Here is a 139619-nt window from a genome sequence, read left to right as displayed (position 1 = left end):
ATCTGGCCTGCCATTACTAGGCACAGAAGCTTAAACCACTGTTTCAGTCCTCGATGATATTAATTTATCTTCTGGTTCAGCTGTTAAACAGCTTGAAGACTGGCCTTGGGCTCCTTGTGTTCCCAGCTCCTCTGGCACAGGGGAGGCGGTAACTGTTCAGGGATTTTTGAACATGTCCCTGAAGGGTGCTGTTGGTCCAAAGGAAAGCCGGTGGGTAACTGCCTCTCTTCTAGGGCAGAGAGTCAGGTGCCCGGAGTCCCCTCCTGGCTCGGTTGCCTGGAGAGGGCATTGGCGAGATCACCCATCTCTCTGAGCCCAATACTTGGGAACCGTAGGCCTGGGCCCAGTGCCTGTCGCTCGGGCTCACGTGTGCTCACTTTTTCCACTGTGCCTCCCCTCCTTTCCTGGGCTCTGTGACCTTGGGCAGCGGCGACCGCCTTGCGTCTGCTCCCCGACCGTAAACTGAGAGGCCGGGCTGGCTGATCTCAGACGTCCCCTGCCAGCTCGAGGCTCTGCGTCGCGTCGTGCTCAGGGAGTGTGACCGTGACGCACCCCAGGAGCCAGCTGCCAGGGCCCATGAGGGAGGCATTTTTCCTGCCTCGCTGGGGGAAAAGCAGACACATGACTCTTCCAGCTGATCTCTTGCGTGAATTAAGATCAGCGTCTTGTGCTCTGTGCTTTGGAAAGGCGTTTGGGACCAGCCTCCCAGGTCTGCGGCCTGGGGGAAATCGGCTCCTTCTTCGGGCTGGAACTTTCCAGACCAAGGCTGGTCTGCTGAAAGTCACGTAGCCCCGCTCCTGCAAACGCCCAGCAGACAGACTGTGCCGAGTCCCGTCCCAAGCCCACGCCAGGGAGGGGACGTGCCCTGGGCTTCTGCTTCCTCTTCCAGGGACTTCTCCTCTGCTGCCTGCTGCTTTGGTCTAAAAATACTCTCTGCCTTTTTGTTGGAACCCAGTAGGAGTGATAGATCCCATCGATGAGAGGGAGAACTTACAGGATGGGGCACACTTTGGGAAATTCACAGGACGGTGGGAACCCGGGCTGGCTGCCCCATGCATCCTCCACTCACGTTAGGGAAACAGAAGGCTGCTGCCCAGAGGGACCCAGGCCTCCCCACCCCGTCGCTCCTGCCCCGCTTTGGAAGGGAGCCCCAGAAGCCGGCTGGGACAGGGCCACTCGGCAGGACCAGAGGTCCACCTGGAAATTTCTGGACTGGGGGGTTCCTTCAGGGCAGGACCCCATGGAATCCTTGCTGAGTCTCCTGGGGTCAGGTCCAGGCCCCGAAAGGAAGGCTCAGGCAGCCATGGGGGTGAAACAGGGCTGGCCCCCGAGGGGGGTCTCCCTGTTGCCAGCACCCATTTTGTTCAGGGAGCAAAGCCAAGCGGAGAATCTGAGCTCTAATCCCAGCTCTGCTGGGTGAACTTGGCCAGTTGCCTCATGTCTCAGATCCTCAGTTTCTTCGTGGGGGGGATTTAAGGCTGCCCTTGGAGGGTCACGGTCAAGGTCGGCCTAATGAAGGGCCTCATGGCCCCGGACTCCGCCCCCAACTCTGCAGCTCCCGCCCTTTCCTCCCGCCCTCACTGCTCACTCCCCTTACCCTCCAGCGTCAAGCTCCACCCTGCCTGCATAGCCGCTCCCCAGCCCATATTCCTGCCCTGCTGGCAGCCTGACAGGCCTGGGCAGAGCCCTTGGGCCTGATAGCCGGGGTCAGCCAAGGTCACACTCCCACCTCTCTCTCCAGCCTCTCTGCTTGCAATCCACCACCTCCCATGTGCTTCTGCTTCTGCAGGGCATCTCCTTTTCCCTCTTCTGTTTTTCCTGGCACTACCTCTTCCAGGAAGACCTCCCAGATCTCCCCTCTCTGGGCTGTGTTCCTCTGCTGAGCTCTGTCAGCCCCACCGCCTCTGCTGATGTCTCTGGGTTACTCTAGTCTGTTTACTAGTTCATCTCCTTCACTAGATTGGAAGCTTCTTGGGGATTAGGATCTTATCTGAGATTATTAGTAACAATAATGACAGAAATGATGAACTTTTAAAAAAGTTCCTTTTAAAAAAGATTTTACATCGTGCATGTTCAGATTTAACAATGCTCAACTACTTTGTGCAGAAAATTTTCACTAGTAATTGCTTTTTTTCATACTGCAGTTATTTTATGGTGAAGTTTATCACATGTCTTATAATTTTGCTTGTTTTTATTATGACACATATGATATTCCTTATGTTTAAATAAATGACTTCCTTTTAACATAGTAATTTTTAATTGTGATAAAATATACATCACATGGGCTTCCCAGGTGGCTCAACCCACTCCAGTATTCTTACCTAGGAAATCCCATGGACAGAGGAGCTTGGCAGTCCATGGGGTTGCAAGAGTCAGACATGACTTAGTAAGTAAACAACAAAATGCATAACATAGGGATTTCCCTGGTAGTCCAGTGGCTGAGACTCAGAGCTCCCAATGCAGGGGGCCTGGGCTCAATCCCTGGTCAGGAAATTAGATCCCAACTGCCACAACTAACACCCAGCACAGCCAAATAAATAAATATTAAAAAATACATGTGTAACATAAAGTGTACCATTTTTAAGCATATGGTTGGTTCACTAGCATTAAGGACATTCATCTTGTTTGCTTCCATCACCAGCATCCAGAACTTTTTCATCTCTCAAAACTGAAACTTTGATCATCCCATGCAACTATAGCTCCCTATTTCTCATTCAGGATTTTTAGCTGCTGTAAAGGAGATTTGGGGAACATTTAGTGAAATCAGAATGAGGTCTGTCCCATAGATAGTGTTGACTTTCTGATTTTAATCATTGTACAGTGGTTGTATCAGATAGTGATTTTTAAACATTTTGGTTTTATGATTCCTTTATCCTCTTAAAAGCTATTGAGAACCCCAAAACATTTTGTCTCTGAGAGCTATATTTGTCAATATTTCTGGTGTTAGAAGATACAACTGAAAAAACTTTATTAATTCATATAAAAATAACAATGAGCCCTTTGTATCTTAACATATAGAATACTTTTATGAAAGTGATTAAAATTTTCAAAGCCTTACCCCCAAATTTTGAAAAACATTTTTTCAAATCTTCTTAATGTCTGGTTTAATAGAAGGTAGCTAGATTCTCATGTCTGCTTCTTCTTTGTTTTTTTTGGATGATTCCTATTTTTGAAAAGTTAACTTTAAGCATAGTTGATTTATAATGTGTTAATTTCTGTTGTACAGCAAGATGATTCAGTTATATATATACACATATTCTTTTTTGCATTCTTTTCCATTATAGTTTATCACAAAGTACTGAATATAGTTCCCTGTGTTCTACAGTAGGACCTTGTTGCTTATCCTCACATCTGCTTCTGCAATCAGTCTCTTGCAATCTGTCATTTTTGTCAACCTCTGTGAAGAAAATCTAGCATGTGGAAGGAGTGTAATTTAATAGTAATTGTGGATATTCTTTGCCACTGCCCCCAGAATTCAACAAACGGATGTTTCCCTTTCTCTCTTTTTCTGATGTAACGCTTTACTGCAGTACAATTCACAGGCCATAAAATTCACGCTCTTAGCGGGCGCAGTGCTCCTCGCTCCTGGCTCTTCCGGGAGGAGAGGGCCTTTGAAGAAGTGTGCTCAGCCCAGGGGAAAATCAGGACCTCCCCACCACACACACACCTGAAGGAAGACAGGGGCGGCGAGGAGCGTCCTCCAGACCCGCAGACAGGCTGACTCTGAGCCCTTCTCCCCTCCCGCTGGAGACCACACGGGACGCGGAGTTTCAGCAGCTTTGACCTTGACCGTGGAAGAGAGAGCCTCCTCATTCCTGGCATGGTAGGGCTGATTTTGGGTCTACTAGGAGGGGGATAGACAAACCCTCTGAGAAAGGCGGGGAAGAATTCATGAACTGCCATTAAGTGAGACAAGAGAAGCCCGTGGAGGTCAAGAGGCCAGCCAGCTTACGAGCGTCCTGTGGCTGCTGAAACAAGTGACCACAAGAGTAACGGCTGAAAAACCACCCGTGTGACTTCCAGGAGGTCTAGTGGTTAAGACTCTGTGCTCCCAATGCAGGGGGCCTGGGTTCGATCCCTGGTTAGGGAACTAGAGCCTGCATGCTGCAACGAAGACCCGGCACAGCCAAATCAATCAAAATAAATAAGTCAAACAATCCAAGTCTCTTCTCTTGCAGGTCCTGAAGTCAGAGTCTCATGTGGGTCTCACAGGGCTCAGGACAGGTGTGGGCAAGGGCTCAGCTTCCCCTGGAGGCTCCAAGAGAAAATCCATCTCCTGGCCTTTGCCAGCTTCTAGAGGCGCCCACGTGCCTTGGCCCATGGACCCATGTCCAAGCCAGCAGCTCTGCATCTCCTGGTCTTTCTCTGACCCTGACCTCCTTCTTCCTCTCGTGACCCTTGTGACAATGTTGGACCTTCGGGGGAAATCGGGGACCATCTCCCCATTTCAAGATTCTTAACTAATCCCGTCGGCAAAGTCCCTTTTGCCGTAGAAGGCAGCATATGGGGACTTCCCTGGTGGTCCAGTGACCAAGACTCTGCCCTCCTGGTGCAGGGGGCCCGGGTTCGATCCCTGGTCGGGAAACTAGAGCCCACATGCCTCGCCTAGGAGTTTGCACGCTGCCCCTGAAGATCCCTCGGGCCGCAGCTAAGACACGGAGCAGCCAATACTTGAAAAAAAATGTAAGAAAACAGAGGGAATAAGTCCACAGGTTCCGGGTATCAGGACGTGACCATCCTAGAGGAGCATTACTGTGTCCCCTTGGGGCTCGAGAGCGTGGCCGCTGGGGAAGACAGGCTCTGGGGCCTCGGACAAGTCGTTTCACCTCTGCATGCCTCACTTTCCATGTCTGTAGAGAGAAGACAGTGATAGTCCTACCCTGTTAGGCCCACTGCTATTTCCACAAGCCCTTCCGGCAGATGCGGAGGGCTGTGGGCAGTGGCCGTGTTTCTGGAACCTTCCTTGGCCATAGCCCAGGTAGCTGAGGAGGGGCTGCTCACTGAGCTCACCATCTGTCTGTCCATCGCCCCCTCCAAGGGCAGTTCTGGTGGCACCTCCCCACACTCGAAAGCCCCCCAGACATGCCCTGAGAGGGGCCAGGAAGGCAGGGAAGTGGTGGTGGTGGCCACCACGGCCACACACAGCTTTTTCCTGCATTTAACCAGATTACAGGACTTGAGCTTCCTTCCATGTTAGGTCCTCCCAAGCCCCTGGGAAGTCATGGGCACTGAGCCTACACTTATTGAATCGTGAGTCACCCATTGGCCGAGAGGTGGAGAAGAGATGGAATCAGAATTTCGGCCCTGGCCGCTCAAAGCCTCCACTTCCCTGTGAACATACAGTGTAGAGGGTACTTATTTCAGAATAATAAAGGGATCGTGACCTCGACAGCGAATCCCTCGCACTGGCCCGGGGGGAGCACAGCCAGCCCCCAGCCGGGGGTGAGAGTCCTCCCCCTGGGCCTCTCCCGGGAGCTGCCCTTGGAAGTCGGGAACTGCACAGAGTGAGCGAATCCGCCCCTGACCTGAGCGTGTTCTGCCCACAGGGGAGCACCAGGAGCTCCCCGAGCCCAGGACGCCTCCCCCTCATCAACCTGCAGAGGAGAAAGGCTCTGCACAGCTGAGTCACTGGAGGCGTGGAGTCACCCACCTGCCATCTTGAGCCCACACACATGTGCAAGACCAAGCGCACGTGTGTGTATGGGCTTGTGTATGGGTGTGCGCACCAGCAGGGATGCAATTATGCCCACTTGTGTGTACATGTGTACACGTGTAACTGTGTACTTTCGCGTGCCACCTGAGTATGTGCGTGAATGCACGCGTGCACGCACACCTGTGTACAAACATGAGTACACACTCGTGCATGTATGTGTGTGCACCACAGGTCTCTGTGTGCATGCATGCCTATGAGCACGTGTGCCTACATGGGCAAGCGTGTACATGTCTCTGTGTGTGCTCACATCTGCGTACGAGTGTGCATCCACTTCCGCGTGAGTGGGCCTGTTTGTGTGTGTTCGTGTCTCTGTGTGCACACACACGTGAGCGTTGCGTTTTCTCCCTGGGGCAATCCAGATGGCTGTGGCGATTCGACATAGCGGTAAAGGTGGATGCCAGGACAGGTCCAGGGGAGGCTGCAGGCCCGGCCCCGCCCGACATCCACTCACTGTGGGCTACGCCAAGCCAAGGGCGCGGGCAGGATGCTCCCAGGACCAAACTGCCAGCACCTTCGACCAGCTGCGCTGCTTATTTCTCAACCTCTCCCACTTGAGGGCATCTTGCCATGTATTTTGGTTTCAAGCATGATCCGAGGGCCAGCTGCCGCCCATCCTAGGGGAATATCGTCTTCCTTTGGCACGTGCCCACCTGCTCCAGGCCAGCCTCTGGGGACCCCTCCCCAGGCTCTGGGGGGCTGCTTTTTAAGACCCCCACAGTTGTATGAACAGGGTTGGTCTCTCAATCATTGGCTTCATGGGGAACAAAGGTGGAATTGTGACGGCTGTGGGAAAGGGCAGCGGTTTTGCGGCACAAAGAATTAATTTTTTCTTTCCCTGATCCGAGCCCTATCAGGGGCCCGCAGGCTGCCTGGGAATTCGGAAGCAGCTTCTGGGAGACGGCTGGACAGGCGGTGTGGGTGGCCGGCCGCTCAGGGTGCCTGCTGGGCCCCCAGGGCCTGCAGGGCGTCCGTTCCGCCTCTGGATCCCGCCCACGGCCCACCAGCGTGTTGGGGACACACTTGGGCTCTCCTGTCCCTCTCCAACGCCGTGGCCCCTCTGGCCCTCCTCGGCCTCGCTCACACCTGAAGTGTGTCCCCCACTGCTCCCGGCTCTTCCCAGGCAGTCCTCCCCCTCTTCCTCCCAGTGGGTCACTTCCCACCCCATTCCCAACCCACCCCCACTGCCGTCTGGCTCCATGGACCCCACAGGAGGCAATGCCTCCCGGTCTGTCTCCAACTAGGTCTGCCCCCCAGGTGCCTCATAGGAATCCCCGAATTGCCCTGAAGTCTGACCCCCTTCACGGTCCCCATCTTGACCGATGGGGCTACTGGACAGCCAGTCTGTCTGAGCCAGCTACCAGAACTGGGCTACACACCACGCAGCCCACCGCCCCTCCAACCCATCACCAGCTCCAGCCAAGGCTCCTGAGAGCTCTCCCCTACCTCCCCCACCACCATCTCCCCCACTTTCCTCACCTCCCCCACCTCCCTCACTCACCCGCTAAAAACATCGAAGGCTCCCTATGGCCTTCGAGGACCCAGGAGTGCCCCAGGCCCTTTGCAGCCCACCCACCCACCTCTTGCCTCCAGGTTCTGCTCCCTCTAGGGGCTCCCTCCCCTGTGAACACCACGCTTCCCTCCCCAGCCCCACGCCCACCCTTTCCTTTGTTGGGGTTCCTCATCCCTGAAGACTTGGGTTAGTGGTCACGTCACCTCCTCCAGGAAGCCTTCCCAACCCCCAAGCTGGTGAGGGCATGCCTCCCACAGCCCTCGCTCTTGATTCACCCTTGATGAAGGAACCCCCTTTGTGAAGGGGGTGGGCTGAAATATAGAGACATCCTTGCAGGCCGAGTGGGAGGCTCTATAGGTGGGGAGTGTTGCCTTTGCACCCGCAGACCTGTACCTGACCTTCCCGATTGGGGCGTGACCTGAGGGACTGGTCTGTGAGACAGGGCCTCGTGCCCCCAGTAGGGGCAGGGAGGTGTGAGTGATGGGAGTGTTGGCAGCGCCAGCAGACGCTTCCCGCCCCCCAGCTCTGTCACTCACAGCTCTGTGACCTTGGGTTGCCCTTGCCCAGCCTCTGTCTCCTGCCTGCGAACAGGGGACCACAGAAGACTCTGAGGTTAGAGGCAGACCTGCAGGGAGGCCCGGGGCCCTGAGCACCCAGGGAGCTTCAGCTGGGCGGTCAGAAGCCTGGCCTGAGGAGGGGCTCCAGGGAGAGAGGGAACGCAGGGTCAGGCGATACGGCCGCCGCCTGGCGGTCTGCCCTTGGGAAGGTCGCCAGCCTCCCGAGCAGACCGCCCTTCGGAGGCCCCAAGGCTCGCCTGGGTCCTGCCTATGTTCCCAGGCCCTGGGTCATGGCCGGGCCGCCCAACTGCCTTGGGAGCTGACCTGGGCTGACTGTGGCGCTCGGCCAAGCCGTGTCTCTGCATTTAGCACCGGAACCGAGTCATATAAAGCGGGGTGGGGGAGCGGGCACCTCTTTGTCCTCTGCCTGCAATAATGGAGGAGCCAGGGGGCACCTTTCTCCTCTCAGGGCCCCTTAGGTTGCTGACCACCAGCCCTCGCCCTGGCCAAGAGCCCTTCTAGCTCTGGCAGGCTCTGGTCAGGACTCTTCTTGTTTTAAATAATTTTTATGTATTCATTTTTGGCTATGCTGGGTCTTCGTTGCTGGGCAGCCCTTTCTCTAGTTGCAGGGGCTTCTCTTGGGATCACAGGCTCTTGGGCGCATGGGCTTCAGTGGCTGCGGCTCCTGGGTTCGGCGGTTGTGGGGCACGGGCTCAGTTGCTCGGCAGCACGTGGGACCTTCTCAGATCACAAGTTGAACCCGTGTCTCCGGCATCGGCTGGCAGATTCGTTACCACTGAGCCACTAGGGAAGCCTGGGTCAGGAGTCTTGGGGCTTGGCGCCAGCTCGGGGTGAGAAGACGGCCATCGGGGATCACACGGGTGGCTGGGGGCAGCCGGCCTGGACTGGCTACTTCGCTCCCGGTCCTCAGTTTCCCAGCCCGGCCCCTCAGCACCGAGTGAGTGAGTGGCCCCGCAGGAGGACGGAGGCCGTGCCGCAGTGAGTGCCCCGTGGGGGGCTGAGCAGGCTGGCGCCCCTGGGCCTCTGCCCGGCCTGGTTTGCGTATCAAGGCTGAACCTTCTGCTGCCCGCCCTGCTCCCCTCCCCAGACAGGGCACTCACTTGGCCACGGCCTGGAGGGTGGCTGTGCCACACTGCCCCTGGGTCCCAGGGGGACACCGGTGAAGGTGCCCCTCTGCAGTGAACTGCTCGCCCTGGCCAGGCGCAGGCTGGGCAGCGGGCCCAGGGCCCAGGTCACACAGAGCAGCTCAGGTTGTGGGTGAGACAGGCCTCCAGGCCCCCATGGGCTGCAGGACTCTCGGTTCCTGGCCTGAAGAATGGGTGGACATGAGCAGGGCCCACCTGGGGGCTGCCGGAGGTGCCCCTGGGAATCCTGTGGAGCCCCAAGTGGCCAGAGAGAAGCAGGATGACCAGCACCGTGCCTTCCCCGCCGTTGCGGAGGTTATGGCCAGGGCCACTCCAGCCTGGCCTCCAGGGAGCTGCTCCCTGGCCCCTGGCCACTGCGCAGGGCTGAGCGCTCCGACAGGCGCAAGAGCACAGATGGGAAGTTCCCGCGGATGCCGCCACGGGGCCCCGCCATCCTCCGCAGGTCAAGGTCACTCACTGCAAGGGCCTTCACGAAGCCCGTGTCCTCCTGGCACTGATCTCAGTGTCGGTCCCAGAAGCAGAAGCTCAGCTCTGCCCACCGAGCCACTGCCGCCCCCCACCCCCCGGGGCCGGCTGCACCTGGGCCAGGGAGCGCACACAGCCAGGGGCTCGCTGAGCATTTGTGACTCACTGCTCGGGAAGGGGAGAGATCTTCCCATGGCACGGGGATGGTGGGCAAGGCCTGGCCTTCTCCGGTTTTGCAGTGGAGCCAGCTGGAGGAGTGGGGTACACAGAGGAAAGCAGTCAGCAGAAATGGAGGCCGAGCCCTGAGGATGCCCTTTGAACCAGCCCTGCCTGACGCTCGTCCAATTCTCGGATTTTTTCTTACATAAGGCGATAAGTCCCTCTCTGGGCCTAAGCTGGTTTGGCATGGGTTTCTGTCACCTGCAACTAAATCTTCCTGATTAATTCTGAGACCGACTCTAAGAAGGACCTGCCCTTTTGGACATGAGGGGCCCCAGCTCCCACAGAGAGTCCCCGGCCCTTCCACCCCAACAGTATATCACATGGCAACTCCCACAGGCCCCCACAGCACACACATACAGTAAGTCCCCTACATACGGACCTTCCAATTGTGAACATGTGTCTGCGTGTCCAATTTCGTCCGGTGTGAGTGAGACAGCAGCTCGCCCTCCATCTCCTGTGGCTGACGGCTCTTCGGCTCCACCATCCCTCACCTCCTCTTCCTGCTCTGGTCAACAACTCCTTTTGCGTGTTCACTTGATGCCAGTCCCTGTGTGCCAGCTGTTGTAACTATACTACTGTACTTTTCAGAGTACTGTACTATGAGATTAAAAGTGTTTTTTTGTTTTTATGTCTTATTTGTGCGAAAAGCATTATAAGCCTATTACAGTATAGTACCCTGGAGTAGGAAAGGGCAACTCACTCCAGTGTTCTTGCCGGGATGATCCCACGGACAGAGGAGCCTGGTGGGCTACAGCTCATGGATCTCAAAGAGTCAGGCACCACCAGGCACACACATGCACGGCACAGTCCTGCATAGCTGATTGTGTTAGTTGGGTACCTAAGCTAACTCTGTTGGACTTTCGAACCAACAACTGGACTCAGAATGGAACTTGTTTGTATATAGATTACTGCACAGTCAGAGTGTGAACATGGGGGCTTCTCATTCCTTTCCCTACTTTGTAGCTGGCAAACTCCTATTCATCCTACAAAACCCAACTCAGGACTTATCTGAACCAGGAAGCTCTCTGTGAACTCCCCCCTGCACCCACCTCTGCTATGCAGCCCTCCCTCCTTCCCTGTGCCTCCAAGCCCTCGGCATCGTTCCCCTAATCCTTGCACACAGTCAGCGCCTGTTCTGAGTCTGTCTCCCGGCTGGAAAGGATTGAATGAAGGACGGTTTGGAGGGCTGCACCACCAGGCCGATCCCTCATAGTGATGCATATTCCCTTCTGGCTGGTCTGCAGTTGAAGCTGCCCTGGACCCTGAACCTCTCCCCTTCCACCGTCAGCTATCCACAGCTGCTCAAGGATGTCTGGTTCAAGTGTGGAGGCACAGAGGAAAGGCAGCCGCCAGGGAGGTTCCCTGGAGGGGAAAGAGGCTGCCTCCAGGACTGGCTGGTGGAGGCAAGGCTGGGTATGCTGGGATTTGTGCAAGTCTGCCTGGGCCTGGGGTGCTCCTGAATGGGTGTCTTCCAGGCCTTCAGGGGCTTGGGCAGGCTTCTCATTGAGATGGACAGAAAAAGTAACACCTACAGGAGGGTCAGATGACAAGACGGTGCCAGGTATACATGGTTGGTGATTAACAGAAGCTGGGGTGGAGGCCCAGGGTAGGTGATGGGGACAAGCGGCAGCAGGAGGGGCGTCCCAGGCCGAGGCCCACCATGAGAAGGGCTGGGCCATGCGCTCTGGGGGCATGCGCTCTGGGGGGGAATGGCCTCCTGCCGGCTGGAGGGAGGCTGGTGGGGGAGGGTGGCTTCTGCCGGGAGTGAGCCTTCCAGAGCAGGGGGAGATCAAGGCAAGGCTGTGAACCGGGCAACGGAAGACTGGGGAATGTCTGGCCCCAGCAGTTTGCTGTCTCTGGGTGGCAGGTCCTGTGCTGGGTTTGACAGTGGCCTGACTTTCGCCTGTTTAAGACCAGCTTGTTCAGGCCCAGTGAGACTGCCCAACCCATAGCCTCCCAGACAAGGCTGCCGATTAAGTACTGACCTGGCCACCAGCCTCCACTGGAATGGCCGAGCCCACTGGGCCTGGCCCAACTCCCAGCCTGCTCCCTTGGGGCCAGGCCAGCAGCTGCCCACGTCTACTGCCAAGGGGGCAATCTCACCCGCTGGGCCGCCTGCCTCTCACTGGGTTGTGGGTCAGTCAGCCTAAAGAGCCCGTGGCTCCCATGCCCACGTGTACCCGGCTCCTATCAGCTGCCAGGGGTGGCGCCTGCCCACAGCCCAGGGGTGGTACCTGCCCACTTGTCAGTGCTGTTCCCATGCTCCCTGCCCACCTGGCCAGGAGTCTGTCCTGTGAGCCCAGAGCTTTAGGCGGGGAACCTCCCTGTGGCTGAGTGATACCCCAGGTGTCTCTTGGGGGTGGGACTCCCTGAGGGTCTAGGAGGGTGGTGGCTGCCCCAGGACCACTGAGCAGGGGCCACGCTAATAAAACAGTGTTGACTGTCCGCCATCCCTGTGACTGAGCTCACAGGTTGCAGAGGGGATTGAGGAAGGGCCCTGTCCTCGGGGGACACACTGTGTGACCCTGGACGTGGTGCTGACCTCTCTGGGCCCTGGGGACAAGGATGGGAAACCTGATTCAGCTCCTGTGGTGGGATCAGACGAGACCACCACTCCCCACCCCACCGGGCAGGTGGTGGGCAGCCAGGGCTTTCATCTTTGGTCTTCTGTAGCCTAGCCCCTGCTGCATGTGACATCGTGACCTCAGCCACGCAGCCTTCTGCAGCCTGGCACAGGCCGCACCCTCCACTTTAGAGGGCAGCCCTGCGGGGGACCCCCCACAGGGGGGGCCCATAGCGGGTGGCCAGGGGCAGAGGGGAAGGGGTGCTGTGGTTCTTTTCTGTTTTGCAGATGGGGAAACTGAGGCTCAGAGAGGCAGAGGTGTGGGCTCCTGTGACAGAGCTGGGGGCAAGGGCAGACAGACGCCAGGTGGGACCCCAGCCCAGGGCTTGGACACCGCAAGGGCAGCTGTCCTCCCGGTGGTGGGAAGGGGAGCTGTCCCCCACCTCCCCACGGCCATTGGAGCAAGACACTCACCTGGGAGGTGTGAGGAGAGAAGAGGCCTGGCCTCCTGTGGGGGCGGCCAGCCTGAGGAAGAACCCACCTGCCCCTCCCCCGCCTTGCTCTTGACCCCGCAGGCTGTCGGGGACAGGAAGCGGGGGTTGAGGGGTTGGGTGGTGAACGTCTGCAGGACCACCCCTCTTCCCCAGCCAGAACTGCGCTATTTGTCGGATGCAGGGCGCCACCTGGTGGTCACCTCAGGCCTCGCCCATTCCACGTCATCGTCTAGTCACTAAGTCGTGTCCGACTCTTTGCGACCCCGTGGACTGTGGCCCGCCAGGCTCCTCCGTCCATGGGATTCTCCAGGCCAGAATACTGGAGTGGGTAGCCATTCCCTTCTCCAGGGGATCTTCTTGACCCAGGGATCAAACCAGGGTCTTCTGCACTGCAAGCCGATTCTTTACCAGCTGAGCCACCCGGGAAGCCTCCAGGCTCCTCTGTCCATGGGACTCTCCAGGCAAGAATACTGGAGTGGGTTGCCATGCCCTCCTCCAGGGGATCTTCCTGACCCAGGGATCGAACCCGGGTTTCCTACATTGCAGGTGGATTCTTGACTGACTGAGCTAGGAGGGAAGCCCACCCCACACAGCTGAAAAAACAGCCGGGACCTTCAAGTTCATGCTTCCTCATGCAAGAACCTACTTGCTGGAAAAGACCCCGATGCTGGGAAAGACTGAGGGCAGGAGGAGAAGGAGTGACAGAGGGTGAGATGGTTGGATGGCATCACCAACTCGATGGACACGAGTTTGAGTGGACTCTGGGAGATGGTGATGGACAGCGAGGCCTGGCGTGCTGCAGTCCACGGGGTCACAAAGAGTTGGACATGACTGAGTGAACAACAACAATATCATGCACATGAGGAAACGGGGGCGCACAGGGGGCCAGGAGCTCTGTAGGTCCCTCAGGGACGCAGAGCTCCGGACACAGGGCCAGTGGTCATTTCTCTCTGGTTGTGCTCAGGGCTATGTATGTATGAAACTCGCTCAGTCGTGTCTGACTCTTTGTGATCCCATGGACTGTAGCCCGCCAGGCTTCTCTGTCCATGGGATTCTCCAGGCCAGAATACTGGAGTGGGTAACCGTTCCCTTCTCCAGGGGATCTTTCCAACCCAGGGATCGAACCCACATTGCAGGCAGATTCGTTATCAGCTGAGCCACCAGGGAAGACCTGGCTGTGCTCAGGGTTAAAGTGGCTTTAGACACATGAGGACCCAAGCCCAGGGCGGCAGAGACTCAAGTCACGGTTGGGCTTGTGCGATCCCTGCCAGGGGTTCAAGTCAGTCTGCCCTGGCCAAGCGAGAACCTGCCCTGCTGTGCTTATCACACTTCTCAGACCCCATTACTGGCTGCGATCTTGGGGGAACACCCCTTAGCTCATGGCCACACCCCCTAGCTCGTGGCCACACCCCCTAGCTAGTGGCCGCGGGTGGATGGGACTGGTGCAGCCTGGTCCTGAGGCCCACCTGGCATGGTCACCTGCCTGCCTGGCACCTGAGTGGCTGCCTGGACTCCACCAGGATGGTGTCCCTCCCTGAGAACAGAGCACCAGGATCATCAGTTCCTGTCCTGCCTTGGAGGCCCTTCTCAGGGCTCACTGCTCAGCTCAATCCTGTTCTGGGACCCCGTGGGCCTGGGTCCTTGGGGACCCTCCTCTGCCCCCGACCTCGCCCTGCACTTTTCCCGCGGGAGCAGAGCGTGAGGCACGCTCCCTGACCCTGAGGGCCCAGGAAGCCCAGGAGTCTCTCTCAGGTGCCCCTGGGCAGGGTGTGTAGGGCATGTGGGGCACAGGGGCTGGGCTGGCCGCACAGGCCTGTCTTCCTGCAGGGCAGACCTCCAGCCATGTGGGGTCCCCAAGGTCAGTCCCTGGTCCAAAACCTCACCTGCTCGGGTCCTAACAAGGTTGGGGTTCGGGTTGGGCCTGGCCCTTCTGTTTCAGTAGCTGTTCACCCATCAAGCTGGAGAGGCCTGGGCCTCCCCTCCTGCCCCCCGTCTCTGCCCGTCAACCCGCTGGTCCCTTTGGTGTCACCTCCCGATGTGTCTCAAACCTGCCACTTCAGTGCTCTCCTGGTTACCACCACAGGCTGGGCACAGCTGCTTCAGCCTGAGCCCAGGGGCCACCACCGCTCAGAGTTCTGCCTCCAAGTGGTCCTCTCCCCTCAGCGAGGGACCTCTGGCAAATGCAAAGCTGCCAGGCCACGCTTTCTGCCCTGTGGGACAGCCACTGGTGTGACTCGACCAGCGATGCTGCTGTGGTCAGGCCCGTCTGGGAAACCGTGAGGTAAACCAAGTCCAAGAGGTCTGTCTCCTCTCTGCAGGCCTTGTCAGAGCCTTTAATGGGCTCACTTCAGTGTGACTCCCAAAGAGGACACTGGGAGCAGCAGCTCTGAGTCCAAGAGCATCTCAAGCTCTTTACAAGGGACAGCCAGCTCCCCTTTCTCAGCCCAGGTCCTTAGGACCCCCAGGGACTGCCCACCTGCCCCACCGCCTCTCTTGCCAGTTTCCTTCATACACTGGGCTCCACCCCACCAGACTTTATGCTCACTCCAATTTGTTTGTTCTTTCAGTGGGCATTTATTACACACCCACTGTGCACCACCAGGCAGGCTTCCCTGGTGGCTCAGCGGTAAAGAATCCACCTGCAATACAGGAGACGCAGGAGATACAGGTTCGATCCCTGGGTCAGGAAGATCCTGAGAGAGTCACTTCCTAGGCAGGTTGATAGGCAGTCTAGGGGTCCCCAAGGAGAGAGGGGTCTGGAATTCTCAAGGAAGAAGAAAGGACAAACTCTTTTTTCTTTTCTCCCTACATCCCTTAAGATTATATAACAATAAAGTATCCTGCCTGAGGACAGTCTCTGGATTAAACCTTCCGACTAATCCTATTATCTTAAAATGTAAATAACGGGAGTAGGTCTGGTGAGGTCTTTTACAACCTCTAGACATTCTTTTGATTCATTAGAGAGTACATAACTCCACTGCTAACACTAGCAAGGGGGTACTCTTTCTGTCCCCTTCTGATGCCCATGTCAGAAGCTTTCTCTATCTCCTTTATACTTTAATAAAACTTTATTACACAAAAGCTCTGAGCGATCAAGCCCCATCTCTGGCCCCGGATTGAATTCTTCTCCTCTGGAGGCCAAGAATTCCAGCATCTTTTCATGATTCAGCAACCTTTCAATCCCCTGGAGACGGAAATGGCAACCCACTCCAGTCCTCTTGCCTGGAGAATCCCATGCAGAGAGGAGCCTGGCGGGCTACAGTCCAAGGGGTTGCAAGGAGTTGGACGTGACCGAGAGACTATGCACGCATGTGCACCCGACACTAGACCAGGTGCGTGCTGGGGATAAGGCAGGGACAAGATGACACAGGTGCCTGGAGCTCAGCCTCGTGTGGCGGGGGTCGGCTCACACGCAGGTAGATAAGGAACGCGGTAGGGGCAGGTAGAGCTTAGAGCTGCAGGGAGCAGCCAGGGACGTCAGCTGGGCCTGGCAGTCCTCCCTTGGACATGAACAGTTTCACGGAACACCAACACCCCCGTGGAGATCACGGAACACAAACAGCAGCGTGGAGCTCGTCCAAGCCACAGAAATGTTCGGACCTCCCACTTCCCGGCTGAGGGAGTGACCGCTGCTTCCGGGGCGGGGTGAGGGGGGCTGTGTGTGCATCCGCGGCTCCAGGCCCCGCCCCCTCCCTCCGGCCACACCCTTCCTGAGAGCAGCCAATTGGAAGCGAGCTGTCCTCCTCAGGCCCCGCCCAGCACCCCGGGCACCTAGTGTTGAGAAGCTGCCTGGCTCTGCCTTGCGGCCGAAACCACTGAACCTCTTGGTCCGCCACAGGGAAGCCCCGATTTGCTTGGACGGCTCAGTGGAGACAAGAAAAGTGGGTAGTGAGAAGAGGGAACGGAGACACGGGGAGCCAGTGTGGGCGCTGTTGGCCCGGGTGGGTGTCGGGGAAGGCCTGGGATGTCTAGGGGAAGGAGGCTGTGGGGCGCTCCGTGCCCCGAGCAGCGCTGGACCCTCACCGCCTCATCCCGCGGGGTCCGCCTGCTCTGCCCATCTGGCCGGTGTTTGTGGTCCAGGGACCCCCCAGTACCTGCAAGAGTACTGCTCTCCTTGTCCTCAGTCTGGGTGAGGAGATGGGTTCAGAGAGGGCCAGGGCCTTGGCCTGGGTCACACAGCTGGGGTGTGGCTGAGACAGTGAGGGTGAGGCCCCTCTGCTGGGTGGTCTCCTGATCCTGTGTTCCTTCTGCCACACCCTGGGCCCCCTCCCTGGCAGCAGGGGCTACTGGGCTGAATGCCTATGGGCCAGAGGGCTGGCAGGTGGCTGGCTGACTCCTTGGTGCCATGCACTAGGGTGCCCACCCCTAGGGTGCCTCCATCTGGGGGTGACCACAGACCACCTGGAGGGTGCCTCCCCCATCCCCAGCTCCACCAGGGCTCCTGCTGGCCTCTGCCCCAGCCTCAGCCCCTCTGGGTGGTGGGCCATCTGGCTGGGCCCTAGCGTGCTGGGTTCCTGGGCCACTGGTGACCCCCAGTGGACTTCCTCACTCCTGGGAACAGTGCTGCCCCTACCTGCCCCCACACTCCGGGGGGCTGTGCCCGCTCCAACCCGCTCCAACCTGCCGGGCAGCCTCCTGCGGATGCCTCCTCCCCCCGCAAGGACCCCCACCCCCTGGAGTGGCTCCACTGCCCTTCAGGGGGCGCCTGCCCTCCTCCCCCCCAGCCCCACACCCCGGAACACTCCCCCTCCTAGCCCTACCCGTGAACCCCCCTCCAGCCCCACACCCCAAGCCCCACCTCCCAGACCCACACCTGGAACCCTCCTCCAGCCCCATATCCCGAACCCCCTTCTCTGCCCCCCACCCTGGAACACCCCTCTCCAGCCCCACACCCTGAACCCTCTTCCCAGCCCCACACCCCTAACCCCCCTCTAGCCTCACACCCCAAAAACCCCCAGCCCCACACCCTGAATCCCCCCTCTAGCCCCACACCCCCAACACCCCCTCCCAGCCTCCCACCCGAAGCCCCCTACAGAAGTGCCTTCGCACACCCCCTTCCTCCCTGTCCTCTGTCCCCTCACTCTGCCTCTCCGGCCCCCCCAGGCCTTCACCTTTCTCCACCAGCTGTCGCCTGGGCCCCAATGCCTCCAGGCCACAGGCCAGCTGCTCGGGCCTCCCTGCGGTGTGTGGGGGACAGAACATCTACATGAGCCAGGGGCCATAGACTTCTCCGCTGCCCCAGGAGAGGTGTGGGAGAGGGGGTGCTGGGGGAGGCCCCATGATGTGGGAGGCAGATAGGGGAAGAGGGGAAGGAAGGGGGTCAAGGGGGGGGAGGTCCTCTCCAGAATGGGCTGCCCTTCCGTGTTGGCTCCCCGGAGACTTCAGTGGTCAGCACGCCTTGCTCACCACGCTGCACTGCCCTGCCCGCCTGGGGCTTGGCTGCAGGATTGACCCCCAGGATTTGGGAAGAAGGCGCAGTTCTAGGGTCCAGGCCCACTAGGAACAGGCCCCATCACCTTTAAGCCTGGGTCAAGCCCGTGGGGAGAGGGCTTCCCTTCTTTCTGAGGGGCCAGGTGTCCGGTGTGAAAGTAGCCACTCTGCTCTTGTTAATGTGGGCCCTCCCGTGCAAGGCAGATGGCAGAGGACCTTGGGCGGGCCCTGGGCCGGGTCTGCTTCCTTGGCCACAGGGAACTCCACCTGTCCCTTCTCTGCACCCCCATCCCCTCACCATGGGCAGGAGGACACCCCAGGGGGCAGGACAGCTGCAGGACTGCCTGGGATACACAGGCCTGGTTGCGGTTCCAGCTCTGTCCTGGCCCCCTGTGTGGCCTGGGGACGGTCACTGGGTTTCTCTGAGCATCAGTGGCCACACCCATGAAATGGGCTCAGGACCGCAGCCCCTGCCTAAGGACCAGAGACGCCGCCCCGGCACATGGCGTCCCCAGTGGGGGCTGACTCAGGAGTATTTACGCCAGTGGCTGGAGCCTTCCACTCCCATCCCTGGGAGAGTCACCCCTTCCATGGAGACCTGGTCGCCATGGAGATGCATAGGAGCTGGGGCTGTCTTAGCTGCAGGCAACCTAAGAGGTCATGGGAGCCTTGGGGCCAGAGGCACTTGCTGCTGTCAGGGCCAATGATGAACTTGGGCCGCCAAGCAGGAAGCTGGGAAGAAGGCAGCCTTGGGTTCAAGAACAGCTGAAGCCGCAGTGGGATTGGAACCCCTTGAGCAGACCAGGCCTGAAGGTCCTCTCTTCCTGGCCCATCTCAGACCTCCAGATGTCCAGGCTCTGCCATGTAACCATAGCTGGTGCCGCCCCCTCCTCTTCTGGAGAGACTAGCTGAGCTCAGCCCCTTCACCCAACTGATGCAGGGACTCCCCTAGGACCCCAGGCGCTCCCCCCACCAGCCCACCCTGGACCCTCAGACCTTGCCTGATCTGGAAGGGACAACATTGTGGAAACCTATGTCTGCTAAGTGACACCAATGGGCATGAAGTTTCTCCAGGTGGCCCTGGTCCTATGACAAGAGCCAGACCCTGCCCTCCCCTTTTAGCCTGCCATCTCGGAGAAGGAAATGGCAACCCACTCCAGTACTCTTGCCTGGAAAATCCCATGGACAGAGGAGCCTGGTAGGCTGCAGTCCATGGGTCGGACACGACTGAGCGACTTCACTTTCACTTTTCACTTTCATGCGTTGGAGAAGGAAATGGCAACCCACTCCAGTGTTCTTGCCTGGAGAATCCCAGGGACGGGGGAGGCTGGTGGGCTGCCGTCTGTGGGGTCGCACAGAGTCAGACACGACTGAAGTGACTTAGCAGCAGCAGCTGAGGCCTCCACGTCAGGCCTCTCCACGTCTGGACCACCCCCATCATGGGGTCTCCATCCTCCCAGGCACGGGGGACTGTCTCCCTTCTGCAGAAAGCGTGGCCTCAGGCCTGCAGGTGGTGCCTGGAGACAGTGTAACAGATATGGCAGGCAGCCCTGCCCCTCACAGGGGTGCTGCGGGTGTGGCTGTGAGGAGAGGGTGCCGATAGGGGGCAGGACGCTGCCAGCTGGGTCACCTGGGGCCATGGCAGGGGTGCACCCTGCCCAGGGCGTGGGGGAGCGGCGGGGGCGGGGGGGGTGGCGATGAATGCTGCCCAGTCATTCGTCCGCAGGAAGCTCTCCTGGGGCCCTCCCCTCAGGGCTGACCTTGAACCCCAGGCTTCTGGCCCCGGGTGGGGTCAGCCCCTTCCACGGCCTTGGGCCACGGCGCGGGAGGGCCCACGGCGGGCCGCCATGGCCTTCTCCCGCCACACGGTGTCGCCATCGGGAGACGCTCAGTGCGGTGGCAGGGGCCGCCCCGCGGGCCCAGCCCAGCCCGCCCTCCGGCTGGGCTGGTCGGGGAATGGGGGACCGAGGGGGATGAGAGCAGGGCTGGGCCCAGGCCATGGAGCTGAAGGAGGCGCTCGGCCTCTCGGGGCGGAGGCCACGCTCGCAGGCAGGGCCCAGGCTGGCTGGGGAGGTAGGGGCTGGGAGGGGAGGGGGAGTACTTCCTCCATAAACATGATTACACAACCTGGTCTTAGGACCAGGCGGCATAAAGATGCACGTACTCCAAGCTGGTTTCATTGCTATGGATGCCATATGTTAAATAGTACGTATTATTATACACAGTCACTACATATTTCGTATATTAGGTGTAATATATTTGGAGAAGGAAATGGCAACCCACTCCAGGATTCTTGCCTGGAGAATCCTGTGGACAGAGGGGCCTGGTGGGCTACAGTCTATGGGGTTGCAGAGAGTCAGACATGACTAAGCAACTAACACACACACACACACAGGTGTAATACATAGTATCATTGTATTCATTTTTCCTTCCAATTTTAAATGGAATTGAAGTGAGCCTTTCCGTTGACACAAACAGTATGTGGGCCTTGGCGCTGTGCCCACTGTACTGATGGACAGGCTAGCTGTGCCCTGTGACCCTGAGTGTCCCCTGAGACGCTGGGCCCTCGTCACCTCAGCCCTGGGGGATGGTCACTTGTGCCCACGTGGCCAGGCGGGCCCTGGCTGAATCCTGGTCTGTAGGATCTAAACGCTGGGCTGGCTTTGCCATCATCCCTCCCAGGGGGTCCAAGGTCAGCGGTGGCCACTGTGAACCTTAAGGTCCATGGTCTCTCAAAGGCCCCCCACCTTGGGCACCCCGGAAGTCCCTCGAGTCCCTCTGATGAGTCACCTCCCAGGAAGGGCAGGAATGCGCAGACCTCTCCCCGGTGGGACATAGCTGCACTCAGTGGCCTCGGGCTCCGTCTCACAGTCGGTCTCGGCAGGCAGAGGTCCAAGGGAGGCCTGGCTTCTGCACGCTTGGGGACAGGGGGTCATCTCCAGGGTCGTGGTCTCTCACTCTCCCCCAGCAGTCACCCACATCTCTGAGCATGGTCCTGGCCTGCCCGGGGTGGGGGGGCTGATGGTCTGGGGGCCCCCAGCCTGCTCTCCACCCTGCTCACCTGCTGGCCAGACCCAGGGCCCACGATGGGCCAGGAGCCACTCCCTGGTTAGGCAGCAGGTGGCAGCAGGCGCCCAGCTTCGGACCAGGGCTCAGGGCTGGCCCCAACTCCCTCCCTCCTCCAACCCCTCCACTACCCCAGCTGAGCAGTCTCAACTGCTAGCTCCTTCTATCCATCAAACAGCCCCTAGAAGTGGGATGGGGAAACTGAGGCTTGGTGAGCAAAGCAGCTGCCCAGGCCTCTGCTCCTGAAGCCCGGCCCTTTCTGCCACCTCCCAGGACCTCCCAGACAAAGCAGCTGCTTTGCCCACCCTGACTTCATCCAGTTTGTCTTGGGATTCAACTGCTTCTGCACATTACTGGTGACTGGGTGATAGGTACCCCCCGATCCCATGCCCCTTGGGCCCACATTTGGGGCCCTGTTGGTCTCTGGGGTCGGCCAGTTGGTGACAGAGGAGAGGCTGGAAGTTGGTTGCCTGGAAGGTAAAGTTGCAGGGTGAGCCAGGTGTCACCTCCAGGAAGCCACCCCAGATTGCAGTGCTGGGCCCAGGGCTCTTCAGGGCTCTCCTAGCCCCTGGCTGCTGTCATCATGGCGCTGACCACAACAGGTGGCTGTTGTGTGTCTGGCCTGCTCCCTACCAGGCCATGAGCTCTGATTGCAGGGCCAGGCACAGCAAGAGTGCCAAGGTCATGGTCAGCTCAGAGAGACATGGGCTCCCATGGCCAAAGGTGGTGCTGAGCTGTGGACATTCAGAGGAGAGGGGCTGTGCATTCAGCACCATGGCAGGCAGGAGGGGCGGGGATGAGTCCAGGTGGGAGTGTACAGGCAGCTGTACTCACAATGGGGCCCAGTGCCCAGAATTAGCGCAGAGCGGCTGCTCCGAGAAGCTCTGAGGTCATGCGATGGGAGTGGGGATGGAGAGAGGGGAGGAACAGAAAGGGTATCCAGGAAACACAAGTGGCCAGATTCTGCCACTGACCGACCCAGGGTGATGAAGAGGAGGTGGGCAGTGCCTCTCCTTGATGACCCACACAGCCAGCAAACTGCAAACTCCTACACAGGCATCAAGACCCAGCTCATATGGCCCCTGCTTTAGAAAGCCCTCCCTGCCCCTTGGGGATCCCTGCCCTGGGTTCCCACCCTGACCCACAGTGCAACCACAGCTCCACGAGGGCAGCCAGGCCACAGACAGGTGTCGGGGTGCTGGCCTCACAGGTGTGGCCACACAGGGCTGGGGGCCTGCAGGACCCAGGCAAGAGGCTCAGGATGGGTGGGGGGCCGGGGCTGAGATGGCAGACTGGGACTGTCATCATGGCTGGGGCGGGGGCAGGGGGTCCCTCCACAGCCCCAGGCTGCTGCACTTGGGCTGAGGGGGTGCCTGGCTCAGCCCACCTCTCCTCCCTCCGGGACCCTGGCCACGTCAGGAGCCTCCTCTGGCCTCGTCACAGGGTCCCCGTCCCAGCCCACTGCCCGGGATCCGCCCGAGCCCCGTCTGTCCTGCAGCCGGGGGCACCAGGGGGCTGCAGAGCTGTCCTGTCTGCACATCCTGGGCCGTTGGGAAGAGCCCGCCTGAAGGGAGTTGTGAGGTGACGGGGGGCTGGCTCCAACCGTGGGCACAGGGGAGTGGACCCAGGCGTGGCAGCCCCCCACCAAGGGTACTCTGGGTCAGGGCGATGGGTCTCTTCTTAACAGCTGGGCTGGGGTCGTGGGGACGGGCCTGCAGCCGCCACTGGCAGAGAGCCTGAGACCCCCGCAGAAACTGGGTGAACACTGAGAAGGCAGTCAAGCCCGGAGATGGGCCCCCGACATTAAGGGCTACTGCGGAAACTGTCCTGAGGGTGCTGGGGACTTCCGGGATCCAGTCAGGCACCGGGTCTGAGGTGGTGTTGGGGGCCAGGCCCTGGACTGTGTTCTGAGAGGCTGACTGGGGTCCACACCACCTGCAGGGGGGGCCTGTGGGGGCCTCTCCACCAGCGTGGGGGCCTGGGATGCCTCTGGTGCCTGGGTCACACAGCTTGTGTTCAAACGGGGTGTGAGGGGTGGGGGCTGGGGTCCAGGACTGAGCCCCTCAGGAGGGCCTGCAGGCAGCCAGGATGGCAGACGAGGGTGTGGTGACTCCCTTACAGCCCGGAGGTGGCCCCCCAGTCAAGCCAGACCCACGCCCCCGACCCCAACACGCACGCCCTCCAGTGCCCAGCGCCCGGGCTCCCAGAACGAACAGGGCCGACTCCATTTCCGGGTCAGAACAGCTTTATTGAGAGCCGTGTGTGCACGCCGCAGCCTCCCGCCCGCCTGGCTGGGGCTCCGGCCACCCAGTCCCCTGCTGCGCGCGGGGGCAGACCCTCCGTGGGACGTCACTGGGCCCCTCAAGGAAGGCAGTAGGTTGTATAGTTATCTTCCGAGGGGGCAACATCACTACCCTGAAACCACACAACCTACTACCTCACCCCGCCGGCACCCGGGCGTGGGAGGGTCCGCCATCCCACCGCCTGCCCAGCCCCGGCCCCTCCTGGTGGCCCGCGGCCCCTGGAGCCGTGGAGGGCAGGGCGGGCATCGGGCAGGAGGGTCACGCCGATGGCGCCGTGACTCCCCCGCAGCGTCCAGCTCACCTGCGGGTGCGGGGAGTGGGCACGGGCCCCACGGGGCCACCGTGGGCTGGAGAATGCACCTCTCGCTTCCTGCCCGCAACAGGGGAGCCCCGGCCCCCCTCCCTCTGCTGACCAGAGGCCTGGCGCTGTGCGGGGCGAGCTGCTGACTTGAGAAACGGGCTGATCGAAGCTGGCCCCATGGGCCACCCTGGGGTGCGGCCCTCCCACCCCGGCCGAGTCTCAGCTGGCCCCGGGCTCCTCCTCCCGGCATCCAGTGTCGGCCGCAGCCGGACTGGGGGCTGCCCGCGAGCCCCATAGAGGGGACGGGGCGAGGGGCAGGCAGCACAGACGGTGTGAGGGGAGGGAAGGGCCGGCTGAGTGCAGCCCTCCTTGGACACCTCACAGGTACCGCCCTCAACCCTCACCTGCCCCGTTTCACAGGTGAGGAAGCTGAAGCTCAGAGAGGTCAAGGGACCTGCCCCAGGTCACACAGCACCACCCCACCCTGCAGAGACCGCACCCCTCCCCATCTGCCCACCCCCCGCCCCCAGCCTCCAAGCCAGGGTCCTGGGTGCTGGCCGCTGTCGGTATTACAGCCACTTCAGGAAAGACAGTAGATTGTATAGTTATCCCATAGCAGGGCAGAGCCCCAAACTATACAACCTACTACCTCACCCCAAAGGGCCGTCAGTCAGTCTCGGCGCCTGGGCGGGACGGACTTGGTGGCTCCCGGAGGCGCTTCCTGGAGGCAGCGGGGGCAGGAGCTCGGGGTGGCGCTGAAGGCTGAGGGCCCGTGGCCCTGGCAGGCGGGTCAGCAGGAGCCTGTGCGCCCAGGGAGCTGGCCCGCAGGAGGAGGCCGCTGACCAGGGAGGAGACGGAAGGAGGGAGCAGAGGGAGGGGGGCACGGATGGAGGGAGAGGCAGCGGGGCTCGCAGGAGAGGGTCCCAGGTGACAGGACCGCCCCCCCCTGGACAGGAGACAGGCGAGGCTGCAGTGTCCCCAGGCGACCTGCGCTGGAGACACTGGGAGGAAGGCTGGCGTTGGTTAGAGGTCAACCTGTGCCCAAAGCGGCCAGAGTGCCCACCATGCCCCCATCTCACAGCACCGCCGCCCCCCATCCCGCCTCCACCCACTGGACTGGTGGCCACTCCCTCCCTAGGAGTCTGGTCCTGCCATCAGGGTAACCCAGGCTTTCCCCCCGGGGAGAGGCTCTAGAATGTTCCTTCCTTCCAGAAGGGAACCTGGCTCTCAGGGAAGGGTGGCTGGGCTGGAGCCGCAGACACAGGGCCCAGCGCCCGAGCCTGAGGCCCACACAAGTCACGTGACCATCGTGAGGTCACACCGCCGAAGGGTGGCAAGGCAGAGGGCAGGTCATTCTGCTTTCTGCCTGGTAACACCTCTGCCTTGTAACTGGTACCACTGTCCAAGAGCTCCGAGCCATCAGACACCCCTCACCTCCTCCCACACCCCTTCCTAGTAGGCTGCCTCCTCCAGGCAGGCACCAGGCTGGGCCGTGCCATGTGGTCTTCACGGGCCTGGTGAAGCCAGGATCACTGATGCCAGTGGGCCCCAGGCAGGGGAAGGGCCCTCTGGCTCGCCCAAGCTTGGCCTCACTCACTACTGCAGTGGGGATGTCTCATGCCCAGTCCCAATAAACAGCACAGCGGCTGCTCCCTGAACAACCCCGAAGGATATGAAGTCAGTGCCAGGACCCTCAGCCAGGGATGAGGACGCCGGCGTCCACGCCGTGCTGTCCACCCAGAGGACAAGACAGGTGCAGTCACCAGGGCGTGGAGACGGGAACACCCCAACACCTGGCTGGCCTGTGGTCACAGCTGTCCTGTCTCTCCTCGAGGCCCCAGAAGGAAATCTGCATGAGAGGGCCTCAGTGTCCCGTCCCACTGTCTCTGCCTGAACTCCCTGCCGACAGTCAGGACCAGGGAGTCCCCAGGAACAGAGCCAGCCTGCCTCTAAGGACAGGGGTTGAGGAGAGGATGATGCAAGGGTCCTCCTTTACGGCTGAGGTCACAGGGCATCACAGACACAGCTTTGACCGCATCCCTCCCCGTTACAATCCTCCCGCCGTGGCTCCTTACTTCCCAGCAACAGGATGGCCGGAGGGGCGTGCACAGTCACCTGTGCTGTCCCGTGTCCTGGCACAGTCACCACACCGAGGCCAGGGTGGGCTGGTGTCCTGCAGCACAGGGGCCTCCTGAGGGTCCCGGCGGGGTTCCCCACGAGGAATGCTGGTCTCAGGCAGACACTCCCGTCTCAGCACCACTTCTTGACCTGTTGGGGTTTAGAAAAAAAGACACGAGCGTCAGACCTGCAAGAGGTGCAGCCAAGCCTGAGCTCGGCCGCTGCTCAGCACCTCCTCCCTGGACTCGACCATCCACCCCCTGTGGATCCCACATCTCAGTCCAGCCTGTCTCACTACGGCCCCTCGCCTGCGGACACGCCCCGTGGAAAAGCCTGGAGAGAGCGGCAGCTCTGGCTGCCCTGTGCCAGACGACCCCAGGTGGGGAATGAACAAGACCCAGGCCTCATCCGTGAGTGGCCAGGGCCGCTGGCATTCGCATGCTGGGTGGCCAGACCTTCCAGGCTCACTCTGGGGCCTGGATGTTGGGGGGGCGCCCAGGGGAGAAGGGATGGGTGCTGCCCTCCGGTGTGTCAGGCCATTTGTGGGACCCGGGAGGAGAAGCCAAACTCCCCAATTCACAGAGGAGGCTCCAACAGCGAAGTTGCAAAGTGAAGCCTCGGATTGTCCCAAGAGTGGAAATGCCGGGGAGAGGGTGCCCGGGACCCGGTCTGAGGCCTCAGCCAGGGCTCACTCAGTGAATCACAGCCCCGCCTGGCTCCAGCCCGCTCGGCCAGGTGCTTTCCTGGGACCTGCATGAGGGAAGGGAAGCAGGTGCAAGACGAGCGCATGGCCGGCCCGCTGGAGGGCCTCTGAGCCTTAGCCCGGGCCGCTGGGCTCGGAGCCTGACCCACTGGGGTCTGTCCAGCCTTGTCACGTGCCAACCACCGAGCTTCGGTGTCCCCGGCCACTAACAGCGACGGAGGGTCAGCCCACCGGGCTGTGGGGCTGCTGTCCTGCCCCCTGTCCCTCAGCGCTCCCAGAGGCCTGACGTCCACCCGTCACCTGGGCTCACATCTCTGCTCCCCACCCGGCCCGGCTCCCATCACTTCCTCCTCCAGCCTCCAGAGCAGAAGAGTGCCCTGGGCAGCCCTCCCCGCCTCCCCCACGCCTCCTGGCCTTTGCCCAGGCCTCTCCTGAGCCAGGAGTGACCACCCTGTTGCCCATGAAGACTCTGAGCTCCCCACACACGTTCCCCTGACTTATTGCCCATTGGGAGGCCCCCGGGGGGGGGCGGCTCCCCAGTGAATTCTCACCCTGTCCTGGGTCTGGGACCTGGCCTTGCCCTCCTGGGCCCCAGGTCTCACGTCTGAACACCCAGACCTGCGGCAGGCATGCAGCTGACTCAAGTGGTGCCCGCGAAGGTGCCCCCAGATGAGGGGGACTTCCTCTCTCCATGAGGGCCAGGCGGGCTCCCGCATGTCGGCCCAGCTAACGGTCTCTCCAGGTGGATAGGAGGCAGGTGTACCCCCAGCAGGGTTCCCTGAACTCGGGCTCTGCCTGCCTACCAGGGAACCGCTCCTATACAACCTGGCTCTTTCTTTAGCCAATGACCCAGGTTTGGCGGGAAGGAAGGAGGACCGACGCAGGTCTGAGACCCAATCTTGGAGACATTTCGGAGCTGGGGGGGTGGCCCCAATTCCGGGTGTCAGGAGGCTTGCTTTGCTCAGCCCACTGCCCCACAGTCCTAAAAGTGACCGTGGGTCTGGCCCAGGGAGGGTCAGCAGAGACCTCCCCTCTTCCAGCAGGGTGACAGGGGTCTGAGACCTCCTAAGGGACACTGCCTGGTCAGCCTGGACCGGGGGTGGCAGCAGGAGCAGACACCGTGCCATGAAAGGGGCTCCCTGGGCAGGGCTGCGGGAGCGAGTGGTCAGCAGTTGCCCTGCCATCTGCCACCGCCGGCCCAGCCCCAGGCCCCAGCACTGGTCCACGGGCAGGGCGCCGGGCAGGGAGGAGCCAGGCCAACCAGGGACAGGTGTGTGGGAGGCCTCAGTGGGCAGGTGGCCCTTTCAGGGCCAGGCGGATGTCTGGAGCAAGCGAGGCAGACAGACGGTGTCACCCCGCAGTCACCTCAGGCTTGGCTTGGGGCCACCGGGAGCCGGGACCCCCCAATGGCGGCCCCCCCACCGCCACCCCGATTAGGTTTCTCCCCATAAAGCAGCCAGTGTTTCTGCTCGGCAAGCCGTGCCAACAATGGAGTCTGGGAAAAAGGCGTGGGGGGTGGCATCCGGGGGCCGGGTCTCCCTACAAACATGGCCCATAAAGTTAACAAGACATGTGCCCAGCAGAGGCTGGCTGGGGCTGGGCAGAGGCTGGGCAGGGCCGGGCACACACTGAAAGGGGCACCAAAACTCAGGAATCAAAAGTTGCAGTGTAAAATTTTTTTAAATGCAAAAGGCCTCTGGCATAAGAAGGACAAACTTATGGCAGAGTGGAGGCTTACTGACTTCTGTTTGAGCTCAGCTGAGCGCAGGGTCCAGTAGCTTCAATGCCCCAAGAGCACCCCTGGGGGACAGAGAAACAAAAACTAGACCTGGAACCCAGGCTTCTGACCTTGGCTCTTCCCATAGCCCCGTGTACAGCCCAGTGGTGCTGGCCATGCAGGTGAGGAAGTGGCACCCACAGACACTGGAACGCCTGCCTTTCTTCTCAGGGAGCCAAGGTGCCCTCTCGTTGGTACCCTTCCTGCCCAGTCTCCCTGAGACAGACGCCCTTGTGCTCTGGGTCAAGGTCTTCCATCCCCGGAAGTCTGTGCCCTGCCCTGGCTGCCTGCTCTCCCATCCTCCTCCAAGCTTGCAGCTGGGAAGTGGCATGCACGGGAAATATCCACTCCCCAGGGAAGGAAGGGGCCAGAGGTGCACCAGGGGCTGAGGGTCACTGTCCACAGAGGTGTGAGTCTGAAAGCCCCCAGGAAGTCCTAGCATCTGGGAAGCTGGGGGTTTCGTCCTGGCCAGGAGGCTAAATCTGCCCAGGCAATGGGTTTCAGCCCTGCTCTGCAGACACCCCTGCATTCATGGGGGCCACGAGCACGGGGCGGGGACAGATGGCTTTGGGAGCTGCCTGGCCACAGTTCTGTCCCCTGCTCTGGCCTCAGGCAAGTCAGTCAGCACCTCTGGCAGCGGCTGGTTGCTCGGTAAGTGGGGCAAGGATGCCAGCCAGGGCTGTCGGGAGGGAGGTCCAGGTGCCCGTGCCCAGGAGCGGGGCAATCACCCAGGAGGCTGCTCCTCATCGTGGAGGGTCTGCTCAGAGTCCAAAGGGAACAGCAGCCTGGAGGCAGAGCCCTCTCCCAGCCTGGTGGGTGTCTCCGTCTGGCGTTTAACCATTAGGCAATCGTTTTAACCTCAAAGGCGTGTATTTATCTGAAAATATTCTCAGTCACAGCCGCAGTGTGGGTCACAAGGCAAGGAGAGACAAGAAGGGGGTGGGTGGAGGACCAGATGCAACCACATCATTAAAAACGCCCGGCGTGAAACCGCGCCCAGGGGGCAGCCCCACCTGGCCACAACCCCTCAAGAGGTCCCTTCTGCTTGCCAGGGCTCCCTGCACACCCCCCACCCCGGGAGGCTCTGGGCCTGGCCTGGCGTGGCATCACCCCGTCCTTGGCTGGGTTTCCCGAGTGGGAGGTGGGAGGGGGCAGTGCGCAAACCCCACTCGATGGTGACGGAACGTCCTCTCCGGGTACCGCGAGGAGCGGGGGTCTGGGGAAAACCTGGGGGCTGTGTGCCCAGCAGCCGACCCAGCCTGGAGGGCCTGGCGGGGTCACGAGTGTCCGGGGACGCCCCCTCACTGCTCCCGAGGCCCCGGGGTGCTCTCTGCTATGCGCGTGCTGCCCGGCGAGGGCCTAGCCTTGGGCAGCCGGGGACCACGGGCCAGAACTTGGCGCCGGGGCCGCCCGGCATGCCCTGTATGCCAGAGAAAGGGCACAGCCCCTGTAACATGCGCGCCCTCTCGTCAAACACTGGCCCAGCCTCTTCCCAGAAACGTCTCTGCACCTCCTCCGGGAAGCACGCGGACTGCTGTGGGAAACCCTGGTCGCTGGGTCCTGCAGGTGAGCACGGAAGCCCGGAGGCTCCAGGTCCACACCCCCGCCACGGCCACGGGTTCACACAGAGTCGAGAGTGGGGTGCAGGAGACCGGAGAGCTCTGTCTTTGGGAGGGAGAGGCCCCCACGTGGGGGGGGGGGGCGGAAGGCCTAGGGTCTCAGGGTCTGGTCTCCGAGGAGCCGGGGGGGCTGGGGTCTCAGGGTCTGGGGTCTCAGGGTCTGGCCTCTGGGGGTCTGAGGGGCCGGGGTCTCAGGGTCTGGTCTACCGAGGAGCCGGGGGGCTGGGGTCTCAGGGTCTGGTCTCTGGGGAGCCGGGGGGCTGGGGTCTCAGGGTCTGGTCTCTGGGGAGCCGGGGGGGCCGGGGTCTCAGGGTCTGGTCTCTGGGGAGCCGGGGGCTGGGGTCTCAGGGTCTGGTCTCTGGGGAGCCGGGGGGGCCGGGGTCTCAGGGTCTGGTCTCTGGGGGTCTGGGGGGGCCTGGGTCTCAGGGTCTGGTCTCTGGGGAGCCGGTGGCTGGGGTCTCAGGGTCTGGTCTCTGGGGAGCCGGGGGGCTGGGGTCTCAGGGTCTGGTCTCTGGGGAGCCGGGGGGGCCGGGGTCTCAGGGTCTGGTCTCTGGGGGTCTGGGGGGGCCTGGGTCTCAGGGTCTGGTCTCTGGGGAGCCGGGGGCTGGGGTCTCAGGGTCTGGTCTCTGGGGAGCCGGGGGCTGGGGTCTCAGGGTCTGGTCTCTGGGGAGCCGGGGGGGCGGGGTCTCAGGGTCTGGTCTCCAGGGAGCCGGGGGGCTGGGGTCTCAGGGTCTGGTCTCTGGGGATCTGGGGGGGCCGGGGTCTCAGGGTCTGGTCTCTGGGGAGCCGGGGGGGGCGGGGTCTCAGGGTCTGGTCTCTGGGGGTCTGGGGGGGCCGGCGTCTCAGGGTCTGGTCTCCAGGAGTGCCGAGGCGGTGAGGCCGGTGGGCTCAGCTGGCTGTGCGGCCCAGGCCCCCGGGAGCGCCGTTCCTCCAGGAAGCACCCGCCTCAGCTTCCTCAGGACAGGCGGTGCCGGGCCGACCGGAAGCCCGCCTGAGGCTCCTCAGGCGGGAAAGCGGGTGACATAGAGGCCCGAGGGTGCCGCCTGCCTCCTCCGCGTGGCCCAAACAGACCTGCCTCTGTGTGCGGCGTGTCCGGGGGCCCACTCCCCGCCCCACCCCACCCCTGTCACTTCTAGAACTGTCCGCAGCGGCCCCGTGGCTGCGAGGTCTCCCCTCAGGGCACGGCCTTCCCGACGGAGCCTCTCCCGGGCGCTGGTTTGCAACATCTCCACCCGCTCGGCAGGCCAGCCTGGGGCGGCCGAGGGGCCGGCAGGGTCGGGGCTCCCAGACGCCTCGCCAAGACACTGGCCGGTGCCAAGCCTGGGGCGGCCACGGCCAAGGCCGGGCTGGGCTCGGGCCAGGCCGCGCGGGGCCCGCGGGCTGCAGGGCTCTCCCCTGTCGCAGGGCCGCAGTCTCGCACACAAAATGGCGGAGGGTGGCGGCCATTTTGTGCGGCTCTGGGAAGACAAAGGCAGGCGGCGCGGAGGGCAGGGCGCCCGCGGCAGGAGGGGGACGTCCACTCAGGAAGCAGCCCCGGCCTAGTGGGCTGGGCCGGGGAGAGGGACGGGCAGCGCCCTCTCCAGAACCTTCCTCTTGCCTGAGCTCCCCATCACCCGGCTGCCAGAGGCCCTACTGCCCCTGCAGGGGGGGTCTGGTTGGCCCCCAGGATGGATGCCTCCCGGGCTCCGGGTCTTCATTGGCGTGAGGTCGGGGCAGCCTCGGACCAAGTGGCCTGAGGGACTCTCCTGCCTTCTAGGGACACCCCAGCACAGCCACCCCACCGTGATCCAGGCTGGCACCTCCTTTCTGTCCAGTGCAGGGGGGGTGGGTGACACAGGGGCAGCTGCCAAGAAACACGGGAAGACTCACCCCAGGGATGCGCGGCCACAGCTCTCCCGACCTCCCGCAGCACTGAGACCCTGCCTGACCTGGGCAGAGCCGCCCACAGCAGCCCCTGCCTCCTCTGGCCCCTCAAGACTCCTGTCCTGCTTGCCTGACTCATGTCTCTTCTGGGAGCCCCCTCCCCACTTCCTTACCCCATCAGCCAGTGCCTGGTTCAGAACCCCAGGGGTAAGGCAGAGACCAGCAACACTGCTCTGGGAGCCGTGAGTCGGCCATTGCCACTCCTCCCTGCTCCTGCAGAGGGAAAGCTCAGGATGGAGACCAGTCTCCATTTAAAGACTGCAGACAGGTCCAGGGGTCCTGGTGCACGGACCTGGCTGAAGCCAGCAGGGGAGCCCTTGAAGAGCAACTGACTCAGGGGAGACGCTACTCTCATACCTGAGGGTACAGCCGGGCCTGATGCTCTGATGTAGACGGGCAGGTGCAGAGCCAGGGCAGGGTCTGTGTCCAGGTCTTGGCCCTGGACAGTGCCCTGGCCTCTTTCCCGGCCCACCTTGGTGCCCCACCCACACTGGGCGGCAGGCGGGAGCCATGTGGGGCCCAGTCAGTACCCCTGGTGGCCGGTTTTCTGAAGGGAATTGTCCCTGCTCTCCTTGGCGCCCTGGGGACCTGTGGATAGAGGCCGCCCCACTGGTTCTTTAGGGGTTTGCATGGATGTGGGTTCACAGGAAACACAGGCGTGCGTGGTGGGCCCAGCACCCCACGGCAGAGCCACGTTGAGAAGCTGTACCTGCTGGACCTAAGATTGCTGGGTGTCTGGGGTCACAGCCTGGAGAAAGGGCCCCACAGCAACCCCTGCCCTGGGGGTATTACAGACCCCCGAGGTTCTCCTGGCCCTTGGTGCCCCCTGAGAGGATCTGGGTGCCCCTGAGCTGTGCTGGGCCTTGTGGAGTCTTGGGGTGGGGTGGGCAAAAGCCAACAGGGTACAGATATAGGGCGTGTGCCCTGATGGCCTGCGTGTCTGCCAGGGCCTGGGGGTTGGTCCCAGGGGTCCACTGCTACCCCAGCCTGGGTGAGGGACACAGCTCTTGGGGCCCGTGTCTCCACTGGGAGGTTGGGGGGATTCCACAGGGAGTGCCCAGGAAAGGGCCTGCACTGGACAGCCATGAGCGGAGCCCGTAGGCTCTGTCTCCCTGGTGACAGCCTCGCAGTCCCTGGTCGCCTTCTCTCTGATGTCGTCCTTCCCCGGGCCTGGCTTGCTCTCTGCCTCCACCCCTTTGCTCTCTCCTTTGCTCTGTGCACCCCGTCAGGTCTCTCTTGCCCTCATCCCTGATGTCCCTCGTGGGGGCCTCTCCCCTCCCCCTGTTGGGTGGAGGCTGGCACGGGCCCTGCATGCAGACACAAAAGCCCTGGGGCGAAGTCTGGTGGGCAGGCTGGACCTGTAAACACGCGAGGCCCAGATGGCAGAGGGGTCCCGGGTCCTCTCCAGGCAGACCTGGGAGGCAGGCCTGTTCCAGGCCGTGGCACCAGGCAGGGGGAAGGGAGAGGATGACAGTCTGGCCCTGACTCTCACGGACCCCAAGACCCTCTAGGAGGCTGGAAGCAGCCAAGGGGGCCCGACAGTCTGCACTGCAGGCTGGCTCTTGGGAGGGGCAGGGTGTGGCCAGGGAGCCCAGCAACCTCGGAGCACGACAGCTCCATCAGGGCACGGGGCCAAGGGGCAGGCCGGGACGTTGTCACGTGCCGAGCCCCTGAGCTCTGCCCGGTGGGTACCAGTCCCCAGCTCGTGGCCCAGGCCCTCCTGCAACAGCTGTCTCCTTGCAAAAGGGGCTTCATCCACCTTATGTGCCTGGGCCAGCCAGAAACACGTCTCGACTAGAGCTGCCTGGGGGAGACCTCGGCAAGCCCCTGACTCCGTACTTATCCTGGACCCTCCACCGCAGAAAGAGGCTGGCGGGAGGGCAGAGCGGAGGGGCGCACACCGCCAGCTGAACCCGAGCAAATGAGCAAGAATCGCCTCTCCAGCCCCGTGACATACACCACCCCCCCAAAACACACGTGCAGGTGCTACACATGTCTGTGTTCTCTCAGACATACCCAGCCCAGGGTGGCGCCGGGACAGAGCGGGTGGGGAGCTCTGATTTTTAACATTTGAACGTTGCCTGACCTGAGGGTGGCACAGTCATCCGAGCTCCTGGCGTCAACTGAGGACCGAGGTGTCAGGGTGGAGGGATGAGGCCTGGGAGGAGAGAGAGATGCCTGTTAAGTCATGGGAAAGCGTTGGCTTCGGCCCTCCCTGAGACCCGGCCCCGAGACCCCACAGGGCCCAGCACAGCTCAGGAGCACCCAGATCCTCTCAGGGGGCACCATGGGCCAGGAGAACCTAGGGGGCCTGGTGGGCCATCTGTTCCGGTGATGTGCAAGCAGACCCACAACCAGCATGAAGCTGCTGAGACTGAGGCCTCAGGTCACCTCTTCCCCACTCAGCTATCTCCAGCAGAGTCCTTACTCAGAGGGCCGCTCCACGCCCTTCCCAAGCTTGTGAAACTGACCCGAAGCCCCGTGGTCAGCTACCACAGCAGGCCTGGGTTCCTGGGCCACCGAATCGCTCCTGGCTGCCTCAGAGGTGCTGCCAACAAAGCCCCGAGCCACCTGGAGCTGAGGCTACTGCCAAGTCCCCATTCTGCACGGGGCAGCGGCTCTGCCTTGCCTCAGGCCTTCCTCTCGCTCCAGCAAAGGGAGACGAGGCCAGGAGGGCGCCCGGTTGGGAAGTTCTTTCAGTGGATCATGAAGAAGTGAGTGTTAGTCGCTCAGTCATGTCCAACTGTTTGTGACCCCATGGACCGCAAGGCCACTCTGTCCATGGAATTCTTCAGGCAAGAATCCTAGAGTGGGTTGCCATGCCCTCCTCCAGGGGATATTCCTGACTCAGGGATCGAGCCTGGGTCTCCTGCATTGCAGGCAGATTCTTTACCATCTGAGCCACCTGGGAAGCCCTTCAGGGGATCATAAACCCCTGCAAAGACTGGGTTCCACCCCCAGGCTCCTTGCTGAAGCCGCGGGTGCTCTGGGGTTCACTCTGCACTCCCAAACTCTGCTAGGAGGTATTCCTGCCCAAGTCTCACAGAAGGGTCAACCGAGACTCTGGGCTCCAGAGAAGCCTGTCGGGCTGGAGAGTTTGTGGGAGGGGTCTGGGGGCTGAGGCACTGACAGCACAGGGTGGTCTCAGGGGATCTCTGCACCAGCAACCCCGGCGGGAGAGGGGGCATGCAGCCTCCCTGATTCTGTCTGCTTTGAGGACTCTGGCCAGTGCCACAGTTGTGCCACAGGGCAGGTGCGGGGCTTGGCAGGACCACAGCAGAGAGCAATCAGCCGCTCTACTCCCCAGCTCCTGGTGGTGAGGCGGGCACCCCTGGGAAGTCTGGGCAGGGTGGGCCCAGCTGGCTGCAGGTTGGGGCCTGCAAGGAAGGGCTGGTGCTGGGGTCACCCGATACCAGTCCATGTTCCCCTCCCGGTCAGGCCGCTCACCTCCTGGGCTGTCCTGCCGGCCAGACACGGGGCAAAGACCGGCCACACGGTCCTGGAGCATCTTCCGAAGGCCACAACAGGCGTCCAGTTTCCTGGAGGTGCTCTTGGACCAGCCATGTTCTACAAGAAACAAAGCGAGCGAGGAGTCAGCCCCACAGGTCTGGTGACTCGCAGCCCCAGCACAGAGGGGCTCAGCTGGCCTCTCCCCCTGCCCTCATCTACCCCATCCTGTCTGATACCGCACCTGCAGACTGCCCAGCCCTCCACACAGTGCCGAGCATCTCCGTACCCAGAGATCGGGGACCTTAGAGGCAGAGGACCACAAAGAAAAACCTTTTTCGACAGTCTGACCACCCCATTGTTGTCCCTGGTGCTGGACTCGCGCACAAAAACAAACCCACCCACCAGCTCCCTCGCTGCCCGGCCACGCACATCCTCCAGAGTCTGCAGAGCAAGGGGGCTGGCGAGACTCAAGGCGCCTGCTCCCGGCAGAGCAAGCTTGCCACGTCATGGAGCCCCACCCTCTTCACTCTGGCCCTGCCTTGGCACCCACCAACTGGCACCTGGGGCCAGTTCTCCTGCCACCAGAGGCCTAATTCCTACCCATCCTTTAGGTCACCTCCTCCGGGGTCCTCCTGGGTCAGGAGCAATAGGGTCAGCTCTAGCAATAGGCTGGGGTCCCTTGAAATCAGCTCACAGATGCTCTTGCTACCTGTCCCCCCTTAGGCTCCAGCTCCTGAGCCGGGTAGAGACCACCTCTGAGCAGCTGTGTGATCCTCACACCTAGCATGGTGCCCAGCACCCAGGAGACCTGGAAATGCCCCCACAGAATTTATTTTCTCGAGCTCCAAAATCACTGCAGATGGTGACCGCAGCCATGAAATTAAAAGACACTTGCTCCTTGGAAGACAAACTATGACAAAGCTAGACAGCATGTTAAGAAGCAGAATCATCACTCTGCCGACAAAGGTCTGTATAGTGAAAGCTATGGTCTTTCCGGTAGTCACATATGGATGTGATATTTGGGCCATCAAGAAAGCTGAGCATTGAAGAATTGATGCTTTCAAACTGTGGTGCTGGAGAAGACTCTTGAGAGTCCCTGGGACTGCAAGGAGATCAAACCAGTCAATCCTAAAGGAAGTCAACTCTGACTATTCATTGGAAGGACTCACGCTAAAGCTGAAGCTCTAATACTTTGGCCACCTGATGTGAAGAGCTGGTTCATTGGAAAAGACCCTGATGCTGGGAAGATTGAGGGCAGGAGGAGAAGGGGACGACAGAGGATGAGATGATTGGACGGCATCACCAAATCAATGGACATGAGTTTGAGTAAACTCCGGGAGGTGGTGAAGGACAGGGAGGCCTCGTGTGCTGCAGTCCGTGGGGTCGCAGAGAGACTTAGCGACTGAACACCACCACCCTCAGAACCATGCCTGCTACCTGGGAATAGAAGGTGCAGGTGTGACTTTGTGTCTTTCCCGAAGGAGCCAGTACGGGGACACCCTAGGACGACACACCTAGGGTGTGTCCAGGCACCTTGGTCCAGGCACACTAAGGCCCTGAAGGCTAAGCAGAGGCCCAGAAGCCGGCCCTCAGCCGACAGCAGCCCAGGCCCGGCCCTCTGCTCCCGCCCGGCCTGGGCTCGGGCAGGAGGCACATGGCGCTCCCAGAGCAGGGGCAGCTCATCCTCTGTGAGAACGAAAAGGCAAACCCAAACGGAGGTCCAGCCCGCCACGACTGGGCGTTCTGCTGGGCCTTGAGCTTCGGGCCAGGCCAGCGGGCAGACACCCAGGCTTTTCCTTTCTGGGGTCTCTGACCGGGGCCCAGTGGGAGGCTGTGGCCGGGGCGACGGCGGGTCCGGGCGCCCAGCCTCCAGGAGCACGCCGGGGCCTCCCCACACCCAGGCACAGATGTGCGGCCCCCACAGGCCCGGTCCTCTCAGGAGGGCGCCCTTGTCATCTGAGGGCCGGGGCCATGCTCCCTGTGGACAGGTGAGAGCTGTGGGCACGGGGCACGGGGTAGCTCAGCGCCCTCCTCTGCAGCAGTGCCTGTGACTGACTTTCGCAGGACACGCGTGGGACGTGTAAGGCCCTCAGGGTCCACAGGGGACCTGGTGGTGGCTTCCCCGGGATGTGCTCGGGCCTTATGACGCCTCAGAGGCTGTGCCGAGGTCATGCCCTCTCTGGAACCCTGGGAGCCCACCGCCCGTGACCTACATGTGGCATGGGCGCAGGACCCCGCGTCCCGCGGTGCTGGTTCTCGTCCTGCCTCCCGCTCGCTCACTGCCCAGGCCTCTCATGGCCTCAGTCTTCCCGACTGTCAGATGGGGCGACGAGGTCTGTGCCCCGGAGCCCTGAGCGGATTCCGAGAGAAATGGGGGGCCGGGCGGTCAGCCCAGGCCTGGCTGCTGCCGCCTGCACGGGCTGCCGGCCTCCAGCCCAGCACTGTCCCATCGGCTTAAATACGTGTTTGGCTGGGCCGGGTTGTGGCATGCGGGATCTGCCATCTTCACTGTAGCACACGGGGTCTTTAGTTGCAGCCGTGCGGGATCTGGTTCCCTGACCAGGGATCAAACCCCGGACCCCCGCACTGGAGCACGGAGTCTGAGCCACTGGACCGGCAGGGTCCCCCCGTCCTGTTTATGGGGGGGAGCACCTACCCCCACCTCCAGAAGGGACGGTCCTCCCCGCCTGCCCCAAGCAGGATGGGCTGAATGTACTCCCACTGCCTGGTGAGGAAACCCACCTGACGGCCTCTCCTGTGCAGCTCCTGGGCTGGGGGGCTCCAACGCCCTCCCCAGTGCGACGGGGCAGCAGCTCTGGGCCCTTATGGGAGAGACCACAGGTCGAGGACCTTCCACCAGCTTGGGGGCGCTGACAGCAACGAACCCAGTCTTCTCTCTGGACAGCGACTGCGACCCGGCTGGCACCCAGAGGGCACCACCGTGGCCGGCACACTGAATGCCCACGGGCCCAGCAGCTGAGGTTCCCCCCCTTTTTGCAAATAGCCCAGGTCAGTATTCCTCTGTGGACGCTGGCATCAGAAGTTGGATTTCCAGGGCACAGGAGCCGGGAACTGAAACTGCACAAGGCCGCCTTCAGCGGAGGAGAACCAGCCAGAGGTGGATGCTGGCCACCCCACACCCGCTCAGCACACCTGGGGCTGGAGTTTCCACTGGCGGGTGAGTGAGCTCCCACTGCAGGGCTGGGGATGGCTCGGGGGCCCTGGCTGAGCGTCACAGGAGCCGCACGCAGCCATGGCCAGAAACCTCACAGGGACAGCCACCCGCCGGATCGTCCTGGGGCCAGGGCGCCCCTTCCGCCCTCACAGCAGTGTTTACAGGAGGCCCTCCCTCTGGACACTCAGCACCCCTGAATCCTTTCGCCCACCTGCCCAGCATTGCCCACGGAACCACCAGGCTGCCTGACCACCAGACTCCCCGGTCCAGCACTCTGCACACAGAGGTGCCGGGCAATGCCACCTCCCTCGGGCTGCAGTCTTCACCCTCTGCTGGTCCCGGGCCCGTGTTCCCAGGTTACACGCCCGGCATGTCACCTGCCCTAGGAGCCTTTAAAGCTGTCCTGGGAGTGCAGCGTGCCCTTGAGGAGGGCCTGAGCCTCTCCCGATGAGCCAGCCCACATGCTGAGCTAGAAGGGTGGCCAAGGGCCCCAGCCTGTCTCAGAGTCACGAGTGAACCCCAAGCTGAGGTCCCCTGGGGACACAAGCCCGTATTTTGTGCGGGGACCGGGAATGCAGGAGAGTCAGGCAGACCCACTGCCTCCTCACACTGTGTGACTCCAGGCACAGGACTGCTCTCTTTGGCCTAGCTTCCTCCCCCACGATATGGGACAGCGTGTCCCCCTGTAGGGCTGTGACATCATGGACGACAAGAGGAAAAGTCCCAAACCCAAGGCAGGCTCACAGTTAGGCTGCCCTCTTCAGCCCCGGAATCCCACAAGGGCCTGCGGCGCTCCTACCCCACGGAGGGGTTGCCCTGGGGGGGTAGGTCCTCTGGAAGCTCCTGGCCCATAGAGGCCAGCGGAGCCTGCTGGCACCAGCACCAGGCCCAGCGGGAGGCTCACCCCAGCCCCCCCTCCCATCCCTGGATACTGGCACACTCCTGCGTCCATCCACAGGGGGCCAGGGGCCACGGGTTCCATCTCAGCTCTGTCCTTGTCACCCTGGACAGGCCCCTTCACCTCCCCGGGCCTCCACCTCCTCGTCTGGGACAAAGGGGCAGCGATGTGGAGCCCCCCTCCTAGGATTTACCTGGGAGACTAGAGGCTGTGCACACCGTGTGCCAGCCCACCGTGGGGCTCAGCGGACGGCGGCGCCCACTGCCCTATGACCCCTCCATGTGATTTCCAGGCCACAGACGGCCACTCTGGTGCCCGCAGCCTCTCGTCTGACAGCTGGCTGACCCGCCAGGGCTCAGGCCTGGGCCTGAGTGGACACAGCTGTGGGCCAGCCCCAGGGCGGGAGGCTCTGAGCCACCAGCAGGGACTCCCCTGTCGGCCAAACTGCAGGGCCCAGACCCATGGCACACAGCACCCCCCGAGGGCTCAGCCCTGGCTTGTGCACACGAGCCTTCAGCATCCGACCTGGCCCCTCTCAGAGGTCACATGTGGGAGAAACATCCTTCCTGGAAACGCCAAATGCTAACGAACCGTGGGCACCTGGGTGGTGCTGCGCCAGGACTCAAGCCCTTGGAGGGGCCTGAGATAGGTCGGGAGGGGTCAGAGGTTGGCAGGCAAGCCTGCAGGCCACGTCCTCCAGCACCGCCCCCCTCCCAGGGGGGCTCCTAGATGCACAGACCAGGGGTGTGTGCCGCACTGTGCCGCCCCACTGTGGCCAGGGTCCCCGTGAGCGCAAGCTTCTAAAACACAGCATCTGGGGGCAGAGGTGCCAGCCTGGGGGAGAAGCCAAGGCTCCAGAGTCAATCAGGGCCACAGAGTACCTTCTGGGCTGTGAAACCTGGCCTCTCGAGGCCTCCTTTCTCTATCTTCAGAAGCAGCCATTTATACCTACCGGCTGAAGCTGACATCTGAGCAAACAAATGAATGTGGAATTCCAGAGAGCTTGGCAGGCACACACAGTGGGTCCGCACCGAAGGCTGCCGGCGACACCAGGCTAGTCACCAAGTTGGTCCGGGGAAAAGCCGGCCTCTGCCAGGCTCGCATCTTAGGTGGGGTTTACTGCAGTCGAGGACGGTACCTGGAACAGCAGAAGAGCCCGGTTCTAGCGAGACAGCAAAACACAGTCCTGCACGTCCTACAGATCCCTTCCAGGCTTCAGACTCAGCACACAATGAACACGCGTCCAGACGTCAGGACGGGCTCTGTTTGGAGCCACGGCCCCGCCACCTTGGCAGGGAGGGGCACCCCATGTCAGAGCACCCCCTCCCGGCAAGTCGCCTCCGCTCCTTTTAAATGGACAGAAGGCGCCAGGACGACGGTGCTGCCCCCGCCGTGACCACCGGTGCCCCGGGGAACGTTTCTCTTTGGGGGAGAACACACAGGGAGAATTTGGGCGGGTCAGGTTCACTCTGGCCTGGTGGCTAATTTTGTAATTTAAAATAATTGTTTTTTCAGTTACAAAAGGAATAGATGCTCATGAAACATGATTTTGGAGAACAGAGAAAGCAGCAGCAAACATTTTGCATCCTCCGTGAACCCAGCACACGCAGGCCTCCGCCCTCCCCCGAGGACCTGCAGCCATTCTGGAGGCACTTGCATGTGGCCATAAGCCCTGGAGTGTCCCCCTGACAGGCCACAGAACCTGCCACCCGTGACCTCGTCACGACTGCTCAACCCACACAGCCAAGCCCAGGATGGCTGGGCCCGTTTCTCACCTCTGCAAGAGATGTGAGGATGAATACCTCTTATCTTTATGCATAAACCTTCCCTGGCTCCCACGGGGAGACCCCTAGACATGGGGTCCCAGCTCAAAGCCCAGGGGCGCACTCACACGTCTGAGGTCGCTACCCCAAATCTGCCCCTCAGAACCTTCCAGAGACCCACCCGATGTCACAGGTGCAGGTCAAAATGATGGTGCAGCCGGGGTAGAAACAGGCTCACCGCGTGGGAGGGACCCGCCCACGACCTCGCAGCAGGCTGACGACAGAGCCGGGATGCTGCTGAGGCCCCTGCCTGCTGGTCAGTGATCTCTCCAAGGCGCGCTTTTATTTTTTATTTCCTTTTTTAAAATGTATTTTATTTTGTAAAGTATTTATTTGGCTGAGCTGTGTAGCACATGGGGATCTAGTTCCCTGACCAGGAGTCAATCCCACACCTCCTGCACGGGAGCACCAGGGAAGTGCCCCCAAGGCACATCTTTAAATGGCCTGAGTGGAAGCTGCCCCAGACCCTCCACAGCCGGACAAAGATGCCCCAGAAGGGTGCTGGGCGCTGACACCCGTGTTCACCACGACCCGTGGAGGTGAACAGTGGTACGACGGGCTGTGGCGTGACCCCCGAGGGGCAGCAAGCCCAGGGCTGACCTGGCAGGAACCAGCCACCGCAGGGAGAGAGGAGGCCAGAAGGTCCCTGCACCTTGTCATCATCCCCCGGAGGGGACCCCTGGGAGCTGCGACAATGTGGGGGCGGGAGCGGGTAGGAGATCTGTGAGTCAGAAATATCTCACTTAATCAGAATGTGCGGAGACTCCCCCACCCATGACACCCGACGGACTGACGGATCCCGCCTCTCATGCCCAGGGATGGGTGAGGAACGGGTCGCACGGTGCCCGTGGGCAGCCGGACTCGCCAGTCTTCCCGGCCGGGACCCCGGGAAGCAGCGTGGTCCTCCTGCAGCCTGGCATCCCCTGCTGTCCACGCTCTGGGGCCGTCCCTCGGGCGCCACTGCGTCGTTTGTGATGAGGTGTGGCTCTGCAGGTCCCGGATTCGTCCTAAAAGGGAATGTGTCTGGTGGAGGCGGAAAAGGAAATAAGCTCTCTCTCCTTGTTTCTCTAGGAGCCTGGAGTCCTGGCCGCCGCGGCGAGCTGGTGGCTCATGCCCGGTGCAGAGCCTGGGGAGTCGGCGCTCGGCCTTCTCGTCTTCCGTTTTAGTCTCCGGATTCTATTTCGTTCATTCATGAAACGTTCCCCAAGAGCCTGCCCTGTGCCAGGCTGGTGATTTTAGCCCGTCCTTCCTGAAGCGCCCAGTCTCCCGGGGCAAGGCGTCTGTGGGCAGTGGGCGTGTGGAGAGCAGGGAGGGCTTCCAGGAGGAGGCGATTCTGCACCGCAGTCTGGAGAGGTGGGGGATGGCATCGTGGTGGGGGCAGGACAGGTTGCTGGGGGCCTCTCGAGTCCCATGAACGGGACACTGGACTGCAGCCAGGAGCTGGAGGCAAGCCTGCAGGATGGGCACTGGGGCAGAGGCATCGCGCTGCGATGGCCTGCTCCTGGGTGGGCAAGACAATGGATGCCGTCTGGCCAGAGGGAGGAGGGTGTCCCGGAAAAGCTGGACACCAGCAGAGCTGGAAGGGCAGTCCGGGTGTTGTGGGAAGGGGAGTCGAGGATGACAGGGCAGGGCAGCAGCTGCGGGGACATCCCCCAGGAATTTTAGGAGGGAGGGGAGATGGGTGTGGTCACCACAGAGGAAAGTCCCCATGGAAGCCACCCAAGGTCGGGTCCAACACGGCGCCCCGTCCAGGCAGCCCGGCATCTGTCGTCTAGCTATAGAGCAGCCCCAGATCCACGCCAGGGAACGCACCTTCTTACTTCTGCCCTACTCTGTGGTCTTGGCCGTCCCCCTCCCGTGGGCCTCCCCCACTCCGACCAGTCACCTTTCTGATGCGCCACCTCCCAGGCCCCCAACACAGCTCTGGGCAGAGGGTCGGCCCTGAGGTCTAGGGCACTGGCTGGTCTGGCTCGCGTGCCACCATTTAGCTCTGCAGTGAGGGCTCAGCCTCCAGACCTCAGTTCTCTGGCTGGTGGCACATCGGGGTTCCGTGAGGTCACCCCTATAACCGACGTCAGGGCCCAGCACACAGAGGGGCTCTGAGCACGGGTGCTGGGCAGCGTCTGGGGGTTTCCAGGCTCGGGGGGCTGAGACGGGAGGCGGCCGTGCGGACAGCCAGGAGAGCCTGCCGCCCGCCGTGAATCACCACACCAGGCTTTATAATTATCTGGGCACTTAGGCTCCTCTTTCTTTTCCTCCCACTTCCCTGGGGAAATTTCCTTCATTTCCTCCATCATCCCCGGCTCCCTGTGTGTCTAAATCAACGTTAGCCCGCGCAGCAGGCTGTTCCTCCAAGCTCACGCCCTCGGCCTACTTTACTGGTGAGGGCGGGCTTGGGTGCCAAGAGGCAGGGGCCACCAGGGTGCCATCTTTGCTCAAACTAAAGTTCCATTCCCACCCTGGACAGAAAACCAAAAATGCTACCCCCTACCCTTCAAGCTGCAGTGACTGTGTCCCTGGGGCCCACGGGCTGCTTCTCCCGCCGCCACGATCTGTCGGCAAACCCAGGCAGCCTCGGGCAGGGGTTCCACGGTCCCTCCGCTCAGACGGCGAAGAGGAAACACCAACGTGCTGGCCACCCAGGGCCTTCCAGCAGCGGGTTCCAAGTGACCTTGAGAAAGGTTGGCCTGTCCACAATGCTCCTGGAGCCGCGCCGGGTGAGGGTCAGCCCCTCCGTGGGCCTGTAACAAGCCTGCTCGTTCTTGACAAGGGTGTGGGGTGGGTGCTGTTCTGATGCCATCTTCTGCGCATATCCAGCCTTGACCCCAAGTCTCACCGAATTTCCACACGAACCCGGCAGGTGCTCAGTCCCTCAGTCATGTCTGACTCTGTGACCCCATCGACCATAGCCCGCCAGGCTCCTCTGTCCATGGGGTTCTCCAGGCAAGAATACTTGGGTTGCCATTCCCTCCACCAGGGGATCTTTCCGACCCAGGGATCGAACCTTGTGTCTTCTGCATTGCAGGCGGATTCTTTACCGCTGAACCAGCAGGGAAGCCCGACCCCTAAGTAACGTAAATGTGTATTAATTCTTTTAACACTATCCTTGAGAAGTAGAGAAGGAGAATAAAAAAAAAGAAGCAAATGTAGGAAAAAATATGGGATACCTATTGAAAATCTGTCCGTTTTACAGATGAGGACACAGAGGCCGAGGGGGCAAAGCAGTCTGCCCAAACCGCCTGGAAACTGCTCCCTGCCACCCCCAAGGCTCTGCTCACTGTTATAAGCTGAAGAGTGTCCCCCGTAGAGCAGTGAGAGGGACCAAGCAGGGGCCAGCCCCTGAGGTACCTGTGACATGTCACAAGAAGCACGTGGGCACTGAGGGTTCTCATGGGAGGAGCCAAAGCACCCACTGGGCAGGGTGGGCAGAAATGTCGCCAAGATATCACCCATCGTCTCCTGTGAAAGGCGGAGGTGCGGAAGCCAGGGCCTCCACCAGGGCATCAGGCAGGGTCTGGGGCAGCAGCCACGGAGCAGCCCTGGGCGAGCTCTTCACAGGTACCCGAGCACCACCGCTCCCCCGGGCCCCTCAACGGGCTCCCTGGAGGAAGAGCCGGCTGGGTTTCTTTACAAAGCTGGATCTCATTTTCTGCCCACATTTCTGACCTCCAGAAACCTCTCGGGTAGTTTTCCAGAGCCCTCTGGATTCCATCGGGGGCACGGTGCATGCCTCTGCTCACTGCATTCACAGTCAGGCCACTGGGCACCCGGCAGATGCCAGGAGGAGCCTAGCGGGCACAGCTGCACAGGCCCCTGGCCGCCTGCAGCCCAGCTGGGCCTCCCTGCCATGGGTCCGTGGGCTCCGGCTGGCTCTTGGCCTCTCATATTTGATCTCCGGTCAAATTCCATGGCTCCTTCCTTTTTTTAAAAAAAAAAAAGAAAAAAAAATCCCTCTTTGAAAACAAACAAAAATCCCAGAACAGACTCCAGAAACGCTGGCCTTGCTGCAGCTTCATCTTCTCATTCTTTCTCTTTCCTTTTTGGCATCGCAAGGAACTGGAGGAAGAGTTCAACCCTGTCATTTCACAGAGGGGCAAACTGAGGCCCAGAGAGGGGAAGGGGCCCCTTCGAGGTCCCCCAGGGATTTCCTGGCACAGCGGGGACGGGACCCCAGGGTCCCTGACTCAGGTCCAGCGTCTGAGCCCAGGCAGCTGCTGGTCCCGTGGGAGAGGAGGCGGGGTCTGAGCCTGTTAGGACGAGAGCCGCCGCAGCCCTGGGCAGGGCTCCGGGCACTCACGCCGCAGAGGGATGCCCGCCAGGATGGGCAGGCCCAGACCGCCAGGTCTCCTGGCACAGGAGAGGCCAGCACTCGGTAAATGTGGGAAGAAGCCCCTGTCGGGGTGAGGGGGAGCTCCGACCTTCAGAGGCAAGTCTCAAGGAAAGCAGGCTGGCTCTAATGGAAACCAGTCCGAGGGCCAAAGGCAGCAGGACCCCCTCCCCGTGGTTTCCATGGGGACGGAGCCGGGAGGTGGAGTCCTGGCAGGCTCGCAGCAGCAGATGTGGCCTGTGCAGGGCTGGCGTGGGGCGGCGGGAGGGGCGGTGCCGGGCGGCAGGGCCCTGGGACGTGGCAGGCCTAGGGCGGACTTGCGCACAAGCCCGGGGCCGCGGTCTGCCACCTCCAGGAGGCCACCCAGATTCCCCCCACCCCGGGGCGCTCGCACTGGCTACTCCAGCCTAAGTTTCTGCTCCCCACCCGGCTGGGCCCAGCTCCCCCTGCACCATCTCCGCCTGGGCCTCGTGGAGGGCGCCCGTGTTTGCTGAGACACAGCAGACACAGGAGCTGGGGACAGACCCCCGAGTCGTGGCTCTAGCCCTCCAGGCAGTGAGCGGGTGCTCCCCAAGGTCTGCCCCACGTGGTCCCTGGACAGTGCCGCCGGTCCCCTTCCTGCGCCCCTAGCTGGCCCCCTGACCGCTCTGCGAGGTGCCCTGGAGAATCAAGTGGGTGCTGAGGCGCCCCGGGACACAAGGAAGCCGCGGGGTCACTGGCAGAGCAGTAGGGAGGCGGCCACTCGGATGGGGACTGAGTAGCAGGGTCTCTTGACACTGGACAGGCCCCCGTTCGCTTGCAGAGATGGTTTCCATGAGCTCACCCCCCCCAACTCGGCGCTCCCCCAGACCCCTGACCTGCCCTCACCTGCAAGAGCCCTTCACACTGGGACCCCAGGCAAGCCGTGGGGCAGGCCTCAGCTGTGTCAGTGACACCCTGCTACTGACCGATCTGCGAACCCTAAGATCAGGTGGGTGTGTCTCCACGGGAGAGACTCAGGGTCCCTCAGACATCCAGTGGTGCCTGCAACAAGCCCCACGGAGAAAAACTCCGGGCTCCTGGTCTACACTGCAGGCTCCCGGTATGCTGGAAGGGTCTGGGTTTGGCACAGAGCAGAAAGGACCATCTTGAGAACGTTGGAGCCTGCAAAACGGTCTTGCCTGTTTGGGGGTTTTACAGCATCTCCCAAAGGTTGGACTTGCGGTTGTCCAAGTGTTAAATTCTCGATCACCTCGGCCTACAGCCTCACTCTTTCCCGCTCTGGGCCGGGGGAACACGGAGACGAAGGGTGACCACGGCCCCCTTCCCCCCACCCCTCGCTGACACGCTGCGCGTCGTCCACGCCGGGCCAGCAAACAACACAAAGGCCGGAGCCTCAGCCAGCAGGGCGCTCAGAGGCGGCGTCAGTCCAACCAGCAGGCCTGAGCTCTTAGAGAAACGGCAGCTCAGGTAGAAACAGGCCCAGGGCTCCCAGAACCGCCACCGCTGTATGGTCCCCAGGAAGGGAAAAACGGAGGCAAACCCTGACTCTCCCTTGGGGCAGGCCAGAGGACAGGACCTCCTGGTGACTGGCATCCGGGGAGAGCCCCCCGAGGTCGGCACCCCTGAGAGGGACCCTGTGCCCGGCTGTCCCCGGCCGGCCAGGGGAGACGCTGGGTCCTGCAGTCAGGGACCTGGGTTTGAGGGCAGGCTCTGTCGCCTGCTAGCTGTGTGACTCTGGGCATGTTCCTTGGCCTCTGTGAGCCTCGAGTTTTCTCAGATAGAGAACCGTTAACACCCACCTTCCATGCGGGCAGGGAGGCGGGCATCCTGTTTGTGCCCTATCCTGGCACCAAAACAGCACTAGCTCCTGCTGGCTCAGATTAGATGTTGAAACAAGATGAAATCGAACAGATTAAATTTAAAAATAGATGTTTAAAAGTGGATTAAAGTACTCAGCCCTAGGCAGTTCCCTGGTGGTCCAGTGGTTAGGACTCTGGACCCCACGGCGGGGGACATGGGTTCAATACCTGGTTGGGGAACTAAGATCCTGCAAGCTGGGCAGAGCGGCCAAAAAACACTGAAAATTAAAAAAAAAAAGAAACAAGGACTCGACCTTGGGCCTGGCGCTTAGTAGGTCCATGAAGGTCAGCTCCCGCCAACCCTAGGGAGCTCACTCTTATTTGCAAACTCAGACATGCACTGGCCTCCCATGTCGGGGAGACAAGTGTGGACCCCGACCCTCAAGGCAGAGGATTTCTGCCACTCGAGTCCCCCCACCCACAGGTCCTGCCCCAGGCTGCCTCGCTCACCCTCCCTGGCAGCTGGACACCGACTGCTGGACACGCCTGACCTTCATGGCACGGCCGAGGCGGTGGGCCACGGTGGCCTGCCAGACTGCCGGGCCCGGGAGCCACTGCCCAGAGGCTGCTTTGCTGGGCCTCCCCTGGGCACTGGTCACAGGCTGAGCAGGAATACCAGGACCGAAGCAGAGACCCTCGAGGCCCACGCACCCGTCCACCCATCGGGGCCAAGAGTTTGGAAAGTGCTGGTGCGGGACGACTTACCACTGCGTGTTCACAGCGACAATAGCACCGGCTGAGGGCACCCTGTTCATACCGCCGAGCACCCTCCACAGCCGCTGGAGGCCTCCAGCGCCACGTCGGGGTGCTGCTGGCCTGGACCACCACGGTGGGCCCAAGTGGGACCCCTCGTCCCTTCCAGTTCAAGGAAGCAGCACACCCGGGAGGCTCGGGCGGGTGGGAGCGGCGGGAACTGGCCACCCGCCTCTGGGATCCCTCCACCCACGGCAGCCGGAAGCGCGGGCACACCCACCGCAGGAATCCCCGGGCAGGGCCAGCGCCCAGGAAACTGGGCCAGAGGTTCCTGTGCGCGCTGCAGCAGCCGGACCCCCGGAGTCCCCCCCACTCCCAGCTCCCTTCAAGCCCCCGGAGAGTCACAGGGACCAGAGGCAAGCCTCTTCCAGGGACTCCCCAAAACCTGCTCCCGTCCATGGCAGGTGACGTGGCCTGCCCCCACAAGGAGCCTGTGGGTAGGACTCACCCTCTGCCTCCGGGTGGGGAAACTGAGGCTGAGAGGGGCAGGCGGCCCCCCGAGAGGCCAGGCCCCACGCTCGTCCGGCGAGGCCGCAGCCCGGGGTGAAGCGGGCCGGCCTCTGGCTCCAGGCAAGACCCCCACGTGCTGCCTCTGACAGCTCCCCCAGGCCGACGCTATCACCCCACTTCACAGATGAGAGAGCCAAGGCCTGGCAGCGAGAACCGTTCTTATGGAGGCTTGGTCTGCTTGAAGGCGGGCTGGGGGTTCACACCATCTCACCAGATCCTGCCCCCCAGTATCCCCTGTGCTCCTGGTGGGGAAACGGTTCACCTGGGCTCCCGGATGTGCACTCAGGGCCCCGAGCCTGGCACACAGGTGCGTGCGTACACGGGAACACATGCACGCACACGCACACACACGCAAACCTGCACGGAGGGCCGGCCCTGCCACCTGCTTCTCAGAGGAGGGCGCCTGCTGGAGGACGCGCACCCCCTGGGCCACCCGGCCGCTCCGGCCCTCGGATGCCTTCCCGGGTCCTGTCCTGGACCTGCCTCGCCGCCATTTCCTCTCCTGGGCTGGAGGCCCGATACCAGTCCTCCGGGTCTGCAAATGGCTGGCGTCCCAAATGGCCTGCCGCTCTGAGGAGACTGTGGGTGCCTGCCCAGGGCCCAGAGCGCGGCCAGCCGGGCCACGAGCCTTCCTTCCCTCCCTAGCGCCTGGCACCCGGGGCCTGTCCACCCAGCACCGGGAGAACAGCCCACCCAGTGGGCAGTGGAACGCCCAGCCAGGCATCTTCCGGAGCGGCCCAGGGACCTGGACCCCCGTGTGTATGCACACACGTTACAGTACCACCGAGGCGCGCACACACAGGCCAAGGGATGACGAGAGCCACAGCGGGCCACCACGTAGACACGTATGTCCACACCATCACTTAACGCAGAAGGCATGCAGGCTTTGGAGGCCCGCAGGCCTGTGTTCACCTCCATCCCAACCCGCATCATCCGGCTGAACCTCTAAGGCTCATCCCCTGCAGAAATGGCACTGGCGACCCCGCCATGCAGGCACTTCTGAGACTCAGAAACAAACCAAGGAGGAACAGAATGTATAGGGTGCTCTCTGTGAAAAGTGTTGAGCCAAGTGCTGTATCTGTATTATTGTGAGGCAGGGACACTCACTGGCCCCATTTTACAGATGAGGAAACTGAGGCCACAAAGAGGGGAAATAACTCACCCTTGACCTTGATCAGCACAGCCAGCAAATAAAAAGGACTCAGCTTGAACCCCGGCCATGAGTTCTGGAGCTCATGCCCTCCTCCACCCTCCTCTTCCAAACGGGAAGAAGCCTGGCGTGCAGACACGGTGGAGCACTGTCATGGCGACCATGCCCACCACCACCGTCCATGCTCTGATGCCATCCCTCTGAGGCTCTGACCCCAGCATTGGGGTGTCTCGTTGCGCCTCATCTTTGAGAGCCCCAGACCAGCGCCACATTCATGGCGGCTGAAAATAAACCCAGTTCTGATGTCCTCTGCAAAGACTAACATCGGAAAGGAGAAAGTGGTTAAAAAAAAAACCCGAGAGCACAGCTGCTGCAGAAAGCAGCTCACAACCCACTCTGGTAAATTTCATCAACATCTCACTTTTCCTATTATTCCCCCACATCTCCGCCAACAGGTACGTTCTTTCAAACAAACAAGCCACAACAAAGTGCTTCTGCTGACGAACGGAACAGCGTCGGGAGCATTCGGGACTCGGGAGAGGGAGCACCCGGATCTCACCAAGCGCGGCACGCACTAGGGCGAGCTGCTCTCGGCCAGGAAGAGCCTCCGAGGCTGCAGAGCCTGAATCCAGAATTCAGACACGCAGAGGCGAACATTTAAAGATAAGGAGGAGCTAGAAAAAAAGAGCCCTCAGCATCGATTACATCATAATGCGAGCAAATTCACAAAATAAACAGTTATCATCATTTGCAAATTATCGTGGCTGTAAAACCGCTCTGCCCTCACGTGTGTTGATACGGACCAATAAATTCTGCACTTTACCTCGGTGAGATAATTTTTTTTAAGTTTACAGCTACTCTTTGTAGTTTACCTGTTGAATTGTTTTTAGCTTGGATTTAGATGTATCTTTAGACCACATGAAATGTTTATCATCTGTTTTTTCAGAAGCTTCTCAAAATAATTTTTATGAATGTCTACATAGAACAGCGAAAGGTTTAATTTCTTTCCCACAGAAATTATAAAGATATTAAAATCAAAAGTCCCAAACCCCATAATTTTTAATATAAATTACTGTTAGGCTGTTCATGATGCAAAAAAAGATAAGAATTGGTAATTAATTAAAACATCTGAGGTCCTTTGACATAGGGTATTTGGAGTCTTAAAAAGGTACAGATGAAGACCAAATTTTAAATTAAATTTTAATAAGATGATGGTTGTTCTGCTACCAAATGTTTCAGGGAATCAGAAGATCATTTAATAAGACTGCTTTGATGTACAAAGGCAACTTGTTTATTTTGACCTCAGTTCTTCGAAATTGTCGACTCCACAATTGAAATATGCTGTGTGTTCCAACAAGGACCCGGCAGTCATAATGACAGACCAGCCCATCTGTGCTGTGAGAATGTATAATTTCAGTCTATAGTGGAATTTATATAGAAGCGATGATGTGAAAACTGCTATGTGTGGTACTTTCTTAAAAAAAAAATACTGCTGAGAAGTACTGGGTGCCATGGAGAATGCTGATATTTTTGCCTGATTAAAACAACAACAACAAAAAGATTCTGTGGAAATTTACTGATTTGGGAGAGGTAGTGTTATTACCCAAATTAAAAAATGAAGATGATAATTGATCACATATTACTATCCCAACTATACAAGGTGTAGGCTGGAAAATGTGTTATTCATATACATTAAAGCCATTAGATGAACATAATCTCGGTGGAAAATACTACTTTACAATGAAAATGCCCATTTATGAAAATTAATTGATTTTATGCTACTTGCGCTACCTTGTCCAAAAAGAAGATAAGTTAACACTCAGGAAATCTGACTATCACTCCAGGATTCAGAATTAAAGGCCTATTCGTCTACATTAATTACAAGAAAATTATAATTTTATCATATAAAATTTTTTAAAAATGAGGAGTGGGCAACTATTAAAAGTATAAATTCTTTAAAAATGATCAACCTCCCTCTCCGTACCCCTCCAACCAACCTCTCTGTACTGTGGAGTCTTTTGCCTCTAGAATTTGGTACACTGTTTTTTTCCCTATTACTTTTATTTTGTCACCAGTGTTTTATTTGGTGCTTGCTAAATATTTGGGTGGCATGATCTTCCAGCTTGCAGCAGCAGAATGTGGCTGTCACAATCATGAAAATGTTTTAATTATCTCTGCTCCGTGGGCCTGTCTCTGCAGCCCCAAATCCTCCAGGAGCGACTGCTGTCGGATCTAAGAACAAAAGCAGCCGCAGACACTTCTCGCGTGTGCCGAGCTCAGCTTCAGGGTTTGGTGGTGTCTGCTCCGGCCGGCTGCTCAGGCTTGCACAAACAGGACCCCAACGCCTCGGAACCAGGAAAACAAAAACGCATTCACGTGGGAATTTTCCTCTCAGTTGCAATTTAGAACTTTCGGGGCCTGATTTTCCATTTTCCATAAATCAAGACCCTGGCTGCTACCCCTCCAGTGTGGGGAAACCAGGCTGTGTCTGCGGGCGCTTTTGTCAGCCTGCCAGAGGGTGGAGGCGAGCTCAGAGCTGAACTCGGCAAAGCCCACCTTCTAAATGAAAAGGTTCCGGGCCCAACAGAGAAACTCAGACAGCCACAGAACCCTGCTCCCGGATGGCAGGGGCAGTGTGGCCCGGGAACTTGGAGGTCTTCAAGGACTCACTCCCCACCCCACTGGCCAGGGCTCAGACCCCAGACGGTCGGGATGTCTTGGTCACAGCTCTGCCAGTCGGCGACCAGGGCAGGATCGGGGCACAGGCAGGCTCTGGGACCACTACTCAGGGCCCCAGAGGGTCGAGCGGGTGGACAGGCTGACATGTGCCCCACGAGCCGTCCATGGGCAGGGTGGATAGGAGCCGGCACAGCCCTGGCTTAAATAAGCACTTAAAAAACAAAGCCCAGAACAACCTGAAAGATCTTCCCACACTAAGCTGAGAGCTGAAAACTGCTTCCTTTTCTTGCCTTCCCCAAAAATAAAATAAAATAAAAGAGAGAAAGAAACTGGATCGCTAAACTGTGGATATGGCAGCACTAAAGACGCCGGACAAAATGAAAGGGCCTCTGTTTCTCAAGGCAGAATCCAGCCTCCCATGTGCCCGCCTGGCCCTGCCTGCCGAGGAGTTGGCTGGGGAGACCATGGATGTTTCTGGTGTTTTTCCCTTTGCCACTGCTGGTGTGGCCAAAAATTAAAATAATACTCACAATAACCATAATGAGATCTCCCCCCTCCAAAAAAATAAAAATAAAACCGATATAACTGAGCATGGAAGAGTGAGGCCGTGCCTATTAATACCTCCTGAAACATTCATTCAAATTATAATTGAACATGCAGCTACTGTGAAATAACAAACATTCATTTTTATTGTGATTTCTAACGCCCTGTAGCCTTGGATCTTAAAAATAAATGGGTTTGGCTTCTGCCTCTTCCCTGCAGTTTTTGGAAGGGCTTACCCCACTGAAGCTGGTGGGGGTGGGGGGTGGGGATCTGAAATAGAATTTTGAATTTCGGGTAACCAATTAGAGAGAAGCCACCGTAACAGGCACAAGATGGCGGAGCCCTCGGCTTGTCTCCAGCACGGAGAGCACTGAAGAGGAGGGAGACTTACCGGGCACAGGAGGACGAGGAGCTGCTCCAAAGCAAGGCAGTCAGAACGGCGCCCCTCACCCAGGCCAGTCACTGCGGCAGGCAGAGGCGGGCCGGGCCCGCAGGCCAGGGGGCCAACCCCGGTGCCAGCCCTCTCGGGCGACGGGCCCTCGGACACCTTGTCTCTGGCCACCACCTTCCATCAGTCCCCTCGGCCCGAGCCGGCGTGGCCCGGGCCTCGGCCACTCCGGCAACCCGGAGGCAGGGCCGCCGGGAGCCAAGGGGCGCTGGGGAGGCCCCGCTGCCAGCCCAGGAGGACGAGGAAAATGCTACTTTTGTCTCCTGCTCTCATCTGGCACTAGCTGCCGGGGAGGGGGGCCAGAGGCGGCCGCTGCGGCTGGGCCCCGCCCACCGGGAATTTTTGAAAGATGCTCGTGGGTGCTGGGAGGGTGGCAGACGTGGCAGAGGCGGGTGGGTCGGACCCCCAAACCTATCGCCGGGGCGGGAGGGGGCCGGGGGGCCGGCCCAGCAGGAGAGGGAGGAGGCAGCCACAGCGTCTGGCCACTCCGTAGCTGGCCCGGGGAGGACGCGGGGGGCCGGGCTGGTCCGGGCGCCAGCCCTCCCCGTGGACAGGCGGCGCGGCCCCAGGCGCCATGTTGCGGGCGGCCCGCCTGGCTGGCCGGCTTGGGGGATAGAGGCCGCATTGTTACCTCCCTGGGCCCGGCCGGGGGGCAGGCGGCAGCCAGCCCCCCGGCCAGGCTCCCCGGGGGCCCCCAGAGCAAGCCCCCTCTAGCCGATGCCCCCGGAGGCCGCGCCACCTCCCCGAACCCCAGCCCTGGGTCCCAGCGGCCACCTAGCCCCAGGCAAGGCATGCCACCTCGCCCAGCCTCAGTTTCCCCATTGGTACCCGGGCCGGGGTCTCGGCTCTGGCCACTCAGCGCTGCCGTGATGACACAGTGAGGAACGCTCAGCCTGGCCACCATGAGGGCCCGTCACCACACCCCACCCAGACCGTCACAAACCCACCGGCCTCACGCGGGCAAATCCACCACAGACAGGAATGGCCACCCGTGCTGGGTCAGTGGGCCGGAGGCTCTAACAGGGGTGCTTCCACCTGGAGTTTATCAGACCTGGGGGCCTCTTCTGCGGGCACCTGGCCATGACCATGTGGCCGGCCGGTCTGCCCGGGTCTCTCCTTTGGCCCAGAACTGAGGCGATGACCACTGGGCTGGCCCCTTGCAGTGGGGGCCACCAGGCTGTGCATGCGGGCAGGGTCCCCGGGCAAGCAGAACCAGCTCTGGGGTCAGAAGGGACGGCGTGGAGGGGCCGAGCCTGGGCCGCCGCGGCTGGACTTTGCTCGGAGGCCCCCGGGGCGGCTTCCCTGGGGTCCAGGCCTTTTCGTGGACGGAGCTCCCGCTGCACCCTGGCTGCCTGGACTGTGTTTTGTTTCAACACTGCTTCACGGCTGCACAGAGCCGGCCGTGCCCGGAGCACAGGAACATGCGGGGGAGCGAGGAGGAAGCGGCCAGGAGGAGCCCGCTGGTCCTCGGGCTTCGGGCTCACGCACACGGCCACGTGACTAGCTCACCAGCTGATGCCAGAGACAAAGCAGGTAGGATTCCAATGCCACGCGCCTGACCAGGAACGCCGGGAATTCCATTCCAGGAACCGCATGGCACGGCTGCCAACAGCCTGGGCCTGGGAGGAGAGGGTCCCCCATGCTCCGTGGGGGAAGCCACGGAAAACTCCAGGCGGTCGGGGGCAGGGTGGGGCCTCCCCAACAAGGGAGAGGAGGCAGAACCTGGGTTAGGGCGCCCCTCCCCCCACCTGGCACACGCAACACCCCCCAGAAGTGCCCAGCTGGCCACCCAGGAGATCAAGGCCTCCGTCCTCAAGGCCTGCGGGTCAGCGTGGGGCTCGAGACCCAAAGAGCAGCCAGGCCTGAACCAGGCCCTTCTGGGAGGCAGCCGCATGCCATGAGGTTTGGCAACGTCGCCGCCATGCTGGGGTCAGAATTATCCACAAGCCCTTCTCCTCCCGGGAGTGTGGGGAGGGCCCCGCAGGTGACATGCTTGTCTTCTGACACGCTCAGGACACACGTGTGGCCCTGCAGGCCAACAGCTGCGTGTCCGATGCCTGCTCACGCCTGCGTGGAGCCCAGGGCTGTGACGTGATGTGCAGCCCACCAGAGCATCTCTTACAGTTAAAACATATGGAAGACTGAAGCTCCGGCTCCATCATTTCATTATAATTTAAAATGTAATTATAAAAGGCTGATTTGAATGTAAATATCGCTCTTAAACACATGAAAGGCGAATCTAGATTTAAGAGCCCCAAATCAGCAGGTAATATTCCAGCTAAACTTCCTAGCCATCTCAAATCCTAGAATTAAAGGAAGAATGATTCACCGAAAAACCTAGCCCCAGCATAGAGACGGAAGGCAGCAGGGACAACATGCTTCCCCGCCCCCCCCCCGCCCCCATCGTAAGGGGAAATTCTATTACTCCAAAAACAGAGAAGATGTGGGCTTTGCTCTGTAAGGCCCATACACACATTTTCTAACCACAACTAACAGGCTCATTTAGCGATAATAACCCTCGCCTCTGCTGGTCACATCTCTGCTCAGAAAACCTCTTAGCCACTGATTCACAACAGTGGGCCCGGCCAGCCGATTTACCCATCCACAGGATTTCTGAGCCGTCCCTAAAGGCAAGACTCCTGAATGTGGAGTCTTGAAACAACAAAATTCCGTCCAAAATTTCACAGGAAGACTTTGCAGCCTTTTACTTGCAAAACCCCTCTCCAAAAAAAAAAGTAAATAAAATATGTGTTTTAGGGTTGTCCTGCCTCATGGGAAGGGATTTTAGTCTTTTCCATTTTAATTTTATCAACTCCAAGCATGGGCTCGGAGCCTGTTATAGGTGCCCCCTGCCACCGCCCCCACCCCTGCCCAAGGAGAGCTCTCTTCATTACGTTTTTGGGGGGGGGGGCGGTTAATGCAGAAGGTGAAATAGACCCCAGTTAAGAGGTTCCAGGATTTTTTTTTTAAGAAAGATGCAACAGCAGGTTTTGTTTTTTTGTTTTTTTTAAAAAAACTTCATTTTTGAAGCCAGATAATATAATTTGCCAACAGTCTTTTGGGTAAAGAGGAAACCCCACTGCTTACCCTGATGGGGGCCACTCCCTCTCCTGTCCTCCACCCACCAGCCCGAAGACCCCTTAAGCCGGTAGGGGTCTCAGCCGATGGTCCACCACGGCCTTCCAACGCCCCCCACACCCGACACCAGGAAGACTGCTTCCCCAATGTTCCCATCACAGGCCTCAGCCTGATCCGTTCCTCCTGGGGTCCCTAACGTGAGCCTGGGATCCGGGCCTCGCTTTCCAGGGTGCCTTCCTAGCTGCGGCCAAGCTGGACCTTGATCAGGAACCCGGGTCAGCAACTTGAGACCCGCTGGCAGCCGCAAGGCAGGGAAAGTGGTGGGGGGGTGGCTCGAGAGCAGGCCTCCGAGTAAAAGCCTGCTCGTTCTTAGTTCAGAGGATGTCCATCCGGCAGGAACCCTGGGCCAGGCCTGTCCAGCTGGGGAGGGTGTTGAGGGCCTCTGTGTGGCTTCGCCAATTCAGGCCAGACTCTCTGATAAGCTGCTGGCAGATTCCAAGTTCATCGGACAACGAGATTTGGGGAGGAGTAAGGGACGCTGGAGAATCACAAATACTGTCCAAGACTGGCTCTGGGTGGCTTCCCTTTCACCCCCGCCCCCGTGAGGACCCTTCTTCCTCCAGTCCACTTCCGTCCTGAGACCCACCCCCCAGCAGACAATGGCCAACCAGGCCTGGCCCCAGCAAGGCTCCATCCAGCCCACGGTCCAAAACCTGGCTACCTTTCCGCTATGTGCCAACATGCCCCTGCAAGCGGCCTTTCAGAAGAAATCACAGAGGGAGAGAAAATAAACTTGTGAAAGTTTAAACTCCACTCAATAAAGAAAGCCAGACATTCCCACTGAAATTTCCCAAGAATCACAGGTCAGGGGACTCTCTTTTTTTTTTCCCTTTTCTGTACAGCTCGTCCCTGACTGAGTTCTCAGAGCCTGCGATGCCGAGACACTGGCACTCTGCACTGGCCGAGCCACCGGGACACCGGTCGGCCCTGAAAATAAATATTTCATATAAAAGGTCCATTGTCTTTGCTCAGAGACAATTGTTGCTTTTTCTCTCTCCTCGACTCCATAACATCAGCAAGCAGGGCCGATGCCATCTGGGGTTCTTTCTTGTTCCGACAAGATGTTTTGAGAAAGGGCAATCTTGCTGGGTCTTCCCAGATGATCAGCTAAGAGATAAAACTCTCTTAAAGCAAGCATCTTGGTACAGGCACGTTCGTATGGGGTCGAAGAATAATAAGCTTGTCAGAGTGATGAAGCCCCATCAAACTGCCAACCTGAATTGCAGACAAGGATGCCAGCGGCTGGCGTGGGCGCCCTGGACACCTGGGTCAGAACGTCTTGCCCTTGTCTCTCCCTGGTCACCCCCCCGGGTCGGCTCCCAGGTGAGTGCCATCCTTGAGGAGGTTCCACTCCTAAAAGGTGCCTAGGGCACCTCCTCCATGAGCACATGCCTAAGCCAAGTCCCCATGACAAGGAAAGCCCTGGCTCGGAAGCTCCTGGTAGCCTACCTTGAAATCACCAAGGTTCACTTTCATTACCATCTGGGCAGGGCTGGGGGGAGGTGGTATGTCGTGAACGCCCAGGTGTCCTTTCCAACGAAACCAAAACTAGCTTCCCTGTTTCTTAGAAGCTCAAAACTATAGTAACAACTAGCAATAAAAATGGCGATTACCATTTACAACGAAAACAATGACAACCACAGCCATTTATGGCGCCCCTGTCACGTGCCCCAACTGGGGTTTGTGGAAATAACCTCATCTGAACCTTCCCCAGGACCCTCCAAGGTCCAAGTTCTTATTCCTGCTTGAGAGCGTGGGCTGCAGTCCTGGGAGGGGACAAGACTTGTCCAGGGTCCCACGGCAAGCCAGGGGTGGGGGGCTGGACTGGAGCGTCCTGGCTGCGAGCTAGGGCACCAACACTTGGCAGGATTACTGCAGGGGTAACTCTGTGCTCCCTAAACATGCAGAAACGCCCTCCCAGCCTGAGAACAGTCAGGTATGATGGTTTTAAGATGTTTTCTTGCCTGGTCCACGGAGCCTCCTTCCTTCCCTGAGCACTGTCCCTCACAGAGGGCACATGTCGGTCGCCCTGGACACCAGGGAACACCCACCCACCCACCCAGGCAGAGAGCCCGTCAGGGTGGGCAGAGCCCTCGAGCCCCTCCCTGGGACCCACTGGCCGCTGTGCCATCAGGCCTCGTCTATGCTGGGATGAAGATGGGAGCAAGTGAGACCTGTTCATGGCATCGGCCACAGCTGGGTGCAAACTCCAGGGACCCGAATGTCTCCCTGTGGCAAGGCTCCCCGCTGGTCCCGCTGAGCAGAGCAAGATGCTGTCTGTACCTGTTTAGGCGGCAGGAGAGACCTGACTGTGGGCAGGGGCTAGTTACCACCCACTGCCCGTACCAGGCAGCCGGCCCCACCGGCACCCTGGAGACCCCACAGGCCAGAACCGAGGGGCCTCAAGTGGCCAGAGGCGGGGCATGGCAAAGACTCAGTGCAGGCCAGGGGCCACCCTGGGCCTGGCTCTGGTTGTAAACAAAAACAGGAATGCTAGGGCCACCCTCCCGCCAGCCCGCCGCAGTCCATAAGACCCTGTCCCCTGCTTAGCACATTCTTTCCCTTAAACCCAGTGAGAAAAACCAGGCAGGCGCCAGTTCCATTTTCAGAACTTTGTGTCATGTACACCGCCTCAAAAATGGATTTTCTCTGGATGAGACCTCCCCACGTAGTAAGAAGACCTCCCCGCGTGATGAGAAGACACCCCCAAGTAGTAAGAAGCCCCTGGCCGGGACTCGGGTCTCCATGAGGAGTCTCCAGGGGAATCGGGCTGGCCCTAAGGACAGGACAAAGGCAGGACAGGACGGCTTGGTGCCGAGGCAGGGCCTCCGTCCGCAGGGCCGGCCCAGCTGTTGGTCGTGGCCTTTCAGCCCCAATGCATCCCCTGCACCAGCGGCTCACGTGGGGCAGGCGCTGGGCCGCTGGAGCCGGAGGAACAGTATCGCCTGCTGAGTGGCCCCGGGGCTGCCTCCTCGGATGCTCAGGCCTCTCCGTGCTCCCGGGGTCTCCGTTTCTGAGATCACCCCCCAGTGTCCCACCCCGTGTTTCAGGTCTGCTAACTGCCTTTGATAAAGTCACAGATACAAATTCAAAACAGGGCACCGGAGTAAGGGGCGATGGCCTAGCTAAAAAGATGGCAAGGATGGCTCCACAGCAGTTCCCAGAAGCAAACCTTCAGCCTCGGGGCCAGGGGGGCAGGACCTTACTGAAACCATCTCTTCATTCCTCTGGGTTCTCCTCTCGGTTCTGGAAACCAGGCAGCCCTGGGTGAGGCAGGCATGAGCCAGGCCTGGGCTACCCGGGCCTCTGTCCACGTTCCCGGAAACACGGCCTCCGAGTGCCAGCTCACAGCTCTGGGGTGTTATGGAAACAGGCCCCCCTCCCCATTATTTTGTGGTCAAAGCACCCCGCAAGGTTGTCCAAACCACATCAATAAGATGAGGCAGAGTAAAGGGGAAATCGCACCTGTGATACGGTCATATTAAAAAGCGGGTTTAATCTCCCAGTTATGGGTTTCATTTTAACAGGGTAGGTAACACGCAAGTACAAACGTGCTTGTTAAAAATCCCAAACAGCTAAAACCAACGAACTAAGATAAAATGAACATAGTGCTGGCCTACAGAGACTGCCGTGGCCTCTGAAGCCCAACTTTGAAGAAATTAATTTCAGCGTTACCTTAAAACCCTGTAATTACGGCAAACATGCATTCCTTCACCCCTTTCTTGCTCCCCACAAATTCCCCAGGGCTGCGGGCTGGGCCCGTGTGTGACCCATCTATAAAGAGGGATTTATTATGAAAAGTTATGAGTTGTTTTTGTTTTATGCCACCATAAGCAACAGCATCCACACATGGGGCTTTCACTCCAAGGGCCAGAGTGGCCAGTCCTTGACCCAGGGCTGCCCTAAACCAGCTCTCCATAAATGCCTGACCAGCAGGAAAAAAAAAAAAGAGAGAGAAACACTGATGGTTTAGGAAGTGAACGAAAAGATTTTAGTTTTTCAAGAAAGGACTGTGGCTTCCAAACGACCTTTCGGAACACATCTGATCTAAAAACTGTTGTTTTCTCTTTTCCTCCTGTTCTGTTTAGGAGGCCTGCTATTTGACGTGTTCAACCAAATTCTCTCTGGCAAATGGCCGGCACACATCTGAGATTAAAAGCTGTATTTCACAAATTCCAAGTTCCAGAATTTTAATGACGGCCATGGAGTTGCTGCAAGCTGGTGCGGCTTCGGGTCCGAGATCAACCTTCCTTCCCGGGTCCCCGGGTCTGCGGAAGGCCTGCCCTACAAAAGGGCTCTTCTTAGAAATCCTTTCATCAATATTTAAATATTCACTAAGTAGCAAAAGTGAGAAATGCACTTACCGTCCTCAAGAGTCGCCTTGAACCCGATCGAGCCTGGGGCGCGCTGGTCGGCAGCTCTGCCCTTGCCGGAGGATCGCGCTCAGACGCAGCCGGCGCTGCGCTATCGCGCCCACGGCTGCACAGGCCCTGGCCCATCGGTCCGAGTCTTGGCTTCCAAAAGGATTCTCCCCTTCACACGGAGAAAGGGGCAGAGAGCAAAGCGGTGCCATCTCCCACAACTCTTTCCAGGCCGGGACAGCTCCGGGACGGCGCGGGCGAAGCGCACGGCCAGGCCCCACTCCCCGGGACCCGCACCGCGCCTCCGACCGCGCCGCTCGGCTTCTTCTCGCTCCGGCTTCCCCGGGTTGAACGATCGGGCCAACCCGCAGAGTGACCCGCAGGACACGGTCTCCACGTCCGCGACCCGTGCCGCGAGGGACCTTTGTCCGGGGCGAAAACGAAAGCGCGCGGGGCTGGGGCGCCCACGCCCTGCCCGGAGGTCCGCGCCAGCGCGCCCCGCGACTTTCTCCAAGTTCATGGGCATCCCGGGGCGGGCGGGCGAGCGCCGTGGGCCCGAACTTCCAGCGCCCGGCTGTCGGGCGCGCTGCGGGGCGCGGGCGGTCACCAGACGGCCCGGGGCGCAGGCCCGGGGCACAATGGGAGCCGGCCGGCCGGCGGACCGGCGGACGAGCGCGGGGACAGCGCGGGCTCGGCCTCCGCGCCGCCGCTCATCGAGCGCGGCCGGGGCGCCGAATGCCGCGGCGGCGGCGGCGGCGACTGGGCACAGACGCGCCGCGCGCCCGGTGCATGCTAATGGCCGGCGGCCGCGCCATGAATTATTCAGCAGCGGCGCGGAGAGGGCGAGCGCGGCGCGGAGGGCGGCCCGGCCCGCGTGTCCCCCGCCGCCGCGAAGCCGCCGCGGCGACTTCCCAAACTTTCCCCGATCGGGACCGAGGATGCGGCCCCCGCGGCGCCTCCGTCCCCGCCCGAGCGCGCCGGCCGCGCTTCCCCCGTTGCCGCCTATTTTATGTCTTTTGTCTCGGAGTTGGCACCTGTCCCAGAGAGCGCGTTTCCCTGCCCACCCCTTCGCCGCCGGATCAGGGCGGGGGAGGGGGTCCGGGGGACCTGGAGAGGAGGGGACGGGCGGGGGGAGCGAGGCGCCTACGGCCCCGCAGCCTAGGGGAGACCGCCCGGGGGCGGCGGCCGTGCAGCGCTCCCGGGCGCCCCAGTTCCGCGGGGAGATCAGGGCTTCGTCTGTGCCCGGAATACCAACAAGGCCTCCCGGGGCCCTCGGCCGTGCCCGCTGCGGGCAAGGACCCGGCGCGGCCCCTCCCCGACTCCCCCTCCGCCTCGCACCCTCCTCCCGGGCCCGGCGCGCGCGGGCGGGGCGGACGGCGCGAGCCGCGGATTCGCCGCCCGGGCCCCGCGCCTCGCCCGCAGCCCCGCGTGCGCGTCCCCGCGGGCATGCCGCCCCGGGGGCTCCCCGCCCGCGCGGTCCCGCGGGGCTGGGGGCACCGCGCCGCGGGGACTCATCAGCCTTCGGCTTCGCGCCCTGCGGCCCGTAAGCCCGGGCCCCGGCCCGCCTTCGCCGCCTTGGCACCGAGGCGGCGGCCGGAGCGCGCTCCGCGGCTGCGCTCCGAGGCGCCGGCTGCCATGATTGCGGGCAGCGGAGCGCGCGCGCGCACGCTCGGGCCCGGCTTGGGGACCCGGGGCAGACCGACGGTCCCTGGCCTGACCGCAGCCCAGCGCGCGCGGCGGAGCGGAGGCTAGACCTCCGGCCTCCTCCCTGCGAGGCTAGGGCTCGCTGCGGCGCGCTAGACGAAGCTCCTGGACAGGGCTTGGGATCGCGGGTGGCAGCGGGCTTCCCCCACGGCACGGTGCGCACCAGGAGGAGCCCGCGGCGGCTTGTCCCGACCCTGCCTGCGGGGCTGCGGGAGGGGCGCGAGGTCCAGTGGGGTGGGAGTCGGAGTGCAGGGGATCTGGTGCCGCAGAGGGGGCAGCGCGCTGTGCCCAGAGATGGGGGCCGCAAGGTGCCTGGCACGGGGGGCCCTCATGGTGCCCGGGGAAGGCATGGAATGGGCAGGGGCACCGTGCCCGGAGCCGCTGCCCAGCTCCAACCTCTCTCTCTTCCTTCCCCGCAGAAACAACTTCCTGCCACCCCCACCACCACCCCCCACCCCCTGGCCCAGGGCGCAGGAGCTGCGGGGAGAAGTTCTAGGCCGCAGCTTTGCTATCTGGGGGCCGGACGACGACACTGCTGTCCCTGGACCGCGCGGTTCCTGCCCGCGCCCTCTGCAGCAGTCGCGAGCAGGCCGGGGCTCCAGGGTCCGGACCCTGGTTAGAATGACAAGAAGGCCACAGCAGCTTTTTTTTTTTTGCCTGCTCGGCAGGGGCGCCTGAGTGATTCCTGACGCTTGGGGACGCAGACACGGGGTCGCTCTGCCTGGACCCCATCCCCCTACCGGGGCATGCCCTCTCTCAGAGCCAAATGGACCTGGTTGTCCCCAATGCCTATGACAGGGGCCCGAGAGAAAAGAGGCCTCCTGGGCCCCATCCCAGTGTCTCTCTGTGCCTGTCTCTCCACCCCCCCCCTCAGCCGGCCTTGGCATTCTAACCAGTGTCCCTTGACGTCACATCTCGCCATCTCTGTCAACCAATTGAAACTTGCCCGTTGTCATAAAAATATATATACTTTTTATGCCATTGGTAAATTCAAAAGTTCCTCATGCGCCCTGCTTCCCAGGAAACTTCATTCCACACTGGACTGCCCAGGCAGGGGGTACCCGCCATGGAGCCAGGCTGGGCTGGGGCAGGCGGAGCAGCTCCGGCCGGCCAGGGCCTCCCTTGCCCACTGACCCACCTTGGAGGCTCCCTAGGCCCACCCTGACCTTGGCGTTGAATCGTGCTAGACATAAACACACACGACTGCCACCACTGTATGACAAACACGATGTGGGGAGGAGGAAGGGGAGGAGGGGGGAAATAGGATGGATTAAGAAATCTTCCAAAATTACTTTCCTGTGTTAGAATCTTCCTAGTGGCCTCTTCTTTGTAGGGACAGACTTTCCACCCACCCAGCCCACCCCCACCCCCGGCCATGAGAAAATTCAGTTTTAGAGAGTGGAGTGGAAATGTTTTCTGGTTAATCTTTTCACCGAAACCCTGACCAACTTTCACTTTCTACAGCTGCTGACACCAAGCTAGACGGCCCAAGCTGGGGTGGTTCCACAATGGGGTGGGTCTCGCTCCTGCCCCAAGGAAGGTCCAGGGTGACCCTTCCCAGCTTCCACGGCTCTGGGGTCCCCTTGGGAAGCCCAGGAATTCTGTGCTCCCCTTCCTCAGAAAAGGACTCTCAGCAGCCATAGCCACGTTCCAGCAAGACGGCAGGAAAAACCAATCTTGCCTTAGCGCAGTCCTTTATAATTTTCTCCACTGTGACAGTTCCCAGCCCTGACCAGGACATATGGGGTAAGAGGACGCATTCCCACGAGATGAGTATTGCAGGGCGGTCCCCCCAAGCCACACAGACCCTGCCGTCACCCCCTCCTGCTCTGGCCACACCAAGGAAGAACCCAACCACGAACTGCCATTATAAATTCCCCCCTTCCCCATCTTTACTGTATGGTTCAACTACTTTGTAAAAAACATATTAAAGACATTTTGTGGTTTAGCAACTTTGGGGACTCTAGAACAACAGAAATGCCTCAGAGACCAGGCTGGATACAGAGATCTAAACACTAAAAGCACCGGGCCCTTTTAATACCAAATCTTTGTTTTTCCAAAATAATGAGCAAGCTTGGTAAGGACCAAATGGAGATTTTGAAAATAAATATCTGGTTACTCTTCTCACGGAAAACCATTCCCAAGTGCAAACTCTAGAAAGGCTTCATACCTTTGAGATAAATTCACACACACACACACACAGACAAATACTACAACCAACACATTCAACAACCACACTATAATCTATTTATAATCACTTTCTTAAACACTATAAATATTATAACTAATGTGATATATGTTGTGTGATTAAATGGGTGGATTAAAACACTGAATTTAAAAAGCCACAAAGAAAAAGATTATCTTCCATTATGCCACTTACAACTCTTGTTCCATTGGCACAAATACCGATTTGACAACTGTATCATTATGAAGGCAATGACTAAATGCCAAGATATTAGCTTTGTAATTTTCACCTGAAATCACTGTATAATCGTACTGGCTTGCTAACCTTTTTATTAGCTGATTTTTTTTTCTTGCTCTCACACACAGTAATAAGTTAATTTAATGCCTTTTTCCTCCTCCCAATTTTTATTTGGTAAAACAAGAAATTGGGTGAGTCAGAATAATATTCAAGAACACACACTTTTTTATCCTCTCTATACTTGGCAAGGATTTACATATAATTTGGTTGCAAATTCAGAAATCAAATTCTGCTTTATGTAAGGAAAATAATAGCACTCAGGTTGTTCTGTTGGGTATTTTTCAGGTTTCAGGTTTGTAAAGTCTTTTTCCAACTCGCTCTCATATTGTATTATTCAAAGTAAATAAATTTTTAAAGTGCGCTCACATTAGCAAAAAGGAAACGTGGAAATTGACTTTGTTGGACGAATATTCTGATGAACAGCTTTCTTGGAGGAAGAATTTGGTCTCTGCCTGTGGGTCGCACCATGCCCGTGGTTGGATATTTGAAAAATAAGTCATAGGAAGGCTCTCGGTATACCAGGATGTTTATAGTATCAGCCTTATACAGTTATTTTTTCCTGATTTCTCCCAAGATTTGCCTAATGGGAATGCGGCCGGCCACTTCCTGCTGTGCTCCAGCACAGCCTTCGGCCACAGTCCAGCCTCACAAGGCCGGGTCACTTGAGTTTAGCTTCCCTGTTCTTAACCTAGCGACGTTTAATAGTTTAAAGTTTTCAGTGTCCAAAGCATTACAAGGACTTGGTAAACAGATGCATTTAATCTAATTAAAGCAAGCAGGATGGAGTGTGAGTGAAAACTTTCATGTTCACTTGGGTTTTAGACATTCGACTTGACCACCCCAACACTCTGATGCTTTAAAAACTAGCCCAGTAAACCAGAGGTGGCGAGTTTGTGGCAGCTCGTGGGTAAGATGCCACCCTTTCAGTCATCCCAGACCAAGTGTCCTTTTGAGCAGCCTCTGAAGAGCTTTGGGTACCATGCGGAAAAGCAGTCCAGGCTTAAGATTTTATTTTTTCCTTTTGCCTTTCTCACCAAGTAGTTTGTAGGTTTGAGATTCCATTTTGATCCGTCTATTTCATAATAACTTGTACCCTTGCTTTCTGAAGCCTTCATTTTAACTCTCAATTATTTATCCACAAACCTATTAGCATCAATTTACCTTGGGTAAGCTTTTTTTTTTTTTTTTTCTTACAGAGAGGGGACAGAAGCCTTCAGGTGAGTAAAACAGTTTCTACGGTCTCAGGGTGGTTAAGGAAAAGTGAGCAAGTATCCATAGAAAGGATTCTTTCCTTCCAAACGTATGGAAGCATTTTTCAGAACCTTTTGCTTTAGGTTACTTGGTTTTTGAGTTAACGAACAATAGAAAGGAAACTCTGGCCATGGGACAAGCACATCTGAGGAGCAAAGCACAGGCAGGGTTCTGCATCAGTAGCCGACCCTCGTCCCCACAAAAAGGCTGGCAGGGCATTTCTATGTTTCCTTTCTTTAAAAAAAATGTACACACATACAAAGAACGGACTCAGTGTGCCCGCTCTGAGAGTGACGAGGTGACCGGCGGGTGGAGCGCCACACCATGCGGTCACCTGTCTGCTTGGAGCCGTGTGTGAGTGGCCGTTTAAGCGTATTAAACACCCTTTGGAAGTCTACACGTTCACATTCCATAATGTTACCTGTGCGTGTATATCAAAAAAAGTCTATTAACCCTGAGGGCATTCTTTAAGGAGTTAATATTTTTCCATTAAAAAGAGAGCATCCAACAAACTAGAAGTCTAAAATAAATGTGTGTTCAATCATGGATACAAACATGTGAATATACTGTATATAATACATATGTGTTAGTATGAGAAATTTCCCCTTACCAATGAGGAATTACAATGCATATTTTCCATTCCAAAATAGTAAGAAGCACAAATCAGAAAATACGAATTAAAGAAGATGGGCCAGTATCCCTGGTTATATATGCATGTATCAAATGCCAAAGCTATATTCCTGGCTTCATATAAGGAATGAGAAAAAGCATAGCACAGACTAAATTTTTTAAAACATCAAAATTACCTTTCAAAAAGATGTGGGTGATGAATTTATGTATTTAGGTTGCTCAATTCTGCAATTTCTAAAATGGAATCATCATAAATTGGGAAATTAACATTTTTCTAAAGGATTTATTGTGTGGCTCATAGCAAATTTTTTTTTTTTAGCAATTAAAGATATATTAGAATTTGAACTGTAGCAGTTTCTGGTAGAAGGAGGTACTAATTTCCACAAGAACTAAAAGACATCAGAAAATCTGAAAAGAATTTCATTCCCTCAGTTTTCAAGGAATGCCTTCCCTTCATGGTTGAGAAGTATCGATTTTTTGGAAGTATTTTTTATATCTTATCAATCCTTTATAGGAGTCTGATAGTCATTATTAATCATTATTCTTTTAAAATTATATCTAAGCAGAATTTAGCAATTAAGAATTGAAAGCAATTTTTAAAACTGTCAAATGTTTATTTTCTTTTTTTAGTTTAAACAATGCTGAAATGCTAATGAAGATCAGTATGGAATTTCTTTTCTTCCCCACAGACAAAATGGGAATTTTAATATCATTTCTTAGTCCTTCAGTGAGCTAGATAAATTATAACCCCTCTAGAATAAAGAAAAAAAGAAAGGAAAAAACCCTGACTTAGAATTCAGATGGTTCACTGCTAAATTGCAAGGCATAGCAGGAACTTGTTTTTTAAATACAGATTTCACAGATTACATTTTTAAAATGACTGCAACAACACCTATACTTCCTGCAAAATGAATCCATACAGAAAGGACTTTGTAGGGAATGGGAGTGTCAATTACAAATTGTTTCAAATTTGACCACACTGGTCTTACTTATTGAAATACTACCATTTTATTTTTTAAAAACTCTAACATGATTTCACACAATATAACTACTTCGCCTTATGCAAAATAACAGTTTCATTTTCCTGACTATGTATAAATATTAGTCTTTAGATCAGTTTAACAGAAAGATAAGGTTAAGGTTGGATTTTTCATATATGTCCTTTCTATAAAAAGCGAAAAAATGTCTCACCTAAATTTATCAGTGCCAGACAAGGTAATATTTAATGGCTGCAAAATACGAAAAAACAAAGCCAATGCTTTTGTTCTGTTTTGTTTCTTGCTATTTATAGAGCAACTTTTGGTGTAATTCCTAATTTTAAAGAAACATGAAGTTCATTTTTTTTTAACCAAAAGAAAGAGGTCATGTAAGCAATCAGACAGTGGATGACATTAGACTTGAAAATAAGGGTCTAAATAATTTTTACATGATGAACACATATTTTTTAGATGTATTTGAAAATAACCAGAGATGTGGACAAGCATTTTCACGGCTGTGCTTGGCTTCCAATGATGTTCAGAGAGAGGGATTTTCAACTACCGTCAATGTAGTTGCTAACGTTTCAGCCATTCACCCGTTTTTCAGCTCTGTATTCTAAACAAGCCACAAGATTCTGCTTCCAAAGTCCATCCCAGACTCGGGGTCTGAGGGGAGGCAGTGGACGCGGGCACGGCCACCTCCTCCTCTCCCTCACAACTTCTCTGAAATTGGCACTCTCTCACACACACACAGGACGCGGAAATTTCTAGGAGGACCCCAAGGTTCACCGGGAAACTTCTTGCGCTGGGAAAAAACTTCTCAGCACACACCTGGATCTACAGATTCGGAAAAATTAACCAGCTGTAGCCAAAAGCCAAAACACTCAACCACCCGAATACAGCCTGCGAGAAACACAGAGGTCTTTGACGTGACGAGAAGACTTATAAATAAAATAGCTCCAAGGCAGACAGGCTGAACGAGCCTTTCAAGACAGCCTGTTGGTGCCTCAAACTTGAATATTAGAACATTAAAGCGTTGGCAGCATGAAGATAATATGGGATGTGTGCATGTGCGTGCGTGCGCGTGGACGGCCATGTATGCGTGTGTGTCCACGTGTACGTGTGTGTGTAGGGACATAGGTTTTGCGGCTCTTACGGCTTGGGGGCTCCCCGGAGGTCCTGGTGGCCAGCGCCGAGCCCAGATGAAGGGCAGGCCCTACCTGTGTTCTTTTGGGGATCACTCCTTCTATCACGACACATGTGCAAACACCAAAAGCCAGGGAAAACATAACCTGCTGTAGGCATGAAGGACCAACCTCAGCTATAGAAGAACTTTCCCTGAAATTAAAAAAAAAAAAAAAAATTGTGTTTTGTGAATGGGAAACCAAGCTGACCTCATTCGGCATAGTCAGGACCAAAGTGGCCAGGCCAGCTTCGGCAGCGCCGCTAGGGCCCGGGGCCGGGGCATGTTCTCCGGCCTGTATCTCTGAAGCCGGGTAAGCCTGATCCCTCAGGAGAGGAGGTCAGGCTAGGGTTCAGGCCTCAAAGATCACTACCCAAGCCAGGCTGGGTGAGGCTGCAGACAGAGCCGTGGACCCTGCGATGAACATGCCCGGGCTCTCGGTAAACACGCCGGGAGGAGGAGGGTCTCCAAAGCATCAAGTCCAATCCTCCAAATTGGGTGCCATCTTGCTAGCAGGATCAAAGGCCTTGTGGGCACCAGGATGCTTCATATCTTGTCCAGACTCTCCCCACACTAGGCCCACACCTGGCTCATATCACTGCACAGGGTTTTTGATACAGTTCGAATCAACAAAAGCACCCCAAGCATTTAGTCAGTGCCAGGTACCACGAAACATTTTCAGAAAGCAACGACTCGCAATGAAGATTCTTGCTAAGGTAGCAGGGATAGCATCTTGTGTGAGTGTGTAGCAAGCGTCTCGTCACTTACACAGCGAGTTCCGAGCCCCGTCCCAGGTGATCCTCACAACCCGAGTGGCAGACGGAACAAGAATGGTCAAACCTCCTTAAAGATGAGAGAAACTGAGGCCCAAGTAGCTGGAACAGTGACTCTGGCCCAACATCGCAGAGGCCACGCACATTGCTTTGTTATTTTTTCTTTTTCTTTTAACGGAAAACATCACCGCCACCCCTTCGCACTCATGCACACTCAGGCTTTTTTATATATATATAAGTAAGAACAGTTCCCAGGAAAAACAGAGCTCCATTGAAACCTGGGTCCCAGGACTGCCTTGAGCTGGCCAGCTTGGGCGATCTCCCGCCCCCACAACCAGCTCTGGTCATCTGTGGCGGCCACCCTTCCCCATCAGGTGTATCACCCTCAAAGCTGGGCTGGACCAACCAACCTCCTGGTGTAAAATCGCACCCGAGCTGGGCCTGCCAGAGTCCTCGGAACAAAGCCGCCTCGCCTGAGCCGAGGGGTCAGAGTGCCCCCTGTCCACCGTCCCTTCTGTTGGGGTGCCAACACCCCGCAACCAGGGACTCCCCCGCCACGCAGCCGGGAAAGCTCCGCGCCCCCACCAGAGCCTTCCCTGGCTTTCAGCCCTCTGTGACTCTGGCACGTCCCTGCCCGTAGTCTCAATGTAAAAGGCCAAACGGGTGACAAGGACGGCCTGGGAGAACCTCAGAGCGAGCATCCCTAGTGACAGGCTCCCCGTGGAGAGGCTCCGGGGGCAGCTTCCTTCTAGAGGGGCGGCCAAGGTCCCGTGCCCAGACGCCAGCGGTCTGCAGGGACACACGCGTTCCCATCAGACAGTTCCTGCCCCTCAGAAACGGAAAGCACAGGGATGCTGCCGCAGTTGGGGAGGGGCCAGGACATCAAGGAAGGGGTAAAGAAGGAGGGAACCGGGTTATTTGGGAAATGGTTGGACTAACTGAAGGTGATGCTAGCAGGGCCCGTCGCCATGCTGTTGCCCTCTCCAGCAGAGACCTGCTCCACGGGGAGAAACTTCCCGACGCACCTGCCTCCTTCTGGGGCTCCTGGTACACATTGACCCCACCAGATCACCCTCAGGACAGCATGTCTTCCCCAAAAGCCAATTTCCATCTCAGAACATTGCCTCCCACAAACGACCAGCTCAGAAACAAACTCAGCATTTTATAAAGTCTCCTCAGCAAAGCCAGGTGAACAAAACCCACAAAACACAATGAGGCCCAGGCCCAGAGGGTCTGGCTTGGCCAAGAACTTGAAGCCGCCGCCCTGTTCATTTTCAAAGGCAAAGTCTTCCAAGACTCCTTTTTTTCTCGCTTCCTTTTTTGCACTTAATTACAAGACAACGGGCTTTAAAAAAAAAAAAAAAAAGACAAAACGTTTAAAAATTTTTTAAAAAGGTTACAAGGTGCTAAGTCTCAAAAGCTGCTTGGGATAAAAATTATAACCTCATCCAGCACTGGAGGAGAAAACAAAGAACGCAGAGGACAATGCTCAAGGCTGAGTGTAGCTTCAACTGCCTTCAGCATGTCCTGCCTGCGGGCCCCACCTGGACCTATCCCGGGGACGCTGTAAGGTAGTGGTTTGGAGGAAAAGGCAGGGCTGGGAGGGGTGGGGGCCGCATCGCAGAGCAGAAGCGTTGGAAGGTCCCTGTGTCCCCGCCGAGGACTCTGGACCAGGCACTCCTGGAGCGCCTCTGCTTTTCCGACGGCAGGGTGCCCACAGAAACCGAGGTGGGGAGAAAGGAAAACTTGGCACCGCACACCCTCCTCCGCACCTCCGCCGGCGGCTCGCGGTCCCTAAGGGCCCTGCAGAGGCGCCTCCAGCCGGGCGCCGGCCTGCACCGGGCGGCGGCCGCCTGGGGTCCGTCGTCGAACCGGCGCACCGGCGACCTGGGCTGGCGGCGGGGCTGGGGCTATTCTCCTCCGGGTGGGTCCAGGGACTCGACCGGGTCCGCACGGCCCTGGAGGCTGGGCGGCCTCGTGCGCCTCCTCCAGGCAGGGCCAGGGCCGGGCAGGTGGCTCCAGATCTGGGGCCTGGGGTCCGCCTCGGGTGGGGAGCGGGGCGGCGGCCGGGTCCACGTGGCTGGGGGTCCTGGAGTCAGTCTGGGGCGGGTCCGGCAGGCAGGGATCAGGGTCCGAGTAGGGATCCGGGTCCGGGCTCCGGGGTCCGAGCGCCCGCCGGGAACGGATGCGCGCCGGGGTCCCCAGCTCGGGGGTCGGAGGGCCTGTCCGAGTCCAAGTCCGAGGCGGGGCCGGGGTCGCGGCGGCGGCACGCGCCCCAATTAGCCGCGGGCGGGCGGCGGGGCGGCCCCCATTGACGGCGAACAAAGGGCGCGACCCCAGGGTCAGGGAGTCGCGGGCCGGCGGCCGCTGCCCGGTGGGCCCGCCTTGTTTACTTTGCCCGAGCAAAGCGCACAATATAGTGACTAAAGCGGATTAGAGGGTCGCGCCCCGGAGGCTGCGGGACCTCCCAGCCGGGCGCTTCCCCGCCAGCCCTTCTCCGGGTCCCCGACCCGCGCAACCGGCGGGGACACGGAGGCCGCGGGTCAGCGCGCGCGGGCGGCTGCCCGAGGGCCCCGGGACCCGGCTCACCTGCGCCCCGTGGCGGCCCGGGCGGGGGTCACTCTGGGAACCGCCCCCCACCCACGCACCCTCCACCGGGCATTGTAAACCAACCTCGGGCAAGGAGTCATTGATTTCCCGACCCTTTCCAACACTGCTGGTCCGGGGAATTCATTTAATTCATTTTACTGGACGGCAAATGGCACTTGCTTGAAGGCTGATGTTTTTAGATGCAAACAGGGACAGCGTTTTTCAGGTCACACCATCCTGCAGCGTTAGGGTTAAAAAAGAAAACGCGCGCCTCTTGTCTGGACACAGAGATGCACTGCCCAGCAGCAGGTGACTGAAGGCTGCAGAATAACATACATTTTAAAAATAATATGTTGGGGTAGAGAAGTCCTGGGAAGTACAGGCTGGGGGAAAAATTATGTTTCCTTTCTTTCTTGTAAAAGAAAGCACATGAGTGTATAAATAAACCCCTAAGATTTCCACCCAAAGACCACAGTGTATCATCTGGCATGCTGAATTCAAGATCTATGTTCTCCAGATACGAACTTGCAGGATCTTTTTAATTGCCCTTAAAAAACAAGCAGTAGGAGCAAATAGCACAAACTCAAAACCAAGCCGAGTCTAACCATGGTGGGGGGTGGGGGGGGGGTCACTGGACCAAACATCCAAGAAGAGTAAGAACACCTTCCCCCATTTCTTGATGCTGTTGTTTATGGGGACAAAAATACTTCCCCTTAAGTTCAAACAAAATCCTAGTTGACATTTTTATGCCCTAGCTGTTCAAGTATATATGTTTGACTAGGAAACTCATGTAGGGTTTGATTAATAAGATATCAACATACAAATCTTTTATAAGAGAACGAATACTATTTACTGACTATACATATTTGTTGACCTAACGAATATTTCTGCTACATGCCATCTATCCACAACTATTGAAGGAAAATATGCCATTTGTCTATACTTCTACTCACAAGACTTTAAAAATGATTTTTCCTTGCTTATAAAAATACCACATGTTTAGAGAAGGCACAGCCTAATCTAAAGCATAAGTAATTTAAAAGTAAAATATGAAAATAGACATTTTAGAGATAATTTAAGTAATAAGTATAAATAATCCAAGTCTAAAATACAGGGAAAAAGGAAAATTCACCTATATGCCATTATCTAGAAAATAATATTCAATTTCATTTCCTTCCCAACAGTGAACACATGCATACAATATTAACACATAATTTACATACATATTTACTGTTTGGGAAATATTGGCTCCCATACGTCCCTACGCGCTGACAAACTCTTTGTCAACAGTATTTTAACAGTGACATAATTAATATTCCATTATACTGTTAAGTGATAATTCACCCCAGAACTCCCTATTATTATTACAAACTTCAGTTCTTGCTAGTATTTCTGTACCGTAACTAACACTATGACCAATGACCTTGCTTGTGAAGTTTGTCTGCAATGTGGGTTGTTAACAAATCTCTTAATGATCCATTGTTAATCTGACGTTGAAGACACAGCGTTATCTAAGGGGGTCAAGACAGAGCTTCGTAGACCTCATGGTAGCAGCAATGAACTCACAAATTCTAGAATTCACTTCAGATCACAGTTACTCCAGATAGTGATATGGAAATTAGTTTGTTTCCCCCTCCAGAGGCCTAGTAACTGTGGAACTTTTGCCTGATGGGTTTGTGGGACCAGCCGAGGCACATGCCTGATTGCAACACAGCATCTGGGAACTGTGCCCTTGCATGAAAGCTCTGGCCTCTGCGTGCCCACCGAGTCACTTGGCACTGACCGCCATCCACTTGGTGAGTTTAAGTCAGGACCAGAGAGCTGAACGAACACCTTGGAAACATTCTCTCCACAGCTCTGTCGAAATTTTGCACGTCTGAGAGTGCTATGGCCCCAGGGGCTTCCTTTGGGAGAATTCAAACCTCAGGCCCACGTTTCAGCACCTACTGCCGCAGGGTGCCTGCTGTCCTCCCACGACCCAGCCCTGATCAGCACGCAGGAGGCCCGGCCGAGCTGCTGGCCATCGCCACGGTGTGGGCACTGTGGGAAGCTGTGTTTTCTGCCACTTGCCCCTTGTCCCCGAGGCCCTGGGAGAGGCTGGGCTCTGCCCTGGGGCCTCGCTGGCGGCCTGGCCTTCTGCTGACACGGCTCCCAGGAGGGCAGGGGAAGGGGCCCGGGGACCACAGAGCCGAGGTCTTCTCCCCAAACACCAGGACCTGCGTGAAGGAGGCGGCCTGGAGCTGGGCGATGCCACCGGAAAAGAGAAACACAAAGAGTCCAGGTGGCCCCAGCCCAAAAGTGCCGTGGAGTCATCAGAAAGTGGATGCTATGACGAGGCAGAGAAGACAGGCTCGAAGGAAATTTGTGGACATGTGACCAGAGCTTTCGTGGGTGCTGAACGATTTCTCCCTGTCGTACCTTTTTCTGCATCTTCCAGACTTTCTACAGTGAGCATATATTGCTTTCATAATAGAAAAGGATCCTATTACTGATACAACTATTATTAGTCAAATAGACAGAATCCATCTTAAGACTAAGATAAATGATTATTACTACTCAGGGTTTGAACATAAACAATAAGAACCATATATTATTGCCAGGAAAGTTTTTAAGATGATAACGATGGGTCACGTGTCTCTAGCACTTTACCCTTTAGAGAAACGCTTTCAAACAGAAAATGAAACCGTGCAGCCTTGCTATGCAAATATTGGCTGCCGTGTGATTAATTCTTGCAACAACCCTTGAAAGTGAGCAGGGAAGGACAGTTTCTTCCTCCTCTTCAGTCTGGGAAACTCAGGGGTGGAGGAGCCCAGTTAAGAGCCACAAGATTTGAATGGAGGCTCTGAGTCGCCCCCCCACCGCCTCCACCCCACCGTCCCTCTGGCAGCTTCCGGGCCTCCATCTTAGCACCTTCCTGCAGGGGAGATATTTTTCCCAAGGATCCAGTGTGTTTCCCGTTTTTTTCCATTATTTTTTCTCATTACTGGAGGTGGTGCCTATGGCCGGGCGGAACTGCAATGAATGAAGATTGTATTGGGTTTGCTCGAAAACAATGGTATTTGCACAGGATCCAATTATCTCGAGAGGTGTGTTGCAGCGAAGTGGCCTGGCAGAGGTGTGACAGCGTCTCAGAAAGGTAGGGGCTGTCTTGTTTTCACATGATGACACTATAGCTGAACGCCCCACTCCTGAGAAGGAAAAACACGTCTGTGGCCCCTCTGGGGCTCGAGTTCACCCCGAAGAACTCTCTGCCTGCGTGGGAACACACCTTTTCCTATCGTACTTTGTCAAAGTGGGCCATTTCCAGCCCCTAGATAACAACGGATGGGAACAAATCCACGAATCAAATACATTTGATCTTTGGTGTCTTTCTTTCAAAGGGAGTTAAAAGGCAAACCAGCATGCTGTTTTCTACTCTAAAAGGCAATTTCTAAATTTGGATTTTGAAAAAAAATTGTACTCCAGCTTGAAAATCCAGTGGCCCTCAGAATGCAAGTAAGCTATACCACTGTGTGAAAATCATCTCAACTGGTTTAAAATACATCAGAACGAAAGGGTGTGAACTGACCATACGTCTCCCATCACGTATGATCTGAAAGCAGAAGTGGGATGCACACAGACCGTATGCTCCGTCCCAAGAGCCGGCTGGGCCCAGAGGCAACGTTCAGTGATTTTTAAGAGAGAGTCACCAACATCGCAGGGGCCAAACAGGTCCAAGCTTGTGATATTCCAAAGCCATCCTCAATTTTAGATACGGATTAAGTGATACAATGAATAATTACAAAATGTCACCAACAGGTAAGGTGAATACATTGGAGACATCTATTTCCTCCAAAAAAAAAACCGTCTGGCTCTTGGCTTTTTAAGCTGTCAGGAGATGGGCACATTTTCACAGGACCTTTTCTTTTACTTCCCCTTGTTACCCAGGGCACAGCAAACCATCTCTGCCTTCTGAAATAAAAACACATGCCACTTTAATTTCACAAAGAGAAGCCAACATGCAGAATCTCTGCACAGATCATTTTTAAATTAAAGAGAGAAGGGGGAGACTGTTAACTGTGTTTTATACCTTTTGGTGGGGGGGCAGTTACCTTCTCCACATGTTAATAATTTAACTGTCAAATCACAACAAACAGCTAATTGCATTTCTGAGATGCTAGGATTGCAATCTACAAGGGGAGATTTTAATTGTAACTGCTAAATAGCAAATGCTGACAGAAGTCCTGTTTTCAATCCCCAGACAAGGCTGGGACATGACTAATTTATTTTATCTTATCCATCTATCTGTGCGCAGGATTAAAATATTTATATCAGTCTGTTCACTTTAAAACATGCAGTGCAGGCACCAGCTTCAGGGCCACTCCTTAATTTTTCACAGTTTTGGCTTTTCATTGTTTCCAGAAACTCACATTCCCTGCGTGGCGAATACTCTCAAATGCTAGTGGGATCTTTAAGTCACAGGGACCCAGTCACGGAGCTACACAAATGCCCCTGGGCACGCTGATGGCGACAGAGCTGTCCTGACGCCTCTGTCCCCGGAGATGCCAACGAAATCAAGCAGGCCTGAGCCCGACTTCGAGGGGAAAGCTTGCCTCTGGCCAGGGTGGCTGATGGAAACCAGGACCTGGGAATGCTATCCCGGCCAGGTGGCCAGGTAGGCAGCGGGCAGCAGGGGGTTAAGCAGCGAGTAGGGAAGGGTGCAAACAAAAGGCCACGGGCAGGGGAACCCGGGCCGCAGGGCCCAGCCCGAACAGGCGCAGACACAGGGAGCTCTGTCTGCCTGCCCGCTGCCCGGCACTGTGACTAACCGCCCACTATTGTGCCCTGAAGCCAGCCCTTTGTACCATCCCCCTGGCGTCTGGGAGCGCGGCCGAGGAACCTTCCTCGTCCTGGAAACTTGCAGCCTTGACACCCGTTCTTTCAGCTCTCAGGGCTGCTGGGGGCATGGCGAGCCAGGGGCAGCGTCCTTTCCCCTGGTCAAGAAGGGATATCAGCGAAAAAAAAAAAAAGAAGCAGAAAAACCAGTCTCCCCCACTCTGGGGGAGGGAAGCCCTAGGGACCGCTAAACTTGCCCTGCCCAGTGCCACGGCCCTTCCCGACACGCGGCTCCTGAACCTTTGAACTGCGGAGAGTCCCTCGGAACGAAGATGTATGTGCAAAATACACTCTGGATTTCAAAGACTTAATACAAAACCGGCGGGGGCGGGGAGGGGGCAGGCAGGGAAGGGAAAGTATCTCTTTAATAATTTCGTATTAATTACACATTGAAATATACTATTTCGGATGTATATTAAAGAAGTCGTATTATTAAAGTGGATTCCACCTGTCTATTTTTACTTTTGTAAAAATGTGGAACATGTTAAATTTACAAATGTGGCTGCCTTGGCAGCTCATGTGATGTTTCTACCGGACAGAGCTGCAATGGGCTGTGGGTACCTGGGTCTGGGAACGGGCCTCGTCTGCAGCCCGCTTCCTCCTGGGCAGACAATGGGGACACCACTGTCTCTCCCCACCCAGTGACAACCGTTCGCCCAGCGGCCAGGAACCCAGGCCCTCACGGCCACACCTGACCAGCCTGTGTTCACTGACTCAAGGACTGGGTCTTGCACACTCGGGTGTCTGGGACTCCTTTGTAAAGCATATAAGTGTGCACAGGAACACGCACATGCATGCTCAAGGGCCCTGACTCTCCACTGCAGACAGTGTCAACTGTCCCAGCTGGCATTCAGAGAGACCCGGTTCACAGGGCACCCAAAGGCCCCCCTGGAGCTGGACATCTGACCCTTTGCTCTGGGACAGACCGGACTCGCCCAAGATCCTATCACGACTTTGCTGGACTCAAGCACTTTTGCTTTCATGGCTCCTTCCTCCGTAAATATTAAAAATTATATTTTATGACTGCATTGGTGTCAAGAAGAATATAACCCATGTTGAATTCATCATTATGTGTTCATTATTGCTATAGCCATTTTTTTCCCTTCTGATTAAAATTAAAACATATTTCTGAACCCTGGGCACCATGCTTGCCTGGACCATCACTCCGAGCACCCCTGACCACTCACTGAACGGTGCCCTCACCCAGAGAGGTGAGCTGGCCTCTCTTCCTGCATTTGGGACTTCCCTGCCACCCCTCCAGTGACCAGATCACCCTCCTCACTCTAGAATTCCTGCCTTAAGTCCTGCCCTGGATGAATGGCTTGTGAAGTCCCCACTAGACACCAAAAACCTTTCTACATTATTTTTAAAACATAAATATTGATCATGAGTAAGGCCCAGGATCGCAGCATGACTGAAGGCCCCAAGTCGGCGAGAACCAAGACCCCCCATTCCCACCCAGCTGAGTGCTGGGGTCCCCGATGGGGTGCCCTGGGTGCCACATTCCCCACCAAGAGATGAGACCACCAAATATGTGCTGGTGATACAAGGGGTGATTGGCAGGGTGTCCAGCAGGCCACCACCAGCCAGCTCTGGGCACCCACGCCCTCCAGTCCTCACACCCCCGTGTGGGGCCCAGCCTCTGGAGCCGGGGTAAGGAGGCTGGGCTTCTCAGCACCTCTCAGAAGGAGGCATTCGAAGCTCTCGCCACCCACCCCTCCTCTGGTGCCACCGTGCAGGGCCTGGGCCACGCTGCAGGGGAAGGCGGTGCAGGAGATGGTTAAAATTCTGCATCCTTTTTGCATCCGCCTCCAGAGGAAGCGCTGCTTTTTTTTTTTCCTCTCTCTCTCTCTCAAGCAGAAGGAGGAAAAAAAAAAAAAGCTGAGAGCAGCAATTTGCAGGCCTTGGGATGTTTTTCTCCTTGACAGCCCTGGGGCCCCGCCTCGCTGGGCCTTCCTCCGGCCAGAGCGGCCACAGCGCGGTCTGCAGCGACTGGCCGGCCCCGTGCATGCGCGGCCTCCCCGCGGAGCTGGGCCGGCAGGACGGGCGGGCTGGAGGGAGGCAGCGATGCCTGGCACTGCCCGGCTTTGTGGCCGCGTCCTCTGCCTGCCTCCCCTCCGCCCACCCCGGGCCTGCTCTGGGCTGGCTGCGCCACCCGCGGCCCGCTGGTGGGCCACCCTGTGCCCACCCGGGGGTCCCTCACCTTCTGGACCCCGGCCTCCAGGCTTCGGGTCCTGCTGGCGCCCAGGGTGCCCAGCCACGTCCTCAGCGCTGCTGCTGCTCACCCCACCCGGCTGCCCACGCTCGGCGGCGAGCCTGGCACGGTGCCAAGCTGCCTGGGAGCCCGGCCCGGGCTGGGGAACTTTCCTGTGAGGGTGTGTGTGTGGGGAGAGGCGGGGGTGCGGTGGTGCCAGGGGACAGAGAGGCCCAGATGCCCGCCGGCCGCCCCCCATCCCCGGCCCCCAGCCCCCGGGCCCCTGTCTCCCGAGTCCCATAAAGGCACAGACAACACGGGCGGTTTAGTCAAAACAGTCATGTGCAGGAGCCGGCAAACAAACAAAAGCCCTTATTTATTTATTTAGTTCACACACTCAGATGAGGAGACGCCTTTTGTGCACGTAATTTCACACACACCAGAAAGGGGGCGATGCCACCATGCTCCCCGCAGCCCAGGGCCCGCCCGGAGAGCCCGCCTGGCCGGAGGAATAATTGCTTTGCCTGGACTGGGCATTTCCATATTTAAATTGGGCAGCAGCGTATGATTAATTAAGAAGGAAAAAAGGCAAAAAGGGAAGAAAAGCAGTGGGGGTGGGGAGCCGGACGTTCTGGGCGGCACGACGTGCCAAGGTGCCCGTGGCGGCTTAACTCCTCCCATGCCAGGCCAGGCCCGGTGCGGAGGCGGCTGCAGCAGGCGGCGGGAAGGGGTCCCGACCTGGGGTGGGGGCACGCCCTTGGCTGCCTTCAAGCCGCCCCAGCTTCAAAGGCGGCCCGGGGAACATCCTCTTCCCCATTTTCTCCTTCCGAGCAGCTTGGCTCTGTGCCAGTGGTGGGGAGAGATGCCCTAAAACCCCCATCAGGGCACTGGCCTGTGGAGAGCTCTGGGACCACTTGTCCTTTGCCATCGACACCCTGATCCTCCCTACCGACATGCAGGCTGCAATGAGGCCCTGCCCACCGTGAACCCCCCCAGATCCCTCCACACTCATATGAGCCCCCTGCCCAGGGCTGCCCCAAGGCCCTTCTGTCCCCTTCCGCAGTGGCCTGTTCTGAGAATGGGGCGGGAAGCCTCACCACCCTTCTGGAAAGAATTGAGAACTATGTCTGAGAGCTGAGAAAGACCACATTCCTGGAAGCAGGTGGTGGGCCCCCTGGAGCCCTGGGTTTAAGGTCCAGCCATCACCAAGGTTCAGCCCTGCCCCTTGCTAGCTGTATGGATTTGGGCAAGTTATGTGGCCTGTCTGGGCCTCCGTTTGCCCATCTGTAAAATGGGGATGATAGCAGTGCCCACTGTGCCTGCCCCACAGGGCTGAGGAAGAGGAAAGGTAGCTCCCAAATTGGCACAGAAGCTGCCAGAGTCCCCAGACCCTCTGCCCTTGAGGTGAACAGAGCCTGGAGCTGGGGCAGCCTCGGGAAGGAAGCTCCTCAGCCCAGGAACAAATCCAGAAGTCTGAATACACTCTGCAAGTGATGAAGTTAAAGGCCTGGAGCTGGGAGAGCAGCTGGGTTATCCAGGTGGGGACGAGCTGATGACAGACTCCTTCCCAGCTACGATCAGAGAAAGCAACACGCCACTCTCTCTGAAGGTGAAGGAAGGGGCCACGAGCCAAGGAATGTGGGCACCTCTAGAAGCTGGAAGAGTCCAGGACACAGATTCTCCTCCAGAGCCTCCAGAAGAAGGCAGTCCTGCCCCCACCTGATTTGAGGCCCGTGAGACACTGCAGACTTCCAGCCTCCATAACCTCTGACCGCTTGAGCCATCAGATCAGTGGACTTTGTCACAGCAGCACCAGGAACCTGACGCCCCACCCTGCCCCCAGCATGCCCAGATGCCTCCAAAGGAGACCTTGGGGATGCAGCCCATTCACTGCACGCGGGGAGCTCTGCGGCACCGGGCAGCACTGGGCTGGGGTCAGCAGATCTCATCCCTGCGCTCAGAAGCCTTCGGGCGGGTGGCCAGTTGCCCTGAGAGCCCTCCTCGCCCGAGGGGCTGTAAGCTCACCTTCCAGTTCCCCCTCCTCCTCCTCCCGGTCACCACTTACTGCGCGTCACCCATGAGTGGGCACCTGGCTAAACCTTGTCTCACTCCGCCCCCAGCCTGACAGCCTCGGTGTTCTAGACAGCCTGGACCCCCAGATCCTCCCGGGAGTCTGCTGGGGAGAGGGACCGCTTCCTGCTTCATAACCATAGACGTGGCCTTCTCAGCACAGGCAGGCAGGAGGGCCCCGGGCCAGTGCCTCTGGCCTCGTCTGTAAAGGCGGGCCAGTTACAGCCCCTCATGGGGCAGCCGTGGACGTAGCAGCCAGTGCTGTGTGTCCTCACAACTGCCTGGTCAAGTCAGCTCCGGGGAGGACTGAGTTTCTCTCTAAAAGTCAAGAGAGGCCCAGCAGGCCGTCCTCTCAATACTGTTGCTGTGCAGGTTCTAGGGGCTGAGCCCCTGGCCAAGGTGGGATTTCAGACAACTTCCAAAGGCTTCTGGAACCTGAAAGTCTCTCCCAACAGCCTCTGATCCCTTAGGAAATAAGCCCTAACACGCACACAGACATTCCCCAAACAACATGCAAAACCGGAAATAATTGGGAATAACCAAAGTGTCCAATAATAAGGGGTTAGTTAAAGAGCTTTGGGGCTTCCCCAGGGGCTCAGTGGTAAAGAATCCCTCTGCCATCGCAGAAGACACAGGAGATGTGGGTTTGATCCCTGGGTCGGGAAGATCCCCTGGAGTAGAAATGGCAACCCACTCCAGTATTCATGCCTGGGAAATCCCATGGACAGAGGAGCCTGGCGGGCTACAGTCCATGGGCTCACAAAGGGTCGGACACAACCGAGTGACTGAGCCCATAAGGAGCTTCATCAATGGAATATTAAACAGTCATTTAAAATCAACCTGCAGAAAAGTATCTTCTGACTTGGGGAATGAGTTGTGATAAAATATTTAGTGAAACAAGCAAAAGACAAAATGATACATATAATCAGATGCTAGGATGCTCATTCTGCTTAAAATTATGTTTTATAGAAGACAGATGAAGTGTTCCCACTGGCTATTTCTGAGGGTGGTTTCACAGGTGATTGAAGACTTCTTTTCTTCTTTTATGAGGATTCAAAATGTTCTAAAATTAGCATGTAACATCAGTGATGGAAAAAAAAAAATCATTGCAGGAGAAGAGTCATGCTCCTTCAATAGAGCTGCCGGCAGGTCCTCCCCGGCCCTCGGCACGCGGCAGGAACACGTGCAGGGAGCCAGGCCAGCTTTCGGGGGGGGGCAGGGGGCGGTCTGCGGCCTCTGCCACACAGGGCCCCGCACTCAGCAAGGCCCTGCATTCCGAAGGTCCCGCACTTGCTTTAACGCTCTGCTGTCACCGTCCTGAAACTCTTAATACTTTTAAATTTTAATTTTGCACTGGGTTTTGTACTGATGTTGGGCTTCCCTGGTGGCTCGGGAGGTAAAGAATCTGCCTGCAATGCAGGAGACCCAGGTTCAATCCCTGGGTCAGGAAGGTCCCCTGGAGAAGAGAATGGCAACCCACTCCAGTATTCCTGCCTGGAGAATCCCATGGACAGAGGAGCCTGGCAGGCTCCAGTCCACGGGGTGGCAAAGAGTCGGACATGACCTAGCGACTAACACTTTCACTTTCACTGCACCAATGTAGCCAGTCTCAGCGAGGAGCCCTGGGTCTCCAGACCTGGCCCTCGCGCTCCAGTCTCCCGCACACAGCAGCCGCTGTCTGTCCCCCACTTGTCTGATTTCCCACTCCGTGACCCCTTCGCTCCTGCTTCTCCTTGTGGCACATACTACTGGCAAAAATAGGAAACGGGGCTCTGTTTTGCAAAAACATACATCGAGCATGTTCAGTGCTTTCCCTGAAGACTGAAAATCAGCACCTTGCCAAGTTTTTAGGACCTTCTTTCCAGGTGTGTGTTTTCCCCAGGAAAACCAAATGCCTCAGACCCAGAACCACTGTTGCAGTCCTGTCCCCCTCTGGTCCTACCAGGGAAGGCTCCTAAGAGCCTTCTAGGAGGCTTCCTCTGACAGCTTCTATAGAAACATTGCCAGAGAGGTAGTGAGCGGCTCATTCCTGGGGGCATTCAACAAAGACGGCACAGCCAGCAGCAGGAGCATTGCAGGAAACAGCTTCTCTGGATAGCAAGTTAGCTGAGAGAGGCTCATCCTGGTGTTACAATTGCACAGGGCACCCTGCGGCTTCCCAAGGCAGGGCCCATATCAGACTCACTGCTCGACCCCCTGCATTCAGCACAGGGCTATAAACACAAGGGAGTGGCTCGGTGATGGTTTCTTTAGGGGTAAGAAAAGAAACACAAAAAGTGGGTAGAGGCAAGCAGTTGAGAGTTGATATAAGATTTGAGAAGCTGCCCCAGAAGTAGGTGCCGTGTTAGAGAAGCAGGAAGCCACAGTCCACCTCAAATAACAGCAGCTACATTTACCGGGTGCCTCCGAGTGCTGGAGCCACGCTGAGCAGTCACACAGCTGTCACAACTCTCCCAGGACTCCACTAAATCAGAACTGCTATTTAGCCCATTTTATGAGTGAGGAAGTTGAGGCTCAGAGAGGTGAGATGACTGGCCCAGGGCCATTCAGCCAGCACAAGACAAAGGTCTGAGTGCAGGCCTGCCTCACAGAAGAGCTGACCCTTTGTTGCAACAATAAACCCAGGCTTTCTTAACCATTAGCAGCAGCAGCTTAATTGCCTGGGATGTAAAAAAGTTCAAGTTCAGGTTCACTTTCTGCATCCTGCCTCTCCTTCCTCACTTGCAGAGCACCAGGAGCACAGCTTGAGTGGACAGGCAGGTTGCCCAGAGGATTTGGGGCCAGGGTAAACTGGGTACTTCGGTTTAGGAAGATTTTAACTTCAGAACAGCTCAATTAATCAGATCAGGTCTTAAAGAGACAAACCAGCTTCAGCCACCTGAATGACTCAGTATATGGAGGTGATTCCTTCGAGATGAGAAGTAAATGAGGCACAAACTCCCCCCTCCCTGCACCCCAGATCTACAGGACTTCCTTGCCATAGCTTGGGCTGAGGCTGGGGTCTCTAAGAAACCTGTCCCAAGCTTTAACACTAAACAGCTCACGGGAACACAGGGGCTGCAACCCAGGGGGCCACGGGCTGGCTTCACCACAGGGATGCGTTTCCTCTGCCCTGCATTTGGGGGTTTCAAATTCTGGGCATCCTGTGCACAAATCTAGATTTCGTCCCCCGAAGAGCCAGAAGCTCTGGAATGCTAGGCTTTAACCCGCTGGGCAGCAAGTGACCAGAGCTGACGCAAGGCCTCCTCTTAGGGCAGGCCTGGACTCTCTGTTCCCACTGTCCCCCAAACTTTGCACTGCACCCCACCTGATCCCTGTAGACTGTACACTCAAGGCCCCTGCTGGAATGTCCAGGGTGCCAAGGAGGGTGACCGGTCCAGCCCCCAGTGGGCCCAGGCCTTTTCCATTCATGGCCTTCTGTTGAGGGGACACTGGGGTCCAGGTGTCCTGGGGATGGAAGTGACCTTAGCCATGGCCTCTGGAAGGTTGGGAACTGGCCCACGGGCAAAAGCGGGCCTAGCCAGGCATTCCCTGCTGGGGTTTGGGGGATCTGGCCTGGGACAGGGGGAAATGGGGGTTAATCAACCTCAGAGCCTCAGAGGCCAGGGCACTGCTCACGGGGTCCAGGACACTCTGCCACCACCCACACTGTAGGTGCCCCCCAGGGATCAGGCCACTCACAGGAGGCCTCATCTCAGGCAAACAGAGGAGGAAGATGCAGAAAAATTGGCCAGAGGGGGCCTAGGCCTGTGGGCAGAGGCCAGTGGGGACACAGTGTCCCCAGCCCTGCTTCCCAGGGACAAGGCCCCACAGGGCCCAGGCCGCCCCCCTCCCCTCAGGCCCTTACCACGCTGCTAGGTTGTGTCCCCCAAACGTACCACCACGCTTGGCACTGACGCTGCCTTGGCACAGCAGCCTCTCCGGGGCAGAGCACAGGGGGCAGCTGGTGGCGGCTGGGGTCCAGCTCCAGAGGGTCACCCCAGAGGGCCACAGGGAGGCAGCTCAGGCAGGGGGGAGGATCAGAAGCCCCCCAGGACCCCCTGGCATGGCAGTGGCTGGGGTCAACAGGGCAGGGGTCCAGGGCTGCGTCCCCCTGGCTGCAGGGGTCTCTCACCCCACAGGCCCTGACCCGCTTGCAGCCCCCGGCTGGCCGGGCCTGCGGGGGTGCTTAACACCTGAAAGCTGGAGCGGCACGGTGCCCCCTCCTTCCACTCCAGCCAACGCGGGTGGGGGGCGTGCAAGACCGCAGGGCAGAGAAAACCAGAGCGAGCTTCTGTCCCCTTTAAGAGCCCTGATGGCCGCCGCCCAGACCCAGCGGCCGAGGTGCGGGGGGACGAAAATGTCGGGAAAGATTCCCTTCCGAACTTCCCGAGTCTTTGTTCGCAAGGCCGGGGCGGGCGGCTTCGCTGGGCGGAGGGCCGCGGGCTCAGCCGTGCGCTCCATGGCGGCCACGGTCACGGCGGCGCCCCCCGCGCCCGCGCCCGCCCCCCAGGCGCCCCCTCCCGGCCCGATCCCCGGCCCCGAACCCCGGCCCAGCCCCGGACCCCGGCGGCCGCGGGGGGCGCCGAGGGCGAGGGCGGCAGAGCAGGGCGCCGCTTACCAGGTCATCCCCGGGTGCCCCGCGGTCCCCGCCGGAGTCAAGTTCACGTCCGGCTTGCGCGCAGTCCGAGGTCCGGGCGCGGCCGGGCCAAGCGAGGCCGCGAGAGGCCGCCGGCCCCGGGGCATGCCGCACCCAGCCCCGCGGCGCCGCTGTCACCCCGGTCCCGCGACCCCAACTTTGCGCACAGTCGCGGAGCTGGAAGTTTCCGGGCTTCGCGGGGCGCTGGGCTGGGTTTCAGCAGCGTCGTCTGAGCTTGGCAACAAAGAGGGAACGCAGGCCTGGAGAGGAGAGGAAAGAAAGAAATACGATGGGGAGACGCCTGGCTACTCAGAAATCTCCAGGACCTGAAATTCCACCCAGAAGCTGTTTCTGGATGTTTTTTTCTTAAGTGGTAAACAACCACCCCCAGCTCAGGGCGGGGCTGTTTCCAGGGCCCCTGGTGCCACGGCTGAGGCACCTTCCTCGGGCACCTGCGTGTTTTATAACCCACGCCAGTGCATCTTGGGCAAATTTTTGGCAGGGGGTGGGGAGTGAGGTGGGCCCCAGATTTTCCTGGAGGGTGGTTGACCCCCGTGCAGCAGCGGCCAGCCTGGGTTCCGAGGGGCTCCCTCCTGCCTTGTCCCCCCAGCACACTAGCTTGGTCAGCCGCTGCAAGCAGGTCCCCTGTGTTTCTGTCTGAGAGCAAGGGGACAGCTGGGACCCCGGTGTCCAGAGAGGACCTGGGATCCATACAGGGTCCGGGTCCGGCCCACCTACCTGCCCCGCGGCCGCATGTGCGGTGAGTGTAGGACCCAGTCTTTGCCCTCTGGGTAGCTGTCCTGGGCGAGGCAGGAGGGTTCACAGGCTGGCCCTCACCTGGAAGCTCAGGCTTCTTCTCAGGAGCTCCCTGGTTGCTGGCACCATTCTCTGCCCTTTGGGCTCTGCTTGGCAGGGTCCTGGGGACGTGTCTGGGGCTAGAGGAGGCAGCCGATGTCCCCGCGCTTGGGAACCTTCTGAGCGGCCAAGCCCACTCCGGTTAAGGGCCATGTGAGCCCTGGAATAGGAGCATCCGTTGTCACTCGGCCTTGGGATTCTCATGCCCTGTTTGCCAGTTTGTCTGTCTGTCTTTCCCGGCAAGACATGTTGATAGAGAAAACAGTCCCCAGCCTGCTATTCCAGAGCTCTGTGAGAGGCTGGGAGAATGGGGTAACTTGTTCGTTTAAAGAAAAATGGGCAAGGGGACTGTGGAGACAGGCTGGGGTTGGAGAGTGGGGAGTATGTTGTCTCTTATCCCAGGAAAGTGGGTGTTCCCGCCAAGTGTCAGAGAGCTTCTCCCCGCAGTGAGTATTTGCCCGCCACCCCCACCAGTGACTTCTCAAATGTGACCCTTTGCGGAGTCAGTCCTGGATGTCCACAAGCAGGTCACGGAAGAGCACATGGGGCCACCTGGTGGGTGCCGCCCATTCATCTGGAAACTTCAGAACCTGACAGAGGTGGCTGAGGCGGGCAGGTCAGCCTGGGGCTGCCCAGGGCGGTGTGTGAAGCAGGTGTTCAGAGTCTCGGGCATTTGTCAGCTTACGGACCTAGGCTGCCGGTTCACCCCCTGCAGTACCTGCAGTTTGCCTCATCTAGGGAAAAACCCACCCACCAATGAAGCCCAAGAGCCTTCCCCAGAAGCGGTGTTCTCACAGGACCAAGCATTTCTCCCCAAGACCTAGTTGGTCAGCTCCACGCTCCAGCAATGCACTGACGTTCCATCCAGCTCCGTGCAGATGCTGAGGTGCATCCTGCAGGAAGTATTTCTCATGGACACGAAAGCCACTCGCTCAGAGGCCAGGTCCTTTCTGGGAGTGAGGACAAGCTTCCTGTTCTTTCCCCGGCATCCTCACTGGGGACTCCACTCCTGAGCTGCAATCACTTTGCGTTTCCAAGACTGAAAAATGCACCCATAACTGCATGGCTTCCTGAAGCTTGAGCCCACCCATTTGCTTTCAAATATGTGATCACTGGTGGTCAGCTTGTTCCCAAAGGGGATGTCACCTTAGCTTTGCCAAAAACTGCCAATATATTGTTTATGGGTATGTAGCCTGCATGGTTATCTTCTATGCTCTGCTGTCCCTGTCTTAAATTTATTTTTTAATCAATTTTTAAAAATTTAAGTATAGTTGATTTACAATGCTGTGTCAATTTCTGCTGTACAGCAGAGGGACTCAGTTATACATATATATGTATATATAGACACGCATATATATATGTTCTTTTTTTTACATTCTTTTCCATTATGATTTATCAGGACCTCGTTGTTTTTAAAATTCGTAATCCTTTTTGAACAAGGGGCCTCGCATTTTCATTTTGCACTGGGTCCTGGGCTTTGCCTACTTTGCCTGTTGGCTAACAGGGTCATAAAGTTAAGGGCGAAAAAAAAAGATGATTTTTATATTTGTTTTATTAAATTTTGTATATAGAAATAATTTCAGATTCTATCTAAACAAGATAAAATATTTGAATGAAAGATCATTGTGTGTAGGAAAAAGTTCACCTTGAAGAGGCAGAAAATTGTTTCGGAAAATAGTGCAATTCTGAGAGTTGGAACCATCCACGTTCAGCCCCCAGCTCTGCCACGTGGGTACACGTACAACTCAGGGCCTCGGCTAGTGTGTGCCGGGGGTGACAGCTCCCGCCTGTGGAGTGTCTGAGGAGCCAGGATGGTGGGAGAGTTTGGCAGAATATCTGGCACATATCAGATACTCAATAAAAATACCCTGGATTGTCTGTTGTGTTATGTCATTTGACATGAAGGCTCAGGTGAAATTTGACTAGTTTTAATAAGAGTATATTTTGTCCCTTCTTGTTATAAAATTAACACAGATGACACTATGTGTGCGTGCACACGCACACACACACACACACACACACACACACAGAAAGGAAGCATGTCCCTCTTAATCCTTTTAATCAAAAGCCACCTTTGGCCACTCACACTACGGTTTATTTCTTTATTAGACATACAAACACATTTCGTTTTTTAAAACTTAGCTTCTATTGGAGAATAGTTCCTTTACAATGTTGTGTTAGTTTCTGCTGTACAGCAAAATGAATCAGCTATGTGTATACCTATATCCCCTCTTTTTTGGATTTCCTTCCCATCTAGGTCACCACAGAGCACTGAGTTCCCTGTGCTATACAGTTGGTTCTCATTAGTTACCTATTTTATACATAGTATCAGTAGTGTATAGTCCTATAGTGTAATAGTCAATGCTAATCTCCCGATTCATCCCATCCCCCTGCACTTCATTTAAAATTTTTTTTCTTTGACTCCATCGACTTGTTTTTAAATGGGAGCCTTGTGAGTCCCCGCAGAAGAATCCAAGCAGAACTAATGGCCCACACACTGAATTGAAACCAGCCTGAGTACCGTCCAGTGCAGCTTCACATACAGGTATGAACCCATAGTTTCTACTGCTACCTGCTCCCAAGGACTATAAATTGTAACATTTATGGTCACCAAGTGCCGAGTGATAAAAATTCTACATCACAAAATGTCCTCAACCTGCTGCTGCCTCATCTTTCCCATTTGTGACTTGGTTAAAAAAAAAAAAAAAAAAATTTTTTTTTAACAGTTTCAGGCTCTTATTTTCAATTTCCACAGTCTGTTGTCGAATCTGCTCAGTCGAAGAGGGGAAAGAAACCCATTCAATCAGGTCTCCTCCTCAGCACCTTTGTGAGGCCAGCTGGTTGGAGGGAAGAGGCCTGATAGGGGAGGGGATCCCTGCAGCTCTAAACTCGGGCAGAGCCCTGCGCTCAGAGGAGCTCATGTTCAGCTGCTCAGCCCAGCTGACCGGTCCACCAAAACTGCGGTAGATGGTAAATCGAACGATACCAAGAGCAGACAACAGGCACGAGAAAAACACAGCCCGTGACCCCCAAACCCATGCTGCATTAATGAGCTATTTGGTTCCCAGAAGCTCCTGGGAGCTGAAATTTAAAGGCAGTAGGAACCCAGGCATTGGATCAAATCTGAGCTGCCAGGGGCTACCAACAGGGTGACTCTGGGCAAGTCACTTCTCCATTCAGTGTCCCCCAACTTGGAGGGAGTGGGAGTGATAAACAATAGCCCCAGCCTCCTGGGGCCGCAGGGGCAGGAGACTGCAGCTCACTTGCTGGCACCGGGTCTGCCACCCCCTCGGCCCCTCTGCAGACCTCCCCGAGGAGGACCTCTGGTAGCAGGGACAGTGGCACTGGGGCAGAGACCAGAACCCCCACCTGCCCTTGCCCACGGTAGCAGGGAAGACTGGCACACTCGCAGCAGGGAGGGCTTGGAGTCACAGGTTCCTATCACTCCAAACAGGAAGGTCTGGCTTCCCGCTCACCCAGGCTGGCCCCCGGACCCTGCTTCTCCCTGCATGCGTAGTGCCCAGTGGGCATGGCAGCCCTCAAGAATAACCCAGCACAGAACCTGGGCCAAAGGGGTGGGGCAGAGAGCCCCACCCTCACGCTCCCATCGCCACTACTGCCTTCCAGGCAGTTCCCTTTCGCTGGACCCGGGCATAGTCACTGTTCGGTCCCAGAGCCCAGCCCCGTGTTCCTGGCCTGCTGCAGCTGGAAGAAGCGACAGGAGATGTATTTGTTTTTTATTTAATCTGTTTATAAAAAGAAAAGTGTTTGTTGTAGAAAATTTGGAAATATAGAAAAGCACAAAAAAGAAAACAAAAATTACCCATGAGATAATTACCAGGTACATTTTGTTGAAAGTCCTTCTGGTGTATTTCCAAACCACATATGTATATGTACTCCGTGTGTGTGTGTGTGTGTGTGTGTGTGTGTGTGTGTGTGTGTGTGTGTGTGTGTGTGTGTGTGTGTGTGTGTGTGTGTGTGTGTGTGTGTGTGTGTGTGTGTGTGTGTGTGTGTGTGTGTGTGTGTGTGTGTGTGTGTGTGTGTGTGTGTGATCACAGTATAGGTTATTTCAGAATCTTTTGGTTTAATATGCTTTGAGTGTTTATGTCATTAAATTTTATTCTTTCCAGAATTTGAAAAATAAAATTTAAATACCATTGATTTTTAAAAAATCAGCTTTACTGAGGTATAACTGCCATGCAATGAGATCCTTTTCACTTTACTGTTCAATGAGTTTTTACATCCCTCTAAGCACCATTACAATCAAGGAAGAAAATACCATCACCACAAAATGTCCCCTGGCAGGCAATCTTTGCCTCCTTGGGCCCAGGCAACCACAGATCTGAATTCTACCACTATAGATGTTTTACCTTTGTTTAATATAAATGGGATCACAGAGTGTGGACTCACACAGTCTCGTTGACATTCATCTATCAACATGTCTGTCAGCAGCTCACTCTGTTGATTGTTTTATTTTATATGCCCACCACAGCTTGTTTACCTGTTCTGCTGCTGCGGACAATTGAGTTGCTTCTGATGTTCTGGCTATCGTGAATAGAACTATTATGAATGCTTTTTTAACAATGTCACTGGCACAGGTTAAGGACCCATCACGTGGGCACAGCCTGTGTACTGCCTGGCTGGAGTACTCCTGAAAGCCGTGTAGTCATCCATCTTATCATTCTTGCCACTAATGCTGGATGTGAAAGTGAAAGTTGTTCAGTCGTGTCCGACTCTTTGTGACCCCATGGACTATACAGTCCATGGAATTCTCTAGGCCAGAATACTGGAGTAGGTAGCCTTTTCCTTCTCCAGGGGATCTTCCCAACCTAGGGATCCAACCCAGGTCTCCCACATTGCAGGCAGATTCTTTACCAGCCAAGCCACAGGGGAAGCCCTGCTGGACCTGTAATTTTCCTTCAAGTTTCTGCGGGACTTCCCTGGTGGTTAATGATCCACCTTCCAAAGCAGGGAACAGGGTTCGGTCCCTGATTGGGAACTAAGATCCCACATGTTAGCAGGGAAGCGAAGCCTGCAAGCTGCAACTACGGAGCCCCTGGGCTCTAGAGCCCGTTCTCTGCAACAAGAGAAGGCCATGTGCTGCAACGAAGACCCAGGGCAGCCAAAATAAAATAAAATAAAAGAATAAATTTTGCTACTATAAATAATGCTGCTGGGGGGCTTCCCTGCTGGGAACTGGTGGTTAGGACGCCACACTTCCACTGCAGAGGGCACCAGTTCAGCCTCTGATCAGGAACTAAGATCCAAAAGCAGCAAGGTGTGCCTGCCCCCCGGCCCCAAAATGCTACTGGAACATCTTTGTACTGACAGTTTCACGTGTGGCTGGTTTTTTCCTGAAGGTAAATTCCCAGAAGCAGGCATGTTAGGTCAAACAGTGTCCATGTTTTTAAGGCCCTCGCTGCATGAGGTCAGGACTTTTAGACGCGTTTGTATCCATCCCTCCCGCTCCCAATTTACTTCTCACATTAAGGATAGACAGCATGATCCCCACTGCTCAGATGGAAAAGCCGAGGGCTGGAGAAGTGATCAGCCAGAGGCCACGGAGCCCGTTAAGTACAAAGCCAGGAGGAAACCCAAGCCTCTGAGCTCTGCACTCTTCCAGGACCACTTCCTGCCTCCCTCTCACGCATTTGCCTGTGTCACAAACGCTCGGAATTTTCCCACACAGATTTCCATGAAACTCGAACTGTGAGCTGAGAGATGAAAGGCAGCCTTGTGTTAATTAGCCTGGCTTTGGTTTGGTTAGTCCACTGAGCCTGGGTGTGTGTGACTCTCCTGGGCTCATACGCCCGCACGTTGGCACACTCACATCCACGGACACTAGCAGCAGCCAGTCCAGACGATCTGGTCCCGATTCGCCTTCCAAACTGCTCCCAGAGCTGGGAGCCTCAGGTCTCCTGACTTCGCAGTTGTGGCACATTCTGGCACCGAATGGGGGGCGGGGGGCTGGCTTGGCTTCTGCACCTCTACTCGGCCAACTTGGCCCAAAGCACATCTGGTCATCTCCAAAATCAAATCTCTCCCAAGGACAACGATCAGGCTGCTAGGGTGATTCGAAAGAATGAGACATTCCCAAGATGACTGCTCCCAAAGAGATGCTGCGGCTGGTCTGGGGGACGCTGAGTCATGATGCTCATCTAGTGCCCAGCGGACAGGGTATGTGGAGGTGCTCTGTGAAGGGAGTCCTCGGTATTTGTAGAGGGTTCTCAGGCCACTCTTATGGACAGAGCTCACCACTGAAACTGAGGCATTGCTTGATTTCTTTTAGTCATTTGTTCTCTGTGTCTGACAGGGCTACACTCATTATCTTACTTCATCCTCAACAACCAAATATCGTTATTCCCATTTTACCGATGAGAAAACTAAGGCTCAGAGAGGTTAAGAAACTTACTTGAGGTCACACAGCAGTGCACATTCTGTGTGCCTGCTCTCTGTAGACATCAGGTCCCAGCCTTTCTTCTGAGTTAGAGAGGTCTAGTAGTGACTAGTAGGCCTCAAGAAACACACGTTTACCTGAAGATGGCTTGAGCACAACCCAAGATGATTCTCAAGTGCTTGGAAGATACAAATGGCTCAGCCTCCCCCTCCCGCCACCCCAATCCTGTTCAGGCTCCTGAGGGTTTTCCATCCCAGGACCACACCCTAGGCCCACCACAATGCTGAGTGGACTCCTAACACCCATTCTCACCCCCATTTAAGAATGTGGGTGTTGTGCCCTAAGTTGGGGCAAAAAATAATCACCTTCTTTCAGCCCTGGGTCTGAGGCCTCCTGGCTCTTGAAGCAAGGAGGCCTAAGAAGGCCGTTGTCCACGGGAGACGAAAGCAGGAAGGGAAGAGCCCGTTCTCTCAGAGAACATGTGTTTTCTGTTTACAGAGAGGCCTGTCCAGTTCCCATGCTTTGTTCTTTAATATGGAGCCAAAAAAAAAAAAAAATCAAATGTGCAGCTTCCTCTCTGAGGTACTTTTGGAGGCTGGAAAATCTGGATTGCTGCAGGCACGCCGTGCTGGGCCTCGAGCTGGCCAGGGCTGGGGCCTCGTGTCCCATCCGCTGCCAATGTCCAGCATCACGTGGCCTTTATATACCAACCCAGAAAGCCGCGTAGAAAACAAAATGCCCCCTCAGCGCCTCCTAGGAAGGGGATGTGTGGAGATGACGGAGGCAGGCAGCCCTCCTGTAGCTGGGGGTTTGGTTTCTTCAACAGAGTCTGGGTGTGTGTGTGTGTGTGTATGAACATCCTGGGTTGCTCTCACTCACACTTCCTGGCCTTGCACCACTGGCATGGCTGACCTGGTCCAACAAACAGACCATTCTGGAACCACTCGATTTTTCATACCCTCCTCTCAGACGCTGGGCAGTGGGTGTCTTTCCCAACACCTGAGGCAAACAGGTGGGTATTAACTTGGGAGGTCACTAGGCTCCTGGGGCAGAGCTGGTGAGTGCTGGGCACCTTCAGTGGGGCAAGATGGGCTTAGCTCTTAGCTCTGGGTCCACCTGCTGGGGATGAGGCGGCAGTGAGCTAAGGTAAGTTAAGAGCTGGCAGCCAGCTGTGGCCCCCACTCCTCAAGACTCAGGTTAGCACCAAGTGTAAGCCTGAGAGCCACAGCTGGGGATCGGGGCCCGGATGCAGACTGTGCCCCTTCTCCTGAGAGGCCTTGGACGAGCCTCCTCTCGGAGCTCGGCCCCTCATCTGTGAAAGGAGGTGACCAGCACTCAATGGAGCTGCTACGAAGGCACAAGGCCCAGGCCTGCCAGGCACTGCTTTTCAATAACCGGCAGCTGCTCTCATGACCGCGGGGCCTCCTATCTTAGAAGCGGCATTGCAAACTCAGCCTGGCTCACACGCCTGAGGTCGCGTCCCGGCCAGCGGGGCAGAGTCCAGCGGCGGCCGGAGGAAGTCGCCTGGCTGGGCCCGGCCGGCCGGCCGGCTCACTGCAGGTCCGGCGTCCAGGCCAGTCGTTCGCTCGGAAGGGCGGGCCCGGCCTGGCGCGCTTTGATCCGCCCGCGGCGCGCGTCCCTGGGGGGGGCCCCGCCGGCCCGACCCGCTTTGATCTCTGCCCCCCTCGGCAGCGCGGCCTCCTCCGTGGCCTCCGCGACCTGAGCACCTGAGGGCAGGCGGGGACACGGTTGAGGCGGACAGAAGGAAGCGCGCTCGAGCGCTCCTCAGGGAACCGCGCCCTTCCGTGGCTGGGCCTCGCAGCCTCAGCCTGACTAGCTACCCGCCCTTCCGTACCGCTCCGGAAGCCAGGACTTGCGCGACGGGCGGCGCGGACGCAGCGTGGCGGCGAGGGGGCGTGGCCTTACGTTCCCGGGGGCGGGGCCTGTGGCGCGGCCGGCTCCGGAAGCCCTGGCGAGGGCGCGGCCCGCTGGCTTAGAGGTCCGACGCAGCGGCGCAGCCGAGGGGGCGGGGCGGGGTCTGAGGGCGGGGTCTTTACGCTCCTGGGGGCGGGGCCTCCGCGGGAGCGTCGCCGAACAGCCTGGGCAGGGGCGTCGAGTCCCTGAGAAGCCGCCGAGGCCTGGGCGGGGCCACGCGCGGTCGTGGGCGGGGATTGGGCGGGGCCTCTTTCCTGGCGCTGCGCTAGTGGGTTGGTTTCCGCGTCCCGCCTCCTGCCTCTGGCTCGCTGCTTGGCCCCGTGTCCGAGGTGTTTCAGCTAAATTTTATCTTGTTCACACTCTCATTTACTTTAGGTTTTCACGTTTAAAAGTTTAGCAGTTTTCCTTCATTTTCTGTCTTGCCTAACCAGATAAACAAAACAACCAGACCCTAGGGAATTTGGAAAACCTGGGAGAATACAAATAAAAATGAGACCACTCAGAATCTCACAGCGCACTTTTTTATTCGTTTTTCGATGTTGTTGTTCAGTCGCTAAGTTGTGTTCGACTGTTATGAATATATATGTGAATATATTTTCACATAATCAGGGTAACACTGTGCATATACTTGTGGATGCCTTAACAATAATTGACTTTTTTTTCTTACTGTAAAGCCACATGTTTATTGCAGAAATAATTGGAAAATTGAAAAAACTACGGAGAAGAAAATAAAAATAACCTGAGATTCCACCACAGGAAATCACCACTATTCATATACCACAGGAGATCACCACTATTAATATGTTGGCATTTTTCCTGCCTCTTTACAGAATCACACATATGTTTGAAACAAAACTGGGACGGCACTGTGAACATTGTTTTGCAGTTTTCTCCTTTCATGCACGGCTGATTACAAGTGCCCTCACATCGTGCAGAGTGCTCATCTACACTGTTACTTGTAATGGCCGAGTGCTGTGTAGAGTGACCCGTGTTTTGTTTAACCTATATGCTCTGGTTAGACATTAATCCTTGCTTCCTTCTTCCTTTATGATGAGCATTCTTATGGTTAAATCTTTGTACACGTTCACAAAAATTCCTTATGACAAACCCCTGGATGTGGAATTGCTGAGTCAATGAATATAGTCACTAATGCTTCTTGTAGCCCTCATTTTTCTTTCCATGTTTTCCAAATTTAAAAAGTAATAAATGAATGTTTTAACAAGTAATATGACCCCAAAATACATATATGCAAAAAATGACTGCGCAAATCCAAAATATATAAAGAACTCCTACAACTCAACAACAAAGCTGATTAAAAAGCAGGCAAAGAACTTAAATAGACATTTCTGCAAAGTTGATATACAAATAGCCAATAACATAGGAAAAGATGCTCAACATCACTAATCATTAGGGAAATGCAAATCAAAACCACAATGAAACCTCACACATACTAAGATCGCTATTATTAAAATAATAATAGCAGGCATTGATGAGGATGTAAAGAAATTAGGACCCTCATGCATTTGCTAGTGGAAATGTAAAATGACGAAGCTGTTGTGAAAAACTGTATGGCAGTGTCCTTGAAAAATTAAACATAAAACTGCCAGGTGACCCAAGAATTCCACTCCTAGGTGTATACCCCAAAGGAGTGAAAGCAGAGACTCCAGTTATTCACTTATCCGTGTTCATAGAAGCATTATTCATGGTAGATGAAAGGTAGAAACAATCCCGTGTCCACCCACAGGTGAATGGATAAACAAAATGTAGCATATATATGCAATGGAATATTATTCAGCCTTAACAAAGAATGAACTTCTGACCCATGCTGCAACATGGATGCAAGTTGAGACTATATCCTAAGTGAAATAAGCCAGACACCAAAGGGTAAATACTGTGTAATCCCACTACATGAGGCATCTAGAGTGGTCCCATTCACAGAGACAGAAAGTAGAACTCTGGTTACCAGGGGCTGGGGGAAGGGAGCTGCGAAGTCACTTCAGTCGTGTCCGACTCTGTGCGACCCCATAGACGGCAGCCCACCAGGCTCCACCGTCCTTGGGATTCTCCAGGCAAGAACACTGGAGTGGGTTGCCATTTCCTTCTCCAGTGCATGAAAGGGAAAAGTGAAAGTGAAGTCGCTCAGTCGTGTCCGACTCTTAGCGACCCCATGGACTGCAGCCTACCAAGCTCCTCCGTCCATGGGATTTTCCAGGCAAGAGTACTGGAGTGGGGTGCCATTGCCTTCTCCGGGGGGAAGGGAGAATGGAGGGTTATTATTTAATAGGTAGAGAGTTTCTGTTGGAATGATGAGAATTTCTGGAGGATGGACAGTACTGATGATGGTTGCACACAGATGTGAATACTTAATGACACTGACATGGTAAATGGTAATTTTTATGTGTGTTTTACTACACACACAAAAGACATTTCTTGTGGCGGTAGAGGCAGGGAGATCTCTCCCAGATTCTGGTTCTAAGGTGCCTGGGTGGAACAAGGCTTGTACATGTCACGAATCTGGTGGGCAACCCTGCCCAGGTGATCAGGACAGCCCCTTCTGGGGAGCTCTGTTCTAGAGAAGCAGGGGCCAAGCTCAGCCTTATATATCCAGCATTTTCCATAAACATTTCCAAGCTGGGAAAGAGAAGCCTGCTTTGGGGAAGTAATGTGTCACTGTGGATCTTTATCTGAACTTGATGTTTTCTCTCTGGGCCACTGAAACACACACACACAAGCAAATCTGTTTGTCTTGATTGTAAATATGATACACGTTTATTCTCATCCACAAATGCAGAAAGGCACTCACAAGGAAGTAACAAATATATAGAATCCTATCTTCAAGAAACCACAGCTTACATTCAACCATATATTTGACCAGTGTTTCTTCTGTATTCATAACACATACCTAAAATCATGGTGGTTATCAGTTCAGTTCAGTTCAGTCGCTCAGTCATGTCTGACTCTCTGCGACCCCATGGACTGCAGAACACCAGGCCTCCTTGTCCATCGCCAGCTCCCGGAGCTTGCTCAAACTCATGTCCATTGAGTCGGTGATGCCATCCAACCGTCTCATTCTCTGTCGTCCCCTTCTGCCTTCAATCTTTCCCAGCATCAGGGTCTTTTCTAATGAGTCAGCTCTTCGAATGAGGTGGCCAAAGGATTGGAGCTTCAGCTTCAGCATTAGCCCTTCCAATGAATATTCATATATCATGGTGATTCATTACCAATGGTGGTTATATAGCATGTTTTATCATCTTGTTCACTTTCACTAATACACAATGAACAACTCACTTTGTCTTTCAATATGTTTCTATAGCCCACTTTTTTTTTTATGATTATTTATTTTAGTTGGAGGCTAATTACTTTACAATATTGTATTGGTTTTGCCACACGTTGATATGAATCAGCCATGGATGTACATGTGTCCCCCATCCTGAACCCCCCTCCCACTTCCCTCCCCATCCCATCCCTCAGGGTCATCCCAATGCACCAGCCCTGAGCACCCTGTCTCATGCATCAAACCTGGATTGGCGATCTGTTTCACATGTGATAGTAAACATGTTTCAACATTATTCTCTCAAATCATCCCACCCTCGCCTTCTCCCACAGAGTCCAAAAGACTGTTCTTTACATCTGTGTCTCTTTTGGTGTCTTGCATATAGGGGCATTGTTACCGTCTTTCTAAATTCCATATATATGCGTTAGTATACTGTATTGGTGTTTTTCTTTCTGACTTACTTCACTCTGTATAATAGGCTCCAGTTTCATCCACCTCATTAGAACGGATTCAAATGCATTCTTTTTAATAGCTGAGTAATATTCCGTTGTATATATGTACCACAGCTTTCTTACCCATTCGTCTGCCGATGAACATCTAGGTTGCTTCCGTGTCCTGGCTATTGTAAACAGTGCTGCAATGAACATTGGGGTACACGTGTCTCTTTCAATTCTGGTTTCCTCGGTGTGTATGTCCAGTAGTGGGATTGCTGGGTCATATTATAGCCCACATTTTAATGTTTGCAGAATGGTCCATTGTTCAGACATCCCCTTTATATAACTTCTGTACCTGGTTCACCATTGACTATCTAGGTGATTTACAAATGTGGTATGCTGAACATCCTCCTTGCACATCTTTAATAATTCCCAAGTTCTAAATTCTTTTTATTTTTTGAGTCTAAGCTGTGTTTTCTTTTTTTTTTAATTTTTAATTGAAGTATTGTTGACTTAATGTTGCGTTAATTACTGTTGTACAGCAAAGTGACTTCAGCCAACGGTGAACCGGGTACAGGAGTTATATAAAGGAGATGTCTGAACAACGGACTATTCTGCAAACATTAAAATGTGGAGAATAGTCTGTTGTTCAGACAGCCCCTTTATATGGAATTCCAGTTGAGCTATTTCAAATCCTAAAAGATGATGCTGTGAAAGTGCTGCACTCAGTATGCCAGAAAATTTGGAAAACTCAGCAGTGGCCACAGGACTGGAAAAAGTCAGTTTTCATTCCAATCCCTAAGAAAGGCAATGCCAAAGAATGTTCAAACTACCCCACAATTACAGTCATTTCACACGCTATCAAAGTAATGCTCAAAATTCTCCAAGCCAGGCTTCGACAGTACGTGAACCAAGCACTTCCAGATGTTCAAGCTGGATTTAGAAAAGGCAGAGGAACCAGAGATCAAATTGCCAACATCTGCTGGATCATCAAAAAAGCAAGAGAGTTCCAGAAAAACATCTACTTCTGCTTTACTGACTACGCCAAAGCCTTTGACTGTGTGGATCACAACAAACTGTGGAAAATTCTTCAAGAGATAGGAATACCAGACCACCTGAGCTGCCTCCTGAGAAACCTGTATGCAGGTCAGGAAGCAACAGTTAGAACCGGAAATGGAACAACAGACTGGTTCCAAATCGGGAAAGGACTACGTCAAGGCTGTATACTGTCACCCTGCTTATTTAACTTATATCAGAATACATCATGTGAAATGCCTGGCTGGAATGCACAAGCTGGAATCAAGATTGCTGGGAGAAATATCAATAACCTCAGATATGCAGATGACACCACCCTTATGGCAGAAAATGAAGAACTAAAGAGCTTTTTGATGAAAGTGAAAGAGGAGAGTGAAAATGTTGGGTTAAAACTCAACATTTAGAAAACTAAGATCATGGCATCCGGTCCCATCACTTCATGGCAAATAGACAGGGAAACAGTGGAAACAGTGGCTGACTTTATTTTTGGGGGCTCCAGATCACTGCAGATGGTGATTGCAGCCATGAAATTAAAAGATGCTTACTCCTTGGAAGGAAAGTTATGACCAACCTAGACAGCATATTAAAAAGCAGAGACATTACTTTGTCAACAAAGGTCCATCTAGTCAAGGCTATGGTTTTTCCAGTAGTCATGTATGGGTGTGAGAGTTGGACTATAAAGAAAGCTGAGCACAGAAGAATTGATGCTTTTGAACTGTGGTGTTGGAGAAGACTCCTGAGAGTCCCTTGGACTGCAAGGAGATCCAACCAGTCCATCCTAAAGGAGATCAGTCCTGGGTGTTCATCGGAAGGACTGGTGTTGAAGTTGAAATTCCAATATTTTGGCCACTTGATGCGAAGAGCTGACTCATTGGAAAAGACCCTGATGTTGGGAAAGATTGAAGGCAGGAGGAGAAGGGGACGACAGAGGATGAGATGGTTGGATGGCATCACCGACTCAATGGACATGAGTTTGAGTAAACTCCGGGAGTTGGTGATGGACAGGGAGGCCTGGTGTGCTGCGGTTCATGGGGTCGCAGAGAGTCCGACATGACTGAGCGACTGAACTGAACTGATGTTATACACTAGGACCTTGTTGTTCATCCACCAAATTCTAAATTCTATTAATTTAGGTACTCCTAGGAGAAGAATTCCTGGAGAAGGAAATGGCAACCCACTCCATTATTCTCGCCTGGAGAATTCCATGGACAGAGGAGCCTGGTGGGCTACAGTCCATGGGGTCTCAAGAGTCAGACATGACTTAGTGACTAAACCAGGAGAAGAATTGGGCTTCCCTGGTGGCTCAGAAGGTAAAGAATCTGCCTGCAATGCAGGAGACTGGGATCCATACCTGGTTTGGGAATATCCCCTAGAGAAGGGAATGGCTACCCACACCAGTATTCTTGCCTGGAGAATCCTGTGGACAGAGGAACCTGGGGCAGGCTACAGTCCATGGGGTGGCAAAGAGTCGGACATGACTGAGCAACTAACACACACACACACCGGAGAAGAATTGTAGCATCACAGAGGATCTGCTTTTTAGAGGCTCTTGAATATATTACCAGTTGGCCCTCCAGGAAAGATGAACAGGTTATTCTAGCAACAGGAGCACATGAGTGTTTGCGGATTTTTTTTTTTAAATCTTTTAATGAATGGGATTGTGCATTTTATTTTTATGTTTTTATATATTTTTTGATCATGCCTTGGGCCATGCAAGATCCCCAACCAGGGATTTAATCCGTGGCCCCTACAGTGGGGAAGTGCAGTCCTAACCACTGGACTGCCAGGACAGTCCCTGCCCCTCTTCTCAAGCAGGTGGTCCCATGCTTCTCTCTCCAGCCTCACCTCCCACCCTTTCTCCAACACTACCTCCCTCCTCTCCCTCCAAAGAGAACTGCCTGCATTTTCTCACTTGCTGTTCCCTCTGAAAGAGATGTTCTTCCCACCCACGTTGCCTTCCCAGCTCCTGCTCCCTTACTCCTACCGTGAATAACAATAGCAGCTGCCATTATTGGTTACTGAGCATATACCGCAGACAAAGGCTCAGTCCAGCTATCACCTCCTCCAGGAAGCTTTCTGGGGTGGATCCCCTGGCTAAGACCCACCACTCCAGCTATCCAGCTTTGGTAACCAGCTCTACATCCTTGCCTTGGAGCCCCACCAAGCTGTAGGCGTTTGGAGAGCAAGAACATGAGTCTTTACTGTTCTCAGCACCCAGCCCAGGGTCTGTCCCTGGTGTCCAGTCACACCCTCTTTGGGGCAGTGAGACCAGGACCCCACAGCAGGTAGAGGTGAGCAGCTGAGCAGCCATACACCGAGCAGAGCTGACCAGAAACTAATTCAGACCATCTCGTTTCAGACAACCATCTGGAAACAGGAAAGCTTGAACTTTGTTCTCGACAGAGGGATAAAAGGGTAAAGGAAAGCTGGAAACAAGATTACAAGTTCATGTCACCCAGAAGAGCAGTTATTTTTCCAGTGTAACCCTGCTGTGTGACCTTTGGGTACGAGCTGTCCCTCTCTGGGTCTCAGCCCTCAGTGACCACCCTGGGCCTCCCAGCTCTAAGACGGGATGCAGGGTGTCAATGTTAATTACCGATGGTATCCACCTTGCAATCAGCAAAAGGTCCGTGGTGCAGCCTGCTGGTGGAAGTGAGGATGACTCTCCTTCTAGAACATTCGTCAAGGTTCAAGGCCACAGCTTCACTTGAGGTGGCCCTGCCCTCCCCTCCTCCTCCAGTGGTTGGAACCTGCCTGTGGCAGGTTCCCTGCAGGCTGCCCATGGGACCCTCCTCATGGTTCAGCTCATTGAGATGGTTGAGTGGGTACCCTGGGATGGTTTCTGAGAGCTGCAAAGTTAGAGGACCCCAGTGGAGTCAGGGGACCATCAGGAGACCACCTGGTCCAGTGGGGTCAGGAAGGGAGTAGTTCAGAGAGGACACAATGCCCCAAGGAGGCCCTGCCTTGGTGAGGGCCCTGCCATGACCAGGGCTGCAAGTGTGTTGATGACAGAGAAATGACAAACGTGAGGGTGACGTGGAAGTTATTCATAATGCCATGTTTGATCAGCATGAAGAGATGGCCTTTATCTTGAGATTCTCTTCCTATTTTTTTTTTGTTTGTTTAAAAGCATGCTTTCAAAAAAAGGAAATTATAATTAGTTATTTTTCTAAAGATCCCAACATGGAAAAGTAGAAAGTTGCCAACAGATCTGCAATATTTTCTTTGAAATTGGACAGGTCTGTGAGTTCCAGATGTCTGAGGACCCCTTTCTGCGTGCTCCCCATTGAGGCCACTGGCCAGCATTGCCACTCGAGTGTAAAGCTTGCCGTGGCTCCCTACTGCCCTCGGGTTTGGAGCCTAGTATCTCAATACGACATAGGAAGTCTAGGAAGGTGGGAGGAGGGAAAGAGGAAAGCAAAGGTCAGGGCAGCGTTCCGGAGGAGGCGGTCACTGAACCACACCTTACAGGCTGAAGCGGTGGGCAAGAGGTGGACGGAGAAGGGTTGCGGGCAAGCAGGGGAGGGCCTTTGGGGCCACCGAGAAGCATCGCAGGAAGGGATGGTTGAAACAGCTAGGAGTGGGATTGGCTGAGTGGGGACGGGGTTAGGGAAGCTGGAGAGTCTAACCCCAGGGTCCTGAGGAATGCTCCAGCAATGGGGAAAACAATCCCGCCCATTTCAGAGGCTCTCAGAGGAGGAGGGACCACCAGGGGCAGGGCCTGGGGGCTTAGAGACTTGAGCCTGGACCTGACTCCTTAGGTCAGACTCTCCACCCCTGGAGGGGCTCTGGGGCTGGCAGTCCCTTCTCTGGTGCCCTGTGCCCCCACCCCACCCCACCCACTCCCTCCTTCTGGGGCCTGAGCCTGCCTAGGGTGGACTGGCCACGAGGCTCAGCTCAACCCCTGGCTGCTGCTGGAGATCCACGGAAATGCACCCAGAGAATGCACCTCCCCACCTGCAGGCCTGAGCTGGTGCCCTGAGGGCGCCGGATTCTGCAGCACCAGCCTCTAGACCTCCTGCACCGCGCTGTGGCCCTGCCTGCCAGCTCATAACCCTCCCTGGACAGTCGGAGGTGGGGACACTCCTGGGGGACAGTGGGGCTCCCCTAAGAGAGACCTGATCCCGCTTCACAAGACAGGCCCTCTGCCTCTTTCCCTTAAACACCAAATGCCATGGCCTGTACACCTCCACCACCACACAGCTGAACCCACGCGGGCTGGCATCCACGCATTCGATTATGAAGACAGTAGGTACATCCTGAGTGCCACTGAGAGGTGGGGATATAACAGTTTCTGCCCCCAAGAAATCAGGGGGGAGAACTAGCATACCGCGGTGTGATGGCCTGGAGGGGGAGCGATGGTCATACGGAGCTGTGGCAAGGACGCTCACCAGGGCATCTCCCACAGAGCCACACAGTCCGGCCTGGAAATGTCTCAGGCTTTCAGAAGGAGAGATTGCCCTAGGCCTCCAGGCTGCCAGGCTGGAGGGCTGCAGAAGAGGCCAGGCTCCTGGGAGGGCGGGCTAAGCACCTCGCTCCCCCAGGCCTGCAGCAAGACACAGCCTGGTCCAGATGGGCCCCTGGAGGCCTTCCAGGGCAAACTGCGAGGCTGTTCTGGCGAACCTGAGTGCCGGAGAGGATGCCCCGGCCGCCCGGGGTCCTGTCCGCGCGGGGGCAGGGTCCTCGTCAGCGCTCCCCGCCCTGGCCAGCCACTCCCCTAACGGCGGGCCTGCCTTTCCCACGGGCGGCGCGGGAGGAGGGGAGGGTCTCGTGGTCGGAGGGGTGGCGGTGGAGAGGGACGGGGGAACCGGCAGAGGCGCGGGCAGTGGGGAACCCCTGGCAGGGGACTTGAGGGCCTACGGGGCCGCAGGGGGAGGCTGAGGGCCTGCTGGCAGGGAGCGCGGGGGCGCCCACCGGGCCGCCCGCCCGGACGCGCTGCCAGGTTGATTAGCATGGGCGAGGGGCGCTGGCGCGGGGGCTGCCCCGGGCGAGCTGGCACGTCCCTCGCGGGCCCAGCTGGCCGGGCCGAGACACAAAGCGCCTCAGACGGCGGCGGCAGCGCTCGGCCATTCACGCGCAGGGGCGGCCTGGGCGCGGGCGGCGAGGAATTCCCGCCGCCAGGGGCGAAGAATAGCGCCTGGGCCGGGCGGGGCTCGGCCGGCCCGCGCTCCTGACCTTGAACCTTTGTGACTGGAGCGCATGCAAATCGCGGCGGGGCCGCGCCAAGCCCCGAGGGCGCTGCGCCGCCCGGGGTGTCCGGACGAACAATGCGCCACTGTCCCCGCGCGGAGCCGCGGGCTGGGAACGGCGCGGGCACGCTCCCGGCGGCGCGGCGCGGAATGCCAATGCGGATCCACCGCGCCCGCGGGCGGCGACCCCGGCCCCGCGCTCCCCGCGCCCCCCGCGCGGCTGCGTCCCGGAGATCTCGTAGGCTCTTTTACGTGACTGTCTCTCCCGCCCTTCCTGTCTTTCTCTGATTGGCTTTAGTGTTTCCGATCCTTTAAGTAATCGGTAAAAAATAAAGGTGGCCCCAGTAACCGCCTCCCCCCTGGAGGAACCTGACGCTCCCCACGGTGGGTTCCTGCCCCCCGTTCCCTCTCCTCGGGGAGGGCTGCAGTCCACGGGGTCTCAAAAGCGTCGGACATGACTGAACGCACATGCACACACAAATTGAACCCAGAACGGTTGTGCCAGGCCAAAGTGTGGGTTCTCAGCATCAGTCCTCACTGGCCTGGATACCGTCTATATTATGTGACTAAGTAGGCGCCTTAGAAAGCATACTACCACCTGGGGAGCGTAAGCAGGCTTTTATGCACACGTGTGTGACCGGATGATTCCAGCACCTTCTATGAATTTGAATTGGGCACATTCACAATAGCAGACAGAGGCCCAGCCCAGAGACAGATGTTCCAGCTGTTGCAGGAAAGGGGACCCCTTCCAGGGCCCGAGAGGGGGCTCTGGTCTAACTCTCAGCAAAGAATTGTCCGAGAAGACACACGAGCTGACAAAGCCGGAGACTTTATTGGGAAGAGGCGCCCGGGTGGAGAACAGTAGGGTAAGGGAACCCAGGACGACTGCTCTGCCACGTAGCTCTCCGTCTCGGGGTTTTATGATGATGGGATTATTTTCCAGGGTTTCTTTGGCCAATCACTCTGCTTCAGGGTCCTTCCTGATGGTGCACGCTTTACTCAGCCAAGATGGATGCCAATGAGAAGGATTCTGGGAGGTAATAGGACATGTGGTGTCTCTTTTTTGACCTTTATTGAACTCTTCCGGTTGTTGTTGTTGTTCAATTGGTAAGTCCTGTCTGACCCTTTGCGACCCTGTGGACTGTAGCACACCAGGCTTCCCTGTCCTTCACTATCTCCCAGTTTGCTCAAACTCATGTCCATTGAGTAGGTGATGCCATCCAATCATCACGTCATCTGTCACCCCCTTCTCCTCCTGCCCTCAATCTTTCCCACCATGAGGGTCTTTTCCAATGAGTCGGCTCTTGGCATCAGTTCAGTTCAGTCGCTCAGTCATGTCCGAGTCTTTGCCACCCCATAGACGGCAGCATGCCAGGCTGCCGCACGGGAGCACGCTAGCACGGGAGTTGTCCATCACCAACTCCTGGAGCTTGCTCAAACTCATGTCCATCGAGTCGGTGATCCCATCCAACCATCTCATCCTCTGTTGACCCCTTCTTCTCCTGCCTTCAATCTTTCCCAGCATCAGGGTCTTTTCCAATGAGTCAGGTCTTTGTATCAAGTGGTAGAAATATTGGAGCTTCAGCTTCAGCATCAGCCCTTCCAGTGTGTATTCAAGGTTGATTTCCTTTTGCATTGACTGGTTTCCTGGTTGGTGGTAGCTTGTTAGTTCCGTGTTCCTTACCAGGACCTCCTGTTGTACAATAACTCACAAACATGGTTATTATGGTACCTGGCCAGGGTGGGCGGTGTCAGTCAGCATATTTTCCCCTAACACAGCCTGGAACCTGGCTGGTGACTGGTACCTTATTCTCCTGGGACTTGGGGTCTCGCACCTGCTTGCTCATCTCACAGAGGCAGTGGGTGTGAGGGCTGAGCCTGTGGGTGCCAGAGGCTGCCCAGTTGTGAGGGAGGCCCAGTGTGTGCAGGCAGTGTGCACAGGTCCCTTCCCACCGAGGTGCCGGGGAGCCCGGTTCTGCCGCAGAGAGGGCCCAGGGCAGGAGGGAGAGGACCAGACGAGGTGACCTTGGCCTCCGCTTGCCCAGGTGACAAATTAGGGAGTTGTAGAGAGAGTCTCTAAAAGTTGTTCGCGCTGTCTGAGAGACACGAGGAGGATGGCTTTTCAAAGGATGGAACAGAGCCCAGGGCTGTGTCCTTTGAAGCCAGGGCTCTTGAACATGCCAGTGTCACTGGTTCTTAGCAGCTGACTCGCATACTGCCACCTCTTTGGGCTGGATGCTGGGATACTGCCACCTCTTTGGGCTGGATGCTGGGATAGACCCCCAAAGGGCATGACCCCCACCCCCTGCCCCTGTTTTGTTTTGTTTTTTTAACTTTTTGGCCGTGTCTTGAGGCATGGTGGTATCTTTGTTCCCCAACCAGGGACCTTGGCCCCCTGCATTGGAAGGGTGGAGTCTTAACCGCGGGACCACTAGCGAAGTCCCTGCCCGGTCCTTGTGTGTCTGGCTCTTTGTAATTCTTTAGACCGTACCCCGCCAGGCTCCTCTGTCCATGAGGATTCTCCAGGCAAGAATACTGGAGTAGGTTGCCATGCCCTCCTCCAGGGGATCTTCCCAACTCCAGGGGTTGAACCCACATCTCTTATGTCTCCTGGACTGGAGGTAGATTGTTTACCACTAGCACCACCTGGGAAGCCTGCCCAGTCCTTAAGAAGCTCAAAGCTGGAGGTGGGGGTGGGGTGGGCGGTTGGGGGGGATGGGATTGGAAGGGGTGGAGAGGAGAGTGGTGAGGTGGTGTGCTTGCAGGAGAACAGAGGAGGAGGCAACGGTGGGAGGGGTCTAGGAAGGCTCCCGGGAGGGGGCCACCTGAGCTAACACATCTTCAGGAGGATGTGTAATTTCAGCTGGAGATGAGAGTGGATCACACTTCAGGCCGAGCGGGTTCAGGGGACACAGAGCGAGCATTCTAGGCAGGGGAGCCTTCTAACAGGCCAAGGACGGGAAAACGCACGCTAGGGAAATCCCTCCCGCAGGCAAAGTGTTCTGCTTCTTTGCCTGTCTACGCTCTGCCTCCTGGGTGGCCAGCAGGATGAGAGACACTAAAATTAAAATAAGATCTCCGAGCAGATCTGGCTAAGGGAGGTGTCAGGGCAGGAGAATGAAATGGGGGAGGGCTGAGGTGGGTGAAAAGAATCCTCTTGCTCTTGAGGAGTCGCAGGTGGGGCCTCTTGTCCTCAGAGCAGAAGACTCAGGGTGCTGGGGAGCAGCTGTGTGCCCAGGAGACCGGCAGCTGGACTCTGTCCCTGCAAGCAAAACCAGGTCCTCACCTCATCCCTCTGACAAGCTAGGCAGCAGGCATCTCGCCGAGCATGGTGCCAGGGGCCAGGGCTGCTGCTCTCAGCGTGGGCACAGCCACGAGGGGAGAGGACATCTCAACAGGCATGGTCTACTCGGCTAGGGCGGTGCGGGGGGGTGGGGGAGGGCAGTGCCAGAGTTGGAAATCAAGGAAGGCTTCCTGGAGGAAGTGACACAAAAGATTTGGCCTGATTCTGGCAGGCAGGTTAGCATGGCTGCAAAATGGTGACAACTGTGGTACAAGCCTCCCAGGATGGGCAAGGATGAAAATGAGCCTGGCACACAGTGAGCCCCAAGGACAAAACGCACCTCCTCCGTGTCCTCAGTTGGCTGAAAATCTGGCTGCTCCAGAGATAAAGCTGAGACATGCAGAGGGCTGCGGGTGTGTGTCGGGGGGAGCAGTGCACAGCGGGGAGAACCACAGAAAATTAGTAAGTCACGGTTGACTGCTCTTCACTCCCAAAGACACATTTGAAAACAAACAAAACCCAGGAAGGCTGTGAGCCCCAGCTGCTGCTCCGACCCTCCTGGGCCTCACCCACACCTGGGCATCTTGGCAAATCCGCACTGGGACGGGGCCCTGAGCAGCACGGCCCCTGGCTCCTTACCCACCGGAGGGGAGACTGAGACCCCGGCGGCGGGCTTGTCTGAAGCCCAGATGGGCCCGGTCTCCCGCCTTTTAGGTCTTTCCACTACTTCACCAGATTCCTCGGAAATTAGCAATGGAAAAGCGATCCCACGCTGGGGGAAGAAGAGAGTCATATTTTCCGTCCTGGCTCCTTGTGAGCACCTGGGACGTGGTGGGTCCCCCCAGATCCCGTGCAGAGAGAGGAGCTGGCTTCTGTTCCCCTCAGGGGCAGTTAACAGGGATGTTTTGGCAGTGCCGACATCACGGGCTGGGCTCCAGCGTGAAATCAGTGCTGGGGGCTCTGGCTGGGGCGGTACCCCCCCACGCCCCCACCCCTGCCGGGGCCGCCGGCAGAGGGAGGAGGTCAAGGTGGGCAGCTGGCTGGCCTGGGGACGATGGCAATGTCTCAGAGCCGCTTGGACGCAGGAGAGGAAGGATGCATAGATGCTCGGCTCGGGGGGGCCCCCAGCGCCGTCCTGCTCTTGTCCTGGGTGGACCTAGAGGCCAGGAAGGCAGCAGTGGAGCCGGCCTGCCTGAACTTGAGTCTGGCTTGCTGCTCACCTGTCCTGCGCCCACAGCAGGACGCTTCGCCTCTCCGGCTCTGTGTCCTCTCCCTGTGAAACCAGCTAGCAAACATAGCCCGGTGCCATAGTAAGAGCTCAGGAAGTGCCAGCGTTTATCTGATGCTCAGACTCCCCCCACCCCCACCCCCAGCCTCCACCCCCCTCCTATATCCAGACGTGGAAACCATGTCAGTTTTGTCTTTTCTCCCCCACCTTCTGGTCCCCAAATCTGAGGTCTCAAACTGCTCCATGTGGAAGGAGCTGGGAGCTAGAGGAAAGAGTCTGAGGGTCTGACACCCATCACTGGCATCCAGGCAAAGCTTGCTGGCAGGGTTGTCCTGCCCCAGGCTGTCGGGAGAGGGGTTCAAGCCGGAGGGGACAAACTGATTGAGACCCTGAAGCTGACAGCTTCACTGAGTGGCAAGAGGGCCACTAGGGAGGCCTTGGTCCCAAACGGTTGGCAGGAAATCACTTTCTGGGTCCACTGCTGAGCCGGTTGCCGCTCCCCAGCACCTTCCTTCCATCCTTTCCTCCCTTTCTCTCTCTGCTCTTTTTCTATTTCTGTCTCTGTCTGTGCTGGTGGCTGGAAGCAGAGGGTGAAACTGAGCAGACACTCACTCTGTCGTTTCCATACCTACAGTCTAGTGCAAAGCAGCAGGTATCTTGCAAATAATCCAGAGACATGGCATCCAGCAGAACTTCCTGTGTTCTGTATCTGAACTGCCCACCACAGTAGCCACTAGACACGTGTGGCCAGGGAGTTCTTGATCCGTGGCTATTGAGGAGCTGAATTTTAAATTTTATTTCATTTAAATTAATTCAGATGTAAATAGTCCCCCGTGACTAGGGGCTACTGCATCAGACAGACAGCACGGATCTAGTCACAACTCCATGTCACCAGGCTGTCATTTCGCATGGCACATGTCTTTATTCCAATGTGTGAGTTCAGTTTTTCATAATCTGTCTCTCTGAGATGGCATGTGCCTTAATCTGGTGTCCTTGAAAGCAGGTCCTGAGATAAAAGCTTGCCATCTGGTAGCTCAGTGGGGAATGAGACCCTAGAGGTAACCAAGAAAGGCTTCTCCTGCCTGCCCCCAGCCTAGCTCCTCCTGCTAGCGCGGTGACTGGCACTTTGCCTGTTAGTACACTGGCATGAGAAGCCAAAAGGACCAATAGAGTTGAGGCCTCAAGACAGTGGAATCTTTAGTTTGTCCCCTGGTGGAAGAATCCCTAGGGGAACCAGGACCTCTCACTTGACAAAGCCTGAGGTTCGGGGATGACCGAGGAGCCGGTTCCACTTCTTGGGCCCATGTACTCCCCGTGGTTCCTGGACCACTGTCTTCTTAATATCGGGGACACAGCTCCAGGCAAGCTCAGACAAGCACGCCGCCGGGGTCTCGGTCTCCCCACCCTCTGGCGTTGGAGGGACCTGCCACTTGTGGCTCATAGGACTTTGAAGACACGAGCAGTGTCTGAACAGAATGAAAGTTCCATGAAAACAAAATTCTTGTCTGTATGGGTCGTTATTCTATTTCCACTCCCTAGAACAGTATTGGACTAAAAATAGGAATTCAACAAATAGCAGAATAAATAAAGTGAAAAATTTTTTCAAGTGGAATTTAATATCTGTAAAATGGGCTATAAGGCAAATATTTTCAAAAAAGTGTAGGACTATCACTGGGCTGTGTGGATCAATAAAAAGAATAGAAAATCTAGAAAGAAATGAAGGTAAGAGATATAAGTTTCTCTGTTTAGGAATACCTTTTTTTTTTTTAACAGTATAAATACATTTTTTTAATCTCTTGTCTTCTGACTTAAAATGCAGCTGCATGAGGCAACAATATCAAACTGTGGTAATGGGCTTATAAAATATAGAAATAAAATTTGTGTGACAATTCTAGCACAAAGAAGAGGAGAGAAGAAAGTTATAGAGAAAGAAAGTTTTGTCGACATTTGTCATTAAGTTGGTATTAAGCCAAGCTAGATTTTTATAAGATGTTAATTATAATTTTTACAGCATCACTAACAAAATTACTTTATATATAAAAGAAGTGTAAAGAAGTTAAAAAATTAAAATGGTACACTAGAAAGTATCTGTTTAACACTATAGAAGATAGTAATGAAAGGATAAAGGAATAAAAAAAACAAATGGTAAAAGAGCAGACATAAATCTCATACCTCCTTTTTCTTTAGATCAGAATCAGCATTCATGTTAAAAACATCCTTTCTAGCATACTCATAACATTTGTCCATGGTGCTTCCATCACCTCGAATACCTTCTCCCCTTCCTTTTCTGTTACACTTAAATTCTATCAATCTATCAAGACCAATGCAAGTTACAGCAGAAAAATTAAGGATGGAGCAATTGGCAACCATTCTGAAAAATGACCTGACGGTAGACCCATGTCTCTCTTCTTGCACCAAAATAAACTTGAGATGCATTAAGAATCTTAAGGTAAAACAGTAAAGCCATAAATATACTGGGAGGGAATATATTTATTTATATAATTTCTGAGTGGATAAAAATCTTCCTAAGCAATGTCACATGCATCAGGAGCCATAAAGGAAATAATGGAGGTTTTTGCTATATAAAAACACTATAAACGAAGTCAAAATACAAAGAATGAACTGAGAAAAAATATACCCTAGAAAAAATAGTTCTAACTCAATATACAAAAATCCCCTTGCAAATCAACAAGACAAAATATCTGCAGAGAAATGGGAAGAAAACTTATAGAAGAGATAGTTCAAATTTCCAATACTTCTATGAAAAAAATTTAATGTCAAAGGATGCCAATTAATCTAAGATTATAATTTTCAAATATTAGATTGAAAAAGCTTATGAAAAGATGAAAATACCTATAAAAGATCATAAATACCAGTGAGAGTTCAGGGAATGAACAATTTTATGTGTTGCTGGTGAGACAGCAAATTGGGAAAATATCCTGGAGGCAAAGTGGGCAACGTTCATTCATTAAACAAATATTTATGAAGCTTCTCTGTGTGCCAGGCACGTGGCAACAACATACTGTTCATCTTTGCTCTCATTTCACATCCAGTGTGGTGGGGAGACAGACATGAAAGAAGAAGATATACAAACAAGTTTGTAATTACTGCAGTTGTAGAATGTACTTATAATGTGTTTAACAAGGGGTCCTAACCTGGTCAGGATGACTGGGAAGACTTCCCTAGCGGGTAATTCTGCAGCCAAGTCTAGTATGACAAGAAGGATTTAGTGAGGAGAATGGAGAGGAAAACTGTCCTGGACAAAGACAATGATGATGTGAAAGTTCTGACGAACTCTGGGGCTCTCCCCTACCCTTCTGCACCTGTCATTCCTGGCATGCTCTGGCCCCTGCTTGTGTTTCCTGACTCAACTCCTGATTCCAGAGCTGCTGCAATATATTATCTCCAGCCAGTTTTCACCTCAAAATTTTTGAATTATCCAAGAAACTAAAACGTGTGTCTTACAAAGGAAGTCAATAGATAAAAACTCTTGAGTGGACACAGATTTCAAATTTAGCAGTCACATACTTCAAAGCAGCTACTCTAAATTCAAAGAATTAAAGAAAAACATGTTCAAGGAATTAAATGAAAATATCTTGCCAATGAGTGAACAGATAGGGAACCACCACAGACAAATGAGATCTTAACGGAAATTCTTGAGTTGAAAAGGACAATAATTGAAAATTAAAAAAAAAAATTCACCAGATGTGCTCCAGTTCTGAGATGGCAGAAGAAGGGATCAGTAAACCTGAAGATATATCAACAGAAAGTATTCCACTCAAAGAAAGGAGAGAAATAGGATTGGAAGAAAAAAACAGAATAGAACTTCAGAGACCTGAGAGACAGTATCAAGTGGTCCAAATGCATATCTTTTCTCCAGAAGGAGAGGAGAAAGATATAAGGGCAGGAAAAAAATGAGGAAAAGAGGCCTCTCAATATTAATGGAAAATTTTACTTAAATATCCAAGCAGCTCAAAAACCCAAGCAGGGTAAACACAAGTAAAAGTACTTCTAGGTAAGTCACAGTCAAACTCTGAAACCCAGAGGAAAAGGAAAAATCTTGAATAGTTTGGATTAAAAAAAAACAAAAACCCAACTTGTTCCGTGAAGGGGAACTATGATATAGTTAATACCTGACTTCTCACCAAGAAAAAAAGAGACAAATCCAGAGGTTGCCTCACTTATCTATTGTTGGTGTTGCTCAGTCACTCAGCTGTGTCTGACTCTTTGTGACTCCTGTGGACTTATCTGTTAAGATCCTCAAAAGTAGATATTAGTGAGAGGGGAAAATAATATAATATTACTAAATAATAAATAATAAATGATAATATTTAGTAACAAACTAAACAGGAATTCCCTAAAACTGAAGGAAGATGTGAGAGTTCGGATTGAAAATGCTCAGCGAACATCAAGCAAGATAAATAAATGAACAAAAAAAAAATCTCAACATTCCACACCAAGGTGCACCATAATGGAATTGCAGGACATCCAGGAAAGAGGAAAAAAAGTCTAAAATTATTTAAGAAAACTATCAATCGCTATACTACTAGTTTTTTTTAAATAATTATACAAAGATTATAAAGGTATTATATAGTACAAAAAGTACTTATAAAAGTTTGTAAGTACCAGTGTGGTCAGAGTAGAAGTCAAGCTGTAGAAAACTGATTATTGGGCAAATGGTTTTTGTCAGTAACAATGCAAATGAATTTTTTATAGTAGAGCTACATCTGTATTCTGTCTCATAGTAAAGGTAATCCAAAACAGTACTTTATAGGACGTCAACAAGTTTTGTACTTATTAGCAAATTCATTAGCAAATTCATTTCAGCATTTCTGATTGCCCACACATATGTCTATCCTTCAAACTCTCCTTTGAACTGTTTCTCACTTATTACTGGTTCCTGTATTGATTAGTGAGTTAAGCAAAACCTTAGATGTGTTCATTTTCTACTTGCATGAGGATCATGCTTTTTAAAATTTAATTTAATTCTTTTAGTTCCCCGACCAGGAATTGAACCTGCACATCCTGCAGTGGAAGCTCAGAGTCTTAACCACTGGACCACCAGGGAGGGCCCGTGAAGATCAAGCTTTAATCTCTTTAAAAATCATTCTTTGTCTACAAGAAGCTGAATTCATAATATATGATATATAAATAGAAAAAGAACTCTTACACAGAAAAAAAGAAAAGCCTAATTCACTTAAAAGTGAACAAACCTGTTAAACAGAGAAGTAACCTCATCACTATTCAGAGAAAGTATACTTGCAACAGGAATTAATCATTTTTGACTCACAGCAGTTTTCCACAGGCCTGAAATCATGGTCAGCGGAAAACTGACCAAGAAGGGGAGAAGGGCCTGGGAGTGGTGAGGGGCTGGCTAGGGGCGGACTTACCTGTGAGGCCTGAACATCTTAGAAAGATCCTCGGGCTGTGCTGGGAGGGGGTGACCCCGGTGGTACCCCAGATGAGGGATGACATGGCTCAGATCTAGATGGTGGCAGAGACGACCCCCAGAGAAGTCCAGGTGATGTGGGACACCTGCCTGCCATCTGAGAGTGACCCCCAGGGGCCTGCAGGAAAAGGTCAGTCTCCTTAGGCCACGGGTGAGTCAGAGGTCAAAAGCCACGGAGATGGGATTAAACCAACAAGGTCCTGCTGCACAGCCGTCGCTTTGCCGACCAAGGTCCGTCTAGTCAAAGCTACGGTTTTCCCAGTGGTCACGTTTGGATGTGAGAGCTGGACCACAAAGAAGGCTGAGCGCCAAAGGATGTTTTTCCCCCAAGAGGGAGACAGAGTGCTGGGTGCTGGAGGTAAGGGGGGCCAAGGGAGAGGCAGTAGAGACAGAAGGCGGTTGCCACCGAGGCAGAGGCGATGGCTGGGACCCGGGTAAGCGGGTGGGGGGCAGAGGGCAGGGCGTGGACGCCGCAAGGCGGCTTTGGTGGCAGGGTGACAGGGCATGCTACCGAGAAGAAGGCGGGCGAGGCAGCGACTTGCCCCAGGTCAAGGGACTGCTTCTACCACCACCCGCCCCAGCACCTGGGATGCTGACTTATCCGTGTGACAATCTGATGGGCTGGGGCAGCCCTGTGGGAAGACAGCTGGAAGGATGTCTGGGCTCAGGAACACGCAAGTTCCAACAAAGAGCCCCACCCGCAGTGGTGCGGGCTGCCAGGCGCCCAGGGCTGCAGGTCTCGGGCAGAGCCCGGTGCCAGGGTAAAGGAGGCTGATCCCAGCAGATCCCGTCCTCCCGTGGGTGCGGGTGGGAGGCGGAGGCTGACTCAGGCCCTGACTCAGCAGGGCTGCCGCTGGGGTAGCGGAGGGGCCCCCCGGGGCCCCGGCCTACCCTGAGCACCCTTTCCTGGGCGTGTTCTGGGAATGCCTCTTAGAGGTCCTAAGTGGAGCCTGTGGCTTCCTTCCTCTTCTGGGAGTTCAAAGACATTTTCTGGGCTGGTCCCATGGCCTCTGAGCTCAGGGCTTGACCCTTGTGGGGCTTGAGAGGAAATCCTTCACCATCTTCAGCGTTATGAAATCGCTTCACGGTCACCCTGATCTCATTCACTCGTTCACGTGTCCGTTCATTAGTTCCTCCCTCCCTTCCCTCCTTCTTCTGTGTGTCCAGTGTGGGCCTGCTGGGCCCTGGGACACTGTGCGAAGGAGCAGTCATGGCCTTGCCCTGGAAGCTCCTGGGGAGTTTTTCTCCTGCAGCAGCAAAGCCAGTAAGCGGCGGGGAACCGTGAGCTGGGGCCATGGGCCAGGGAAGGTGTCTAAAGACCTCAGCTGAGAGCAAACGGGTGACTCGGGGAAAGGGCAAAGGAGGGTTTTAGGGGCACAGGTGGAAGTGAGTGGGATGTGTGGTTAAGCTCTACGGGCTGTGTAGGTGGCTAAAGCCGGGGTGTGAGTGGAGGAGACCCCGGGTGGGGACTGCACTCGGCAAGGCCTGGGGAGTGGAGGCTGGGGGCCTGGGAGGTCAGGGCCGCAGGTAAGGGTGAGGGTGCAGGAGTGGGGAGGGGTTCAGGGGGTGCCAGGCTGGCACCATGGAAGCACAGCTTCCCCAGACCTGCGGCAGGAGGCAGGAGGGACGTAGCTGGGGCTGGGGGCTGAGGGTGAGGGGCTGGCGGCACAGCGGGGGCAGCTGGACAGGAGAGGCCCCAGGGCAGCACCTCCCAGGGGGGCTCCGAGCCTCCTAGGCCCCAGCCTCTGAAGGTCTCCCTGCAGCGCGCTCAGTCCCAGGCCCTGGCCCCTTCAGGGCCTGGCTTCTAGACGTGGAGATCCGCCTGGCCTGAAGTCGTGGCTTCCTGGGGCCAGCCACATCCAGTGATACTGGCAGGCCAGAGCACCGGGTCTGGCTGACTGCAGTCAACTCCTACCAGCGCTGGTGGCCCCTCTAGTTCCAGAGCTCCGGCAGGGTCAGCCCTTGGTCCAGGCCTGCATCCTTCCCCTCTCGGCCACAGTGGCGACCCTGAGCCATCATGAACTGACATCCTGGTCCCCAAAGCCCACCCCGAGTAGCTTCCCCCCACGCTGACCCCAACCTGGTGCCTGCCCCCAGGGGAGGTACGGAGACTCCAGCAGGCAGGGCGGCTCAGTCCAGGCCAGGGGTGCTGGGGACTGCCCCCCACTCAGCGGAGGCACAGTCAAAGGGTCATCAAGGGGCTTCTGGAGGCCTGAGAGCTGTGCTTTGTGCAGATTCCTCGCTCGGAGACCCGTCCCCAACCCCACACACTCCTGCACACCCCAAGGCCCAACCGAAACGCTGGCGGAGACACCTCTGGGAGGTCCTGGCTTCCCCCAGGTCTTCCCAGGAGCCAGCCCTGAAGCACCAACTTGTGTGAGCCCGGCTTACTTGGGAGGGGACCCCAGGAGACATGAGGAGGGCATGAAGGAGGGTGGCAGGGAGGAGACCCAGCTATTATGGCCGGTGTCATCAGGCAAGTCACCTCTGAGACTGCCAGCTCAGTCCCCGGCCCCCTGGGGAGTGCTGGGGGCTGGGGATGGGCACAGCTCGGCTGCCCGCTCCAGACATGCTTGAGTGGGGGGCTGCTTCTGGGCATCTGGGCTCTGTCTGACTCGGGGCCAGAGACAGTGTCTGTCCGCAGAGGCAGCAGAGACACCCTCCGGGGAGCGCCCCAGGAGGGGTGGGCGCTCCACGAGTGTGTTGCCGCTGGCACACTCGTCTCCCGGCTCCTCGCCTGGCGATGGAGGGGACATCCCATTCCTTTATCCAAGGAGCTTCTGCCAGGCCCCAGTCACCAGAGAGCCTCAGCCAGGGAACCGTGAGCCGGGCAGAGTTGGGGAGGCGGCGTCCCCGCGGGCCCCCAGCCCCAGAGCGCCCCCCAGGGGTCCGAGGGGCAGGCCATGGGGCTGGCGGTTTGGCCCCGACAGACCCAGTCTGAACCAACGCTCCGCCCGCCAGGCCCACAGGCTGCCGTGGGCGCCCGGCAGCCAGCCTTTGTCCTGCTGGTCACAGGCGCCGCGCTCCGTGCCCAGCTTGTGTTTCCCAGGCCAAGCTGGGCAGGCAGGAGCCCTGCAGCCATGGAAACGACACAGACCACCTGTCCCGCCCCGCTCCGCTCTCTGCCCAGTCGCTGTCTCAGCCTCTGTGGACCTCCTGGCACGCTGGCCCGGGCCCAGCTGCGCTCCGGGCAGGCCAGGACTCAGCGCCCTCGGCCCCGCCCGCCCGGGGACCTCAGCTGGGCCGCTGCAGCGAGAGCCAGGGTGCTCTGGAGCCCCGAGGGTCCCCTCACCTGTGCCCGGTGCTCAGGGCTCCGAGGATCGCGGGTACTGAGGGCTCTTTCCTTCGCCATGTGCCCCTCCTCCTTCTCTCCAGCCGCTCCCCCCTGGGGCTCAGAAAGGGAGCCAGCTCAGAGCCTTGCTCCCTGATCAGAACTGCCCCAATATAAGACAGGCTGTCTCGGAAAGTGGTGAGCTCCCCATCACGGGAGACGTGCAAGAGTAGATGCCTGGAGCTGCTCTAAGAGAGTCCTGGTGGGCGTGGAGAATAATTGACTGAATGAATGAGGGTGGGAAGGGCTCTTTCACTCATCAGTTCGTTGTCTCCTTCTTCTGTTCAGTGAACTCCAGTAGTGTCCCCCTTTGCGCTAGTCCGCCAGTGAGGGCTGGGCATGTCATGGTGACATTACAGACATGACTGCGGCCTTCACGGGTAAGCGGACTTCAGCGGAGACACACGTGTTCTGCCCCCAGGGAGGCAGACTGGGAGCCCAGAGGAGTCGCAGAGGTCAGTAGTTCAGTGCCAGATCCTGTTGGTGGGGAAACCGAGGCACAGAGGGTGACCATGCCACCCGGAACCTGGATAATGCCCCAGAGCTTTGGGTCCACAGTCACCCACACTGCAAAGGCCCTGGGAACTTCTGAGGGAGGGAGCCCCTTCTCCAGATTTGGGGAGAGACCCGGGAGCAGCGCCATGAATGAGGCTGGACATTGTGTATTTATTCAGCAAGGCCCGTGAAGAACTGGGCACACATCAGGCAGGGCTGAGGACCGCCAAGTGCATCTGAGGAGACTCTGCTCCTGGGACAGTGTTCCAAGTTTGGACAATCTTGCTTCCCAGGTGGCTCTGTGGTAAACAATCCACCTGCAGTGCAGGAGACTCGGGTTTGATCCCTGGGTCAGGAAGATCCCCTGGAGAAGGAAATGGCAAACCACTCCGGTATTCTTACCTAGAACATCCCATGGATAGAGGAGCCTGGCAGGCCCCGGTCCATGGGGTCACAAAGAGTTGGACATAACTGAGCGACTGAGCACTCACGTGTGTTTCATGGGGCCACGTGGCTGGCTTGAAGGGTCAAAACGTTCTGAGCTTCTCCCCTGTTCTAGTCAGCTAGTGCTGCATAATAAAGCACCCCAAAACAGCGATATGGAACTACAAGCATTTTATTCTCCTCATGAAGGCTGTGGGCCAGTTATCCCAAAAGGACACAGAGGGGACATCTCTGCTCTGCTCTGCAACGTCTGGTCCCTGGGCCAGGACTGTCCCCCAGCACTCTTCTATGTGGTCTCCCCACGCGGCTCAGGCATCCCCAGGGCATGGAGGTCTCAGAGGAGTCTCACATCCTTCTTCTATGGTCACTCAGGACTCCAGGGTAGCAGCTGTGCAGCCTTGTATGGTCAGCCTGGGAGGGTCAGGCATCGCTGCAGCATTGCTGCCTATAGACCCAAGTAGCCACCAGCGCCCCCAGACCCGAGAGGAGAGGACAGAGGCCTCACCCCTCCATGAGAGGAGAAGCAGGGCATTGGCAACCATATTTAACACTGCCACACGCCTGGCTGTTCCTAGCCTCCACTTTCTCCCTCTGCGCTTTGAAAACTCTGCCATCGGCCAAGTGAGTGAAAGTCGTTCAGTCGTGTCCGACTGTTTGCGACCCCATGGGCTATAGAGTCCATGGAATTCTCCAGGTCAGGATACTGGAGTGGGTAGCCTTTCCCTTCTCCAGGGGATCTTCCCAACCCAGGGACTGAACCCAGGTCTCCCGTACCCCAGGCAGATTCTTTACCATCTGAGCCACCAGGAAAGCCCCTGAATAGGTAGCCTATCCCTTCTCCAGGGGATCTTCCTGACCCAGGGATCGAACTCAGGTCTCCCACATTGCAGGTGGATTCTTCACCAGCTGAGCCACAAGGGAAGCCCAAGAATACTGGAGTGGGTAGCCTATCCCTTCTCCAGCAGATCTTCCCAACCCAGGAATCGAACTGGGGTCCCCTGCATTACAGGCAGATTTTTTATTAACTGAGCTATCGGGGAAGTCGCCGTCAGCCAAGGTTGGGCTTAAATCTTAAGCCAGAAAACCATCCTGATAACTCCTATCCTTAGTAGCACTTTCTGCTCACACATATGCCCTTGGTTAGGACCCCTTTCTAATGGAAAACAAGGACAGCCATGAGCGTGATACTCCTTACCTTGCCTGTGTGCTCACATGTGTGTGTTCTTTTTTGGTTCTCAGAACAACTCTGTGAAATATTTCAGAGGAGGGGGGCATCTCACCTGGAGCTTTGCAGGATGAGTAGGAGTTCTCCAGACAGAATTTGAAAGAAGGTGTGGTGAGCTTGGGCACATGCGCAGTCAGGTGTGGCTGGAGGACAGTTTCGCTTACCCTGGGGCAAGGAGCTTTTAGTGGGGATGTGCACCAAATAGCCCTGACCCTGACCCTAACCACTCTGCCCCCAACTGCGTGAAGATTGGCAGCTGCCCCAGGACAAGCTGGTACTGGTGCTTGCCCACCTGCACCCCCAAAAAGCCGGTCTGCCTATCTTCTCTGTTTTATGTGGCTTCAAGAGTCCTTCTAAGCATTCTCTGGGGTAGGTTGGTGGGCACTGTTAGCCCCATTTCACAGATGAGAAAACTGAGGCTCTGAGAGGTTCTTCGGGAATCCATGTGGAGTGGGAGGGCTGGGACCAGGAGTTGGGAGCTCCTTTGGTCTGCCCTACACCCTCATCCTTCGGGACCGACCTCAGGCAAGGCGGGAAGTTCTTCCTCTCCCCCAAGCACCCCAGCTGTCCCCGCAGCTCCCCACCCCTCTCAGCCCTGACCACATGGCCCAGAAAGGCAGATTCAGAGCCAGCTGCAGCCAGCCGGGCCTCTGGTTTAGATCAGCAGGCAGCAGAGAGCCTGGTCACGTGCTTACTCATGTCCACTGCTCCTTGGGGCCACGGGAGGGGGAGGGCGAGAACTCAGGGGGAGAGGTGCTGGATGAGGGGAAACCAAGGCCTCTGCCACCAGCTTGGGCCCGGCTTCCCCTCCCGTCCAGCCTTTCGGTTCTGGCTCTTGAAAGCCTTCCTCCGCCCGCCAGGTAGCCACCCAGCCCCGGGCCAGTGCCCTACTGCCTGCCTGCTCTCGCCTGGCCCGGTCACCCCGAAGAGCTGACAAAAGCCAGCTGCCTTCCCAGCGGTCGCCCGGCAGGCAGACACCCGGAGGCGTGACGCCCGCCCTGGTCTGGCACCGGAGGCTGCCAGGAGAGCCCTTGGAAAGCTCCACTCCACTCCCACTCCCAGGGGCTCTGCAGCTCCTTTCCGGAATGGCTTCCCGATGAGGTCATGCCGCTCGGAGCGAGGGAGGAGGCCGCCGGGAAATGCTGCTGGCCGGGGCCCCAGTTCGCCTGGAAGATGGCTGCCCGTGGCCTCCCAGCCCCGCCGCCCTATGGACCCGACAGGGCCCCGTGGGGGGAGGATGCAGGGCTGGGATGCCTGGTGGCCTCGCCCTGGGGTGGCTGGGACCCAGGACGTTCATTCCTCTGCCAGCCTCCATGCCGCGGCCCCAAGGCCTCACACTGAGCCCAGCGCCGGGCCTGGGACCGCCGCGGTGCCCCTGGGGAGCTGAGGCTGGCTAGGCGGGAGTGGACGCTCACTGGGCTGCGACGGAGGGAGGGCCTGGCCGACACGCGGGCTTCGACCTGCCAGGCTGCGTGTTCCTGGAACGCGAGTCCTTTCCGGTCACGGGGCAGAGAGCTCGAGGCCGCCCGCCTTCCGGGGCTGGGGCCGAGCGGCCTGTGCGGAGGGCGGCTGGGGCCCACCCTGGGGCCTCTCCACCCACGTCCCCCTTGCGCCTCCTCTTTCGAAGCCAGGCCCCCTTCCCTGCAAAATGGGACCTGCCTGGAGGGAGCTGGAGAGACGCGGCAACTGAGCGGAGCAGTGTCCCCAGAGGTCACACCCCTCCCCACCCACGGAGGCCACAGGAACCAGTGACCCCACGGCCCCCGGGGCCTCTCACGGGGAGGAATGGACTATAAGATCTGAAACCGCCCCGTGAGCGTCGGCGGGGCAGGGCTCACAGAGGCCTCCTGGGGTCCTTCTTGGGGCCTGGGAGCCGGAGGGGGTCACCTCCGCTGAGCGGGGCCCAGCTGGAGGCCTGGCAGGACCCCTGCCCGTGGCGGCTTTGGGACTCTGGGGGCGAGCAGAGCAGGTCTCGGCGGCATCTGCAGCCCCGGGCTCTGTGTCCACCTCCGATGGGCTGTGTAACGTTGGCCAAGCCCTGCTCCCATCTGCAGACCAGAGGCTCGTCCACCCCCGGGCCTGACGACCCAGGACCGAGCCTCGCGGCTATGCGGGGGCAGCCTGTCTCTGGGTTTCAGCTCGAATGTCTGTGTTGGAAGAGACCCAGAGGCCACAGAGCGGCGCCCCGTGCACAGAGGAGGGCCGAGTGCGGGAGTCAGCAGCAGGGCCGGGATCCGAGCCCAGCCTCCTCTGCTGGCCCTGAGTGACCCAGCTGGGCCTCCTTGTCCCCCTCCCGCCTCCCCTGCACAAAGCACAGGCTCCCTGAGCGGATGTGCTTCCCTCTGCTGCCCTCTGGCGGCTGAAGTCACACATGGCGGCCCAAATCCCTAGCCCTGCAGGGCGGGGTACCCGTAGACACCCACACGTGTGCAGCACCCACGGGCTGGGGCTGCGGTCCCTAAGAGCCCTGGTCAAGAGCACCACTGTGTCTCCCTAGGGCATGGTACAGATAGGAGGCACCTGGCTCTCATTTACCCCTGTGCCCTGGAGCAGGAGACCCCAGCCTCTGGGATCTAACACCCGATGATCTGAGGTGGAGCTGATGTCATAACAACAGAAGTAAAGGGCACAGTAAATGCAACGCGACTGAATCATCCCGACACCATCCCCCCATCCCTGGTCCGTGGAGAAATGGTCTTCCGTGAAACTGATGAAATGGTCTTCCATGAAACTGGTTCTTGACACCACAAGGTGAGGGACCACAGCCCTGGAGTCTTCTGTCTCAGGCGGAGGGTGTGCAGGGAGGCGGGAGCTGCGGGAGCCTGCAGGAGGCCCTGCGCAGCTGGATGCAATTAGAAAAGCTGAGAAGTTATTGTTTGGGGTTAAGTCGAAACTGATCTCCCCAAGGTGATGGCCAGACACCTCAAGGGTGTGTTCCCCTTATGTAGACCCTTGGGCGCCAGGAGGCAGGGCCCCTGGATTCCAAGGATGTGAGGAAAGAGGACAGTGAGGGTGCCACTGCCCCTCCCCCCCAGGGCTGGTCCAGCGGGAACAGCACGGCATGGGGGTCTCCACCCACCCTCCAAATCCCAGCCCCGTCCACCTCCCACCAAGGCCCTGCCCTGGCCCGACTGCACTGTCGGTCGGCCCAGCCCTGCCTGGCCTCCATGGGGGTCTCCCCCACCTTTCCTCCGCCTCTGTCCGCCACCTGAGCGCTTTTCTTAAATTTCCAAATGGCCCAGTCCTGACCCCTGGCCCTAGGGGAGGCCTCACAGTACCCCTCAAGGCTTCCCTAGTCCAGTCCCCACCTTGCATCCCAATTTCCATGGCTTCTCACACCCACTTCCTTGTTTGTCCTATGACACCTGGGGGGCATTTCAGTCCATTTCACAGATAGAGACACTGAGGCCAGGGAGCAGAAGGAACATTCAGAAGGTCCCAGGGTGAAGGTGGCAGAGCCAGGCTTGAACGCAGCGTCTGAACCCCCATCTGGGTCAACCAACCCCCTACTTCCTCGCAGTGTTTGCCAGACAGAGGCCCGTGGGACCCAGGAGCTGGGGGGCGGGGGGAAAACACTGCCGCGATCTCCACCAAGGGACACAGCCTGACTCTTGGCCTTGAGTGGCCTCCAGTGAGCAGGGCAGCCAGGCTGCAGGGGGCCTGGAAACTTGACGGTGGCTGTTTATTCAGCTGTCTGAGTTGGCGCCGGCTCCCCCACTGGGCCTTCTGGAGTTAAAACAGTCGGCCCTGTCCCCACCGCCGGGCAGTGACCTGCTCAGAGCCAGCGTCCCCTGCGGGCAGCTTGCAGGACCCCAGGAGCCACCCTCTCCGAGCCGGAGGAAGCATCTCCTCTTCCGGTGGGGCAGAGTCCCTGTGAAGGAGAAGCAGAGAGCATCCTTGGTCTGGGTTGAGGAGCATTTAAAGAAGGGATGTGGGCGCAGAGCCGAGGACTAGCTTCAGGGGAAGAGCAGTCCTCTGGGGCTGGTGGTGGAGGGGTGAGGCTGGCACTGGGTCCCAAACCCGGAGCCAGCTGCCGGGAGAGGCCCCCGACTCCTGCAGGGGCGTCTCCCACTGGCTGAGCCCAAAGGGACGTCAGCGCTCAGGGAGACTGTCGATGCCTTCCTCCATCCAGGTCAGCCTCTGGGAGGCTGGAGAGGGCGGAGAGTGGGTCTGCAGATGCAAAGAGAAGGGGGGCAGTAAGGCCCCCGAGGAAGCGAGCCTGTGCCCGTGGAGCTTCCCTCATGGGGCTGGGGGTGGGGGCAGCCACGGTACTTTCCTACAACTGAAGCGCAGAGAACACTGCTTGGAGCCAAACCAAAGGATGGAACTCTGTGGTCTTTCTTTAGAAGCTTGCCGATGTCCCGTCCAGGGGCGGCGCTTAACTCCCCTCCCCTTGGGTTTGGCGGGGGGGGGGGGGGCCCTGATGGCCCGGGGGAGTCCAGAGGCTGGGCTGTGACTACCCCAGCCTCCGCCTGGCTCTCTCGAGCACCGGCGCCAGGGACCCAGCGGATGAGGGGCCGCCATGTGCAGGGGTCGCCGGCAAGAGCGGACACTGCCCGACGTGTGAACGAGGCTGCCCGCCCTGATTCCAGCCCCCCCCCCAGGGGCCCTGAGCCACGTCCAGCAAGGCCCCCGACCTGGTGGAACGGAGGTGAGGCATCCCCACTGAGCCCAGCTCAGATTCTGGACCCAGGGAGCCCCTGAGGGTAATAAACCGACCGCGACAAGTCTTCTGAGATGACCTGTTAGCAGCTAACTCAGTGCCTGGAACAGGCATCACGATATAGGTCAGTCCTTTCTGCGCCGGAAATGAAGGAATTTCTGCACTGTCTCTCTGGACAGTGTTGAACCACCAGCTTCTCTCTCTTTACTCCAAATGATGCCTTCTAACCTTCACGGCTCCCCGCTGCTGGTCTGCAGGGAGGAAGGGAGCAGGCCCCAGGCTGGGCAGTGGTGGGGAGGGATGGAGGGGGGGATAGGGGTGACAGCGCCTGGGAGTCAGGCAGAGGCGAGTCCGCCAGCACAGGCCCAACTTCCAGAGGCCCCTGACTGGGATGACGGGGTGACCAGGGGCTCCGTGTTCCCATCACAGGGTCACGGGATCAAGGGGTCAGCCAAAGAGGAGAGAGCAAAGGGGGCCGTGGAGCGAATCGCTGGCCGAGGCTGAGGGGTGGCCCCCGAGGGCACACAGGCCCACTGAGCATGAACGACAGCCTGCCTCTCTCCTCCGTCCCCTCGCTTGTGCCCCCGCAGCAGTGACAGGCGGGGGGCTGGGCCGGGGCCAGGTCGATGGGCTCTTGCTGACGGCCTGGCAAGCAGGGGCCATTGTGCCCCAGCGGCGTGATTTGGATTGAGACCTGACACCTCTGACTCTAACCATAGAGAACAATTTCCCTAAATCTCCACTTTGCCTTGTTGCCTTGGCTGCTGGGGAGCTCTGAACTAAAGCCGAGAACTTATCTCTGGCTCCACTTAGACTAAACTCATTTTTAAAAACTTAACTGCATTTTTATTTATTCTTTTATTTTTGGCTATGCGGGTCTTTGCTGCCTTTGCAGTCTTCACTCTAGGTTTCAGCAGTATATAAACAGAGAACTTCCAGATGTACAAGTTGGATTTACAAAAGGCAGAGGAGCCAGAGATCAAATTGCCAACATCCACTGGGTCATCGAAAAAACTAGAGAATTCCAGAAAAACATCTATTTCTGCTTCATTAACTACACTAAAGCCTTTGACTGTATAGATCACAACAAACTGTGGAAAATTCTTCAAGAGATGGGAATACCAGACCACTTGACCTGCCTCCTGAGAAATCTGTATGTAGGTCAAGAAGCAACAGTTAGAACTGGACATGGAACAATTGACTGGTTCCAAATTGGGAAAGGAGTATCTCAAGGCTGTATATTGTCACCCTGCTTATTTAACTTATATGCAGAGTACATCATGAGAAATGCTGGGCTGGATTAAGCGCAAGCTGGAATCGAAATTGCGGGAAGAAATATCAGTAACTTCAGATATGCAGTTGACACCTAATGGCAGAAGGCAAAGAGGAACTAAAGAGCCTCTTGATGAAGGTGAAAGAGGAGAGTGAAAAAGTGAATGTTTAAAACTCAGCATTCAGAAAACGAAGGTCATGGCATCCGGTCCCATCACTTCATGGCAAATAGATGGGGAAACAATGCAAACAGTGTCTTGGGCTCCAAAACTGCGGTGGATGGTGACTGCAGCCGTGAGACTGAAGGACGCTTGCTCCTTGGAAGGAAAGTAATGACAAACCTAGATAGCATATTAAAAAGCAGAGACATTACTTTGCCAACAAAGGTCCATCTAGTCAAGGCTATGGTTTTTCTAGTAGTCATGTATGGATGTGAGAGTTGGACAATAAAAAAGGCTGATCACCAAAGAATTGATGGCTTCACACTGTGGTGCTGGAGAAGACTCTTGAGAGTCCCTTGGTCTGCAAGGAGATCCAACCAGTCCATCCCAAAGGAGATCAGTCCTGGGTGTTCATTGGAAGGACTGATGGTGAAGCTGAGACTCCAATACTTTGACCACCTGATGGGAAGAGCTGATTCATCTGAAAAGACCCTAATGCTGGGAAGGATTGAGGGCAGGAGGAGAAGGGGACGACAGAGGATGAGATGGTGGGATGGCGTCACTGGCTCGATGGACACGGGTTTGGGTGGACTCCGGGAGCTGGTGATGGACAGGGAGGCCTGGAGTGCTGTGGTTCATGGGGTTGAAGAGTCGGGCACGGCCGAGCGACTGAACAGCAATGGCAGCTCCAGTGTGGCTCATGGGCTTAGTTGCTCCCCAGCACGTGGGATCTTAGTTCCTGGACCAGGGATCGAATCCACGTCCTCTGCTCTGGAAGGTGGATTCTTAACCACTGGGCCACCAGGAAAGTCCCTTTCCCTTCATCTTTTGCCCCTGCTTTTCATACCATGCCCTGTGGCATCTTGGTTGCACGCCCAAATCCCTTCTGAGCGAGGGACCCCTGAGTCCTCCCTTCAGGCTCCTCGGTCCCCACAGCCCTGCAGAGGCCCCCACTCGTGGATGACACAGACTCCTGCCCTTGGGGAGCACGCCTGCCAGGCCTGGGATGTTCACACCCTCAACCCCGGCTCAGACCCCTTCTCCCTACCTCCCGGCCGGGTCCAGGCTGCCCCTCCACCAGCATGCCTGCTTTATGGGGATCGGTGCATCCAGCGAGGCTGCAGGACGGAAGGACTGGGGCCCGGCCCAGGTAGCAGCTGCCACTGTCTCTTCCGTTTCTCCTCCTGTTTTGCAGAGTTTCATTTACTGATTTTTCACTGTGCGGGCTCTTGGTTGCTGTGCGGGCTTTCCTCTAGTTGCCGTGAGCTGGAGCTACCCTCTAGGGGCCTGAGCTTCCTGCCGCGGTGACCTCTCACTGCGGAGCACGGGCTTCAGCAGGTGTAACACGTGGGCTCAGAAGGTGTGGTTCCTGGGCTCTAGAGCACAGACTTGGTAATTGTGATGCCTGGGCTCAGTTGCTCCGAGGCACATGGGATCCTCCCAGAACAGGGATCAAACCGGTGTCCCCTGTACTGGCCGGTGGACTCCTCACCACTGAAGCCACCAAGGAAGCACTCTCCTCCTGTTCTGATCCTTGTCTCAGCTCTTTCGGCCTGGACCTCAGGCTTCTGAGTAGAGGAGGCAGCAAGCACACAGCAGAAGTACCCCAGCACCCCACCCCTGATCTGTCCCCTCTCTTCAGAGCAGATGCCCTGCGGATGGCACCCCAGGCCTCTGTCCCAAGGAACCCAGGCTCGCCAGGAGACAAGGTGATGGAGCAAGTCCTGGGGCTGTGAGAGCCTAGGGGGCGGGGGGCATCAGGAGAGGCTGCCTGGAGGAGGGGGCCTCACAGGTGAGACCTGAAGCTGAATAGAGTCGATCGGGACAACGGGGTGTGGGGCCGAGCAGGCGGGCAGGTGGCTGTGAGGAGCGGTCAAGCCAGGTGGGTCCGTGGCCCATCTAATGCCAAGGAGCTGAGAATGTCCTTCGAAGCTGGCCCTGGGAACTCGTGCTGATCGGGCACCAGGGCCTGGGTGAGAGGAGGCGGGGCTCCCCGTGCCTGGGGAGCAGGGAGCAGGCAGGAGGCTCAGGGGGGCACACAGAAGCTTCCAGGAGGAGGGTGTGCCGGGCTCTCAGACACTCGGGGCACAGTTCTGACCTGATCATTCAGTCAGACCTGAGGACTGCTCTGACCCAGGAGGCTGGCCCCCCTCGCCTGGTGTTGGGGGGAGTGTGTCTCTCTCTCCCCAAGATTGGCACTGGAACCCCCCAACCCCGCCAGGCAGCAGCAGAGAATGGTGGTGACTTGGGGAAAGGATAACGGATTCTGGCCAGAGTTCTGATGTTAAAATAGACTTTGAAAAGTATGGCTGAGACAACAGTTTTGGAAGAAAAACAACAAAAGAAGCTTCTAGAAGCCAGTGCCCCAGCCAGCATGCGTTCAGGCCCCAAACGATGGCTCTGGGGAGACGATCCATTGGTGACCCTGACCTTGCACAGCTGCAGGCTTCCAGGGGCCTTGGGAACTGAGGGGGGCCCAGATGTTCAGGACAGGGGGGCCTGGCCAGGGTCCCCTGCCCTAGGAGCATGGTAAGTGGAACCGCGTGCTGGTCCCAGCTCTGCGGAAGGTGTGGTGGGGTGGTCCTGCGGTGGTCACGAAAGCAGGTGTGCCTTTTCAGACACCCCAGCAGACCTCGATCCCTGGGTTGGGAAGATCCCCTGGAGAAGGGAACGGCTCCCCACTGCAGTAATCTGGCCTGGAGAATTCCATGGACTGTACAGTCCATGGGGTCACAAAGAGTCGGACATGACTGAGCGGCTTTCACAACAGGGCTGTGCAGGGCTGGAGCCAGGGGTGACCCCGGGGGCACCTGGCTGGAAGGAGGACCCCAGAGCCCGCCTGCCCAGACAGAGGGCGTCTGAGGCTGGGCACTGCTGGCGGTGAGGCTGCTGAAGTCAGATGCTACTGCAGAAGGAGGACTCTGAGCTGCCTCAATTTACCCTGTTGACCAAGATACGCTGCGCTGCATGCCAAGTTGCTCAGTCGTGTCCAACTCTTTGTAGCCCTATGGGCCGTAGCCCACCGGGCTCCTCTGTCCCTGGAATTCTCCAGGCAAGAATACTGGAGTTGGGGATCTGCTCAAGCCAGAGCACCAGGTCCAAACAGATGAATTCCATTTTCCCCTCTGGACGTAACCATCTTTCCTCAGGGATGCTCAAGGTGGGCGTGGGGGGAGTGCTCTGTGGTCCTGAGACCTGGGGCAGGGTAGACTCAGGCTGGGATGTCTGGGACCTGGCAGCCCCTGCCCAGGGTGGGTGCCATGGAGTCCAAGGAATACCATGTTCCCAGGTTTGACTTCTGCGCCGGCCCACCCATCAATCCCCGGGCCGGCAGTCTAAGGTCCAGTTCTCTGGGGACCAGAACTGAAACCTCTGCGGCTACACTGCCTTGGTGGGAACCTAAGAGCCGGATTACTTTCCTTTGGGGAGGAGGCTGCGGCCAGCCCCGGAATCATTTCACTTGTAAATTAGGTCTTGGCTTTTCTCTTCTCTGGCTTTTCTCTTCTCTGGCTTTTCCCCCTCCGCCTTGGCTGGGAGGTGACCATCTGCAGTACGGCCAGTGATGGGCTGGTCACCCCCCAGCTGGGTGACTCCACGGCTGTGGGAAGAGTTGGGGGGATGGAAGGATAGGGAGGGGGGCCCAGCCTGGGAGGCTGCGCTGGAGGCGGGGGCCTGCCCGCTGTGTGCAGCCTCCTCACTTAAGGTTTGGGGTAGCCCTGTGGGGGGCCCAGTTGGGTCGCCCTCCCCCAGCCACACCATCCAGGCCCCTGGGCATTGTCGGGGGGCAGGGGGGTGGGCGAGTGGCGTCTGCGCAGACGCGGAGCCTGAGCTGGGTCAAGGTCCCCCAGGCCCCGCCTGCCCTGGGCAGGAGCTGCTTCCGGCCGCAGGGCAGACAATGCGCTGGCTGGGGAGCGGTGGCCCCTGGCCAGATCCCCCCACCCCCATCCCAGCCACACAGGAAGCCGGAACTCAGAAGACAGCGTGTCCTGGAGTGAACCCTCCGGCAAGCACTGCGGTCCAAGGCGTCTGATTCCCAGAGGAGGCGCCTCCACTTGAATCCAACTGATTCCTTCCAGCCTTAAAATGACGAGGGGCCCCTGGAGCCCTCCTGGGGGTGGGCTGGGGGGGATACTTCAGTCCTCGCCCTCGGGGTACGCTGAGTTTTTTCCTAACCTTGGGGCCTTTGCACTGGCCGCACCCTCTGCCTGCCACGCTGGCCTCCAGGTCCCTTCAAGGCCACCTCCTCCTGGTTGCAGCTGCAGGGACCTCTCCTGGCCCACGTCTCCCCTTCCTGTCGGGGTTTCACGGGCCATCCGCCCCTCTTCCCTCACCCCAGCCCCCAGCACCAGCTCAGGCCTGTGCTGGACCAGCCTGCCTTGGTCCCTGCTGTCGCCAGTGGGTCTGGGTGAGTTCCCCCAACCATCCCCGACCCCTGCGTTCACCCCACCCGCTCCAGGCACTGCCTCCCTGCAGGCTCAGCTCGCGTGGTCCCCCAGCCCCGGTGCACCTCCAGTAGTACACACACCACCTCCGTGTGCTCATCTCTAAGGGGCCCAAAGGCTGGGGTGAGGGTCCAGGCGGCTGGGGGCTGTGTACCCCAGTGACTGTTGGGGTCAAAGTCACGGACGACCCCTTTCCTCTGCAACCCCAGGGCTTGCCCCTGGAGACAGGCCTGTGGACCAGGAGGCCAGCCCGTCTGAACCGGATGGAAGGAGCTGAGAGCCAAACTCTCCAAAGAGTGGGGCAGGCCTTCCTCGGGCCCTGCTCCTCGGGCCCTGCTCCTCGGCAGGAACGTTCCACCTCCCCGCCCCCAGCAGAGGACCAGTTCCTTCCCAGGCTGCGACCCGCCCGCTGGCTGCCGTCCCCATGGCCTTTGCCAGGCCCCCAGCCTCCTGGGCTCCTTTCCTGCCCCTGCCCTGGGCCAGCAAGGCTCCTCACCACCCGCACTCGCCCCGCGGGCCTCAGGGAGCACCCCCTCCGCCCCGGTCAGACCCGCCGGGCTCTGAGAAGGGTGGTTGGTGAAGCTCCAGCTGGGTCTTATTCTCCTGCCCGACTTGGCTCCGTTTTTTATTTTCAGGGGGAAGGAGTTAAATTTTTGCTCATTTCTGCATTCTCCAAAACCTTCAGCATAAAACCTGGTACACACCAGGCCCGAGAAAGATGCTTGTTGGCTGACATGACTGAGCGAGTGAGCTGAGCGGACAGCTCGGCCCTCAGACAGTGAGCGTGTGTGTCTCTGCGTCGGTTTGTATGTCTGTGTGTGTGCCTGTGTGTGTGTGCCTGTGAGCGTGTGTCAGTCGGTGAATGCATGAGTGTGTGTCTGTGTGTGTGTGTGTGCATGTGAGTGTGTGTGCCTGTGTGAGTGTGTGTGTCTGTGTGCTTGTGTGTGAGAGTGCATGTCTGTGTGCACGTGAGAATGTGTGTCTCTGAGTGTGTGTCTGTGTGTGAGTGTGAGTGTCTATGTGCTTGTGTGTGAGAGTGCATGTCTGTGTGCATGTGAGACTGTGTGTCTCTGAGTGTGTGTCTGTGTGCCTGTGTGTGTGTGTGTCTGTGTGCATGTGAGAGTGTGTGTCTCTGTGAGTGTGTGTGTGTGCATGTGAGTGTGTGTCTATGTGCCTGTGTGTGTGTGTGTCTCTCTGAGCCTATGTGTGTGTGTGTGTGTCTCTCTGAGCCTGTGTGTGTGTGTGTCTCTGAGCCTGTGTGTGTGTGTGTCTCTCTCTCTGAGCCTATGTGTGTGTGTGTGTGAGTGTGTGTCTGTGTGCCTGTATGTGTGTGTGTGTCTCTGAGCCTGTGTGTGTGTGTGTCTCTGAGCCTGTGTGTGTCTGTGTGCCTGTGTATGTGTGTGTGTGTGTGTGCGTCTCTGAGCCTGTGTGTGTGCCCCACCGCTGCCCGGAGCACACTGGACTCCACACTTGCTCTGCTGGTTTGCTCGCCTTGTGTGTCTGGAAGTTTCCCGGAAGAAGTGATTTCCCGCAGCCCCTGCCTCCGTGGCTGCCCCTGACCCTGGGCAGGGGTCACCTGGCTTCCGGGGGTCTCCCTCCTGCCCCAAGCCCCTGAGGAAGAGCTCCGGCTATTACTCAGCCGTAAGAGGCACGAAGCAGGAGGTGCCGTCACACCACTAGGAGGCTAAGGACCAGTAACAATAAAACAGAAGCGAAGGTCACGGGAGGGGGAGACTGGAGGCCCTGGGGGTGCGGGCGGGGTGGCCAGTGCCGGCACTGTGGACACCACTGTGGTGGCTCCTCAAAGGCAAAACGTGGTGGGTGACCGGCAGTCCATCCGGGGGTGCCCCAGGGACCTGAGACCAGAGTCCCCGGACCGCCCCCCCAATCCCGGGCACGTCCACAGCCACACCGGCCGGAAGAGGGACACACCCCGGCTGCCCCAGCGATGAAGGGACGCACACACTGCACCCCACGCTCACCGGGCCTCTGCTGCGTCCCCTTCAAGGGCCTCGGGCTCACGTAGCCCCGTAGCCCCATGGGGACCCCGCATCCAAATGGTCGTCCTGCCTCAGTCTCCTCGCCTGGGGGGAGGAGCCCCCCTCCCCAGGTCCCTCCCTGTCCACCTCCCAGCCCCCCGAGCAGCACCCCCAGGGAGGAGCCTGCCCGAACTCAGCCCTCCGCAAGTCTGTCCCCCCAGCGCCCTGCCTTAAGCCTCGCTGGTCCCCGAGCCACAGCCATTCCTGGCAGCAAGGCGCCCTCTGGTGGGAACTCTGGGGGATGTCAGGGACTCCGGAGGAACCCAGAACTGGGCTGGACCCCCAGGGTCAAGGGCAAGGAGCCATGGGCTGTCTGTGGACAGAGACCCGCCCGTATGAATCCTAGGGACGAGGGCAGGGACACTCTGGACAGGGCTGTGGAGGGGAGAGAGACCTGTGACTTGTCAGAAGTGAATGTTATTCTTGTCCCCACAGTTCAGAGGAAGCCAGGAAGGGAGGTGTCCCTAGGCCCCTCACCCCAGGGACCCACTTCTCCGGCCTCGCCTCTGCCCCCAGCCTGGGGCCACCCTGCCACCCGGGCAGCCCTCCACACCCAGGGGGTTCCAGGCCTCCCCAGCCCCCTGCCCGGCCCAGCTGCAATCAGCCAATCCTGATCCTGACTCTCCCCAGAGGAGAGGGAGGCCCCTGCCCTCCACACTCAGGGCAAAGAGGGCCCGGAGCCCAGGGCTGAGGGCCGGCCGGGAAGGGTGACGCTGAGATTTATAGTAAGAGATACAGGGACTTCTCTGGCGGTTCAGTGCTTGACTCCACGCCTCCAATGCAGGGGACACAGGTTTGATCCCTGATGAGGGAACTAAGATCCTACAGGCAGGCCAAAATCTTCTTTAAATAATTTAAAAAGTTTCGGCAAAGGTTGTCCTCCTCCAAGGAGCCTTCCCTGAACACCCCTGTCTGGGCTCCTTGGGGCTCCCAGGGTCCTGGGCTCTTGTCAGTTTCCAAGGCATCTTCCCAGGAGGGCAGAGCCATCCAATTTCTTTCTGGACCCCGGGGCCCTGGACAGCATGGCCTGCCCGTCAAACATGACTGGTGGTCCCCTTTCTTCTGGAGCTGTTGCCAGTGCCTTGAACGAGCCTCTGTCCCAGATGGGTGCGGATGCTGGGCCAAGGGATGCTGGAGCCTCCCCTGTGGTCTCCCTCCGGGTGGAACAGCAGGCCCCTCCATGCGCGCCCCCGTCTCTGCCCTCCTCCACGCGCCCGCAGCCCAGATCCGAGGGGGCAGAGTAAAAGCTTTAGAACCTTATAAAGTCTGCACCTGTTTCTCTGGGTTCTTAAAAGCTCAACCAGATTATCCTCCAATTAAAATAATTAATTAAAAAAGAAAACAACCAGAAGAGGCTGTTTTCCTGGCCAGAGAAGTGAAGTGAAAGTCGCTCAGTCATGTCTGACTCTCTGCGACCCCATGGACTGTAGCCCTCCAGGCTCCTCTGTCCATGAAATTCTCCAGGCAGAAAAGGCTGCATCAGCCACGTTGACCCCGTCAACCAAGCAACTGCAGGGTGGTTATCATCTGCTTTAATAACCCAGCGACCCACAGGGCCCCAGCGTCCTCATGGGCAGGATCAGAGATCAGCGTAACTCAGTCACAAGGCCATCCAGCACCCAGTGTGAATTTTTCAGCACTTTTCTCTTCCGGGTCAGGTTCAGGTCCCTCCTGGCCTGGTTCTGAGAGAAGATCAGATGCAGACACTTGAACCAGCCAGGAAATCAGTGAGATGTGTGTGTCTGATGCAGGCTCACCTGTACATGCTGAATTTCACCCTCTGAAGCCTTTCCTGTGTTGTCTCCAGTTTCTGGAGAGAATGTCGTAAAAGCCCCCAGGAAGAAATCGGGTGGCTCTGCCCTCCAGGGGAGATGCCACAGAAACAGACAGGAGCCTAGGGCCGTGGGAGCCCCAAGGAGGCCAGCACCAGATGGGGGAGATCAGGGAAGGCTTCCTGGAAGAGGCAGCCTTTGCCAAGCCCTGAAGGATGAGCCAGGCAGACTGTCTTAAGAAGCAATCATCGGGTGAAGGGACCAGCACCAGGGAAGGTGGGGAGATGTACAGAGGGGAGGAGAGGGGAGGCTGAGCATGGTGCCCAGACCCAGGCACCATGGCCTCTCGTTATGTCCACCATCCACCAGGCAGGGAGGGGAGAGGCCCCTGGAGCACCCAGTTGGCTCCAGAGCCATGTAGTGGGACACAGGAGCTGCTGTTCCCTGTGTTCTGGGTGGTGGACAAGGGGGTCGTGTGCCAGCAGGACCCACTTTCCTGGAGGCAGGGCTCTGTCCTGGGTCCTGGCCTGGATTCACCCTGTCCCTCCACAGGGTCCCCACTGACCCCCTGGAGGAAGAGGATGCGGGTAGGTCTGCCCTCCCTGTGTGCCCACCCGCTCTCTCTCTTGGGCATGGCTCCTCACAAGAGGAAGGGTCTGCAATCAAAAAATGGGCCAAAGAACTAAACAGACATTTCTCCAAAGAAGACATACAAATGGCTAACAAACACATGAAAAGATGCTCAACATCACTCATTATTAGAGAAATGCAAATCAAAACCACAATGAGGTACCATTTCACACCAGTCAGAATGGCTGCTATCCAAAAGTCTACAAGAAATAAATGCTGGAGAGGGTGTGGAGAAAAGGGAACCCTCTTATACTGTTGGTGGGAATGCAAACTAGTGCAGCCACTATGGAGAACAGTGTGGAGATTCCTCAAGAAACTGGAAATAGAACTGCCATATGACCCAGCAATCCCACTGCTGGGCATACACACCGAGGAAACCAGAATTGAAAGAGACACGTGTACCCCAATGTTCATCGCAGCACTGTTTACAATAGCCAGGACATGGAAGCAACCTAGATGTCCATCAGCAGATGAATGGATAAGGAAACTGGTACATATACACAATGGAATATTACTCAGCCATTAAAAAGAATACATTTGAATCAGTTCTATTGAGATGGATGAAACTGGAGCCCATTATACAGAGTGAAGTAAGCCAGAAAGAAAAACACCAATACAGTATACTAATGCATATATATGGAATTTGAAAGATGGTAACGATAACCCTATAGGCGAGACAGAATAAGAGACACAGATGCATAGAACAGTCTTATGGACTCTGAGGGAGAAGGTGAGGGTGGGATGTTCTGGGACAATAGCATTGAAACATGTATATTATCATATGTGAAACAGAACACCATTCCAGGTTCGATGCATGAGACAAATGCTCAGGGCTGGGGCAATGGGATGACCCAGAGGGATGGGATGGGGAGGGAGGTGGGAGGGGGGTTCAGGATGGGGAACACATGTAAACCCATGGCTGATTCATGTCAATGTATGGCAAAAACTACTACAATATTGTAAAGTAATTAGCCCCCAACTAAAATAAATAAATTTATTAAAAAATAAAAATAAAACAAAATAAACCTGTTGGCCAAAAAAAAAAAAAGAGGAACGGTCTGGACTTCCCTGGTGGCTAGTGGTTAAGATTCCATCTTCCAATGCAGGCAGGTGAGGGTTCGATCCCTGGTCAGGGAGCTAAGCTCCCATACGCCTCTGCAGCCAAAACACTAAAACATAAAACAGAAGCAATACTGTAACAAATTCAACAAAGGCTGTAAAAAACAGTCCATATTGGGGAAAAAAAATCTTAAAAAATAAAAAAGAAGAGGTGTCATGCAGCAGAGCAGTTTCCGTATCGCAAGCACCCTGGAGATGCCCCGGTGTTTGCAATCATGCCGGCACTGGCAAGACGCCTCTCTTTACAGGGCACGAAATGTGTGCCAGGCCCCACTCAGGGTGACAACCGGAGAGGCACCGAGTGGGCATTTCATGGACGGGGAGACGGGGGCTCAGAGTCACAGAGCCTGTGCCCACAGCCCCGTCTCCAGACCCTGCCCCCTGCTTGCCACCACCAACCCCCCCCCCGCCCACCACCTTGTGCTCACTCACCACGAACCTAGGAGCCAGCCGTGAGGGGCCCCTCCCAGAACTCCCTCACACCATGCCAGGGGTGGGGGGCTGCAGCTTGACAGATGCCGAGGGAGGAAGCAAGGTCTGCCAGGCCCAAGGCGGGTCCATCACCTCTTTCATTTGTTCGTTCACACATTCATTTATTCATCCATTCACCATCATGGAGATGCCACCAGTGATCAGGGGTCACAGGGCATCAGTGCTGGCCAAGGCCTGAGCACTGATGACAACCTCCCAAGAGCCAAGGCCCAGAGCTTTCCAGATCCCAAGGCATTTCCTGGGCCAGGACTGGAGACGGCTCTGATGCCTGGGGTGCTGCCCTCTGGTGGCCTGTGTGTATCTCAGGCCAACGTAAGGGGCCTCTGTGGAGCCTGGGTCAGCGTGCCCACCTCCCCAGGGCCCTGCATGGTGGGATGGATGCAGGCGAGGAAGTCCATATAGCCAGGCCAGGGACCCGGGCCCCAGGGTTGGATGCTGGTTCTGCCAGCTGCAGCTACAGGAGCGGGGACAGGGCAAGACCCCTGGGTACCCTGGGTACTGGGGCAGCACACTTGGGCTCCTCCAATCCTTGCTTGGTCACTGGGTGACCCTGGAGGTCCTTTTCCTCCCTGACTCTCAGTCTTCTCACCCTTAAAGCCATGAAGGCCATGAGTCAAAGTCTTTGTTGTTCGTGAGTCACATGGGGTGTGGGGTAAGAATGCAGATTCTCAGGCATTATTGTGGTCAGTGGTCGGCTCTGGTGCAATCATTCTTGGTGCCCAAGACAAAAAACAAACAGCCCATTGCTTTTAGGAAATCAACCTGGTAAATAGGATTACAGCTTCAGATGCAATTACATTTCAGACAGTTAATCCAGCTTCTTAAGGATGAGTCCCCGGTTCAGCAATGAGCTTTCCCCTCCCCCACATGATTGGCCAGCCATTCTTGGAGAGGCTGGGAAAGCGAGTGACTCAGTCCTATTCTCTAAAGAATACTTGGCTTAAGAGGCATGAAAAATGCATGACGTTAAACGCAGTGGCCAAGTGACGACCAGGAGACATGAAAGTGTTTGCATTAGACAATGAAGCCTCGCCTGCACCCCCTGGCCCTGTGTCAGCGGCTTTGCCCAGATCAGCCCGGGCTGGCTCTGACTCAAAACTCTTCTCATGAACAGGGGTGGCTGGGGGTGTGGTGGGGGGAGTGGGTTGTCCACCTGCTCCTTTATTCCTTCAGCACAGAGCTTCTGGATCTGACTGCAGCCTGGGGCCCAGCTGAGCCCAAAAGGGAGGAAAGGCTGGATAACCAGTTGTCCGCAGTCTGAATGGACTGGGGATGAGGACTCCGAGTAGATCCCTGGGTGGGAGAAGTCAGGGATCGTGCGCTCCAATAGCCACCTCCCCACCTGCCTTAGGAACAGAGCTCCAGTTTTACCTGGGTCTAGTGCTGCTCAGCTGAAGGGTTACACTTCCTACCTCCCTTGCAGCTAGGTATGATCATGTGACCAAGTTCTGGCCAATGAGAAGTAGGAGTATCCAGGAATTGGAAGAGACATGCCCTTCTTTGGCTCTTTGTCCATCCAGCAGCCTGGAAAGCAGATGTGATGGCAGAGCTCTAGCAGCCATGTTGGAGTCTGAGGTGAAGGAACACATGCTCAGGAAGGTAGGGCGATGAGCAGGCAGGACCCTGAGTCCCTGATGACATGTATGGCCTTTACAGCAGCCCTAGCTTGCCCACATCTAGAGTTCTTTTATGGGAAAGAAAAAACACAGGTGGATTCATGTCAGTGTATGGCAGAACAAATACAATACTGTAAAGTTAAAAAATAGAAAATAAACTAACTAAAAATAAATAAATAAATAAAAAGAAAAAACACACATTTACCTTGTTTAAGCACTGCAGTTTTGAGCTTTGCTGTTATAGGCAGTCAACCCTAATCAAAGCTGGTACAGTGGGGAAGAAGTCTTGAAGAAGAGAGACCAGAGGAGTGATCAGGCTGAAAGACTGCCTGTGGTTTGGGTGGCCCACATAGGACCAGTGGATGACTGGCTGGATCGGGACCTGACTCTGGGTACAAGGTCTCCTGCACTGAGGGAGTAAGGCTGTACCCTCTGCACCAAAGGCCTAGAGGGGCCCATGGGAGTCC

The 139619-nt window shown here is 56.6% G+C and overlaps 2 protein-coding genes and 2 long non-coding RNA genes across 8 annotated transcripts; 3 read left to right on the top strand and 1 right to left on the bottom strand.

The window, feature by feature from the left end:
- Positions 1-23413: 23413 nt before the first annotated feature.
- LOC145546861 (uncharacterized) lies at positions 23414-86695 on the bottom strand. Of its 5 annotated transcripts, XM_081594951.1 has the most exons (6): positions 53471-54080; positions 40406-40591; positions 38123-38458; positions 35378-35497; positions 34017-34088; positions 23414-26058 (listed from the first exon to the last, which is right to left on the bottom strand). In XM_081594951.1, the coding sequence occupies exons 2-6, from the start codon at positions 40555-40557 to the stop codon at positions 26022-26024; spliced, it is 717 nt and encodes a 238-aa protein (XP_081451077.1). In that variant the 5' UTR covers positions 40558-40591; positions 53471-54080; the 3' UTR covers positions 23414-26021. The 5 variants fall into 5 exon arrangements, with proteins under 5 accessions (XP_081451077.1, XP_081451080.1, XP_081451079.1 ...); XM_081594954.1 differs by lacking the exons at positions 38123-38458; positions 53471-54080 and adding an exon at positions 86355-86695; XM_081594953.1 differs by lacking the exons at positions 38123-38458; positions 53471-54080 and adding an exon at positions 79694-79757.
- Positions 53384-63711, top strand: LOC145546860 (uncharacterized). The gene is made up of 3 exons (XM_081594949.1): positions 53384-55060; positions 57508-62569; positions 63150-63711. The coding sequence occupies exons 2-3, from the start codon at positions 61020-61022 to the stop codon at positions 63406-63408; spliced, it is 1809 nt and encodes a 602-aa protein (XP_081451075.1). The 5' UTR covers positions 53384-55060; positions 57508-61019; the 3' UTR covers positions 63409-63711.
- On the top strand, positions 75391-77943 carry LOC145546862 (uncharacterized). The gene is made up of 3 exons (XR_014083359.1): positions 75391-75751; positions 75996-76413; positions 77017-77943. It is a non-coding gene; the product is annotated as an uncharacterized LOC145546862 (long non-coding RNA).
- Positions 86696-125409: 38714 nt separating the features above from the next.
- LOC145545000 (uncharacterized) lies at positions 125410-127349 on the top strand. The gene is made up of 2 exons (XR_014081783.1): positions 125410-125597; positions 126505-127349. It is a non-coding gene; the product is annotated as an uncharacterized LOC145545000 (long non-coding RNA).
- The last annotated feature ends 12270 nt before the right edge of the window (positions 127350-139619 follow it).

This window comes from Giraffa tippelskirchi, chromosome 4, assembly GCF_054371585.1.
Source record: "Giraffa tippelskirchi isolate mGirTip1 chromosome 4, T2T-mGirTip1v1.2.pri, whole genome shotgun sequence".
Lineage (NCBI taxonomy): Eukaryota > Metazoa > Chordata > Mammalia > Artiodactyla > Giraffidae > Giraffa > Giraffa tippelskirchi.
This window is presented reverse-complemented; position numbering and strand designations above follow the sequence as displayed.

Excerpts from the sequence above, each read along its gene's own strand:
- LOC145546861 (XM_081594951.1), bottom strand. The coding sequence starts at position 40,557 with ATGCGAGCCTGGCAGAGGCCGGCTTTTCCCCGGACCAACTTGGTGACT. Across the intron at positions 35,498-38,122 it reads TGCACAGGAGAGGCCGTCAG|AACATGGCTGGTCCAAGAGC; the intron begins GTGGGTTTCCTC and ends TGTTTCTTGTAG. Across the intron at positions 34,089-35,377 it reads CCGGCAGGACAGCCCAGGAG|GCCTCATCCCTCCACCCTGA; the intron begins GTGAGCGGCCTG and ends CTCTCCTCCCAG.
- LOC145546860 (XM_081594949.1), top strand. The coding sequence starts at position 61,020 with ATGCACTTACCGTCCTCAAGAGTCGCCTTGAACCCGATCGAGCCTGGG. Across the intron at positions 62,570-63,149 it reads GGCTTCGCGCCCTGCGGCCC|AAACAACTTCCTGCCACCCC; the intron begins GTAAGCCCGGGC and ends CCTTCCCCGCAG.